The 123,017-nt window shown below is 45.1% G+C and overlaps 8 protein-coding genes and 2 pseudogenes across 13 annotated transcripts in view; 6 read left to right on the top strand and 4 right to left on the bottom strand.

Annotated features, from left to right (window-relative positions):
* Window positions 1–7,365: 7,365 nt before the first annotated feature.
* LOC311344001 lies at window positions 7,366–14,825 on the top strand (annotated as a pseudogene). Its single transcript has 4 exons — window positions 7,366–7,425; window positions 7,679–7,707; window positions 8,302–9,343; window positions 14,732–14,825. The product of its transcript is annotated as an uncharacterized misc_RNA (transcript).
* Window positions 14,826–15,650: 825 nt separating this feature from the next.
* Window positions 15,651–23,687, top strand: LOC311344000 (annotated as a pseudogene). Its single transcript has 4 exons — window positions 15,651–15,880; window positions 15,976–16,113; window positions 22,961–23,253; window positions 23,514–23,687. The product of its transcript is annotated as an uncharacterized misc_RNA (transcript).
* A 17,677-nt stretch (window positions 23,688–41,364) lies between these two features.
* LOC311343089 (SH2 domain-containing protein 3C-like) lies at window positions 41,365–65,393 on the top strand. The gene is made up of 7 exons (XM_084467954.1): window positions 41,365–41,434; window positions 50,958–51,949; window positions 52,072–52,187; window positions 52,836–53,007; window positions 62,797–62,908; window positions 64,005–64,247; window positions 64,975–65,393. Exons 2-7 carry the CDS (start codon window positions 51,047–51,049, stop codon window positions 65,136–65,138), a joined length of 1,710 nt encoding a protein of 569 aa, XP_084324080.1. The 5' UTR covers window positions 41,365–41,434; window positions 50,958–51,046; the 3' UTR covers window positions 65,139–65,393.
* On the bottom strand, window positions 42,872–47,129 carry LOC311343831 (UDP-glucuronosyltransferase 2C1-like). Of its 2 annotated transcripts, XM_084468800.1 has the most exons (3): window positions 46,615–47,115; window positions 45,797–45,832; window positions 42,872–45,691 (listed from the first exon to the last, which is right to left on the bottom strand). In XM_084468800.1, exons 2-3 carry the CDS (start codon window positions 45,803–45,805, stop codon window positions 43,856–43,858), a joined length of 1,845 nt encoding a protein of 614 aa, XP_084324926.1. In that variant the 5' UTR covers window positions 45,806–45,832; window positions 46,615–47,115; the 3' UTR covers window positions 42,872–43,855. The 2 variants fall into 2 exon arrangements, 1 of the variants encoding a protein (XP_084324926.1); XR_014633497.1 differs by lacking the exon at window positions 45,797–45,832 and having other exon boundaries at window positions 45,556–45,691; window positions 46,615–47,129.
* Window positions 65,394–72,873: 7,480 nt separating the features above from the next.
* On the bottom strand, window positions 72,874–83,107 carry mrpl1 (mitochondrial ribosomal protein L1). The gene is made up of 10 exons (XM_084468268.1): window positions 83,092–83,107; window positions 82,553–82,686; window positions 81,538–81,610; window positions 81,012–81,282; window positions 80,466–80,549; window positions 80,307–80,378; window positions 79,945–80,056; window positions 79,167–79,267; window positions 78,406–78,487; window positions 72,874–73,039 (listed from the first exon to the last, which is right to left on the bottom strand). Exons 2-10 carry the CDS (start codon window positions 82,620–82,622, stop codon window positions 72,942–72,944), a joined length of 963 nt encoding a protein of 320 aa, XP_084324394.1. The 5' UTR covers window positions 82,623–82,686; window positions 83,092–83,107; the 3' UTR covers window positions 72,874–72,941.
* Window positions 83,108–83,113: 6 nt separating this feature from the next.
* Window positions 83,114–92,601, top strand: cnot6l (CCR4-NOT transcription complex, subunit 6-like). Of its 3 annotated transcripts, none has more exons than XM_084468265.1 (12): window positions 83,114–83,312; window positions 85,081–85,202; window positions 86,083–86,269; window positions 87,018–87,103; window positions 87,358–87,447; window positions 87,744–87,812; window positions 88,252–88,409; window positions 88,770–88,924; window positions 89,082–89,233; window positions 90,050–90,262; window positions 91,339–91,565; window positions 91,983–92,600. In XM_084468265.1, exons 2-12 carry the CDS (start codon window positions 85,091–85,093, stop codon window positions 92,193–92,195), a joined length of 1,662 nt encoding a protein of 553 aa, XP_084324391.1. In that variant the 5' UTR covers window positions 83,114–83,312; window positions 85,081–85,090; the 3' UTR covers window positions 92,196–92,600. The 3 variants fall into 3 exon arrangements, with proteins under 3 accessions (XP_084324391.1, XP_084324393.1, XP_084324392.1); XM_084468267.1 differs by having other exon boundaries at window positions 91,339–91,579; window positions 91,983–92,117; XM_084468266.1 differs by lacking the exon at window positions 83,114–83,312 and adding an exon at window positions 84,538–84,619 and having other exon boundaries at window positions 91,983–92,601.
* A 162-nt stretch (window positions 92,602–92,763) lies between these two features.
* eeig1a (estrogen-induced osteoclastogenesis regulator 1a) lies at window positions 92,764–111,083 on the bottom strand. Its single transcript, XM_084468679.1, has 12 exons — window positions 110,943–111,083; window positions 110,558–110,831; window positions 105,049–105,169; window positions 103,978–104,007; window positions 102,430–102,546; window positions 102,130–102,176; window positions 101,319–101,452; window positions 100,762–100,866; window positions 99,691–99,880; window positions 97,377–97,498; window positions 96,882–96,951; window positions 92,764–96,695 (listed from the first exon to the last, which is right to left on the bottom strand). Exons 2-12 carry the CDS (start codon window positions 110,698–110,700, stop codon window positions 96,650–96,652), a joined length of 1,125 nt encoding a protein of 374 aa, XP_084324805.1. The 5' UTR covers window positions 110,701–110,831; window positions 110,943–111,083; the 3' UTR covers window positions 92,764–96,649.
* Window positions 111,084–111,177: 94 nt separating this feature from the next.
* LOC311343735 (protein cereblon) lies at window positions 111,178–112,383 on the top strand. Its single transcript, XM_084468681.1, has 2 exons — window positions 111,178–112,158; window positions 112,227–112,383. Exons 1-2 carry the CDS (start codon window positions 111,732–111,734, stop codon window positions 112,376–112,378), a joined length of 579 nt encoding a protein of 192 aa, XP_084324807.1. The 5' UTR covers window positions 111,178–111,731; the 3' UTR covers window positions 112,379–112,383.
* Window positions 112,384–112,433: 50 nt separating this feature from the next.
* seta (SET nuclear proto-oncogene a) lies at window positions 112,434–117,315 on the bottom strand. Its single transcript, XM_084468680.1, has 8 exons — window positions 117,086–117,315; window positions 116,034–116,091; window positions 115,806–115,948; window positions 115,506–115,609; window positions 115,308–115,421; window positions 114,875–115,045; window positions 114,506–114,637; window positions 112,434–113,162 (listed from the first exon to the last, which is right to left on the bottom strand). Exons 1-8 carry the CDS (start codon window positions 117,156–117,158, stop codon window positions 113,139–113,141), a joined length of 819 nt encoding a protein of 272 aa, XP_084324806.1. The 5' UTR covers window positions 117,159–117,315; the 3' UTR covers window positions 112,434–113,138.
* A 3,048-nt stretch (window positions 117,316–120,363) lies between these two features.
* LOC311343731 (serine/threonine-protein kinase N2-like) overlaps window positions 120,364–123,017 on the top strand; it is a gene marked incomplete at both ends in the record, with an annotated part of 9,316 nt that continues 6,662 nt past the window's right edge. Inside the window, 5 exons of the mRNA XM_084468678.1 lie at window positions 120,364–120,487; window positions 120,852–120,976; window positions 121,447–121,618; window positions 121,941–122,024; window positions 122,431–122,540. Of these exons, the coding sequence (XP_084324804.1) occupies window positions 120,364–120,487; window positions 120,852–120,976; window positions 121,447–121,618; window positions 121,941–122,024; window positions 122,431–122,540 (615 nt within the window). The remainder of the gene's footprint in view (window positions 120,488–120,851; window positions 120,977–121,446; window positions 121,619–121,940; window positions 122,025–122,430; window positions 122,541–123,017) is intronic.

Below are 123,017 nucleotides of genomic sequence, written 5' to 3'. Positions count from 1 at the left end.
TTTTTACTGGCGGGAATGGGCTTCCATACTCCTGAGACGGCTGGATTCAGAATTTTTTTTCAACAAGGAACTCTCTGTAGCCAATCAGATGCCTCCCTCGTTTTCAGCCAATCACATGACACCAGAACCGTCACGGAAGCGTCACGGAGCGTAGGCTACTGCAATCCCCGCTGGAAGCGGTCCGCACACGTTACGGCTGCGACGTCACAGGACAGGACAGTGTTTTTCCACCTCGATGATCAACAATTCATCATCCATATTTCAGCTGTTGACTTCTGACTGAACCCCTTAATGACTTTTCGTAATGTTAATGTATCAATCGGCGGGAGGAGTTCCTCCGGGAGTCCGCATACGGCAACAATCCCTTTCTCCTCCTGTCGCTGTTCAGAGTTGAAGCCAAAGTTCCTTTCACCCAATTCCTTCTCCACCATGGGCTAGAAAAAAATGCATTCGTGAATGCATTCGTGAATCCAGCCGTGTCAGGAGAGTCTCAAAAATCCACACATAAATACAGACCAGTTCACACTCAAATGCAAACATGTTCACAAATGAAAAGCGTCTTGTAAATTCAAGTTTAACGGTTTGTATATAAATGTAACAACGTCCAACTGCATTTTTGATGAAAATTGCTAATATGTTTTAAATTAATATATTTATGGATTTATATTAGGCCTACATTTATTTAGAACAAGACATAGGCCTATTTGTGTGTGGATCAGAAATGTGTTTGTGAAATTATTCATAATTTTCTACCATAATATCGGCTCTGTATCTTTTCCCATAGCATACAATAGAGCGTTCACTTGAGCGTTATCTTCTTGGTCGAGCTTTACTGCAATCCGATAACGAGAGAAACGCTGTCTCCAGGCCGGCCATGTATGGAGGTAGATTTGTGTCTTTATTATGCAATCAAACAGAATATGTTTGAGAGCAAAACTTTCCACACAGCAATCAAAAAATAGATTTGAGAGCAAAACTATCGACACTGCAATCAAAAAATGTTTTATTGCAAGTAAAATAAATGTGATTGAAAATGTATTAATGGGAATCCAAAAGTTTTGTCTGCAAATCCAAAAGTTTTGTTTGCGAATCCAAAAGTTTTGTTTGCGAATCCAAAAGTTTTGTTTGCGAATCCAAAAGTTTTGCTTGCGAATCCAAAAGTTTTGCTTGCGAATCCAAAAGATGCCGAAAGATGTAAGACACGTCTCTATTGGCCAATCTCGATCGGAGTGACAGCTTGGCAACATCCACAGTTAGTAACGAGAGAGGGAGTTTTGAAATCCATGATGAGACCGAGCGGGACTCGGGAGTGGAGTTGCCAAGCTGTCACTCCGATCGAGACTGGCCAATAGAGACGTGTCTTACATCTTTCGGCGTAGGTCCCGCCCACGAGATTCAGCTCAATCGCAAGCAAAACTTTTGGATTCGCAAGCAAAACTTTTAGATTCGCAAACAAAACTTTTGGATTCGCAAACAAAACTTTTGGATTTGCAAACAAAACTTTTGGATTCCCATTAATACATTTTTAATCACATTTATTTTACTTACAATAAAACATTTTTTGATTGCAGTGCCGATAGTTTTGCTCTCAAATCTATTTTTTGATTGCAGTGTGGAAAGTTTTGCTCTCAAACCTATTCTGTTTGATTGCATAATAAAGACACAAATCTACCTCCATAGCCATGCCGCGGGCTGAGTGAAGTCAAACGGGTCCGGCGCGTGAAACTTCGCCATTTTGCTGCTCCAAACGTGTTTCTTCTCTCACTCAGCCGAAAGGGCCACTTCTGACACCATGTCATAAATCCTTACTTAGTGGTTATGATTAACTCAGGGACTCGTGCTGTAGAGTTGACTGTTCAATATTTCGGCTCGAATTGCACACTGAGCTCGACATTACTGTGACTTCAACACATAGGTCAATAACCTTTTAACTACACATCCCAGAGGCTGTAGCGCTCTCTAGTGGCTAACATAGAAATAGCCATATCAACTCACATCACACCTATTATCTCTAAAGAATGCAGCACTGGAGGTATTATAACGGGGCACCCCTCCCTGCAGGCTGAAGCTTACCTTACAGCCCCTTGTCTAGGGGGCGGGGGGCCTGTCTGTGCAGAACAGACAGGATAAGTTGGAGAGGTAGGTTTGTTTGTTACTCAAATGTTTTCTACATTTGAGTACTGGCTTCTTGTGGTATTATTATTCTACATTTGAAGACATCAGAAGTCCTACAGATTTAAGGGTGACTGTGGTGAGCAGTGTTGCCACAGTTACCTTAAAAAGTAATCTGATTACTGATTAGGCCTACTCCTTTCCGCTTTTTTTAATTTATTTTTTTAATCTTCAATGTGTATTGGCCAATCAGATTTGTGTTGACGCAATTGCAATTCAGCCTACGCATAGCATGCAGTGCACGCACACTTACAGCCAGACAGAACAACGGCGAACAAGTTCTCTGCAGAATACAGAGCCTTTGTAACTTTTGAATTCTATGAACTCTACGTGGACCGTAACCCGAGTCCTACACGGGTTCGGGTACCCGAATCCGTGCAGGACTCTGGGTTACGGTCCACGTAGGGTTCATAGAATTCTACTGGGTTACAATTTGGATGAAACGGGTGAATAATAATGTGCTAGTCGGTGTACTGTCGGCCACGGGTGCGGGTCGGGTCGGACGCCTGAACAGCGCGGGTCGGTCGCGGGTTTTGCGATTGCGAGCGAGACTTCTCCGGTGCTGGTAATGTTATTCAGGAGCGGAGGAGTCAACTAAAACCGTCCACAGTGGATGATGTGCTTTTTTTGCACAGCAATCAAAAGCACCACGCCAAACACCAGATAGTGTAATTCCATCAAATGTCTAATTTTCATTGGGGTGCGGGTCGGGCGTCGGTGTCAATTTATAGCGGGTCTGTTCGGGTGCGGAATGTAATTCGCGCAACTGTCGGAACACGGGTCGGATGCGGTATTAAGTATTAATACTGTGTTCACCATGTGCACAGAACACCATACGATCTTTGTCCAGCCAGATACTTAAGATGGGTTCTTGATTCATCCCAGGAGAATAACAAATACTATACTAAACACAATAACAACAACAACAACAACAACAACAACCATATACAGCGTCACAAATACCTGCTCTAGATGACTCTCGTCTCTGAGGACGGGAGACCAGTCTGCTGAAGTCCGCGCTGTTCCTCAGCAGAAGAGGGGCGTTAGAAGCGCAGTGAGACTGGCACTTTTACCTCTACTAACCTTAGGCGAAATCCCAGAGGAGAACGCAGGATGATGGGTAATTGACCTGTCGCTAAGCTCCGCCCTTAGAACGCAGATGAGCCAATGACATTCCAGCCGCAACTATAGGCCTACTCGGACATCGACTCCATTGAAAACAACAGGGAGGAGGCATAATATAACAATTTAATGGTGGATTTATGTTGTTTGTGGAAAAAAAAAATAAACCTGGTCAAACGATGTGCTTGGGGAACATGTAACACGGACAGTCTGTATCAGGCCCGGTTCCAGAACAGAATGCCTTGGGGTGCGTCTGAGATTACAGGGGGTGCACCAGTACTATAGTAAACCCAGCTACCCAGCTTCAGTTCAGACTTCGCTTTTTACACAGGCCTTTCTAGCAGTAGATTGACAAGCACTTCTGGGTAGTTCTACTGACATGTTGGGACAAAAACATTTACTGTGCTTAAAAGATGGTATCACATCATGTCTTGTGATGTGGAGGCAGGCCCGGTTCCAGAACAGAATGCCTTGGGGTGCATCTGAGATTATAGGGGGTGCACCAGTACTATAGTAAAACCAGCTACCCAGCTTCAGTTCAGACTTCGCTTTTTACCAGTAGATAGACAAGCACTTCTGGGTAGTTGTACTGACATGTTGGGACAAAAACATTTACTGTGCTTAAAAGATGGTATCACATCATGTCTTGTGATGTGGAGAACATTTCAGCTGCAACGTTAGCTTATTGATATCCAAGCTTTGGATATGAGAATGAATTAATAATGGTTAAATTAAATCAAATTTGAAAAGGCTCAAGAGGTTCACATACTTTCAAGCAGCACTGTAGCCTTGTGAGACCAAATAATTTAACAACATAAACATAAAACATAAAACATGCTCTGTATTTATATAAGTGAACCACTAAATGTCACAAAATAATTTTACATTATCATTCACAAGATAATGCTTGAAATATATCACTTCATGTCTAATACATCTAGATTATATGGAACCTTTTGAATTAAATTACAAAAAAATAGCTTTTCCCTGATATTCTAATATTATGAGATGCACCTTTATGTGAACCACTTAATGTCAATAAGTGCTTATTCTGCTGCCCAAAACTTTTAATGCTGACAGATAAAACCCAATTAGGAATGTTATTTTCACAAAAAGTAATCAGTAATACATAGTGCCTTTCTTAAAGTTCACAAGATTGTAAATAAATACAATCAAAACACAATTGGCAAATATGGGTTCTTATGAACAACACAGTGGCACCGGCAAAGGCTGCGAGTCGGGCAGGATTGAGCTAGCGTTGCTAGTGCTAGTGTTCACAACGGTTATACTGTCTGATGTATTGGATTCTTGGATCCATTGTAAATGCCTAATTGTTGCTGCCGAAGAAGTGGGGCGCAGTTCACGCGCACCTGTAATAATAATAATAACGTTCTTATCGGTTTAGTGAACAAAATAAATGCAGCAAACAACGGTATTTAATGGAACAATTAGTTTTGTGAGCAAGTGTTTTATTTTTTTTATCATATTTATAAAAAAATAATAATAATTCACTCCCTCCTTTTTTCAATTGAGGGTGCAAACAATTTTTTGGGGGGTGCAATGCATGCTTATGCACCCCCGTAGAACCGGGCCTGAGTCCAACTATGATTGGATTATTAAGATGCATGTATACACCTTAGTCGAGCTAAAATCGAATCGAATGGGTTACTCATAGTCGAATTAAGACCCCTAGATAATGCGATTCATAGTCGAGTTAAGCGTGCATGTACGGAGTCGAATTGGATTATGCGTTGAATTGCGTTCTGTGCATGCTCGAGATCTTTTCCCGGGGCCGTGAGCCGGAAGTAGAAGGAGACGATAGTCGTGTTGTTGTTGTCGCCGTTGGAAAACGAGAAACGGCGATTTATTTAAAAAGGTGGCGCAGAAAACGGAGGAAGCCGGTGAATGTAGTTACTCCTATAAGAATTGTGTCCCGGCCGCAGGAGTGCACATGGCATGCATTCATTAAAGGTAACAGCACACAGACACTATGCTTCGATTTCACCCAAGGCTGAATTAAAAGTACATTACGTTTTTCTAAATGTGGGTCATCAACGAGATTGTAAAGTAGTAACTTCGGGCACATCTGTCAAAATAAATGTTTTTTTCCCCCAACGTGTTTACGATCTTTATTCATTCATTGCACCGCAGCGGGGAATGCTGTATACGGACGGGTGGTGGAGGGGCTGCTCCGGCGGGAGAAAGATGTTCTCAGTAGACAGCTGTCAACTCACTTCGGATAGGCGATTTATTTAAAAAGCTGGCGCAGAAGATGGAGGAAGCCGGTGTCGTGCCAATGTTGTTATCCCCTATAAGGAGTGTATCATCATCAACATGCATTCAGTACACACTACGCTTCGATCCCCAAGGCTGAATTAAATGTACATGTTTTTCTAAATGTTTCTCATCAACAAGGTTGTAAAATAACTACACTCTTTATTCATTCATTGCGCCGTGGTCAAACTGATGGAGGTATTCTCTGATATTATGAATCTTACAGACTGCGTCGGGTCCGACTCTCTGGTACTTCCACAACAAGTAAAGACTCCTAGTGGGGTTTATCTCGCCCATGGGGGAAAAAGGAATTGGGGGAAATTAACTTTGGCTTTGACTCTCTGAAGTCCAGATTGAAACGACCTCTCGGTCGTATGCGGACTCCTCCACCGGCAGAGCAGCCGGAGGAGTCCGCATACGACCGAGAGGTTGGAACAATGGAGCGTCGGAGAAATTATATGAACCCGAAGTGAACTGACAGCTGTCTACTGGAAACATCTTTCTCGAATGCCACCTGAGTTTGTTGTTGCTGGTGACATAAAGAGGTCAACCGGTGGCTCTATTACCACTAGTTGAAATGGGCACAGCGCCACCTATCGTACCGGGGCATGACACGCTTCGGCCAATGAATCGATTTACTCACCGCCATGTATACCCGGACAATTGCAGTTGTCCAATTCAGGAGCATAGTCGAACTATGCACTAATATGAATGCTATAAATATTAAAACACTGATTGATTAGGCCTAGGCCGACATATGCTATCAGTCCTAATCCTGAAGGCACCATGCGTACATTTTTTCACTGCATTTTCCTCCCTGAAATAATTCCATATTAGAAAAATAAAAAATGTGTCTTTGTGACAACAATAGCATTTATCTAAATGTGCTGATTTCTGAAACATGCTTTGCGCTGCAAAGAGGGCAGACTTTCTCTGATTCTGCATTAGGTTTCATTGATTGGCGTGCACTCTCTAGTCTAGAATCTTTGGTGTAAACATTGAAAATGTACCGTTCCATTAATTCATTATCATTCAAACGCAGAGACATTGACACAGCTATTGCTGTTGCTGGATCCTGCCCATATTGTTGGGCAGGGGTATGATGGTGCGGGCAATGTAAGCCGGAAAGGCACGCATCGCAGCATAGTTTCCCGAAGCAGCCTACGTGTCTAGACGCGGTCCAATAAATAGTGAACTTCATCACAGCCTCACCGAAGCGCCTACCTGCTGGTCTCAGCATGATTCATGTAGCCTACAGTATGTCTTCTGTCATTGATCAATATGAGGACATTTTAACCACAATGGTTGAATTAAAATCAGAGGGAGACAGCAAGTGCAGCTCGCAAGCGACCTCCCACACGAGCAATGGAATCATTTGATTTTATTATATGCCTTGTGATAGGGTTGCCTTGTGACGTGGTGTTTGATCGGTACATTTCGGCTGCGCATGTATTTTTGGAATTTTATTTCAAATTGCTGCAATAAATTATATTTTTGTTGACTTCTAACATGTCTCTGTCTTTGCTGTTTAAATCTCACAGTAGTCTACGAGTAATATATTGGACATTCAGTGGTATTGGATGTGCTTTAATAAAACATTCAAAACCGCGGAATGTCCAACTGGTGACTCCACTGAGGCTATAGTAACGATGCTCTTAGCGCTCTACGAGTGCCCCTGGAGCCCTCGTTAGCGACGAGGGTTTTCACGACGTTCGTTACGCAACGATGCTTTTGGGAAATGGTGTGAAAACTGTATGATGCTCATACGATGAACTTAACAAACAACTTTGGCTAACGATGCTTTCGGGAAACGGGGCCCTGGACTGCTTTATAGGCTCCCAAGCCAAGCCTGCGCAGGTGCGCATCTCATTGCACAGGATATCTAGATATCCTGTGCAGTCTGTTTCTCCTCCTCTTAAATTGGTGCAAAGGTTGCTGGGGATGGAGTTGCTGAGACTGCAGGGAAGGCAGGGGAATGTTGTTTAAAGGTGTTTGACTCAATTTAACTGAAAACCTTAAAATTAGATTTATTTTTATTTCCTGTCTTATGGGGGGGACTGTTACGGCCACAGGGTTGCCTTTGTGTTTGCTGCTTGTGTATTCTGTGCAGGGAGCTGGTGGGCAGAGCCACACCAATTGGTGAGATGCGGTGCACCTGAGCAGGCTTGGCTTGGGAGCCTATAAAGCAGTCCTGCCCAATTGACTCACTCTCCCTGGCATTCAGATGAACATTTTGTATTTGTTGTGGCACATTTCCTTGATTAAACGTCATGCAGTTACTGATAAATGATGTTTGTCACAAAGGTGAACACTACCAATACCAACCATGACTAATGACTAAGTTGTATTAAATATATTGATGTGCATGTTTTCAAAAACTCATTACCCAACCACCAACCTTATCATACCAACCAACTCATCTCCCTACCAACCACCTCACCACCCTACCAACCAACTCATCACCCTACCAACCAACTCATCACCATACCAACCAACCCTTCATGCAAAATATATTGCATCAGTCACGCAGCTTTACATTACTCAAATAAGTAATGTTGATCTAAACTATTGACCGTTCGTATCGTCTTTAAACATCCAAATGGCCTGCAGTGCTCAAATATTTGCAAACCTTTGTTTTACATATACATAAGAATTTACACAAAATAACTAACTAAATGAAAGCAGGAAGCAAAAAACAAAAGGACTACAAGTCAAGAGGACTCTCTTTAATAGGGACTTTCATGGAGCAGGTGAATCAACAACTGACTTAAGCGCTAAAGTCGTCCGGGGGAGGATCCCAGGGGGGGTAGCCACGATGTGGAATAAAAAATATGTCCAGTTGGTTAATGTTATAAGACTGGGAGTTGACTGGGCTATTGGGATTGAGCTGTGTTGTACTGATAAGAAGATAATCATTTTGAAGCCATATGCATGCATGCAAAAAATGAAGATGAGTACCTCAGTAGATTGGCATTTATCATGTCTTTATTCAGGACAATCCTTCTACCTGCATCTATGTTACTGGTGACATGAATGCTGACGTAACTGATGCCAACTCTTCATTTGGTAAACATTTTGCCCAGTTTTGTTCAGACAGTGGATTGATTTCATCTAGCAAGGTACTATTGCCAAATGATAGTTATACTTATATCAGCGAGGCCTGGCACTCTACTTCCTGGCTAGATCACTGCCTTTGTACAGTGGACGCCCATGACTCCATGGATATTATCAACATTGATTATGATCTGGCTACTACAGACCATATACCCTTTCACATGGTGTTGAACACAGGCAGTTTACCTGTGTTGTTGCCTGTGGATAATAATGGCAATAATGGCATTGATGTAAGGAAAATAAATTGGTCAAAATTGTCTAATAAAGATCTTGATAAATATAACAATCATACTGATACTCTGCTGGGTAATATTAAGGTCCCAAAAGATGCCGTATTGTGTCGGGTTATGAACTGTAAAAATGTACAACATTGTAAGGAATTATGTTCTCTGTATGAAGCTATTGTGGAGTCTCTTGATATTTCGAGCAGGTCTCTATGTAAACATAGGACAAAATTGTGCAATGCTAAGCCAGGTTGGAAGGACCATGTAGAAGAGCTCCATGCAGACACCCGAAATGCTTTTAAAGAATGGGCTGAGTCAGGCAAAAGCAGGCAAGGTCCTTTGTTTGAATATAAGAAATGCACTAATGCTAGATTTAAATATGCACTTCGCTATATCAAAATAAATGAAAACACTATGAGGTCAGATTCACAGGCAAGGTAGTTGCAAAAAAATAATGTTAATGAATTCTGGAAAGAAATAAAAACTATTAATAATTTCTAAAAATCTCATCTAATATAGATGGTGTGAGTGGTCCTGATGAAATTTCACAGTTATGGCGGAAACAATACTATGAGCTGTTAAACTATGTAAAAGGTAATCTGTTTGTAGTGGATAATGTAGAGTTTAATGATGATGTTATTGTCACTTCTGCTGAAGTCCATGAAGCAATATTGAAGTTAAGAGATAACAAGGCATATTAAACTTGCCTGTAAGAAACTGTACCCTCTGGTGGCTTTATGCTTCACAGGTCTTCTTGTTCATGGAGTGTTACTTGATTCTATGCTCTCTGTTGTGCTAGTACCAGTTATTAAAGATAAAGTGGGGAAGCTGAACAGCTCAGATAATTACAGGCCAATAGCTCTAGCCAGTGTCATCATGTCAAAGATGCTGGAGACAGTTCTACTGAGTAGACTTGAGATGTATGTCCTGTCTACTGACCACCAATTTGGTTTTAATAGGCAAAATCCCACAATGTTCATGTGCATGTACAGTAGTATACCATAGAAACAGTAAATACACACCTATAGGTACAGTAGTATACCATAGAAACAGTAAATACACACCTATAGGTACAGTAGTATACCATAGAAACAGTAAATACACCCCTATTGGCAGGGGCGTAGCACCAAATTCTGGGCCCTGTATACAAGGAGTCCTGATGGGACCCCCCCCCCCCAGGCAGCTAGGATGATATAGCCATTTTGTAATGTAGTGACGTCTGCGGATAACTAGCATATGCCATAGGTTATTATTTATCATGTATCCAAATAACTGCTTAGTATTAATTTAATATTAGCTTGCTTCAAATCAGTAGCCTGCTGTTGCAATATTAGCCTACAGTACACTTTACCTTAATAACCAAGGCCTGATCATTTAAAAGTGTAGCCTATTGTCTGCGCTTGCTTTGGGTTGTCTCTGTTCGTTTGAGCAACGATAACGGAGGTAGTTAAGAATGGGGTTTCATCTTGTGTGTTTAAATGTTTGTGCTCACCTTTCTTAGAAAATAAGTTAGTCAGAACCTGACTTCCTCAATTTTGTCTTCTCTCCTGTCTTTATTCACCTTTCTCTTCTGAGAGCCAGAATTCAATTCATTTAACTGTGGCTGTAACATATCGCAGCATCTCCATCCAGATAAAAAAGTCACCCTAAGAAAGGTGCGATTCGCTGTGAAATCAGCTGTGTGGACTGAACCATTTGGCACTTTACTTTTAACAATAACAGACAATTTATTAAACTAATACTCTAAGCTTGCATTTAGATCAATATTCATCATGACATTAAGTTATGTTATTAAACTATTTGAAAAAAAAAAAAACACACACCCCCAGTCTGTCGGCCCTGCCTATAGGTATAGTAGAATACCATAGAAACAGTAAATACACACTGTTACAACCTGGCTCAAGGGTGTGCAACAACAGAGGGAGGCCACGAAAGACTATAAGTAACTGCATGACGTTTAATCAAGGAAACATGAAATGTGCCACAACAAATACAAAATGTACATCTGAACGCCAGGGAGAGTGAGCCAATTGGGCAGGACTGCTTTATAGGCTCCCAAGCCAAGCCTGCTCAGGTGCGCCACATCTCACCAATTGGTGTGGCTCTGCCCACCAGCTCCCTGCACAGAATACACAAGCAGCAAACACAAAGGCAACCCTGTGGCCGTAACACTCCCCCCCATAAGACAGGAAATAAAAAATAAATCCATTTTACGGTTTTCAGTTAAATTGAGTCAAACACCTTTAAACAACATGCCCCCACCTTCCCTGCAGTCTCAGCAACTCCATCCCCAGCAACCTTTGCACCTAGGAGCAATTTAAGAGGAGGAGAAAAAGACTGCACAGGATAGCATAGATGATGTTAGTCACAAAGGTGAACAATACCAAGCGTCCGCAATGACATTGTGATTGCCCTTAACTGATGACCAAGTTGTATTAAATATATTGATGTGCATGTTTTCAAAAACTCATTGCAACCACCAACCTTATCATACCAACCAACTAATTTCCCTACCAACCACCTCACCACCCTACCAACCAACTCATCACCCTACCAACCACCTCACCACCCTACCAACCAACTCATCACCCTACAAACCAACTCATTACCACACCAACCAACCATTCATGCAAAATATATTGCATCAGTCACGCAGCTTTACATTACTCAAATAAGTAATGTTGATCTAAACAGCCTCTGGAATATTGCACAATCTGCAAATAAGAACAAATTGAACTATTGACCTTTCGTATCGTCTTTAAACATCCAAATGGCCTGCAGTGCTCAAATATTTGCAAACCTTATTTTTGCAACAAAAGGACTACAAGTCAAGAGGACTCTCTTTAATAGGGACTTTCATGGAGCAGGTGAATCAACAACTGACTTAAGCGCTAAAGTCGTCCGGGGGAGGATCCCAGGGGGGGTAGCCACGATGTGGAATAAAAAATATGTCCAGTTGGTTAATGTTATAAGACTGGGAGTTGACTGGGCTATTGGGATTGAACTGTGTTGTACTGATAAGAAGATAATCATTTTGAATGTCTATACGCCATATGAGTGCATGCAAAATGATGATGCGTACCTCAGTAGAGTGGCATTTATCATGTCCTTTATTCAAACATTTGGCCCAGTTTTGTTCAGATGGTGGATTGATTTTATCTAGTAAGGTACTATTGCCAAATGATAGTTACTTACTTATATCAGTGAGGCCTGGCACTCTTCTACCTGGCTAGATCACTGCCTTTGTACAGTGGACGCCAGAGATGGAAATTAACTTTTTTGCCCACCAGCCACTCATCTTTTTTACCAGCCACTTTTTATACACTATATTTTTTTGATATATGCATACATTTTGAACAATATAATAGTAACAATAGATAAGAAGTGTTTTTCATACACATCACTTTTTCCATCAGAAGAATCTGAAAGTAGTAGTAGAAGCTGAAATAGTAGAAGAATCTGAAATAGTAGAAGTAGCTGAAATAGTAGTAGTAGCTGAATTAGTAATACTAATAGCTGAAGTAGAAGTAACTGAAGAAGTAGTAATAGCTGAAATAATAGTACTAATAGCTGAAGTAGAAGTAACTGAAGTAGTAGTAGCTGAAGAAGTAGTAATAGCTGAAATAATAGTACTAATAGCTGAAGTAGAAGTAACTGAAGTAATAGTAGCTGAATTTGTATTACTAATAGTATTAGTAATGGTATTCTCTTTAAGAGAATAGCGGAGCCGGTGCGTGATTAAAAGTAGCACAATAGGGCTGGAAAAACAGCCCAATCTGGCAACCATGTCTGAAAGTCCTCAAAAAGTAGCTCAATCTGGCAACACTGCTGAACGTCCTCAAAAAGTAGCCCTATCTGGCAACACAGTCTGAACGTCCTCAAAAGGTAGCCCAATCTGGCAACACTGTCTGATCCTCAAAAAGCAGCCCAATCTGGCAACACTGCTGAACGTCCCCTCGCTCGAGCGTCAACGTGAAGTCAACTGAAAAGGAATCCGTTAAACTGTGAAACTCATAATAATAAATATATAAATATAAATGCTATCGAAATTTCGTTTGGATATTATGGGATATACAAGTCTGTAGATTTGTGACATTTTTTGAACGAAGGTAAACGGTTGAGAATTGATTTAGTTAGGCCTACGATGTGTAACTGTCAGAGATCAACTGAAGAGAACCCGAAACTTAAACTGTGATTCTGAATAAACATAAATGCTATCGAAATTTCGTTTGGATATTATTGATTATACAACAGTTAGTTCCGACCGGTCCCAACCGAGCAATTTGATTGGACAACGAGACATTCCATAGTGCTGATATACAGTATAACAGCACTGGGACTTTTCACAGACATAATCACTCCGCTGTACGGGCGTTCTAATAACCGTTATTAGCTAACGTTACATCAGCTGTTAAATAGCCTGAATGTTTATGTACTGTATATGTGTTGCCTGGCAACAGCCTAGTCTCCCTTCAGTTGCGGAACTATTTTTGTTGGCGGAGCCGAATAAATGATTACTAAACAAACAAATCATAATCTCTTGTTTCTTATTACTGTTAACTAATAAAATGTGCTCGTAGCACTGTTGTATAAAAGCAATATCACACTCGAGGTCGTGCTGTTGTACTGTATATCAGCACGGTGTGATTATCTGCGGCACTCGGCCTGCGGCCTCGTGCCTACGACCGAATCACAGCCGTGCTGATATACAGTACAACAGCACTCCCTCTCGTGTGATATTGCTTAATTATAAAACGGGGGGCCTAAATCAAGCGATCTGATTGGTTCCCAACCGTTGTATATTGAGCGTATACACACAGCTATGACGCCCGTTCAGTTTACAGAGTCCAGTATCACTCCGCGCCTAACTTGAACTGTTGTTTATTTATATATAAAAGCGATAGCATAGTTCACTGAAGCCTAAAAAGCCAATAAAGCAAAGCAGTAAAGCAATAGGCACACGATCGCCGGCAATTTAGCCTTCTAAATTGCTAAATTGCCGGCGAACCAAGCTACCGTCTCTAGCCTTCTCTCTGAAGGACGCTAGTGTGTTGCATAGCAACCGCCGTACACTTTGCCGGCAGCCAGGAGGGACTACTTTTCTGTATTCGTTAAAAAAAAATGCTTTTCCGACTTTCTAGCTTTTTCAAAATTGAGGGTGTCTATGACTTTAATTTCGCCATATTTACGTAACCGTTTTATAAAAGCAATAGATCACTTCAGTCAGTGATATACGGTCATTATACCACAGTGAAGGGGGTCGCCGCCCCTCCGCTGCGCGTCGGGACGGACAACGCCCCTTAACTGTGGTATAATGAGCGTATACCACGGCCTGTCGTGATCTATTGCTTAAATATACAAGTCTGTAGATAGGTGATATTTTCGAATGAAGGTTAACGGTTGAAAAGTGAATGAATTAGTTACGACGTCTTAAACAGTGGACGGTCCGCCGGTTACAATGGGACGAATGGTAGAATATGACGTTTTGAAACTAAAACAGCGATACAGAAAAAAGTATAACAGCGAACATCGAAATTTCGTGAACACGGCTAGATAGATACAAATCTCTAGATTCGTTTAATTGTTTGAACGATGGGAAACTTGGAATTTGAATTAGTTACGACGTAAAGCATTGGAAGAATATATATGAATTATATGTCAATAATTAGCCTTGTGTAGTGACCTACAAGGGGCATTAGAGGGAGACATTCACCCGGTCACCTGCGCCTTTAAGAGAGCGGGCGGGTGGAGGAAGGGGAGGTCCTTAGCCGGCACACCTGGTCCCTGGCTGTATGTGAATTGTTTTCCTCTAATGCCCCTTGTAGGTCACTGACTACACTACACCGTACCAGGCTCCGGCCCCGCCCCGGCCCCGGCTCCGGCTCCGGCCCCGGCGCCCAAGCCGCCCAGGGCCCTTGACCCCCCTCCTGCTAAACGCAGCCGTTTTGGCCGCCTGATACGGCCACCGCCACGTTAATTGTCTGTCACTTGTTTATTGAAGGACTTTTCAGTTATGCACTTTTGGTTATGGTGAATTCTGGGGGGGCCTGTGTAGTGACCTACAAGGGGCATTAGAGGGAGACATTCACCCGGTCACCTGCGCCTTTAAGAGAGCGGGCGGGTGGAGGAAGGGGAGGTCCTTAGCCGGCACACCTGGTCCCTGGCTGTATGTGAATTGTTTTGGAAGTAAACAAACCCAACCTGCCTTCGTCTCCTGTGTCGTTGTTTTCCGCACTTCCACACTAGGATACTATACCGAATGTTGATACCGGCATATTATCTCTATGGTTACCGGTATATTATCCCGGATGTTGACAGTCGCAGTTCAGCAAAAGAGGCGTAGAAGAAGAAGGGGGCCGTATGACGAATGTATTAAATATGCAAATTTGATCGGCCCTGACTGGAAAGTATTACCCGACACAGTGGCGGGTGAAGTGACACAATTCACCCGCAAATGGCGTGTGGCGGGTGTTAATTTCCATCCCTGGTGGACGCCCAGGACTCCATGGATATTATCAACATTGATTATGATCTGGCTACTACAGACCATATACCCTTTCACATGGTGTTGAACACAGGCAGTTTATCTGTGTTGTTGCCTGTGGATAATGGCATTGATGTAAGGAAAATAGATTGGTCAAAATTATTGTATGATTGTTAAATATAACAATCATACTGATGCTCTGCTGGGTAATATTAAGGTCCCAAAAGATTCCTTATTGTGTCGGGATGTGAACTGTAAGAATGTACAACATTGTAAGGAAAGTCTATCTGCACAACTGTAGACCTGGGCCTAAGCTGAGAGCAGTGCTCTTTGAGGGAGTCCTCCTGAAGCCTACTGATGCTGACCAGCATGACAAGGCAAAGAACGAGCTCATTGACTCTCTGTGCCAGTGCATCACTGCTAGATTTAGTGATGTGAACAGTGGTGTCCTGCAGGCTATGCGGCTGGCCAGAAGCAGACATGAGTTTAGGTTAGCAATTTAAATGTAATGGACAAATATTTACGCATTATATGTTTTAAGGCAACTGCTTAACTTTATATTAATGTTTTCCCCTTTGTTCTCAGATTTTGGAGATGGAGAGATAAACAAACTCATCAGTCACTTATGACCTCTTCTGCTGTCTGCTGGAGTGGATGTGAAGTTGATCCCTGATCAATGGACAATTCTCAAGACTGAACTGTACACAGCAGGATTCAGCCAAGGTACTTGGAGAATGATGTTTGAGGAAAAAAATATCATACTGATGTACCTTAACAGTAGCATTTTTAAGCAAGTGCTAGAAAAGCTCTATAGAAATGTCTGATATTGTGAGACATTTTTATTTTATCAGCAATCAGAGTGAACGCCATTTGTTAAAGGCACAATCCAAATATGATGCTATGTTTTAATAAAGTTGCATTTTGTCACCCTCTTAAAGTAATGGCCTAAGTCATATTTTCAAGTTGTTCAGAAAACAGAAAAAAACTCAACCATATATAGAGTATGATATTTATGAATCATTTCAAACAAAAAGGTTATGACAATAGATGACTATTGATATACAAATAATGATGTCAGTCAATTGTGTAACATAAGAGGATAAGATGACTTAGGCCAATTTATGAACATGCCTTTGTGATTTACTCAATTTTGAACCTGACTTGGGCCGAATGAATTCTGGAATAAGTGAGGCAAAACAGTGCATTTCTTTTTTTCCCCCACTACTGTAACAGACCATACCATATACCAAGGGTATATGGTATATGCTAGTGGAGCACACATAGACTCAGGAGACAGAGGGAAAGTTTGGCTGTGAATGGCACTTTAATTCAGTAAAGCAAACTCAAACATCACAACTGTAATAACTCCTCTGTGATAATATGAAATGATTTTTCAACTCTGTGCACAATAAAGCACAACTTAACTAAATAAAATGCTGAGGAGGCAAGTGCATCTCTTCACTTCTCCCTCCAGCTTATCTGAGCTGGGTTTTTATTGTAAAACAATTCATCAAATGAGCCTTTATTCTCAGTTATTTTGACTGATGCCTATTGATGAGGCAAGTTGTCGAAGAAGGGATGACACTCGATCGGCATGACATGTTTCTTGGACTGAAGGTCCTGGACCCTTGATTGGCAGAGCACATGGAAAAACTCTTATCCATGCCATCGGCTCTTTTGGCACCTGTATCCTCTGTGGCAGTGCTTCCCATGCAGTGTTCTCTGAAAAGGATAGCTGGAAATGGACCTTGCTGCTCGCTGCTAAACTGAAGAGCCTGCAAATCATGCACAGTCGGATCTCCAGCTTTCTTGCCTGGTCTGATGCTCAGAATCATTCAGACTCAGGAATTCATCATGCTTGAGCACCATCACATGGTAGGGTGATGGTCCGATTCTTGCAGTCTGGAGTATGATTACATAGTCTCTGTGGGTGAAGATATCCACAACCATTTTGCGTTCAATGGTACTATGCATGCTGTCACACTCCATCTGTGTGTGCCCTGCAACAAGGTACTTCTGTGTTATTAGTACCCTGTGTTTCCTGGCAAGCTCAGAGTATGCATTTGCCACAGTTGCATTTCTGTTCTGATAACCACAGCCATCACTCTATTATCTCCTTGATTTCTGGATGGTCCTTGATCATACCTTCAAAATGGCGATATTGTAAATGTGCGAAAACCTCACTTTTCAGGCCACCCTCTGATTCGTCCCAAGTATAGCAGTAGCCTTCCTTTGATTCCAAGTTGAAGAGGGTAAAGTTATGGATCTGCAGTTTCGTTTTGTAATACATGCTGCTGGCTTGGGTTCTTGGAGACAGCAGCACGGCTTGCAAGTCCATTGTCCAAACAGACTTCTCATTGTTTGCAGAATCCTTGTCGCAGGATTTCTCTTGCCTCGCTTCATCTTTCTTGGCAACATGTGCACCATACTCAACCTTACTGATATTCCCATGCTTGAATGAAACAAACATCACACTGATCTTTTCGCGGGATGAATACGGAATAGTTTTCAAACACATCTGTGAAATGTCATATCCCAACTTCAGCAGTTGCAGCCGCCTGTTCATATTCCCTATATGTAGTTGGGAGATGGTTTTGCCTGGGTGAAGGAACTTCTTGTTTTTGTAGGTTGCTGTGCTTCTGCAGTAGTGTGAATCAACAGTGGGCAGGTCCTTCAACCAGTCCTTAAGGAAATCTGTGACACAAGTTTCCAGCTTTGCATGCTTACCACTCTTAGGTCCGTATTTAGACGGCGGGGCTGCTGCTTGTTCGTCGTGGTCGATGGTGTCTTCGTTCAGCCAGTGTGTAATGGTTCTTTCAGGGACACCAATTGTAGAGCAAAAGAGTGACTTGCACACCTTACAACTGCTTCCATCCTGAAGTTTCAGTTGGTAGGAAAATGATGTACTGCGTTGGGATCCCTCAGCAACTTTCCTTTGCTTTATGTCAACCTTTGTTACCAAAGCGGTGATGTATAACTGACGTTCTTCCCAGGTGTTCATTGACCAAACTTTCTGAAATATCCACTGCCGCTGCTCTTTTGTAATGGATTGGCAGCCTTGAGTTGGGATTCGTTGACAGAACTTCGAGTTACAGGGAGGATCCATAGCCTTTGCACTTCGTTCTTTGCCACCTTTGAGGTTGTATTCCTTTGAGACGTTTCTCCTTGGATTCATTTTGCTTCCATGTTCCTGGACTGAGGCGTTTATTTTGTTTCCTTTGGACAGTATTGTTTAGGCTGTCTTCATTTTCAGGGGCAGAGGACTCATCACAGGATGGTTTATAGTCTGGATCGCCAATATCATCATCAGCAGATGAGTCTTCTTCAAGATGTGGATGTGTCTGCTCGACATCTTCAGCATCATCAATGGGAGTGTTGAAGGTATTGTCTGCTCCATCTGAAAAGTCTTGGCCTGGTGCATTTTCCTCCATCTCAACAACGGTCTCATTTTCATATTCATTGGATGGGGCCTGATCAGTGTCAGATGTTACGCCACGTCCTGCTACACGGTCCAACACCCATATAGTGGCCGCTTGTCGCCACTGGTCCTCATTCTCCCAACACACCTGTCTGCAATCTGCAATCTCCATTCCCTACTTCAGCCGGGGATCTTCAATCAGCCGGCGCCAGTTCGTCGTATACTACTACCAAGTTTGTATCGGTCCTACCAGCATTCTTTGAGATTAGTTCCCCTTGTTCCCCTAGTTTCCCTGTCCTCCTCGTAACCCTTTTCCCTATCCTCTAGTTCTCCTTTCTTCGTTCTGCCCACCTGTTGCCGAACACCTGCCTGCCTGACCACCCGCCTGTCGCCGGACCCTTGCCTGCTTGACCGCCTGCCCGTTACCGGACCCTCGCCTGCCTGACCACCCGCCTGTCGCCGGACCCTTGCCTGCCTGACTGCCTGCCCATTGCCGGACTCTTGCCTGCCTGACCACCCGCCTGTCGCTGGACCCTTGCCTGCCTGACTGCCTGCCCATTAACGAATTCTCGCCTGCCTGACTACCCCTTGGTTCCAATAAATCCCACTTCCTTTCACCCCGTCTCCACCTCCCTGTGTCCAGCGTTTGGGTTCACTCGTCCTGTCCACGTAACAGTACGAACTGGCCAGCATGGACCCAGCTGACACAGAGGCTTTCCGCCGGGTGATCTCTCACCAACAGGCTCAACTGGGTCAACACGACCAGGCTCTGCAGGAGATAACTTCCTCCCTCCGTGAGTTATCCCTTACTATCTCCTCCCAGCCCCCTGTCACCCCGGAACCACCAGCCCCAGTTCCTAGTCATTCGGCATCTCCCCGGGAGCCGTTCATTCCAGCCCCCGAACGCTACGATGGAGACCTGGGATTATGCAGATCGTTCCTACTCCAGTGTTCCCTGGTGTTCGAGCTGCAGCCCCAGACCTACCCCACCAACAAGGCTCGGATCGCTTACCTGATCGGTGCTTTGCGGGGTGAGGCTCTCGCCTGGGCAACGGCGGTTTGGGAGCGCGGTTCCGCAGTCTGTGCCGATTATTCTGCCTTCAACCGAGGAAATGCGGAGGGTTTTCGATCATCCGGTCCGGGGCAGAGAGGCGTCTCAACAGCTTCTACTTCTCCGTCAAGGTTCCCGCAGCGTCGCCTCCTTCGCAGTCGAGTTTCGGACTCTCGCGGTGGAGAGCGGCTGGAACGAGGAGGCTCTGCAGGGGTTTTTCCTGAACGCGCTGGGTGGTGACGTCAAGGACGAGTTGACCTCCCGGGAGGAGTCCTCAGATCTCGAGCACCTGATCGCTCTCGCCATTCGGGTGGACAATCGCTTACGCGAACGCCGCAGGGAGAGGGCTCTACGTTCTCCTTCAACGCCTTCTTCCATGCCGCCTGCAGCACCTCGCCGTCCTCCTTCGGTTTCCTTTCCACCTCGTCACGAGCGGACACTCCCTTCTGAGTCCGAGCCCATGCAGATCGGACGCACGCACCTCTCCTCCGAGGAGAGGGAGCACCAGATTCTCTCCCGAGCCTGCCTCTACTGTGGTCAAACGGGCCATTTCCTGTCTGGATGTCCCTTTCGCCCGGGAAAAGGACAGGCTCGCCAGTAACCCGAGGGATACTGGCGACTCGCTCTCTGGACCCCTCGGTTTCCCGTCCCCTACTGTGTGCCACCCTCTTGTGGCAGGAACAAACTCTTCCGCTTTCCATCCTCCTTGACTCCGGTGCAGACGAGAGTTTTATCGACCGGGAGGTGGTTCACCAGCTGAGGATCGACACCGTTCCCCTGGATTGCCCAATTGAGACCCAGGCACTAGACGGGAGGTCACTCGCTCTGGTGGAGCGTCGAACCGTTCCTGTTAACCTGCTCGTTTCGGGTAATCACCATGAGTCCATTTCACTTCTCGTGATTTCTTCCTCCCTCTCACCGGTCGTTCTAGGCTACCCCTGGCTTAAGTCCCACAATCCTCAGATCGACTGGGTTACCGGACGAGTCATTTCCTGGAGTACACACTGTCTCTCCCACTGTTTGCGCTCTGCCCAGTCTCCTCGGGCGCTGGAGCTCGGTCCCGCTACTGCACCTCCCGACTCTGTCCCGGAGGAGTATCACGACCTCGGAGTGGTTTTTAGTAAATCCCATGCCCTGTCCTTGCCCCCTCATCGCCCTTATGATTGTGCTATTGACCTTCTTCCCGGATCCCCCCTTCCTAGCAGCCGCCTGTTCCCGTCCTGAACGGGAGTCCATGGAGGAATATATCGGAGAGTCCCTCGCCGCCGGAATCATCCGTCCGTCTTCGTCGCCAGTAGGAGCGGGATTCTTCTTTGTTAGTAAGAAGGACCGCTCACTACGTCCCTGTATCGACTACCATGGTCTGAACGGTATCACCGTAAAGAATAAATATCCCTTACCCCTCATCAGTTCTGCCTTCGTTCCCCTCCATGGAGCCGTGGTTTTCTCGAAACTAGATTTGCGCAACGCGTACCATTTGGTCCGCATCCGGGAGGGAGACGAGTGGAAGACCACATTCAACACCCCATTGGGCCACTTCGAGTATTTAGTTATGCCCTTCAGGCTCACCAACGCCCCCGCTGTCTTCTAGTCCCTGGTCAATGACGTTCGACAGGTTCTGCAGCGATTGTTGGAGAACCGACTTTATGTTAAGGCGGAGAAGTGCGAGTTCCACGTCCCGTCCATCTCCTTTCTGGGCTACATCATTAGCCAAGGCCAGATTGAGATGGATCCCTCTAAGCACTCTGCGGTGGCCGAGTGGCCCTCACCCCCAACCCACAAGAGACTGCAACAGTTCCTAGGGTTCGCCAACTTCTATCGTCGATTCATACGAGGCTACAGTCAAGTCGCTGCACCCCTCACGGCCCTGACCTCCACCAAGAGTGCCTTCGTATGGACGCCAGAGGTGGAGACTGCCTTTCTGGGCCTCAAGAAGCGGTTTGTATCCCGCCCATTCTCTTTCAACCTGATCCCTCTCTCCTGTTTGTGGTGAAGGCCGACGCTTCTGACACCGGAGTGGGCGTGGTTCTCTCCCAGCACTCCCCCTCCGACCACAAGCTCCACCCCTGTGCCTTCTTCTCCCGCTGGCTGTCCCCACCGGAGCGAAACTATGACGTCCGCAACCGCAAGCTTTTGGCCATCAAGCTTGCCTTGGAGGAGTGGCGACATTGGCTGGAGGGCGCGGAGCATCCGTTTATTGTTTGGACCGACCACCGCAACCTGGCCTATATCCAGTCAGCTAAGAGACTGAACTCCCGACAGGCCAGGTGGGCCTTATTCTTTGGTTGTTTTAACTTCTCCCTCACCTACCGTCCCAGCTCCCAGAACGTTAAGCCGGATGCTCTGTCCCGCCTGTACTCCCCCGAGGACCCCGGTACAGACCCCAAAACCATCCTGCCACCCACTTGTCTGATCGCCACACTCACCTGGGAGGTTGAGTCCACTATACGCCTTGCGCAGAGGCAGCAGCCAGACCCCAGTACCGGTCCCCCCAACCGCTTGTTCGTTCCGGACGCTGTACGGTCCAGGGTTCTGGTGGTCCACTATGGACGCAGACGTCCATTCCTTTATTGCGGCGTGCGCAACCTGCGCCCGGAATAAGACCTCGACCCGTCCCCGTTCCGGCCTACTACGACCCCTACCCATCCCTAGCCGTCCTTGATCACACATCGCCCTGGACTTCGTCACCAGTCTGCCCACGTCCGAGGGCAACACCACTATTCTCACTGTGATCGACCGTTTTTCTAAGGCTGCGCACTTCATCGCTCTCCCCAAGCTCTCCTCCTCAAGGGAGACCGCAGATCTCTTGGTTCGGCACGTGTTCCACCTGCATGGCATCCCAGCGGACATTGTATCCAACAGAGGGCCCCAGTTCACCTCTCAAGTTTGGCGTGCGTTCTGCGTGGCACTAGGTGCCACACCCAGCCTCTCCTCCGGATTCCACCCCCAGTCCAATGGACAATCTGAGTGGGCCAATCAGGAGATGGAGGCAGCACTCTCGGAACACTCACACACAACTCCCCTGGGTCGAATATGCTCATAACACCCTAGTAAACGAGTAATTGTTTGCATGTGCATAATGCTGTCTGACCCTGCTACAGGAACCTTTGAGAAGACCTGGCCTACTGTGAACAGAATGCTCCGCCATCGGTGTCCTGACATCCTTGATCTCTTTGATGCTCTCATCACCATCCCTGCAACTACAGCTGATTGCGAAAGAGGGTTCAGTGTGATGAATCAGGTAAAGAGTGACTGGCGCTCACGCCTGAAAGGTGAAAGCCTCTCTGACCTCCTGAAAACCCAGTTGTGCTCACCTGATATCAAAGACTTCGATCCAACCAAAGCCATTGACATCTGGCATGCTGACAGTTTGTGCTCATGCAGGCCTGAGTTTGTGCGCAAACATGGAACAAAAGGAACTGAGGATGGCTCAGATTCAGATGAACAAATAAGTTCAGAGTGCTGAAGAAATTTGATGCGGTAGAGCTCTGAAATTATCAGCTCCAACACACTGATTGGAAAGGTTTTTTTGCTGACGCCACCAAGGACTCCCATACCAACATTCATACAGTAGCCAAATCTGTCATGGATTACCTCAACGAGTGTGCAGAAGGAGTGACCACACATAAAACATTGAAATTATTCCCCAACCAGAAACCCTGGATGAACAAAGAAGTTCGCCTTCTCCTCAAGTCCAGGGATGTAGCCTTCAGGTCGGGAGACCAGGAGGCCTACAGCTCTGCCAGATCCAACCTGAGGAAGGGAATATCCAGGGCCAAACACAACTACAAGCAAAGGATTGAAGACCACTTCAATTCCTCCGACTGAGTGTGGGGCAGCCTTAAGTGCATTGTCCAGTTAGGGAACCTGACAAACGGTAACCCACTGTTCTTATGGTTTCCTCAACGATCGTGTGAGGCATTGAAGCAGTTTTTAACGCAGCAGTTATTTCCAGGCATTGTTAAAACAGTACAGAATTGCAACAACCTCCTCTGCTAGCAGCTACCGTGTCAACAATAACGCAAAGCTCAGCTGCACTCGGAGGGGCGTACCTTCCAACATGGAGGGAAGGGGGGGGGCTCTGTGCCGTGACGACAACTCCTCATTCTATATATTAATGCAGCTACTCCATCCAGTGCCCCAGTGGAGAGACTTTTTAGCCTGGGGAAGCTAGTCTTGACTCCACTGAGGAACAGGCTCTCTGACCAGAGGTTTGAGAAGCTTTTGGTTTTAAGATACAACCACTGGTTCAGTGGCAAGAATGGATGGATGGATAAGTAGATAGGTTAGCTTTGATGGATGGAGAGAATGGAATGAAGATTGGATGACTTGGGTGGATGGATGGATTGATTGATGAATGGATAGAAGAGTGAATGAATGCATGGATGGATAGATGAATGAATGAGTGAATATTCATGCTAAAGTTGGATACAGTATGTCTACCTGTTGTCTAAAGTTGTGCTGCATCTTATTAGATTTGCAGTAATACATTTTTTGTACATTGCTTAGAGAGCATCATTTAATTTAGATATACCAGTATTTGTTGCCTGGCTGCGGCCTACTTAGCTGAAATTGTCAATGGCCAGAGAAAGAGATTTCTTTTTGTATTTTTTTTAATTATTCTCAATGTATTACATGTTCATATTTGGATGTTTTTCTATACATTGCACTTTTCAGTAATATTGAAAGCACTTATTGTTACACAGTTGACTGTTCTATTTCTTCGAGGAAGAAATCACTTACATTGCGTAAAACAATACGTACAGTATGTCTACATTTTTTTCCCTAATTTACACTACAAAGAGTAAATATATTTATTATTTATTTTTGGTACATTGCTTTACAAGCAATTTATTTTTGCTTAGTTGTGACCTGTTGAGGTTCAATAAATATCAAGTTCCAAAAGATATATTGTGTAGTCTCACATTCCCACAGCAACGTAAAAATTGTTTAGATTTGTGCACTGTGGATTTCTGTTTGTAATGTATTGAGTATTCATTTCATTATAATACTCAGATTTATCATAAATAATTGAACAACTTTTTTAAGTTCTTTCGAAGAGGGATGGAGATGGGGTCCAAATTATTTGACACATCAGTATTTAAAAATTATTTGAAAGTAACGCAATAGTACTAGTTACTTTCCAAAGAAACTAGTTACTTTTAGAGTTTGTAACTCAGTTACTACTTTAGTCTGGGAGAAGTAACTAGTACTTTAACTAATTACTTTTTTAGAATAACTTGCCCAACACTGCTCTTGACACATTCTTCTGACATATGGTGTAGCAGAGCCATTGTTGTTCAATCCAGATTATTGGAGGCTAAATTAATATGTCATTAGTAATCCCTCTAAAGCGACGATTTGACACCTTCTTGGTCCTTTAAGGTTTTGCCCTTTTTCTACCAACGGCTGCTGTTTTATTCTGTTTTCTACGCTGCGTAGGGGTCTGGGTCCGCCCACAGCCTGGAGGAGGATATCTAGATGGCCTTTTGAAAGAAGCAATCATGCCTGATCCCTGTTGTTTCTGCGTAGATGACGTTTGTGCTATATTTGTAATCACGTCGCCTATAATGTTTTTGGCGGCACTTTTCAAATGAGGCTTGGCAATGCTCACACCCCTTTTAAATAAAGGCACCGCCATCCTGAAGAGGCTGCGGAACATTCCACCGATGCAGCTTGAGGATCACCTTGCCGTATGTAAATGGGATGTTTGTATTCTTGTCAGACTTTAGATCGATTTCAATATCTTCAAGAGGGTCTCGGGATACATGTACGTAGTGCAGCTTGTCAAACATAAGACTGCAGTGGCTCTTGCTTGTGTCGGTTATATTAATACACCTTAACAAGGGTACATAACTGTCTCCTACCCACTGATGGTCAACAATGTCACTATAAATAAACATGTTGTAACAACCCCCATAGATATCGGCTGGGTGGGGAGCATATTTTACCCAACCCTTATCCACGGGACTCGACACGTGACTTTCACCATTCTTGAAACCAAGGATAGTGGCCAGTTTTCCTCTAAAACCAATAATCAAGCTGTCGTCGCCTTCAAGGCTTCAATGCATATACAGTTTTTAATAGTTTCATGGCGGAGACTAATGTTGCCAAGAGAAACACGTTTGGCAATAGTCTCATTGATCTGTTGTACTAACGTTCTGATACTGTTGTAAAAGCCCACAGGTATTAGAAAGGAATTCCTCTGTGCTGTTTTAATATTAACAACGGTTAATGTAGCGTCCAAAACAGGAAAGCTTAGCCAGCTGCACGGGTATTGAGCTTCAATCAGTCCTACTTCATAGGGTTGCTTGGTATGTATAGCTTTTGCTAGTTTAGTTCTAAAATTCCATATCCTATTTTGTAGATAGATCCCTGCAGATGCATTACTCGCCAGAGTCACGTAAACCCCCCAGCAGCCTCCTTCTCCATTGATGACTATGGTTATACTGCATTATATTTCTCTTTGTGCATTGACTATCACCTTTTCAGAAACCCACGAATTGAAAACATCGGGCCACCCCAGCCATTTAACAAATACCATATTCCTAAGCCCCACCTTTTTTCTATCGATAATCTTTTCTATTTTAAATTCTTTGTTTTTAGGCACAATAATTTTTTGTAGCTCTTTCTCATAAAACGTTACTTGCACAGTATCGCCGCTATAGTCTTTTAACTTGTAGAATGGAGGATGCCTTGTATCGCCAACATCATACCTAAACACAATCTTTGTTTCGTGATTTGTTTTGTAGAGGGTATTAAATACTGTTTGCTCATTAACTTTAACCACGCTGACAGGAGTCATTTTTATCGATCTATGGTATGAGTGGTTATAGGCATGGACCAGATCCTGTAATTTATCCACGTTGTGTTTCGAGTTGACAGCCGTTAAATATCTCCACGTTTGTTTTCAGAGTCCTGTTGAAACGTTCAACTATACTGGCGTTTCAACAGGACTATACTAACTACTGGCCTTGATCTCGTTAGATGTAGAGAAATGTTTAATATCATCATAATATCATGCCGCTCTAGCAATCGCTGAAAGGGCTTGTTGTAAAATTATTTCCCAGTGTCAGTCTGCAGTTTCTCTGGGATGCGTCCTTCTTTGAGAACATCTCCAAAAGCTTAACTGACGTTGATAGCACTCTCGGATGGTAATGAGCGAACCCATGCGTATTTTGAAAACACATTGATAACGCAGAAAACGCACACCCTCATTTTCGGGCGAGTACTCTGCCATATCCACTAGATCAGCCTGGAACTGTCTATGTATTCCACAAACAAATACTCTATTTCTACGGAAATGTATAGGTGCCGGAGCATGCAACATTTACGCGTCCGGCTTCAGTAGCCATTTCTTTACATATTTTAAAGGAGGTATCTCCCCATCCCGTAAGACCCTGGTCCAGTGGGGTCGTAATAAGTTTTAGAAAGCAGTCTATCCATATCATCTGACGGTGACAAACTGAATACTGACACACTGAACAGAGTTTACACATTTTATTTAAAACAACCGTCCACTCTCCACCATGTCAAGATACAACTTGCAGACAATCATTGCCTCACCACTACCATCCCTTGAATCACTCTACCATAAACGGTCACTACGCAGAGCCCGCAAGATCATCTCTGATCCCACTCACCCCGCACACTATTCCTTCCAACTACTGCCCTCTGGGAGGCGTTACAGGACAATTGCCACACACACAACCTGCTTCAAAAACAGTTTCATTCCCACTGCAATCAATACCCTGAACTCCAGTCGCTGAGGATTATGCATGGCCCCTTAAGTATTATAAAATGTGTCTGTCTGTATGTATTTATGTTATATGTTTAAATGTAATGTTGGAACCTGTACCAATGAGCTGTACTGTGACCAAATTCCACCAGCCTGGCTGTGTGGTCATTAATAAAATTATTATTTACAAGACACCTTTCGAGCAACCCTACGACACTTATCCTTATTTAACTTTAAGACATCAGATACAAATGCACATATACACATGACATGACTGACAGTAAAACATATACCATCTGAGAAATGGTTAACTAGTTCAGATAACATTAAATCCATAGGCATATCATATGACCAAATCGTTCCAATCCTTATACACACATTTGATATATGTATTATGATTGATAAATGCTTCATTTTCTACCATACTTAACATCAAAACAGCAAGTCTATTTCATACAGACTCGCAATACATATCATACCCAAAATAAATCAGATTACCCATTTTAAAAACTTTTGCACCCTACAATGTAGTAAGACGCCACTCCAATGTACGACGCCACAAACGTGTTGCTTCAATTATCTTACTCTGATATTCAGGAGTGATATACTTTTTGCTTATCTCGTCCAGCTTGTCCATAACATAGGTTTCAGATAGTAAATCACATAGGCCTAGCATAGATTCTGCCACACCACACCGATTTTCGCAGGAGCCAATGATAGACCTGTTGTATTTTTTTTATATAGTTTCTAGAAGAAACTGGAAGGGATGTCTACCCAGCACAATGCATATATCGTCGTAATGGGTTTAGTAATGATGTAGAGACGGTCCGTACAGGCAACTATGGCATCTTTGACTCGGACTACTGTACGCAGATCCCCAGCAGTCTGAACGGATCTTCTGGTCGATGATGGCTGCAACGCAGACACCCGTGGCAGATCTCAGAACACCGAGGGATTTAGAGTTTAAACGGCTATGAGGAGATACAGGCCATCCATCCGCATCCGTAAGCATATTAACCACCAGATTACTGTCACCTTCATATGGTAGAAAGGTTAGATTCAATGTTGCTAAATAGTTGGCATACTCTTGAAGCCACTCGCTATGTTCAGGTTGTACGTCATTTAAATCTCCACTCATTGCGTTGTCGTCATCATATCTGGGGTAATCAGAATACACCTGTTCTGTATAACATAACAAACATACTTTAGACACCACACACACACATGCACACACACACACACCCAGTAATAACTCAAAACACATTTTTCTAAATATTCACCATTCTCTAGTTACTTCAAGTAACTATGCAACGATGCAGCACGCAAGTAACTTACTTGCGTGCTGCATCCTCCCAATCCACCATATCAACATTGATCTGATACACCCTCTTCATCATTATTCGATAAAAATAGCTGTTTATTAACATCCTCAGTATCGTTCAGGCTCCACGTGGTATCTGGGTACCAACCAGTTGGGGTAGTTGGGTACTTCTTGACCACTCAGTCAATCTCCTCAAAAATTGAGCGTATCGTGGACCAATCACACCGCTGGATAAAAAAGACAGTTTCAAACCATTGGCCAGATGCTGCATTATCGTCAAAACGAGGGTGTCGTGCAATAAAAAAAGGGTCACAGGCCCTGAGTAACACCCTTGGTTCAACGCATTGCTTGAAAAAAATTAAATTGTTTGTTTTCTTGGTGGACTCCATGCGGTTTAACGCAGCTCCAAAATCCCCACTCCATTGGGTGACGTAGAGTGTGTAGTTAAGCGCTTTGCACAGTCGCGTATTGCCCGCCCGTACCCAATTTCCCGTACGAGTTCACGCCCACTATCGTGCTGCAAGCATATATAGTTGCGGATCTGAGACACGCCAGTAGGTGCAGTCTTCTCCTGAACAGAGGTCCAGTAGTTATAGATTCTAAAGCCAGTATGATCACCAGACACATACCACCTGTGCTTAGACAACGTTTTTGTAATCAGCCTACTACAAGTAAATTGAATATAACAAAAGCAAGTACATTCCAAAATGTTTTTTATTTTGTGCATAGACAGTGGGACCTTCACGCCATCCAACAATGTCTAACTCAGGGCATACATTCTCACAGAAACTTAGCCAATCATCAGTACGCACACGCACCCCACCATCACAGTCTTTTGCTTTTAATAGGACACATCCACCCCCAAATGAAATTACGTACTCAAAGCCATTCTTTCCTTTATGCCTGAATGACGCTTCGGTACGCTGGTCTTTTTCACCTAAAACAGGCCTCAGTCTTTTGATTGGAGCATTAATCAAAGGCACACTTCCAACACTATAAGCATAGTTAGATTCAGGTGTATGATAGCTAGACATACCCATAGGAGGCTGGTTTTCAATGTCCTCGATATCCATTGATTCTCTGGTTGTGTTGAGAAGTAATGCATAATGCTGGCGACTGCTCCAACCTTTTAACTTATTTTCTAAACACCACTCCCTTTTATGATCACATGACCCATGCTGCAATGACGCGTATGAAACATATACCCCCACATGTTCCCCTCAGATCATCCTGACATCTGCACACAACACCTCCCAATAAACATTATACATAACACTTTGGATTGGCCCCCAGCCTAGACCCACACTCTTGACACATGGGCTTACACTGGTGTCTGGGAACACACTCTACACACATTACAGACGACACACACACTACACACACTACTTCCGCCTCCACCGGTTTTTAACACACACACAAAAGCCTGATTTACTGTCGCGCATGAGAACGTGCGAGCCGCGCATCAGGCAAAATTGCGGTCACGTGACGGTGACGCGTGCCCCGCGCATGGGCTGTCGCACCGCCCTTTTTAAGGCGCGTCTGATGGCTCGGATCTGCACGATTTTTGTCACTTGACGTATGAGCGGACAGACAGACCGGGAAAAACCACAGAGAGCAAGTTTGATTGGACATTGCATTTTCGACATTGTGTTTTTGAACTGTGCGTCTACGTCTATGCACAAAATAAAAACATTTTGCTATGTACTTGCTTTTTTTATATTCAATTTACGTGTAGTAGGCTGATTACAAAAACATTGTCTAAGCACAGGTGGTATGTGTCTGGTGATCATACTGGCTATAGAATCTATAACCACTGGACCTCTGTTCAGGAGAAGACTGCACCTACTGGCGTGTCTCAGATCCGCAACTATATATGCTTGCATATATAGTTTCTCCGACGCTCCATTGTCCATAGTCGAGCTATGGCTTTGTGGCAGCACGAGGTATGGGGGATGCCTTTTTTTTAAGGCAGTATTGGTCATTTTAATTGTTGCCAGACAACGCCACCCTGGGAATTTCACCCAGAGATTTATTTTAAGTGGACTAACCCAAATGAAGGAAAGGCACTGAGGTCCGTTATGCAATGAGGCAGAGACGGTAGTTAGGTCATACAAAAATACTTTTATTTATACAAATTTCTGTTCTTAAAACTACTGTAAAATGACTCACTGCAGGGGAAATAGGGGGAACCAATCAGTGCTGAGACCTACTGTGAAAACCTGCATCCAAAGGAAGGAGGATCCCAGGAACACCACACGTGAAACAAATAAAAATAAACCGAGTGCAAACACAATACAAAGGGGACACCGTGACCAGGACACCAGTCCAACACCGTAGGCTCAGCACCTGAATGGAGGGGGATCGGAGAGCAACCAGTTAGGAAAACATAATGGAAACAAAATAATAATAACTAATAACAAAAGAGAAATCAATTAAATAAACAAAACACAATGAGAAATCAGCAAAACTCTACATAACAAAACACAAATGAGGTGCAACCCATAATAACCCAAAAGTAAACATAAAGCTAACAGGATAATCGTATTTACGGGTTGCAACAAAACCAATTACAAAGTATGGAAGCCCATTCCCGCCAGTAAAAAAAAAGGATGAAAACTCTTCCCTGATAAAAAAAAATCCCCATGGTAAGTCATAATTATGAGATAAAAAGTCAAAATTATGAGATAAAAAGTCGAAATTATGAGATAAAAAGTCATAATAATGAGATAAAAAGTCGAAATTATGAGATAAAATTTCATAATAATGAGATAAAAAGTCAAAATTATGAGATAAAAAGTCATAATAATGAGATAAAAAGTCAAAATTATGAGATAATTAAAACTGCGCTTTTTTAAAACTGCGCGCAGTGATGAACGGGACCTCACGTCGGCTTGCGGCCGCATCACGTGCCGTCGTAACATGTGTGCTGGCAAGATGTGCACATGTTAGGACCACACATGACGCAGCCGCAAGCCGGCACGAGGTCCCGTTCATCACTGCGCGCAGTTTTAAAAAAGCGCAGTTTTAAAAAAAATTTGCGCCGGCTTGCGGCCGCGTCACGTGCCGTCGTAACATGTGTTCTGGCAAGATGTGCACATGTTAGGACCGCACGTGACGCAGCCGCAAGCCGGCACGAGGTCCCGTTCATCAAAAAAATTTCGCAAATTTATGTAATCTGTAGAAGCAGAGGTGCCCTGTGGTGTCCTACTGATTGTTTTGACATTAACATGTAAGACCACATTTAACTGAATTACATGTTCATTAACCCTACATCAATGATCCGATAAATTCCCTAGGAGGAGTTAGTTTAAATACAAGGCGAAAAAGTGAAAAAATTCCATTAAAAGTGGCCAACTTTGACGGCACGCCACGGACACGCCCTTCTACGTACAAGTCACAAATAACACGGCGTTGGTTGAGCACCATTTCATGACTGTACTGACCAATTGTGAAGCAGATCCGATAAATTCCCTAGGAGGAGTTCGTTCAAATACAAGGGGAAAAAAGCGAAAATAAGACCACGGAATTCAAAACGGCCAACTTTGACGGCACGCCACGGCCACGCCCTTCAACGTACAATCACAAATAGCACGATTTTGGTTCAGCACCACTTCATGACTGTACTGACCAATTGTGAAGCAGATTCGATAAATTCCCTAGGAGGAGTTCGTTCAATTACAATGCGAAAAAGTGAAATTCCATTCAAAATGGCCAACTTTGACATCACGCCACGGACACGCCCTTCAACGTACAGTCCCAAATAGCACGATTTTGGTTCAGCACCACTTCATGACTGTACTGACCAAATTTGAAGCAGATCCGATAAATTCCCTAGGAGGAGTTAGTTCAAATACAAGGCGACGGAATTCAAAAATGGCCAACTTTGACGGCATGCCACGGACACGCCCTTCAACGTACAGTCACAAATAGCACGATTTTGGTTTAGCACCACTTCATGACTGTACTGACCAATTTTGAAGCAGATCCAATAAATTCCCTAGGAGGAGTTCATTCAAATACAAGGCAAAAAAGTGAAAAAAATTCAAAATGGCCACCGAGAGTGAAAATGAAAAAATTAAAATTTCCGACTTCCGGTGGGGTTTGGAGCATGGGTCCAAGAGGCTTTTCTGTAGGTCATGGGACCTTATACGTGCCTACCGATTTTCATACATATTGGTGAAACGTGGCGCAGGGGCTGCTTTTTAAAGTTCCTGTAGGGGGCGCTACACACATGAGAAACACGAATTTTGGTATGTGAGCTAGAGGCACCAGTTTACACGTGTCCTGTGAATTTCATATTCATAACTAATACGGTGTCCGCAGAGTGATCGACCCTCCTCTGGCGGCCATGTTGTTTTTTTAAATCGACTTAATTTTTGGTGAGCAGTTAGAACTTTGGTACCTAACGGCCAATGAGTTGGTCCTGCTCAAATCAAACATTGCGTCTATGAACTGTGGCTATTTTAGTAACGGGCCACGCCCACTTCGATGCCACGCCCCATTTGAAAAATTGTTGACTTATTCTTGTTCAGAATTTGATTATGAACAACTTTAGTAGAGAGGTCCAACACCATAGGAGTCCAATTAATGTAGATATGTGCAATTTACTATTTTTGGGGTGAAAAACACACCCCTTTTTGAACTCAATGGCTCATGGGTACTTTGAAATTTATCCTACAGACTAATCCTTATGTCAGATTGAAGATAATGGGCCATAGATGATATGTGCCAAAGGAATTTTGTCAAAGTCGAAAAACCTGGGATCCTTGGGGAATTTACTGTTTTTAACTAAATTCAAAATGGCGGGAAATCTGGCTACCGGAAGTGCTCAGTTAGTATCTGCAAATTTGTTCAGCATGAGGATTTGCATATGTGTGCAAAGTTTCATGAGTTTAGGTCCAACCGGTGACGAGTTATGCTTGTGCAAACGTTGAAATTTTGGCATAGTTGGTATAGCGCCACCTAGGGGCGAATGTGAATTTGAGGGCTAGAATATCAAATTTTACAGCAGTCCCACAAAATGCACCAAAAAAAAATGAGTTTTCGAATATGTGCAGGGGGGGAAAAATGCAGTCGAAGTGGCCTAAAAATAAGAAGAAGAAGAAACACGAGGGTTTCAATAGGGTCCTTGCCAAGTTTGGCTCGGTCCCTAAAAAGTCAAAATTATGAGATAAAGTCATAATAATGAGATAAAAAGTCGAAATTATGAGATAGAAAGTCATAATAATGAGATAAAAAGTCAAAATTATGAGATAGAAAGTGTGCATGCGCTCTAGGTGCGCTGTTTTCAAGGGTCCCTTCATCGTCACCATCATCGCTGGCATCCCCAACCATGCAAAAGACAAGCAACCCTGAATTAAAACTGCGCGCAGTGATGAACGGGACCTCGCGCCGGCTTGCGGCCGCGTCACGTGCCGTCCTAACATGTGTGCTGGCAAGATGTGCACATGTTAGGACCGCACGTGACGCAGCCGCAAGCCGGTAAGAGGTCCCGTTCATCACTGCGCGCAGTTTTAAAAAAAATTTGCGCCGGCTTGCGGCCGCGTCACGTGCCGTCGTAACATGTGTGCTGGCAAGATGTGCACATGTTAGGACCGCACGTGACGCAGCCGCAAGCCGGCACGAGGTCCCGTTCATCACTGTGCGCAGTTTTAAAAAAGCGCAGTTTTAAAAAAAAATCGTGAATTTATGTAATCTGTAGAAGCAGAGGTGCCCTGTGGTGTCCTACTGATTGTTTTGACATTAACATGTAAGACCACATTTAACTGAATTACATGTTCATTAACCCTACATCAATGATCCGATAAATTCCCTAGGAGGAGTTAGTTCAAATACAAGGCGACGGAATTCAAAAATGGCCAACTTTGACGGCACGCCACGGCCACGCCCTTCAACGTACAGTCACAAATAGCCCGGCGTTGGTTCAGCACCATTTTTTGACTGTACTAACCAATTTGGAAGCAGATGCGATAAATTCCCTAGGAGGAGTTTGTTCAAATACAATGCGAAAAAGTGAAATTCCATTCAAAATGGCCAACTTTGACATCACGCCACGGACACGCCCTTCAACGTACAGTCCCAAATAGCACGGCGTTTATTCAGCACCATTTCATGACTGTACTGACCAATTTGGAAGCAGATTCCATAAATTCCCTAGGAGGAGTTAGTTCAAATACAAGGCGAAAAAGTGAAACAATTCCATTGAAAGCGGCCAACTTTGACGGCACGCCACGGACACGCCCTTCAACGTACAATCACAAATAGCACGATTTTGGTTGAGCGCCACTTCAAGACTGTACTGACCAATTTTGAAGCAGATCCGATAAATTCCCTAGGAGGAGTTAGTTCAAATACAAGGCGACGGAATTCAAAAATGGCCAACTTTTGGCGACGGAATTCAAAAATGGCCAACTTTGACGGCACGCCACGGACACGCCCTTCAACGTACAGTCACAAATAGCACGATTTTGGTTTAGCACCACTTCATGACTGTACTGACCAATTTTGAAGCAGATCCGATAAATTCCCTAGGAGGAGTTCATTCAAATACAAGGCAAAAAAGTGAAAAAAAATCAAAATGGCCGCCAAAAGTGAAAATTAGAAATGCAAATAGCCGACTTCCTGTGGGGTTTGGGGCATGGGTCCAAGAGGCTTTTCTGTAGGTATGGGCACATTGTACGTGATTACTGAGTTTCATACATATTGGTGAAACGTGGCGCAGGGGCTGCTTTTTAAAGTTCCTGTAGGGGGTGCTACACACATGAGAAACACGATTTTTGGTATGTGAGCTATCGGCACCAGTCTACACGTGACCTGTGAATTTCATATTCATAACTATTACGGTGTCCGCAGAGTGATCGACCCTCCTCTGGCGGCCATGTTGTTTTTTAAATCGACTTAATTTTAATTGAGCACTTAGAACTTTGGTACTTAACGGCCACTGAGTTGGTCCCGCTCAAATCAAACATTGCGTCTATGAACTGTGGCTATTTTAGTAACAGGCCACGCCCATTTCGAAGCCACGCCCCATTTGAAAAATTGTTGAATTAATCTTGTTCAGAATTTGATTCTGAACAACTTTAGTAGAGAGGTCCAACACCATAGGAGTACAATTAATGTAGATATGTGCAATTTACTATTTTTGGGGTGAAAAACACACTCAATGGCTCATGGGTACTTTGAAATTTATCCTACAGACTAATCCTTATGTCAGATTGAAGATAATGGGCCATAGATGATATGTGCCAAAGGAATTTTGTCAAAGTCGAAAAACCTGGGATCCTTGGGGAATTTACTGTTTTTAACTAAATTCAAAATGGCGGAAAATCTGGCTACCGGAAGTGCTAAGTTAGTATCTGCAAATTTCTTCATTATGAGGATTTGCATATGTGTGCAAAGTTTCATGAGTTTAGGTCCAACCGGTGACGAGTTATGCTTGTGCAAACGTTGAAATTTTGGCATAGTTGGTATAGCGCCACCTAGGGGCGAATGTGAATTTGAGGGCTAGAATATCAAATTTTTCACCAGTCCCACAAAATGTGCCAAATAAAAATGAGTTTTTTGGCATAGTTGGTATAGCGCCACCTAGGGGCGAATGTGAATTTGAGGGCTAGAATATCAAATTTTTCACCAGTCCCACAAAATGTGCCAAATAAAAATGAGTTTTCGAATATGTGCAGGGGGGGAAAAATGCAGTCGAAGTCGACTAAAAATAATAATAAGAAGAAGAAGAATAAACATGAGGGTTTCAATAGGGTCCTTGCCAAGTTTGGCTCGGTCCCTAATAAGGTAAGAATTACAGCTATGGTTACTTTTGTTAAAGTCTTTCAATAAGTACACCGTTACAACTAAACATATTAGATCTCTGTTCCTGTAGCTTTGAAAATGTAGGCCAGCTATTTATTTAGTAGGCTACGTTCACACCAATATTGAAAACAGTGTCAGTACAGGTCTGCATGCATCTGGTTATACTACTCCGTAATGTGCTGTAGACACAGAGCCCTCTCCGTCGACGTTGGAGACCCTCTCCGTAGCTCTACGTGCAAATCCAATATTTTTTGACTATCCGTCGAGGCAACGGAGACGGACGGAGACGGCAAGGGCTGTGATTGGTCCTCTAACAAAATCATTTCCGGAATCACTTTTCCCGGTTTGACTTGCACCTTATTTACTTTGTACATTGTTTACTTTGCACATTAAGGACTAATAAAACACCAAATAATATTTGACAATATTAAGTTATAACTTCGACTTTTTATCTCATTATTATGACTTTTTATCTCATAATTTAGACTTTTTATCTCATTATTATGACTTTTTATCTCATAATTATATGAGGTTAGGGCAAGGGCGTCATCAGCTTTTTGAGAGTGGGGGGGACATATTTTCATGGGGGGTCTGGCGGTCCTCCCCCAGAAAAAAATTTTTTTAAGAAGTAGATGCAATTTCCCGCATTCTGGTGCATTTTACCATGTTTTTAGATTTTAAATGATCTCCCTCTTTCATTGATTTTCCTTGGAGCTGGCATGGTCTGCAATTACTGACTACTATTATGTTATATATATATATATATATATATATATATATAATTTTATTATTATTATTATTATTATTATATATATATATTAACAGCCATTGAAAACGTTTACATGTCTTCATGATATATAGGCTAGGTTTTTTATACAACAAAGTAGGCTGTTCGGCACGAATATTTGATCTTTGTGACTTTGAATATTGCTAATGCCAGAGAATGTCTCATAAGAGTGCTAACATTCTTATCAGAAAAGCTGGCTGTGTTTGGCCATGGAAGAACGCGATTTAGCTGTTTGGCCACGCAATGGAAAACTTGGGCAACTTTACTTTACTTTACTTTCCTCTTCTTCGAAGTCCTTATGTCCATCTCGTGTCGCTGTCGTTGATCCGACTCTCAACTACAGCTTGCTTCGGTCGGCTTCGGTGCGTGTTTTGAATGTGTGCGTGATGCTGCATTGTGTGTTAAAAAAACAGAAAAACGCGGAGTGGATTTCTATTTATATGGGTATTCCCCCTACTGATAAAGTGGAACGGATTTGATTGTGAAGCGATGGAAAGAACGCTGGACTAGTAGACCAGTCATGCACTAATATCTTTGATGGCAAATGTGGGGGGGTCGAAATGACTTTTTTTCAAGGGTGGGGGGGACGTGTCCCCCCCCAATTATATTATGGTGACGCCCATGGGTTAGGGTTAGGGTTAGGGTTGGGGATTTTATTTTTTATCAAGGAAGGGTTAACCCTTTTTTTTTTACTGGCGGGAATGGGCTTCCATAACAAAGAGATTGCCACAAAGGAACAAATCAAAACTGTCCTCTCACACGCGCCCACACACACACACACTTTAAGATGTAGCTGCACCAACTGTAAAAGAGACAGCGACGGCAACCGGCACAAACTATCGCTAGCCGAATGAACGGGCAAAGCGATCAGAGTCCGAGTCGGCCTTGGCAAGGCGGTGAGAACGCAGAAGCAAAGCAGCAGTGTTTTTATGGGTGGATTAGCCGACACTGCTACTGTCGGTCACCCAGTCAGGCAGTCCCGGCCAACATGGCGTGGAGCAGGGAGCGCGACGCTATACGAGAGCGACCAGCAGTTAACAGTGAGCGGCATAGGCTACGTAGCGATGAGCAGCGCGCAGCCAGCAGCAACACCCAAGCGAGCCTTTACAAAACAATAACTAAAATTAGCACTGGATGGGCAACATACGAGAGAGATGCAGCCGTGACCGGCAGCTCACTTGCCACCGCACGGAAGCGGAAATGGACGCACAGGAGCAACGTGACCCAGCCTCCAGCAAGCAAGAGGCCGACAGGTGCTCTACGCCCGCCTTTATGTGATAGTCTCCCACCGTGATTGGCTGGGACTGCAGCACAGCTGACAGTCACCATGACAACAAACTACATGTTGCCACAGCTTTAATCGAATTAAGCTGTGCATGTAAACGTACTGAGTGATCAATAAGATATTACAGATGATCAATAAAATCTAGAAATATGACAGATGATCAATCAAATGTCAGAGGTGATCAATGAAATATTACAGTTGATTGACAGTTGAAGGTGATCAACAAACCCACCCAGCATCATGTTCTCAGAGGAGAGCTTCTTGCTCTTCTCCTGGTGCTCCTGTTGGAGCTGACTGAGTCGGAGTTCCAGGGAGCGGTTTCTCTCCTCCCAGGTGTGTTGTTCAGACTCCCACCGCACCGCACCTCACGCCAGCATCTCCAGCTGGGCCACGGAGTGCTTCACGTACTGGACCACGTCCTGACGTCCTTCATCTCCTGCTCCAGCTGGGAGTAGGAGCGAGGAGGAGTCCGCCTTCTGCACCCCCGCTTCATCGCACTTCCGTTGATACCTGAAGGACGACAGCATTATGAATCTATGATATGAATGTTAATGTAAAAACATGAGTAGACCTACATTTCTAGCACTGTGTCGCCATGTGGGACCAGGCCATGGAAAGGAAATGTGTGCCTTGTAAAATATTTGTTTAGAAGTCTAAAGAAGTAAAGTAAAATCAGTAACTCTTTCCTACCTCTCCACCTGGCCCTCTAGACTCTAGACTCTAGAGCACTAAGGTTATTACCTCTCCACCTGGCCCTCTAGACTCTAGAGCACTAAGGTTATTACCTCTCCACCTGGCCCTCTAGACTCTAGAGCACTAAGGTTCCTACCTCTCCACCTGGCACACCAGAGCTCGGACCTGCAGCCGGTAGAAGCCGTCGTCCCGTTCAGACCTCTCCGTCGGGGCCGCGCTGACGTTACTTTTCTTTTGTGGCTTTTCTCCGTCTTTTCCATCATTATTTTTCGACATGTTTAGCGTTTTCAGCGTGCGTGTCTGGGTGAGTGAACGTTTAGTGAGATTAGTTACCGAGTAACCAAAACACACGCGTTAAGAGATGACGCTCCACACTGGAACAGCAGAACCAGATGTAGTATAAAACCAGTTTGTATAAAAATAGGCTACTTGATCATGATAATAACAATAGTAATGCAACAAATTATTATTATATTGTTAATGAATGTTATCATTCATAAACATGGTAAAAGAGAAGGCAGAACACGGCTCCATTCAGAGTGTTGAGTGGTGTCCAAGCATGCGCAGTAGGTCCCTCCGGTGTCGGCTGAGACGCGCGGAGCGGAGAGCATAGTGAAGCCAGGACGCCGACACTGCGATGAAGAGGTAGGAACACCGTTGTCTTGGTTCAAAATAAACCAGTATTAATAGTAGTTTTCGGATCAATGTGAACGACGATCAAGATGAAAAAAGTTGATAACGTTGATCACTTAACGCCCATTAATAGATATGGACTTCGGTGAACATAAATAGCCTTCTATTGGTTGTAATGGTTCACCAAATAAATACGATTACGTTTGTTTAAACGGATCGTTTTTTAAATATATTATCTTGTTAGTGATTGTATTACAGCATTTTATCATATGTATATTGGGCACTAGTGTGTGTGTGTGTGTGTGTGTGTGTGTGTGTGTGTGTGTGTGTGTGTGTGTGTGTGTGTGTGTGTGTGTGTGTGTGTGTGTGTGTGTGTGTGTGTGTGTGTGTGTGTGTGTGCGCGCGCGCGAGGGTGCATGTGTGCGTTTATGTGTGTGTTCTGTAGCCGTACCGCAAGAGAGGAGAATTGAACAGAGGGTGGGCTCTCTCTCTGTCTCTCCTCTCTCTCACACACACACACACACACACACATTTTCTCTGTCTGTCTCTCTTTTCATTCATGATGTAATCTTTGTTTGTTTGTTCCATTGACAGCGGACACTGGGTCTGTCTGTGTGATCAATGTTTGCACACACAAGGGTCCAAACATTTAATTTCTATGTGTCTGTGTATTTGTTTGTTTTTGTACGGTACAAATACAACTACTGTCTACTATTATTGCTACGCTTGGCTGTGAATGAATCTCACAGTCACTCACCCTCTCACTCCCTCTCACTCCATCTGTCCACTGTTGATGACAACCCTATTTTCTCTTTCCCCCCCCCCCCCTCTCTAGTTACATTTATTCCCTAAAGGGGATACATGTTAGTATCTATTTTCTCTATAACTTTCCTTCCCTCTCTCCCCCTCCCATCTCTCCCTTTCCTCTCTATCGTTTTTCCTCTCTCTCCTCGCAATTCTCTTCCTATTGCCCCCTTGTTCCCGCTGTCCCCTCAATTCATCTCCTCTCCCTCTTTGTCCTTTCTCTCCCTCCCCTCTTTCTTCCTCACTCTCTGTCTCCTCTCTCCTTTCTTTTTTTCTCTCCTCCCTCTTTCTCCCTCCTCATTATACCTCCCATCTCCCTCTTTCTCTCTCTCTATTTCTATATTACTCTCTCTGTGTCTCTGTCTCCCCTCACACCATTGTCCCATTGTCCTTCCCTCTATTTCACCCCCACATTTCACTCTCTCTTTCTTCAGTCCGTCTAATCTTCCGACACACAGGAGGTCAGAGGTCACCCAGGCCAGGTTGGAGGGTGAAGGAGGGTCTCCGGGTGAGGATTATAACCACTTCCTTATTCTTCCACTCCTCTCATTCACTACGACTCAATCAACAATCAAAGTTTCCTTGTGAAACCAGAAACAACAAACAACAAAAGATACTGTGGCAGCTGTCAATATGAACAGATTTATTTAGCTAAGTCACACAGGTAAGTTAAATGACGATTTCCCCGAAGACTGCAAGGGAAGCTTGGCTTCCCCTAAAATTTAAAAAATTTAATGGTCAAATATATACTGTTGTGTTCACATTTCATTGACTAATAATGCGTTAGAACACGTCCATCTTGAAGACGAGTTCATTGAGAATCAGCTGCTTATCGCAGGTCGACTGACTGGATTTCTTTCTCATACATTCCCATAGCGTCACAGTGCATTTGCCTGTTGAAGCTCAGCATCCATCGATTTCAATGGGGCTGCATAGAACAGCTTCTTTTAGTGATCAAAAGTCAACGGCCATTGGATAATGCTGTGATTATGTCCCTCCCACAGACACTCAGCATCTCTGGAGGTGAATAGACCTCTGAAGAATAAGTCCTGCCTCCGAGACTCTGGTTCCCTCGGTCAAATGTCTATGGGAAATAACATGCGTTTTTTTAATGATCGTACATAACAAACTCTGTAGGTGGCGAAGAAGTAAAAGCTGCGTCACGTTTTGAACTACACACATTTTCCATCTAATTTCGACTGGCTTTTTGGATTGTCGGTGCCATTAAAGTAGTAAACGATTATAAATGCTATTTTAACGGCACCGACAATGGCGGGACTTATTCTTCAGAGGTCTATTGAGGAGTGGGCTGGCCTGGACGCTGGGCTTCTGCGTGATGATTGGAGGGTCTGCGAAAGACTGAGTTGCCGTTTGATTGACAGCGACAGTGAGGTCTGAACTTCAAGTCCTGTTTTCAGATCAGGACTTGACGGTTGAAAGCTGTGTAATTTCTTGGTGTTCCTTAAAGACATGGATTTGGACAGTGCAATGCCTCAGCTTTACAAACTGTTTTCATTAGTGGCAACAATTGGAGCTACATCTGCAGGTGTAGAAAGGAGCTTCTCCTGTTTAAAGCGGCTCAAGTCCTACACCCGTAACACAATGGGCCAAGGCCGTTTAAGCAGCCTAGCTCTGCTGGCCATTGAGAGGACACTGGTCAAGTCACTGGAAAAGACAACTAGTTGGTATGACAGGGTCACAGAGCATTTCCTTGAAAAGGAACAGAGAGGAGAATTGACATATAAATAAATTGACAATTTATATGATGTAGGCCGATAATGAGCTTCCCCTCTTTGAAAGACCAGCAGCCGCCACTGGTTAAATTCTATTTTTGTTAATTTTTTTGTTTTTGTTGTTACATGATTTAATTTAGAATCCCATATATTAACAATCCCTTTGAAGGAACGCCTGTTAGCAGGGATGGACTGGGACAAAAATTTGGCCCGGGACTTTGGGATGGAGAGGCCTTTTATGAGACCGCGGGAATAGCGCACGTAGAATTTTGCCACTGTGTAAAATAATAAAAAGTAGTCCTTATCCGTGGATATGTGCATTGCAACTACATGTAAATGTTGGGATGTGCATGTGTTTAGAATTTTGTGAAGATCACTGGGAAATATTTTATAAGCAATCTTGTCCATGTACAAAATATTAGAAATTGTATGTGCCTAGAAAGGTAAATCAAGGCTGAAAATGATCTAAATAGTGCAAGATTTTAGTGGAATAAAAAAAAGTGGGAAAGAATTGTCATATCTAACAACATACAAAGATGTCACATTGTCTGCCCCTCACTGCTGGTTACTGCTTCACATAAATCACAAATCAAGCTTTTTTTAACCAATGTTTGCAATGACAATATAGAAAAATGGCTCTGTCAGTCTCTGGCCAGGTATATATTGAGGGGCTATGTGACATTTCAGAGTGATAGGTTAAGCCGTTTAGGAGAAAAATGAGGACACACACAGACAGACAGACTTTCCTTGATTGATATAGTTGGATTTATATAGTTAGAGAAAACAAACAGCTTGTCATCAAAATAATCTGGATGTAGACAGACCGCGGAGCAGTCCAAGTTTGGAGGGGCCGTTCAGCCGCTCGCTTTGGCCGCTCGCTTTGGCCCCATACACTGTGGGGGTGATCCCCCCTCTAAATTGACAGTAATACATTTTACCGTCAGGCCAGAGCTCCGTTTCGCGTTGTAAGCAAATATCCAGCAGGCCAGCCCAAATCACGGCTTACTTACTTACTACTTGTTCTCTTTTTTTACATCTTCAATTGAAAAAAATATAATAATATAATATAATATAATATAAAATTAAAAAATTAAAAAATTACGGCCAGTTGGCTCGGCCTGAAATCGTCCAGCCGTTCGGGAAATCTCCCGAACCTCCCGATGGCCAGTCCGCCCCTGCCTGTTAGAATGAACACATTATTCCTGCTTGCCTTTACTCCTGCGCACCATCCAGCGCAATAAGAACCTGAGTGTAGCGCCGGAGATGAGCAGGAACAGCAGCAGAACCGACAGGAGGAACAGGGCCACGTCCACGCAGTAGTACTGAACTGTTGACATCTTGTAGGAGTCCGTTCTGAGGTGTGGCACCCCCTTGTGTCTCATCACAAACTCTATCCAGAACATGGCTCTCTCCAGGGGCTTGGTGGGCTGGTCTCTGTGCAGTGCCGACAGGCGCTGCATCTTGTCCCGGTAGGACGGCTGGTAGAGCACCTCCTTCAGGGCCGACAGGAAGCTGTCTCTGTTCACCGTGCTGAGTTCCAGCACCTTGGCCACGCCTCTGGCTCTCACCCTGGAGAAGTTGTCCAGCTGGTCGAACATTAGCGGCAGGCCCACCAGAGGCACCCCGTGGTAGATGGCCTCCTGGATGCCATTGGTCCCTCCGTGTGCCACAAAAAGTCTGGTGCTTGGGTGGCCGAGGAGGTCGTTCTGGGGCAGCCAGTCCAGCAGCAGGGTGTTGTTACCCACGGTGGATGGCCTCTTGCCGGTGTGCCGCCACACCACCTTCTGGGGAAGCTCAGCGAATGCTGCGGCGATGTCCTCCGTCAGTTCCTCAGGCAGCCCTCCCACCAGCGTCCCCAGGGTCATGATGATGACGCCGTGCTCCCCCGCACTCTGGACGAATGCCTCCAGGTCTGGGGAGAGGGGCTTGGAGGGCTTGCACTGGAAGCCGGCCATGTAGACGATGTTGGGCATGGTGGGCCGAGGGAACTCAAAGGTAAAGTCAGTCCTCATCAGCCAGATGTCTGCGGCCTGGAGCAGCTCCATGTAGTGCACGCCGAAGTAGCGCTGCACCAGGGGCCCATAGTTTGGTTCAATGATGAAGGCGATCTGTAGCCGGGTGAATAGATAGAAGAGGGTGTTTCTGATTCGCTGGGTGAAGCTCATCACGTCCGTCAGCTCTGCCCCTGGGGTGGGAACATAGGAGAGGGGGCTGGGGGCTATTGCTCCATGGCCCTCCCCCTGGATGGTCCACCTGACATTGAGGACCAGAGGGAGACCCAGACGTCGGGCCAGCAGCACGCCGGTCCCCATGGCCGGGTCTGTCAGAACAAGGTCATACCCTGCCTCTTGGAAGCTCTGCATCAGCTCCCCGTCTTCAAAGATTAGCTCAATCATGTTGATGGTTGCCAAGTGAAACTGGCGGAACATGAGTAACATCTCCACCTCCACGGACATGCGGTGCCACACGGATCCCCCAGCACGCCGCAGGGTGATGATGCGGGCCGCCATTGAACCAAAGTCTTCCTCGTTGAAGCCACCAGAGAAGTCGACTGTGACAGTGCGGTAGTGAGGAGAGTCCGCCTTGATGTACCAGGCGTCTTTGGGCCGCAGCACTGTGATTTCATGACCTCTGGAGTGCAGCTCCTCCACCAGCACCTTCATGTTGATCCAGTGGCTCCCATCGACTGGGACGACTAGGACCTTTCCGCCGTTGACAGGGCCCACGTAACAGAGCAACACGGCCAGTAGCACCCCAGGGAGCATGGTGGAGGTGGTGGAAGAAGAGGTGGTTTTTCCGAGCTGGGTGGTGGTTAAGGTGGTGATGGAGCTAAATGATTGGGTTGGTGGTGGTAGAGGACGAGGTGGTGGTGGATGGTGGGTGTCGATGGAAGTGGTGGTACTGGGAGCTCGTGGAAGGGGTGGTGATGGTGTTAGATGTGGTGGTGATGGTGGCTGGTGGGTGTGGATCGAGGTGGTGGTACTGGGATTGAGGGGGTTGGTGGTGGTTGAGGGGGTAGCGATGGTGGAGGTCTGCGGGGGCAGAAACCATGAAACATCAATACTGACAGCACTACCACAGGCATGTTAATACTTTAACTGGAATATATATTAATACGAAGGTCATGTACGGCCTACTGTAATCATTCTGTGGATGGTAGTTTGGCCCTCTGCCTGCAGAATGCAAATGTTGACACAGGGACAGTAGATTAGGCTTTTACGTAAGTTCTGAGCTGTGTGACTGCTCTCAAACAATGCAGACTCCTACCAAACCTATTCTCTCTGAAGAATGCAGAACTGGAGGTATTATAACGGGGCACCCCTTCCTGCAGGCTGAAGCTTACCTTACAGCCCCTTGTCCAGGGGGCGGGGGGGCCCTGTCTGTGCAGAACAGAGAGCCCTGCCTCCTACCCCCCCCTTCACATGAGGGCTCTCTAGTCTTTACTTCTCTCACTCTCTCTCTCTCTGAAGATTAAAAGAACTTACATATCACTACACGTCCACAAAAAATAACTTCTGCAGATGTATCTTCTAGATCAGAAACGTTAAATTAATATTCATAATGTTTTGTTAGATATTTTTGCTAATTTGCGGTGAGGAGGAGAACCTTACTGTTTGTTGCACCATATGACTGGGAGGCTAAGTTGGAGAGGTAGGATAACTGTTTGTACTGGCTTCTTGCTGTTTTCTACATTTGAGTACTGACTTCTTGTGGTATTCTACATTTGAGTACTGGCTTCCTGTTATTATAATTCTAGATTTGAAGACATCAGAAGTCCTACAGGTTTAAGAGTGACTGGTGAGTTCACTGTGTTCACCATGGGCACAGAACACCATACGATCTTTGTCCAGCCAGAGACTTAAGATGGGTTCTTGATTCATCCCAGGAGAATAACAAATACTATACTAAACACAATAACAACAACAACAACAACCATATACAGCGTCACAAATACCTGCTCTAGATGACTCGTCTCTGAGGACGGGAGACCAGTCTGCTGAAGTCCGCACTGCTCCTCAGCAGAAGAGGGGCGTTAGAAGCGAAGTGAGGCTGGCACTTTTACCTCTACTAACCTTAGGTGAAATCCGTGAGGAGAACGCAGGATGTTGGGTAATTGGATCAAAGGTCTTTCTGGTTACACAAGAAACTACACACGGGTTTCCTCCCAATAGGGGCCGCCCACCTTCACACCAAATGTGGTCTTCTCTTTCTGATTCAGAAGGGTAGACACTGTTGATACACACCTAGGATAACAGAGTAGAATACTATAGAAACAGTAGATATACAACAATATGTACAGTAGGATACCATAGAAACAGTAAATACACACCTATAGGTACAGTCAAATATCATAGAAATAGTAAATACATACCTATAGGTATAGTAGAACATCATAGAATATCATAGAACTGGGGAGAAGTTGCAGGGAGGGCCACGCCTCCCCCCGATTAGGGCCTTCATGGATGACATGACAACCATGACGTCAACCGCTCCATGCACCAGCAGGTTGCTGGATAAGTTAAATAGCAATCTGCAATGGGCTAGAATGAACGGGTAGCCAAGTAAGTCTAGGAGTCTCTCAATTGCTAAAGGGGAGGTAGTAGATAAGAAGTTTGCTATAAATGAAGAGGTGATGCCCACAGTTCTGGAGAAGCCAGTGAAGAGTCTGGGAAGGTGGTATGATGCAAGCCTCAGTGATGAGTCACAGGTTGAAGACTTGAGACAGGAAACTAGACGAGTTCTTGCAAAAATAGACAAGTCAGGGCTGCCAGGTAAGCTTAAGTTGTGGTGTCTGCAGTTTGGTTTATTGCCTCGGCTAATGTGGCCATTGACAGTTTATGAAGTTCCTCTGTCAAAGGTAGCAAGGATGGAAAAAATGATCAACTCTTTTGTCAGAAAATGGGAGAGTCCCACGCTGCCTAAGCAGCGTAGCCTTGTATGGGAAGGGCATTGTAGAGTTGCCAATATCTAGTCTGACAGAAGAATTTAAGTGTGCTAAGGTTAGACTGGAAATTACTCTTACTCAGTCCAAGGACCCAGTGGTGAGGAGGGTTGCACCTACAGTTAACGCAGGGAGGAAATGGAAACCAAAACAAGTGGTTCAGCAAGCTCAATCAGAGCTTAGGCATAGGGATATCATGGGCCATGTTCAGCATGGGCGGGGGGGCTTAGGGTGGGACGCAGGAAAACCCTTGTGGGGTAAGGCTTCTGCAGGAGAAAAGAGGAAAATGGTAGTAGAATAAATACATGACAGGAGGAGACTGTAAAATGTACTAAGGCAAGACAAGGGCAGTGGGTGAACTGGGAGGGAGTGTAGAAGAAGAAGATAAAATGGAGAGTCTATCTATGGAGCATGGAGGCTAGCAGGATCAGATTTATGATAGGTGCAATGTATGATGTGCTCCCATCTCCCCAGAACTCAAATCAATGGTTTGGTGAGGATGAGACATGCACACTATGTTCTTGTGTGTGCAGCCTCCGCCATATCCTATCAGGATGCAAGATCAGTCTCTCCCAGGGACGGTATACATGGCGTCACAACCAGATATTGAAATGTTTGGCAGCAGCTGTTTATGATAAAGTTAATTCATCAGCCTCTAGTAAAGAGGGTAGGAAAATTAACTTTGTACGTCAGGGGGAAAAGGCTAGACCACTTAGAGGCAGGCACAGAGCCGGGCAGCTAAGCAGTGGAGGAGCCTGGGAAATGAAGGCGGATCTTAATCAGCAGATGGCTATACCTCCACATATTGTAAGCACTAGACTAAGACCAGATATGCGATTGTGGTCGGACTTGGAGAAGATTGTTTATTTCATTGAACTTACAGTTTCTTGGGAAGACAGAGTTGAATAAGCCAATGAGCTTAAGAAAGTGAAATATGCTGAAATGGCTGGAGAAGCAGCACATTGAGGCTGGAGTACGCGACTAAGGCCTATTGAAATCGGTGCATGGGGGTTCGTGGCTAGATCTACTACTAAGCTTGCTGTTTGAACTGGGCATTTGTGGACGAAGTCTGAGGCAGGCAGTTAGTAACATGTCCTTGGCAGCAAAACGAGCAAGTGAATGGCTGTGGGTAAGGAGAAAACATACTTCCTGGGGTGCAAGCTAAGGTAAGCCAGTTGACTAATGTGCTAACGTGTTTGTTTGGTCAGGGTTAGGTGTAGGGCTAGGGGTACAATGCAGTAAAGAGAGTATTTGGATGCATTAAATGTGGCAATGTGGTGGCAGCATAGAGGGGAGTGACTCCAGGACACTGGTTTCATTGTTAAGCCCTCGGGAGGTGTCGTGGGCCTAACTTAAAGGTCCCATGGCATGCTATTTTATGGATGCTTTAATATAGGTGTTAGTGGGCCCCTAATACAGTACTTGAAGACGTTCAAGAAATTCAGCCTTGGTGCAGAGTTACAGCCACCACGAGCCAGTCCCACAACGAGCTCTCCACAAACGTGCTGTTTTTAGAGGAGGGTCAAGGTGGAGGGTGACGGTGTGGCCCTGAGCAGCTTGTGGCCACGGTACCATGCGCTAGTGTTTACAGTGGAACACTGAACACTCCGGGTGCTCCGGCAGGAGTCCTGGAGCTCTATATCTAAATAATATCATTATATTTAGATATCTATATAATATAATATATATTATCATGGTCAAAAGCTGTTTGCGCCTCCGGATGATATTATGAATCTCAAACAACTGCGTCGGGTTCTCAGACGCTCTGGTTCTTCCACTTCCACGTCAATATTAAGTACAGACTGAACCGCGAAATGGAGGAGAAGTGGATTGTTGTCTGCGTTGGGTTGGTTGAGAAGGAATTGGGAACCACGACATGGAGGAGAAAAGGATTGTTGCCCAGGATTGTCCGTCAGAGCCCCGCTGCCCGCTGAACGCTGGCCCGCTGAACCCCTGGGGCTGCCTGCCCAGCCCCGCTGCCACGGCAGCGGTCCGTCGGAGCCCCGCTGGCCGCCCCCGGGGCTGCCCGCTGCCCACTCAACACTGGCCTCCCCCGGGGCTGCCCGCCCAGCCCCACTGCCCACTACAGCGGGGCTCCGACGGACAATCCTGGGCAACAATCCTTTTCTCCTCGCGGTTCCCAATTCCTTCTCAACCAACCCGACGCAGTCTAGTCTTTTCACCAAATGGGAGCTTTATGCAAGCTTGCGTTATTGTGTTGCGTGTTATGCGCCATAACACCAACAGCAGAACGGTTATCCAAATAACAAAGAACACTTGCGTGACAGTGTGTGTGAAGGGAAGGTAACCTTTTCAGCAATCCTTTTTTCAAAGACGGAGTAAGATAGCTACTTCTCGGTTCATACCTAATGCAATTTTTAGCTACTGGGGGACCAGGGAGACTAGGGGAACTCAACTTAATGTTAGAAAACCTCATAAAGTGAAATTGTCATGCCATGGGACCTTTAACAAAACATCGGTGAAAGAAGGTGCCAACTTGATAACCCCAATGACATGCTGCATACTGCTGTTAGATGGGCCATTTGTCTTGTGTATTTCACCATTGGTTGGTAGCTTAGTGGCCAGCGTGCTTGTAAGGTTAGTTTGGGCAGGGGCTTCTGAATATGTGTTTTTCTTGGATTTTGGCACAAGGGATTATAACATCTGATCCTGTGTATTAATGAAATACTGTAGAATACCATATAAACAGTAGATATACACTTAGGTACAGTAGAATACCATATAAACAGTAAATACACACCTATAGGTAGAGTAGAATATCATAGAAACAGTAAATACACACCTATAGGTAGATTAGAATACCATAGAAACAGTATATACTGTATACAACTTTATGTAGAGTAAAATATCATAGAAACAGTAGATATACACCAACAGGTAGATTAGAATACCATAGAAAGAGTACCTTAAAAATGTAGAGATAGCATATCTTTTGCTAATGTTTAGCCAATAGATAACGGCGACTTGCTGCAATGGCCTACTTGCTATAGATGAAAATCTGACCCACCTCTTCTATTAATACACAATGCAACTGATTCTAATTCCAAGGCAATCTATAATAAATAATATTTGACTTGAGAACGTTTGCAACAAGTTACAGTAATAACATTCTCCTGTCTTTTATAACATGTTTTGTAGGGATTAGCCACTGAGATGATCACATCTTCTTTATCCACAAGATTACTTAGTTTTTTCAGTCATCTTCCTGCAAAACTGCATAACAAATGTTGATGATATTACAATTATTATGATCAAGGATGTCGATAAGGCCTTCCCAGGGACACTGTCAGCAGGCCCCATCTGAAGGTTTTCATTGTACTGTCAATCATCTGCAGACCCTGACCCTTGGACATCCAGTGGCAGTCAAGGTCCCTTTCCGGTCTGGTCGGCCCCTGGCCCCTCCCCATTGATCACTAGCCTCCAGATGAACTGGGACCACAGGACCGCAAGACCACGAGACCCCCTAAACCACAGCATAATACACCAGGATGCTATAAACCCAAACCTCATACACCAGTATGCTATACACAATGACAACCCCAACACCTTATACCAGGACCCTGTAAGCCACAACATGGTATACCAGGACCCTATAAACCACAACACTGTATACCAGGACCCTGTAAGCCACAACACCGTACACCAGGACCCTTTAAACCCCAACACAGTATACCAGGACCCTGTAAACCATAACACTGTATACCAGGACCCTATAAGCCCCAACACCGTTTACCAGGACCCTATAGGCCCCAACGCTGTTTACCAGGACCCTATAAACCACAACATGGTATACCAGGACCCTATAAACCACAACACAGTTTACCAGGACCCTATAAACCACAGCACCGTTTACCAGGACCCTATAAACTACAAAGCTGTTTACCAGGACCCTATCAACCACAACACCGTTTACCAGGACCCTATTAACCACAACAGTGTATACCAGGACCCTTCAAACCCCAACACCATATACCAGGACCCTATAAACCACAACACCATTTACCAGGAGCCCATTAACCAGGACCCTATTAACCATAACATATATCAGGAACCTATAAACAATGAGAACCTCAACCCAATATACCACAACCCGATTGGCCAGGAACAAGTAAGCCAGGACTCAGTTGCCTTCCTCTATCAGGACTTATCAGGAAACAGCTACGCGGCGGTCTGCAGGTCAGCGCTCTGGCCCAGTAGGTACCGGTCCAGGCTGATGCCTGGGGAGAACCAGCCCCTGGATGTGGGGCTCCTGCGCAGAGTGAAGGAGGTGCTGGTGGGCGTGGAGCCCAGGACCGCTGCTCAACACATCACCAGGGCCGACTGCATGGTACTGTTCTCCTTATCGGTGTGAATAGCATTGTATTATCGACCAAAGCACAGACCTGTCTGGTTTGTGAAGTAGACAGGTGTGTGTGGTTTGGACTGATGGGTGTTTGTGTGGTGGTGTAGGTGGCGGGCATCGTGGAGGTGAGGGTGGAGGACCAGAGGAGGATGGGTGTAGCATCGGGGGTGGAGCTGCTGACCCTAGCCCACGGACACCAGCTCCGCCTGGACCTTCTGGAGAGGTAGGCACACTCTTTAGGCTAGTTTCATGGTTTGTCATTCATTCTACTATAGTGTTATAAAATCATCATAATATTACTATATAATCTACTTTGATATAATTTATTATCTCAACAAAAGTTTCAGTATTCCGACAAATCTTTTTTCAATGTACATATTTTTCCTGAACTTTGCTCAAAAGGCATATCAAAGGGTGGAGGAAGCTTTATTAAGGTGTGGAGGACAGTCTATAATGGGGGGGTCCTAGGGTTTTCTCCCCGAGAATTGTTTACACAATGTTTTCAGTTTCCTACAGTTTTTTTCGACTGAGGAGCTTAAAGCTTAGCGCTTAGAGCTTAGAGCTTAAAACGCAACACAAATTGAAATTTTTACAGTTCAAGGCTTGTCTAGTTAATGACCAGAAATGTGCTTTATGAACAATGTCAAATAAAAAAGAAGCACTATCAACTTCCATTGAAAATATACTTCTTATAGCCCAGTAGGACATATGAATTAAGAAGAGTTAAACACTGCTCACTTGGATTGCTGCCCAGTTTGAATCGATGGATGACCAATATTCTGATCAAATGTTATGTAATAGAATCTAAATGAATGTGATCTGATCTGAGCTAAAATAAACTGATCTAATGTTCATGTCTTTGGGAGCTCAGGTACCAGACCATGTCTGTGGTGCTGGCGGTGTTAATTCTGGGATGTACAGGGAGCCCAGAGAAGAGGGCGGCTCTGCTGCACAAAGCCATCCAGATCGCTGCCCAGCTGAAGAGCAGCATGGGGAACATGTTCGGGTTCTCTGCTGTCATGAGGGCCCTGGAGCTGCCCCAGGTAACCACGGAGACCGCAGGCAGTGTTGTGCAAGTTCCCACTTCACATGAACTAGTTCAAAGTTCAGTTCATACAAAATAAATTAATAAATTCACGTTCATAGTTCACCAATTCAGTTTTTAACTAGTTCATGTTCAGGGCCCAGTTTCCCGATAACATCCACTCTTAGCGCGCTACGAAGTCTCCTACGTTTAGACTTATAAGTTGTTTACCTCTAAAGGCGTGGTTCCGGAACGGTCTCTTAGGAGTCTCCTTAGGAAACACTCCTTACGTCATTCGTAAACAGCGCTGTCCAGAGAGAACATGCTGAAATCGAGATTGCTCAGAGATCGATTTTCCATTTCATGTGCACTAGCATGACAGCGTTCTAAAAAATATTGCAGTCTTTGCGAATAAAACATTGCTCGAAACCATGGGCGAACATAGCATAGCCTACCCTGATTAAAAAAATATATATGAATGACGTAGCGTTAAGAAGGCTTTAAGAATGTTTTGGGAAACCGGGCCCAGTTCATTAACAGTTTATTTAGAAACTGAAGAAAAACTGTGGGAGTGAGTATTCTGTGCTTATCTTTTAAAATGAATCCTCTACCTTACCAGCTGCCCATCACTACAATCTCAGATTGTTGTGGATATTATTTGTACACCTGTTTCATTCATCACAACTAAGGCAGTAACTCTATTCAATAAACATGTCATCTGGACCTAAGCATCAATTCAGAATGTCACAAAATCTGAACTAGTTAGGGACCGAGCCAAACTTGGCAAGGACCCTATTGAAATCCTCATGTTTATTAGGGACCGAGCCAAACATGGCAAGGACCCTATTGAAACCCTCGTGATTATTCTTCTTCTTCTTATTTTCCCTCATCTTCGACTGCATTTTTCCCCCCCTGCACATGTTCGAAAACTCATTTTTATTTGGCACATTTTGCGGGACTGGTGAAAAATTTGATATTCTAGCCCTCAAATTCACATTCGCCCCTAGGTGGCGCTATACCAACTATGCCAAAATTTCAACGTTTGCACAAGCATAACTCGTCACCGGTTGGACCTAAACTCATGAAACTTTGCACACATATGCAAATCCTCATAATGAAGAAATTTGCAGATACTAACTTAGCACTTCCGGTAGCCAGATTTCCCGCCATTTTGAATTTAGTTAAAAACAGTAAATTCCCCAAGGATCCCAGGTTTTTGGACTTTGACAAAAATCCTTTGGCAGATTTCATCTATGGCCCATTATCTTCAATCTGACATAAGGATTAGTTTGTAGGATAAATTTCAAAGTACCCATGAGCCATTGAGTTCAAAAAGGGGTGTGTTTTTCACCCCAAAAATAGTAAATTGCACATATCTACATTAATTGGACTCCTATGGTGTTGGACCTCTCTACTAAAGTTGTTCATAATCAAATTCTGAACAAGAATAAGTCAACAATTTTTCAAATGGGGCGTGGCATCGAAGTGGGCGTGGCCCGTTACTAAAATAGCCACAGTTCATAGACGCAATGTTTGATTTGAGCGGGACCAACTCAATGGCCGTTAGGTACCAAAGTTCTAACTGCTCAATTAAAATTAAGTCGATTTAAAAAACAACATGGCCGCCAGAGGAGGGTAAATCACTCAGCGGAGACCGTAATAGTTATGAATATGAAATTCACTGGACACGTGTAGACTGCTGCCTGTAACTCACATACCAAAATTCGTGTTTCTATTTTTTGTAGCGCCCCCTACAGGAACTTTAAAATGCAGCCCCTACGTCACATTTCACCAATATGTATGAAACTCAGTATTCACGTACAATGTGCCCATACCTACAGAAAAGCCTCTTGGACCCATGCCCCAAACTCCACAGGAAGTCGGCTATTTGCATTTCTAATTTTCACTTTTGGCGGCCATTTTGAATTTTTTTCACTTTTTTGCCTTGTATTTGAATGAACTCCTCCTAGGGAATTTATCGGATTTGCTTCAAAATTGGTCAGTACAGTCATGAAGTGGTGCTAAACCAAAATCGTGCTATTTGTGACTGTACGTTGAAGGGCGTGTCCGTGGCATGCCGTCAAAGTTGGCCATTTTTGAATTCCGTCGCGTTGTATTTGAACTAACTCCTCCTAGGGAATTTATCGGATCTGCTTCAAATTTGGTCAGTACAGTCATGAAGTGGTGCTGAACCAAAATCGTGCTATTTGGGACTGTACGTTGAAGGGCGTGTCCGTGGCGTGATGTCAAATTTGGCCATTTTGAATGGAATTTCACTTTTTCGCATTGTATTTGAACGAACTCCTCCTAGGGAATTTATCGCATCTGCTTCACAATTGGTCAGTACAGTCATGAAGTGGTGCTGAACCAAAATCGTGCTATTTGTGACTGTACGTTGAAGGGCGTGTCCGTGGCGTGCCGTCAAAGTTGGCCATTTTTGAAATCCGTCGCCTTGTATTAAACTTACTCTTCCTAGGGAATTTGTATTTGAACTAACTCCTCCTAGGGAATTTATCGGATCTGCTTCAAAATTGGTCAGTACAGTCATGAAGTGGTGCTGAAACAAAATCGTGCTATTTGTGACTGTACATTGAAGGGCATGGCCGTGGCGTGCTGTCAAAGTTGGCCATTTTGAATGGAATACTTTCACTTTTTCGCCTTGTATTTCAACTAACTCCTCCTAGGGAATTTATCGGATCATTGATGTAGGGTTAATAATGTTAGTTAAAGTTGTTACAACATGTAATTCAGTTAAATGTGGTCTTACATGTTAATGTCAAAACAATCAGTAGGACACCACAGGGCACCTCTGCTTCTACAGATTACATAAATTTGAGAGCGCAGTTTTTTTAAAACTGCGCTTTTTTAAAACTGCGCGCAGTGATGAACGGGACCTCGTGCCGGCTTGCGGCTGCGTCACGTGCGGTCCTAACATGTGCACATCTTGCCAGCACACATGTTACGACGGCACGTGACGCGGCCGCAAGCCGGCGCGATTTTTTTTTAAAACTGCGCGCAGTGATGAACGGGACCTCGTAGTGGCGGCTGCAAGCCGGCGCGAGGTCCCGTTCATCACTGCGCGCAGTTTTAATTCTTCTTCTTATTATTTTACCTCATCTTCGACTGCATTTTTCCCCCCCTGCACATATTCGAAAACTCATTTTTATTTGGCACATTTTGTGGGACTGGTGAAAAATTTGATATTCTAGCCCTCAAATTCACATTCGCCCCTAGGTGGCGCTATACCAACTATGCCAAAATTTCAACGTTTGCACAAGCATAACTCGTCACCGGTTGGACCTAAACTCATGAAACTTTGCACACATATGCAAATCCTCATAATGAACAAATTTGCAGATACTAACTTAGCACTTCCGGTAGCCAGATTTCCCGCCATTTTGAATTTAGTTAAAAACAGTAAATTCCCCAAGGATCCCAGGTTTTTCGACTTTAACAAAAATCCTTTGGCACATATCATCTATGGCCCATTATCTTCAATCTGACATAAGGATTAGTCTGTAGGATAAATTTCAAAGTACCCATGAGCCATTGAGTTCAAAAAGGGGTGTGTTTTTCACCCCAAAAATAGTAAATTGCACATATCTACATGAATTGTACTCCTATGGTGTTGGACCTCTCTACTAAAGTTGTTCAGAATCAAATTCTGAACAAGAAAAAGTCAACATTTTTTCAAATGGGGCGTGGCTTCCAAATGGGCGTGGCCTGTTACTAAAATAGCCACAGTTCATAGACGCAATGTTTGATTTGAGCGCGACCAACTCAATGGCCGTTAGGTACCAAAGTTCTAACTGCTCACCAAAAATTAAGTCGATTTAAAAAACAACATGGCCGCCAGAGGCTCAAAATCACTCTGCGGACACCGTAATAGTTATGAATATGAAATTCACAGGACACGTGTAAACTGGTGCCTGTAGCTCACATACCAAAATTCGTGTTTATATTTTTTGTAGCGCCCCCTACAGGAACTTTAAAAAGCAGCCCCTGCGCCACGTTTCACCAATATGTATGAAACTCAGTATTCACGTACAATGTGCCCATACCTACAGAAAAGCCTCTTGGACCCATGCCCCAAACCCCACAGGAAGTCGGCTATTTGCATTTCTAATTTTCACTTTTGGCGGCCATTTTGAAATTTTTTCACTTTTTTGCCTTGTATTTGAACTAACTCCTCCTAGGGAATTTATCGGATCTGCTTCAAAATTGGTCAGTAGAGTCATGAAGTGGTGCTGAACCAAATTCGTGCTATTTGTGACTGTACGTTGAAGGGCGTGTCCGTGGCGTGCCGTCAAAGTTGGCCATTTTTGAATTCCGTCGCCTTGTATTTGAACTAACTCCTCCTAGGGAATTTATCGGATCTGCTTCAAAATTGGTCAGTACAGTCATGAAGTGGTGCTGAACCAAAATCGTGCTATTTGTGACTGTACGTTGAAGGGCGTGTCCGTGGCATGCCGTCAAAGTTTGCCATTTTTGAATTCCGTCGCCTTGTATTTGAACTAACTCCTCCTAGGGAATTTATCGGATATGCTTCAAAATTGGTCAGTAGAGTCATGAAGTGGTGCTGAACCAAATTCGTGCTATTTGTGACTGTACGTTGAAGGGCGTGTCCGTGGCGTGCCGTCAAAGTTGGCCATTTTTGAATTCCGTCGCCTTGTATTTGAACTAACTCCTCCCAGGGAATTTATCGGATCTGCTTCCAAATTGGTCAGTACAGTCATGAAGTGGTGCTGAAACAAAATCGTGCTATTTGTGACTGTACGTTGAAGGGCGTGTCCGTGGCGTACCGCCAAAGTTGTCCATTTTGAATGGAATTTTTGCACTTTTTCGCCTTGTATTTGAACGAACTCCTCCTAGGGCACCTCTGCTTCTACAGATTACATGAATTCGCGAATTTTTTTTAAAACTGCGCTTTTTTAAAACTGCGCGCAGTGACGAACGGGACCTCGTGCCGGCTTGCAACTGCGTCACGTGCGGTCCTAACATGTGCACATCTTGCCAGCACACATGTTCCGACGGCACGTGACGCGGCCGCAAGCCGGCGCGATTTTTTTTTAAAACTGCGCTTTTTTAAAACTGCGCGCAGTGATGAACGGGACCTCGTGCCGGCTTGCAACTGCGTCACGTGCGGTCCTAACATGTGCACATCTTGCCAGCACACATGTTAGGACGGCACGTGACGGCCGCAAGCCGGCGCGAGGTCCCGTTCATCACTGCGCGCAGTTTTAAAAAAGCGCAGTTTTAATTCAAGTTCAAGTTCTTAAGTTAAACATTTGTTAAGTTCAGTTCAAAGTCCATAGAAAAATGAACTTGTTCAATGAACTAGTTCTTTTGAACTAGTTCATGCACAACACTGACCGCAGGACCCTCCACTACTGTGTCCACCTTGATGCACAGCAACACAAAGGCAACACTATCTGAGAGAGAGAGAGCGAGAGAGATAGAGAGATTTAACCCTTTGTATGGTGACAATTTCCCATCGCTCACTGTGACCCTTGGGTTAGATAACTGGACTTCATCCAGCTGATAAGGTGTTACGTTATCACGATACTGTGTGTTAACTAAAAGAAGACACAGAGAGTGGGGTCACAACATGTTTACTCTTGAAACAAGGAATAACTTGTCCCATCCAAATGGAGTAGTGGAGCAGTGTAACAACATCAACATAGCTCAACTATATTCTTTACAGAACATAAGAGAACACGTTAATAAACATATGTTATACATACACACCAGTGGCAATTTCTCTAAGACTGCAAGGGAAGCTCAGCTTCCCCTAAAATTTAAAAAATGAAATGGTCAAATATACACTGTTGTGTTAACATTTCATTGACTAAAAATGCGTTAGAACACATCTCGAAGAACTCGTCTTCATCTCGAAGACGAGTTCGTTCAGAATCAGCTCCTTATCGCAGGTCGACTGACTCGATTTCCTTCTCATACATTCCCGTAGCGTCACAGTGCGTTTGCCTGTTGAAGCTCAGCGTCCATCCACTTCAATGGGGCTGCATAGAACAGCTTTTTTTTTTGTCATTGGATAATGCTGCGATTCTGTCCCTCCCACGGACGCTCAGCGTCTCTGGGGGTGAATGGAGGAGTGGGCTGGCCTGGACGCTGGGCTTCTGCGTGATGATTGGAGGGTTTGCGAAAGACTGAGTTGCCATTTGATTGACAGCGATTTTGAACTATAAAAAGTCGCCGGAGTCATTCCTCAGTCCCATTGCGGATTTTGCAAGCGAGTCGAAAGACGAACTGCAACCTATTTCTTGATATTTGCTTGGCGAAATTGCTAGACAATTTTCATCGTACATTTCATACACTTATTCACACAATCTTTTGCTTCAGTTTAGCATAATTCCCACATTTCCTTGTTCAAGTTTAATATTGTTTTGATAGTTGGCCATCACTTTGATTCAGGGAGCCTGAGGTCTGAACTGAAAAGTCCTGTATTCAGGTCAGGACTTTTGCTGTGTGATTTCTTGGTGTTCCTTAAAGACATGGAATTCGACAGTGCAATGCCTCAGCTTTACAAACTGTTTTCATTAGTGGCAACAATTAGAGCTACATCTGCAGGTATAGAAAGGAGCTTCTCCTGTTTAAAGCGGCTCAAGTCCTACACCCGTAACACAATGGGCCAAGGCCGTTTAAGCAGCCTAGCTCTGCTGGCCATTGAGAGGACACTGGTCAAGTCAGTGGAAAAGACAGCTAGTTGGTATGACAGAGCATTTCCTTGAAAAGGAACAGAGAGGAGAATTTACATATATATATACATAAATTGCCAATTTATGATGTAGGCCGAAAATGAGCTTCTCCTCTTTGAAAGACCAGCAGCAACCACTGATACACACACACTAAACACCAGTGTTTAGAATAACGCAGTTTAAAAGGCGTTAGGTAACACCGTTATTTTTTCAGTAACGGGGTAATCTAACTAATTACTGTTTCCGTTGTTACAACGCCGTTATCGTTACTGAACGTTAAATGTGGTGCGTTACTATGAATTGATTGAATAAACTGCGTAATCCGAACACACCCCTGGGTTAACAATGAGATAAGCGATTATGATTGGTTAAGGCAGTCATGTTTCATGGTAGCCAATCGGAGCCAGTGTTTTTACACACAAGCCAGGCCACGCGCACCACACACACACACACACACACACACACACACACACACACACCAAACAGATTTGAAGAAGCAGCAGAGATGGCGAGTCCGGAGCAATCCGATGAAAAATTGGCATTTTGAAGGTGGAGATATAAGCACTACTTTAAATTCATTGACATATAGCAACTTTTTTTTTTTTTTTTTACAGTAACGCAAATAGCTTTCCCTGGTAACAAGTTACTTTTATTATAAAGTAATTCAGTTACTAACTCAGTTATTGGAACTTTTTGTAACAAGTAGTGAGTAACTATAACTAATTACTTTTTTAAAGTAACGTTCCCAACACTGCTAAACACATACTCACAGATTCTTTACATTGACCAATTTGGGGAAATAATTTGACATTACAGGGCTATTGAACATATATTTATATTTAGGGGATTTAGCAGAGGCTTTTGTCCAAAGCAACTTACAACCATTCATTCACACATTCACACACCAATGGCAGTGTCAACCACGCAAGGCAACAGCCAGCTCATCGGGAGCAGTTAGGATTAGGTGTCTTGCTCAAGGACCCCTTGATACTCAGCTAGGAGGAGCTTGGGATCAAACTAGCCACCTTCGGGTTACAAGTCAACCAGGTCTACCTCCTGAGCTACTGCAATCTAAAAACTTGAATGTACATTTTGTACGATTATTAGTCTAAAACCTTCAAGAGTGACCTACAATAATCAACGGAATGTGAAGAAATATCAGTTTTGACAATATGCCAAAGACTTCTAATGTCAATAAGACATTGCAGAGGTATTTACTTATAGGCGGAGATTACGCTGGGGACGAGTACCCACCAGTTTTCGTCAAGATTCATTTTGTGCCCACCACTTCAAAAGACAAAAAACTTTAGTTGAATTATTATGGATTATTACACGGCTCTTCTCAATGCTGTGGAATGCGCTGTTCACTTGCATGGTCCTTCCCGACTTCCAGCGGTGAATTATTTTTCGATAATTGACCGTTGCATATAATGACCGCTGTCAAGGAAAGTGGCTCTGATTCACGTCTCTCGTATCACTCCGCAAGTAGTCCGGTAACTTATCAACCCCAGCGTATTTGGTTGCTAAGCAACGTCAACGTCTTTGGCGGACTATTTCTCTGCTGATCAACACTACGAATGCTGGTAACAAATGAATTGTAAAAAGACACACCGTGTGAAGTTATTTTTTCGTTTTAGCGAGTAGCCGTGTAATAAGCGGGATAATGTATAGAACGAAGCCGGTCACTATCTAGAACAAGCCCCTTCAGGGCGAAGCAAGACACCTTTGCTTCGAGCGGTGTCCGGTTCGCCCTGTCGGGGCTTATTTTCCCGATAATGACTGGCGTTCTATACATTATCCCTTACTTATTTTTGTATGAGCTGCCAGCCTGGCTTGGACAATGAATGAGGTATTAATACCAATACTCTTTGGCGGGGATGCAATGATGAGGCATCAGACCAGTCATTTTAGCCTGAATACATAGGTAAAACGCACCAGAGCAGGTTGCTAGTACCATGGACAGTATCAGAGCAATAACCTGTTGAACTAAATGGATGTGGTAGGCTACACCACGGGATGCATCTGCAGACCACTGCCACATAAATAAAGGTAAGACGCAATATTTATTGCTTAAGATTTGCTGGTGCTGTGGTGAGGTGTTTTGTGTTTTTTTGCACTCAAGTGGTCGGCTGTTTCAACTCTTGCAATTGATGTTAGCCATAGCCACCAAGTAGCCTAACTTATCCACGGTTTGCGTTTGTACAGTGTTGGGTATAGTGGAGATGACAATAGTGGAGTAATTAGTGGAACAATTGTGGTGGGGAGTGCATGAGTTTTGGTCAGAATGCCTGATGTAGATTGGATGGAGGCATGTTGTGAATTGAGAACAGCCAGCTCATAATGTGCAACAAATATTTTTTGCTTTTTCAATCTTCGACGACATTTGTAGTGCTGTGTGTAGCCACACGTTTGCCCCTTCACAACTTAAACACGTAGTTAATTTCCTTTCCTAGCTCCTCTTTGTTTGTGTTGGTAGCTTAGTCATGTCACCTTGTCAACATTGGGTACATGGAGCACAACATAGTGGGTCATAGCCTATGTCCAATGCTTTTTGGAAACGCTTTCTTCATAAAACGTCCGTTTTTTGTATAGATTTTATTCATTAGTAATCTACATGGGTATGCCGTCTTTCAGAACCTTTCATTACCTGCACTAAAGAGAAAAAAGAGTGCATCCTCATTGTACCCAGTACTTCTGAAAATGCACTTTCGAACGTGTCTCTGTCCCCAGCACATTTCAAACCAAACTGACGCCCATGTATTTACTTAATTTAGCAGCTTATCCAGCTAGCACCGGTCTGTAGGGTCTCGTAATACCACTTTCTACCACAAGAGGCCACTGCCGTAACTGCAGCGTCCAGCATACCCCCGGTCCAACATGAGAGGATGGAGAAGTAGTCCAGAGGGCCCACCTTCTGTCAATTATGTGAAGAGTACACTGCAACACAGTCTGTTGTTCAGAAATAACCGACATCTGAATGCCGTGATTATCAGAAAATAGTAACCATCATAGCCGTGTAATTAATGTAATCGACAGAAAATATAAATCCACTGCTATATGCACAGAGTAATAGTGTGCATGTGTGTCTTCAGGTTGCTAGGTTGAAGCAGACATGGACGGTGCTACGCCAGCGGTACACAGAGGGCTCTGTTCTCTACCAACACAACCTCAGACCCTTCCTAAAGGCCCTGGATCAAGGGAAAGGTAGCCTTCAGTCTCCTGGGCACTCCTTCACACTCCTCCTCTTCCTTCTCCTCCCCCCTGATGCCTCCCCGTGGCTCTCCCCCTCTTCCTCTCGTTAGGGGGTTTAGTATGAATCCCACAGAAAACATCTGTAGATGTTTTAACTAATACTAGTTATATTGTTTTGCTGGTTTGCATGTTGTGCTTTGTGTCGTAACTTCATGTACTGCTGCCCTTCTTGGCCAGGTCTCTCTGGATGAAGAGGTTTTAATCCAAAGGGACTAACCTGGTAGAATAAAGGTTCAATAAAAAAAATTCCAAGTGAGCCAGTGTGTTATTTATCATTGGAGACCGTTTTCAACACTTTTCATTCAGTCCTTCTAGTTGCAGAAATCGCTGGTGCTATGCTAGCGCAAGTCGAGGGGAACTGCAAGCTTGCCAATAAAAACTGTTTTACCCACTCCCGAGGCAAACCAATTATAATGCCCGACTATCGATGTAAATGTCTGTGTTGATAGAATAGTGTTAGAAATAAACTTACCCTTGCATCGCATTGCATTTAGTTTATAATCCCTGTAGTTGGAAGCAAGCTACGGAAGCGGCGGACTGATATTACCTGGAGTGCGCTTCTCTGTTTACCTTCTGCTGTAGTGAATTGGTTGCTACACCGGAGCAAAGTGAAATTCCGCCGCTGCTGAGAAATTAGTCCCCCAAAGTGTAATGTGGTCATTGCAATATAAGGATAGTTTTATTTCTAATATTATTCTATCAACACAGACATTTACGGTAGTCAGGCATTATAATTGGTTTGCATCGGGTGTACTTTGGAGTGGGTAAAACTGTTTTTATTGGCAGGCAAGCAGTTCCCCTCGACTTGCGCTAGCCTAGCACCAGTGATTTCTGCAACTAGGACTAAATAAAAAGTGTTGAAAACGGTCTCCAATAATAAATAACACACTGGCTCACTTGGAAATGAGACCCGATGTCCAAAATCTTGAACTATCCCTTTAAGATGCTGTTGGTGATGAACAAGACCATCCTTTTCAACTCTCTCCTTCTCTCTTTCTCCATCTCCCTCCCTCTCACTCCCTCTCTCCCCCCCCCTCTTACTCTCCAGAGATCACCCAGCTGACAGGGACCTCCTTTCCCCACATCATACCCCTGCTGCTCCTCCTTGAGAGGAGAACAGCCTTGGGGGAGGGGGCGTGGCAGGTCGATGGGAGGGAGTCCTGGGAGGGGGAGGAGTCCTGGGAGGGGGAGGGATCGGGTGTGGATGCGGTCATGAGTCACCTGGCGGCAGCTCGTAACCTAGCACAGCTGGGCGGGATCTACTGCGCTAATGCTGACATTAAGCTTATGGGTAAGGACACCAAGTTCAATGGTAACCAACCAATATAACCAGGGTTACCAGCAGCGTACCCTGGTTACCAACAGTGTAGTGACCAGCAGTGTAAGTTGTAGCATAGTTCTGGGGAGAAGTGATATATAGCTTGGGCCATAAACCTATATGTAAAATGGGATGGAGTTTAGACCTGTATATTAATATTAATAATTAATTAATATTAATATAAATATATTCAATCTGCAATGTGTTGATTTTAAGCTTTTACAGGCATTTCTATAGCAACGTCGGTGACAGAATGTTTTAGTCTTCCTACCGGGAAACGTTGACTGCCTTCTGAGTTTTTTAGCCAATCACGTGCTTACAGATCCCCGCCTCCAGAACATGATCGAGCAACGATCGAACAACAAATATGAAGCAAAGAAAATGAAACCCTGTTCACCCAGATCTGTCTACTATCATATAATCAGCAGCATAACTGTGGCCGTGTTACCATGGTGACCAGCAGCACAACTGTGGAAGCGTTACCATGGTGACCAGCAGCATAACTGTGGCCATGTTGCCATGGTGACCAGCAGCACAACTGTGGCGGCGTGACCATGGTGACCAGCAGCATAACTGTGGCACTGTTACCATGGTGACCGGCAGTGTAACCATGGTGACCGGCTGTGTAACCGTGGTGACCGACTGTGTAACCATGGTGACCGGCTGTCTGACCCCGGTGACCGGCGGTGTCTCTCCCCAGGTCTGCGGGAGCAGGCGGAGGTGTCGGAAGTCTTCCAGACGGACTTTCAGACACGGCTGCTGTGGGGCAGCGATGGGGCAGGCCAGGACCCGGCCCAGCGGTACGCCAAGTACCATTCTGTCCTGACCACTCTGTCCCACCACCTGGAGCCCCCCAGACACTGACCCCTGGAGCCCCCCAGACACTGACCCCCTGGACACTGACCCACTGGAGCCCCCCAGACACTGACCCCTGGAGCCCCCCAGACACTGACCCCCTGGAGCCCCCCAGACACTGACCCCCTGGAGCCCCCCAGACACTGATCCCCTGGACACTGACCCCCAGAGCCCCCCAGACACTGACCCCTGGAGCTCCCCAGACACTGACCCCCAGAGCCCCCCAGACACTGACCCCCTGGACACTGACCCCTGGAGCCCCCCAGACACTGACACCCAGAGCCCCCCAGACACTGACCCCCTGGAGCCCCCCAGACACTGACCCCCTGGAAACTGACCCCTGGAGCCCCCCAGACATTGACCCCTGGAGCCCCCCAGACACTGACCCCCTGGAGCCCCCCAGACACTGACCCCCTGGAGCCCCCCAGACACTGACCCCCTGGAGCCCCCCAGACACTGACCCCCGGACCCCTGGGGGTACTGTATGTTATTCGGTGGCCTGATCAAATCACCTCACAGGTGTAAGCCAATGTTCTTAATAGTGATTTTCTCCCTCTGCGAAGTGTCGGCCAAGTTTGAAGAACAGTGTGTGTGTGTTTGTTAATTCATGGTGTGTTCAGTGTAGGCCTACAGGGTAACTCTTTGCTGTGGCTCTTGTGCATAGCATCTCCTGCATGCCTTTATGAATGCTAGGTTTCCCAGCTTGGCTATTAATTATGTCCTAATTATCCAATGCAGCATTACATGTTTAAATTAAGTACATGCCTATATTTTTTTCTCCTGTCATTGTGGTGTGTTTTGTTGTTCTCAAATGACAGACAAGAATGGACTGGTCCAGCTCACAAAATTGAACGTTTACTACAATATGATGTAATTCAGCTGGTTAACTGAATTAAAAATGTCTTTCAATTCAGTAAAACCTTTTTTAACTAACTCTTCCAGCATAAAATACCTTACACCTTTAAATTCCTTCAGAGGCTCGCGATGCAATCCTGAGTCTGAATTAATATTTCAATTGCCAACAAACAAAACAAAAGAATACATCTTAGACCAACAAGTAGTATATAATAGGATGAGAGACACTGTGTATGTCAAAACACAGTTGGGAATGATGTTGGGACACCAATGTTTGAATGATGAAAGAAGTTTTCTGTGTTTAAAATCTCATCACATAAAGTAATATAGTGGCTAAGAAGATGGAGGAAGCCGGTGTCGTGCCAATGTAATTACCTCCTATAAGAAGTGTATCCCAAGCCGCGGGAGCGCGCATGCATTCAGTGCCGGTTGAAGTACACACTACTCTTCGATTTCACCCAAGGTATGTAAAGTAGTAACTTCAGGCACATCTGTCAAAATAAATGTGTTTTTCTTCCGACGTGTTTACGATCTTACGATATTATGAATCTTAAAGACTGTGTCGGGTTCTCAGACTCTCTGGTACCTTCCACAACAAGTAAAGACTCATAGTGGGGGTTATCTCGGCCATGGTTGAGAAGGAATTGGGGGAAAGGAACTTTGGCTTTGACTCTCTGAAGTCCAGATTGAACCGAGACATGGAGGAGCAAGAGATTGTTGCTGTATGCGGACTCCGCCGAAGGAGGAGTCCGCATATGACCGAGAGGTCGGAACAATGGAGCGTCTGAGAAATTACATGGACCCGAACTGACAGCTGTCTACGGAAAACATCTTTCTTAAATACCGCCCGAGTTTGTTGTTGCTGGTGACGTAAAGAGGTCAGCCAGTGGCTCTATTACCACTAGAATACTCGGACAATTGCAGTTGTCCAATTGAGGAGCATAGTCAAACTATGGCTTTAATCGGATTACGCTCTGCATGTAAAGGTACTGACTGATCAGACAGCGGCGAGAACAACAAGGCTGTGAACATTGAGAGCATACAATCAAAATTAGGTATGATTATGTATTAAATGTATAAAATCCTCTGTATTGCTCTCTGATCACTTCTTCCTCATTCACCGCATCTAACCACTAGCCAGATACACAAGGCCCTGCTGGGCCTCCTCATACCCTCACAGTGCATGGCCAGTGTCTTCCTCCTGGACATGGTATGAATCCTCCTCTTCCTCCTCCTGTACCTTGCTACAGGTTTTAAAGGTTGTGTGTATACAAACAGACCTAATGCCTAATGACTCGTAGCCACACACAAACTATGTAGCGTGTTGCTTAAAAAGCATATGTTAGCTGGGAAGTTGACTGGAATTGGAATTGACTCAATTAAAACATTGATAGGAAGTAAATGTGGAAAAATGGTAGAACTTGAGGTACAAAGATTTTCAGATTTATTTTCTTTGAAGGAGAATCTGAAGTAAGCGGTGCCTTACAATTCAGTCATTGCATGATGGAAGAGCACAGTGGACGCTGGTCAGTGATAATACTGAGTGTCTTGAGCTTCGGAAATCAAAGCATTATTTATTTTTGGCCTTGTTATCACCTTAAGGTAGGTACCAATAGCACTGACTACACCTGATTCACGACATTTAACACTGAATACATGGCATGGCATGGAATACATTTTCAGTTTGCTAACGGAACTGTTCATGTTCAGTATAGTTTCGTGCTGCAGCATTCTGGATATGCTGCAATTGTTTGATACATACATACAGTACCGCCACATGGGCTGTGCGTAGTGTGCGACCGCACAGGGCCTTGCGCCGCGCCACCAGGTTGCCAGATTGGATTGACAATTTCCAGCCTAATCGCAGTCTAAAACACGTCCAATCCAACAAAAACCAGCCCAAAATGTATTGACAGAAAAGCCAGACTACTGTTGCCTCAGGGCTCCCAGACTCTCGCCACACTGATAGACTCCAGATGTGAACATTATTGACAACGATCTAGCTCGAGCTGGGGGTCGATCGAGTTCTTCTGCCCTGTCCGGTTCCCGTCAAGGCTTTGGACGGCTGCCTTGAAGACAGTCACCCACCAGACGGTGCCTATCCGCATGCTCCTTTCTGGTAACCACCGTGAGACGGTACAGTTCCACATCCTGCAGTCTCCTCGCCATCCGCTCCTCCTGAGGTTCCCCTGGCTCTGTCGTCATAACCCCCACCTCAACTGGACCACTGGGGCTATTCTAGGTTGGAACTCATCCTGTCATCAGGTCTGCCTGAAGCAAGCCGCTGCTCCCAAGCGGACTACCTGATGTTGGGGGTCCCCGCGGAATACCTTGACTTCAGGGAGGTGATCAGCAAGGCCAGGGCTACCTCTCTTCCACCGCATAGACCTTATGACTGCGGTGTCGACCTCCAACCCGGCTCCGTTCTGCCTAGGGGCCGCCTGTACTCCTGGCCACCCCTCAGAGAGAAGCAATGGACACGTACATTAATAATTCTCTGGTGGCGCGCATCATCTGCCCTTCCTCATCCCCGGCAGGAGATGAGGTCTTTGTTGCAAAGAAGGATAAGAAGCTTTGTCCTCGCATTGACTACCGAGGGTTGAACAACATTACGATAACGAATCGTTACCCTCTCATCGCATCCGTCTTCAAGCTCCTAGAAGGCGCCACCATCTTCACCAAGCTCAACCTACACGACGCCTATCATCTGGTTCGGATCCGCGAGGGGGACGAATGGAAGACTGCTTTCAACACCCCCTCTGGCCACTACGAGTACCTGGTGATGCCCTTCGACCTCACCAATGCCCAGGCTATCTGGGCATTGATCCAAGCCCTGGGCAATGATGTGCTGCGAGATATGCTGAACAAGTTTGTGTTCGTCTACCTCGACGACATCCTGACAACCAACACAAGTCCACGCTCAAGGCCCCTGTCTCCTGCATTCACTAGCTGCTCCCAAGCTCCCATCGGCCAAGGAGACTGCCCAGCTGCTGCTGACCTACGTCGTCCGGCTCCACGGCATCCCGGTTGATGTGATCTCTGACCGGGGCCCCCAGTTCGCCTCGGTCTTCTGGAGGGAGTTCTGCTCGCTCTTAGGGGCCACCATCAGCCTGTCCTCGGGATACCATCCCCAGTCCAACGGCCAAACAGAGCGGAAGAATCAGGAGATGGAGACGTCCCTTCGTTATGTGACGTCTCAGCACCTGTCGTCCTGGTCTGAGCCGCTCTTGTGGGTAGAATACGCCCACAACACACTGACCAGTTCCGTCACGGGCCTCTCCCCCTTCCAGTGTGCCTACGGCTTCCAGCCGCCTCTGTTCCCGGCTCTGGAAAGGAAGGCTTCCTGCCCATCAGTCCAGGCCTTCATTCGCCAGTGTCGCCGGACCTGGGTCCAGGCCCGGGCCGCCCTCCTCCGAGCCGCTGGCCACTACGCCTCCACCGCCAACCGTCGCCACTCCCAGGCTCCGGAATAACAGCCGGGTCAAAAGGTCTGGCTCTCCAGCCGGGACCTCCCCCTGAAGGTGGCTCCATGGTTCCAGGGGCCAGCCGTTTGAAGTGGAGAGAACCGGCGGCGGTGCGGCTCAAGCTCCCCCGGTCCTTGCGTGTTTATCACACCTTCCACGTGTCCAAGGTCAAGCCAGTTCGGGAGAGTGCCTTGGTCCCCGTGACGCCTCCTCCTCCTCCTTCTCTCATCGACGGGGGTCCTGCCTACACGTTCCGCCGCCTCCTACAGTCCCGTCGGAGTGGTAGAGGGCTACAATACCCGGTGGACTGGAAGGGCTACGGCCCCGAGGAGAGGTCCTGGGTCTCAGCAAGAAACATACTGGACCATGCCCTTGCCCCAAGGTTCCACCAGGAGCATCCAGACCAACCTGCCAAGACCGGCCGTATTCCCCAGCCTCGGGGTCGGCCTCTTCGACCACCTCCTCTGCTCGACCCGTCTGATGTCGAGTCCGATGCCGACAATGTCAGCTCCAGGGACCCCCCCTCTGATGAGGGTGATACTCTTCCGGGAGCCGAGGAGGAGAGGATGTATGTCTGACGAATATTAGCCCTCCTCCGGACCCCCTCCTCCCACCCGACTCGGCATGGGGTGGTTTATATTTTGTTAATTTTTCAACCCAGAATACGGTCAGATATCCCACCGTTAGATCACAGTAATTAACACATAGCCTAACCACAGCCCGGGCTGCCTCCCGCCCTGTCCTGTCCTAAATAACTCTGCATGTGCAATAAAGTAGACCCCAAAGAACGTGTTATGCCAATATACTGTGGAAATGTTGCCCCCTTGACCTAGGGGTAGCCAAGAGGGTATGTTGGCACAAATCCTGTGGTCTATTCTTTGACAAACAGAGACACGAAACAAAGCTTTGGATTAGTCTTGTTCAGAATTTATTCTGCACCAGGACATTTATTCAAATCCTGACTTTATGCTTAGAACTTGAAATGACACATGACAACTGATATACTTTTGACTTCAGAGATATGTAACTCCATGGTATAACATGAAATGAAACAATCCAACAATCAATCTTTGTCTATTTCCAAATGTATATAACAATTAGTAGAAACATATCAAAAATGAGTAAATGCCTATAGCTACTTATGAGTATTTCCGCTTTATATCAAATAATATTTAAGGTAGGAACTCAGACTTCCGCTTATGGCAGCCACGTAGGAAGACGTGTTTCACAGTGCTCTGCTTTTGCTACTATAATTTCTACTGAAAACTCTCATTTGCAACAAAATTTTATCGAACGGTGTTGGAGTGTATGCCGCGATGCCGAGGGGTGGCAAAAACAAGGGCCAAGCATCTCCTACACAGCCAAAGTTAACGGACTACCGTGTTCGTAGCGAAGCAAAGCAAGCTAGCGAAGACAACATGGTGGTGGTGGCAGCGGAGGAGGCCAGCGGAGAAGGTGAACTTGTGGGAGAAAATGAAGGCGCAGTACTGACTGCTTTAAGCTCTATGAAAAAGGAGTTTTCGTCAAGATTTGATGCAGTTTTGAAGGCGATAGAAAATATGAGGAAGGAGATGAGTGACTGTACCGAATGGGTGTCGCAGGCTGAGCTGCGTATATCAAGTGCTGAGGATGACGTTGTTGACTTGCAAGCTAAAGTGCACATGCTGGAGTCTCAAAATAAAACACTGGAGGACAAGCTCTTGGATTTGGCCAGGTCTCGACTAAATAACCTGCGACTAGTTAACCTAGCCGGAGGGGGCCGAAGGATGGGATGCATGCCCCATTTTGGAAAAATGGATACCGGAGGTGCTGGGTGATGCGGCTCTACAATCATCAGTGGTCATTGAGAGGGCGCACCGAATCGGACCAGCAAGGGACGCCAAGATGCCGCTGAGAACTCTGATCGTGAAGTTCCTCAGCTACAAGGGCAAACAGGCAGTTGCTGCTGCTGCACGGGCTAAAAAAGACATTCGGTACAAGGACCAGCAAATACGGTTTTACCCGGACTTGGCTACGGGAATACACCAACTGAGGAAAAAATTTGACCTGGTCCGACAGGAGCTGCGCAATCTAGGGATCCGACATAGAGTGATTCATCCTGCGAAGATGCTGGTCACACATAAAGAACAAACCTACACTTTCAACTGGGTCCTTGGACTGAGTAAGAGTCATTTCCAGTCTAACCTTAGCACATTTAAATTCTTCTGTCAGATTAGATATTGGCAACTCTACAATGCCCTTCCCATACAAGGCTACGCTGCTTAGGCAGCGTGGGACTCCAGGCCACTTTCTGACAAAAGAGTTGATCATTTTTTCCATCCTTTCTACCTTTGACAGAAGAACTTCATACACTGTCAATGGCCACATTAGCCGAGGCAATAAACCAAACTGTAGACCACAACTTAAGCTTACCTGGCAGCCCTGACTTGTCTATTTTTGCAATAACTTTTGCAATAACATGACGATGACGAGGAAGAACAAAGGTTTCAGGACAACCTCCCTCAAAACTACGTGGCTGGTTTTGAGATACTAGAAGAGTGATTTTGCCTACTTTCTTTTGTTTTTTTTACGTTATTTTAGGCTATAGGATTTGTTTTATGAGTAGCCTATGTCACAGTCTGCACAAATCCCCACACTCTCTCACACACATTTTGAGTGCCCTGGCTGCTCAAATATTTTATGGACTTCCTCGCTTTATTTTGCCCTCATCAACAATTGTTTCTAAGAATAGGCCGATTTTAACATTCTTTTTTAACAGTCTTTATCAATCACCAAACGAAGAACCTAAAGGAACACAATAGGCCCAGATGTGACATGTGACATTATGATTACAGTACCAATAATAGACTAGGCTATATAGCCAGCGGGTCACCAGCTGGACATTCAGTGTGTCCAGCTGGTGACTCCACTGAGGCTAAGTAACGATGCTCTTAGCACCCCTGGAGCCCTTGTTAGCTACGAGTGTTTTCACAACGTTCGTTACGCAACGATGCTTTCGGAACACGGTGTGAAAACTGTCTGAAGCTCGTACGACAAACTTCACAAACCACTTTGGCTAACAATGCTTTCGGGAAACTGGGCGCAGAAGATGTGAATGGTTTCAGCTACCCTGGTGTGGGGAGCTCGTTCCACCATTGTGGAGCAGGACACTAATCAATCCTCATTTGTTTATTAAATGATCAACAAGTCAATAAAAAAAGTCCACACTTCCACATGTGGGATGTACAGGACAAAATATACAGCACTTTGCTCTAAATTACCAATTTATTTAAGTTACAGTGACAAAGTGGCATATATTATAAAAAAATGATTGCTATGTTTTGAAATCAATCACGACATTTGACGACCCCTGTTTAAACAAACACTATTTTATGTTCACTGCCCGTTTAAGAGCAGCTCTTGAAAATAACCACTGAACAAAAATGTTTAGAACAAGTCTTTAATGGGCAAAGTAATCAACATTATTTACACATGAACCAAGCGACGGGGGGTCTCAGCTGTAGTCTGCTGGAGGTGTGAGGACGTCCTGGCTACTGAAGCGCAGAGCTTCACTGGTATGACTCGCTAGGATAGACCTCTCAATGAACGGACCTAGAGGAGAACACGGAGAGTGAGGACAAGAGAGGAGAGTGAGGACGAGAGAGGGAGAGAACAGAGACAGGAGGAGAAAGGGGGGAGGGGTAGAGACAGGAAGAGAGGGAGAGAACAGAGACAGGAGGAGAAAGGGGGAAGGGGTAGAGACAGAGGAAGAGAGGGAGAGAGCAGAGACAGGATGAGAAAGGGGGAAGGGGTAGAGACAGAGGAAAAGGGAGAGAACAGAGACAGGAGGTGGGGTGGTGGATAGGAGAGAGGAGCGGAGTGGAGAGCAAGAAAACGACATTATTCGATGAATGATTATGGTTATATTTCCATCCCACTGTGCAGCTGGATCTGTCTGATCTAAAGAAGACATTTTTTGCGCTTGTCTGCACACCAGAAGCATTTTAAACCCAAGTGGACTAATCACCTCCAATGGTCATCAACCTTTTTAAGCCCAATATCCCTGACTTCAGCTTTGGTGAAAGGCAAGATCTACCTATTGAAGCGTTGAGAGAAAAAACACAGCCCTTTTATTTGGCTAATTCTATTTGAATTACATTGGCTTTGGTCCAACTTTCAAATTGATGAAGCCAAGAAAACACTGTAACAAGCATATCAAATCTAGTTCTTCAATTTTACAATGTATTCCAAGTTTCATTATATAATTTCATTCCAACACAAAAAAATAAAGGCATGTGCCAAAATCCTGGACTATCCCTTTAACTTTACCATGGGTTTTTGCAAGTTATATTTGGGTTCTAGGGAAATTGTAAGACATATTTCTTATATAAAAAGTCAATTGTTAGGCCTTTCTCTGACATAAAGGAAATTACAAAATTAAGCCAACGCCAATTATTCTATGACTTACTCTGGACACGAACTTGAGTCGCACGTATCACAGGGCAAGTGCTAGAACATTCACCCAACTGCTGGTTCCCGAATTCGGAAGAATATAATATTTTTTTATATTTATATGTTATCAATGATAACAATAGATAGCAATTCATTTAATTATTTTATTTGCGTCATTTAATCTTAGACCCTTAGAGAAAATCTACACTGTTTGTACTTCATATATGTACATTTATGACAAAATCGTAGGCTTGGCAGAACCTTCTGATGGTACACTTGTTGCCGACAGATGGACTCTGAAACACAGCTGAAGTTTGCACAGTTTGACAGTTAGCCTGCTACCGACCAGGTTAGTTTGGTAGGATAAGTTGCCATGGTTACTTAGCGGAGGATCCCTTAAAGGTCCCTTGGCATGAAAATTTCACTTTATGAGGTTTTCTAACATTAAATTGAGTTCCCCTAGCCTCCCTATGGTCCCCCAGTAGCTAAAAATTGCATTAGGTGTAAACCGAGAAGTAGCTATCTTACTCCGTCTTTGAAAAAAGGGTCGCTGAAACGCTTTGATTTGGCTTCCGGTCCCGTATGACGTCATATGGGGCCATGTTACCTCCCCTTTCTCTGCTTGGCCCGCCCAGAGAATTTGGCCCACCAATGAGATAATGAGCTAGGACAGTGCGAGTGCCACATGTGTGTGTGTGAATACACACACTGTAATGCAAGTGTTCTTTGTTATTTGGATAACCGTTCTGCTGTTGGTGTTATGGCGCATAACACGCAACACAATAACGCAAGCTTGCATAAAGCTCCCATTTGGTGAAAAGACTAGACTGTGTCGGGTTGGTTGAGAAGGAATTGGGAACCGCGACAAGGAGGAGAAAAGGAGTGTTGCCCAGGATTGTCCGTCGGAGCCCGGCTGTAGCGGGCAGCGGGGCTGGGCGGGCAGCCCCGGGGGGCGGCCAGCGTTCAGCGGGCAGCGGGGCTCCGACGGACAATCCTGGGCAACAATCCTTTTCTTCTCCATGTCGCAGTTCCCAATTCCTTCTCAACCAACCCGACGCAGACAACCCCGGGCAACAATCCCTTTCTCCTCCATTTCGCGGTTCAGTCTGTACTTAATATTGACGTGGAAGTGGAAGAACCAGAGGCGTCTGAGATTCATAATATCATCCGGAGACGCAAACAGCTTTTGACCATGATAATATATATTATATTATATAGATATCTAAATATAATATGATATTATTCCAATATAGAGCTCCAGGACTCCCGCCGGAGCACCCGGAGTGTTCAGTGTTCCACTGTAAACACTAGCGCATGGTACCGTGGCTCCGCCTCTCTCCTCCTCAATAGAATTTAAAGCGACAGACACAGAAACGGTGCGTTTGTGGAGAGCTCATTGTGGGACTGGCTCGTAGTGGCTGTAACTCTGCACTAAGGCTGAATTTCTTGAATGTCTTCAAGTACTGTATTAGGGGCCTATAACCTAACCCTAACCCTAACCTTTAAGTTACGTAAATGGAACGCAACTCTAGCTGAAAGAAGCAAGGCTAAGCGAAATAAGCCCGGCTTTGCACTTAGCTTGGTTGATGGAATACCCCTCTGGACCAATGTTTTTCAACCTGTGGTACATGTTCCCCTGCTGGTAAACGAGGGTACCGCAGTTGGTACGTGGGATTATACTCTTGAATTAGTCAAATTTACAATAATAATAAAAATTAAAACTGCGCGCAGTGATGAACGGGACCTCGCGCCGGCTTGCAGCCGCCACTACGAGGTCCCGTTCATCACTGCGCGCAGTTTTAAAAAAAAATCGCGCCGGCTTGCGGCCGCGTCACGTGCCGTCGTAACATGTGTGCTGGCAAGATGTGCACATGTTAGGACCGCACGTGACGCAGCCGCAAGCCGGCACGAGGTCCCGTTCATCACTGCGCGCAGTTTTAAAAAAGCGCAGTTTTAAAAAAAATTCGCAAATTTATGTAATCTGTAGAAGCAGAGGTGCCCTGTGGTGTCCTACTGATTGTTTTGACATTAACATGTAAGACCACATTTAACTGAATTACATGTTGTAACAACTTTAACTAACATTATTAACCCTACATCAATGATCCGATAAATTCCCTAGGAGGAGTTAGTTGAAATACAAGGCGAAAAAGTGAAAGTATTCCATTCAAAATGGCCAACTTTGACAGCACGCCACGGCCATGCCCTTCAATGTACAGTCACAAATAATTGTTTCAGCACCACTTCATGACTGTACTGACCAATTTTGAAGCAGATCCGATAAATTCCCTAGGAGGAGTTAGTTCAAATACAAATTCCCTAGGAGGAGTAAGTTTAATACAAGGCGACGGATTTCAAAAATGGCCAACTTTGACGGCACGCCACGGACACGCCCTTCAACGTACAGTCACAAATAGCACGATTTTGGTTCAGCACCACTTCATGACTGTACTGACCAATTGTGAAGCAGATGCGATAAATTCCCTAGGAGGAGTTCGTTCAAATACAATGCGAAAAAGTGAAATTCCATTCAAAATGGCCAACTTTGACATCACGCCACGGACACGCCCTTCAACGTACAGTCCCAAATAGCACGATTTTGGTTCAGCACCACTTCATGACTGTACTGACCAAATTTGAAGCAGATCCGATAAATTCCCTAGGAGGAGTTAGTTCAAATACAAGGCGACGGAATTCAAAAATGGCCAACTTTGACGGCATGCCACGGACACGCCCTTCAACGTACAATCACAAATAGCACGATTTTGGTTCAGCCCCACTTCATGACTGTACTGACCAATTTTGAAGCAGATCCGATAAATTCCCTAGGAGGAGTTCATTCAAATACAAGGCAAAAAAGTGAAAAAAATTCAAAATGGCCGCCAAAAGTGAAAATGAAAAAATTAAAATTTCCGACTTCCGGTGGGGTTTGGGGCATGGGTCCAAGAGGCTTTTCTGTAGGTCATGGGACCTTATACGTGCCTACCGATTTTCATACATATTGGTGAAACGTGGCGCAGGGGCTGCTTTTTAAAGTTCCTGTAGGGGGCGCTACACACATGTGAAACACGAATTTTGGTATGTGAGCTAGAGGCACCAGTTTACACGTGTCCTGTGAATTTCATATTCATAACTATTACGGTGTCCGCAGAGTGATCGACCCTCCTCTGGCGGCCATGTTGTTTTTTAAATCGACTTAAATTTTGGTGAGCAGTTAGAACTTTGGTACCTAACGGCCATTGAGTTGGTCCCGCTCAAATCAAACATTGCGTCTATTAACTGTGGCTATTTTAGTAACGGGCCACGCCCACTTCGATGCCACGCCCCATTTGAAAAATTGTTGACTTATTCTTGTTCAGAATTTGATTATGAACAACTTTAGTAGAGAGGTCCAACACCATAGGAGTCCAATTAATGTAGATATGTGCAATTTACTATTTTTGGGGTGAAAAACACACCCCTTTTTGAACTCAATGGCTCATGGGTACTTTGACATTTATCCTACAGACTAATCCTTATGTCAGATTGAAGATAATGGGCCATAGATGATATGTGCCAAAGGAATTTTGTCAAAGTCGAAAAACCTGGGATCCTTGGGGAATTTACTGTTTTTAACTAAATTCAAAATGGCGGGAAATCTGGCTACCGGAAGTGCTAAGTTAGTATCTGCAAATTTCTTCATTATGAGGATTTGCATATGTGTGCAAAGTTTCATGAGTTTAGGTCCAACCGGTGACGAGTTATGCTTGTGCAAACGTTGAAATTTTGGCATAGTTGGTATAGCGCCACCTAGGGGCGAATGTGAATTTGAGGGCTAGAATATCAAATTTTTCACCAGTCCCACAAAATGTGCCAAATAAAAATGAGTTTTCGAATATGTGCAGGGGGGGAAAAATGCAGTCGAAGATGAGGGAAAATAATAAGAAGAAGAAGAATAAACATGAGGGTTTCAATAGGGACCTTGCCATGTTTGGCTCGGTCCCTAAATATATTGATCATTTAAAATAAATATATTCTAAATATTGTTCAGTAAACATAGTATTATGGCTTAGTTATAATTTAAACAATAGGGTTGCTTTGTGCATTCCACCATGTTTTCCATTGTGATGATCTTCATTGATATTTTTGTTGGTTTGTATTTGCGAAATAAACACACTGGGACCATAACAGCATTGCTGACTTATCTCCTCACTGTTTCACGCTAGCCATGGCCTGCCTGCAGTAATAATTGTGTATAGAGGGTGCGCTGGCACTCTTTTCTCAGCCACTGCATGTGTATTGATTACATATGAGGTTGTCCGTGACAGATCTTGATAACAATTCTGTGGTACACCTTAAGTAAAAGCTTGGGAACCTTTTTGTCGAGACTACTAGACAAACAATAGGCTGAGGAAGAATAAATAGACCCCAGGCCGAAGAACACATGGCTGAGCTCTGGTGGATTAACATAGGAGCGGATTGAAGGTGGATGTCATTTACACAAAACAAGCTCTAGTGCATATTAGGAGAAAGTTCCTCAAGCTTACCGTATTCTGCAGGGCGGTGGGAACACACGTCTGTTAGGATGGACTTCAAGTTGGCCAGGATGTGTTCTGTAGGCATGTCCAGCTATATAAACACACACACACACACACACAAATAACAAAATCATAGCTGATATTAATCAGTTTCATTTTCACCTATTCCCAATTACATGTAAACGTGTGCAGGAGGAGGAGCTCCTGCCTATTGGTTGGTCTGAGAACAACAGGAAGCTTCCTGTTGTTTCATCGGTCAGACCATTCAATGTGTGTGGAGCAACGTTTGCAACGTTATGACATGGAGCAATCAGGTCCACAAATCTGTCACATGGACAAACTTCCAGGGTGGAGAATACACCTGACAGCAACAAGTAGATTTTTTTCAGCAGGCTGTGACTGAAGAAGTCCTTTGCAGACAAACAGGTTTTATACTCAACAGGGCTTTGGTTTGGTCGCTGAATGTTTATTAGTTAATATTTAATACCTGTAAGGTCTCCATGGAAATGGGAAATCTGATCAAACTAATGACGAATGCCCTGCTCTTGTGACTGATCACACAAAATGTCAAAATTTCCGTCAGCTGCAGAGATGTTAGCAAGTTTTACATTACAAAACTTTTGTAACTTGCGAGAAGGAGGTGACTAGTCAATTTGACGAGTCGATGTAAGCATGTTGTTCTTAGAACCTCGCAGAACTTTAATTCCATGTTAAGTATGTTGACTTAAGGTGGTGGACGATAGACCCTATTAGGAGGGATGCATGGTTACCGTGGCAATCTGTGTCCTGACGTAGCAGTCCTTCTCCACCTGGTACTCGAAGCCCGTCATGAACATGGCCATCATCTTGGGAATGTTCACACCCACAGACCCTGCGCACGCGCACACACACACACACACACACACACACACACACACACACACACGTTATCATCCTAACTGAACCTTCCCGCACTAGGCTATTCGTGGTATCAGTACAGGTGGCACGTAGCTCAGGATAATTCTATTCTAAAAGGTAGAGCGGGTTGGCTGGTAACTGGAAGGTTCCTAGTTCGATCCCGGCTCCAAGTGGCAAGGCACCTCACCCTGACTGCCCCCGACGAGCTGGCTGTTGCCTTGCATGGTTGACAACGCTGTTGCTGTGTGAATGTGTGTGTGAGCTTTGAGTGGCCACTGGTTAGAGAAGCGCTGTAGAAATGCAGTCCATTTACCATCAGGTATCACCGGTAGGATACAGTGCACTAGCCCACGCTGGTGTTCTGATCTGTCCTCCATACCAATGTTTCAGAATAATAAAAAAAAAATAAGGTTGATTTGCAGAACTTCAGCGCTTACATTATTAATCCCTGAAAACATAACTTATGTTTGAGTCGGGATTGAGGAAGGTATGAGAAAACAACTCAACAGCATAAACTGCACAGCAGACAATGATTGGTGCTTTGCTATTTTAGGTGAAGGAGCAGAAGCCACAGCCGACCAAATATACACATATTATCACACAAATACACACATTACCACAAACACATAATCTCTCATAACGAGGAGTCACCTCTCTTGCTCTTGGGGAACTTCTTGCGCAGTTTGTTCTTCAGCGGGACGATCTTAGGAAGCATCTCAGGGACCGAGATGTAGAAGTCAGCCGACACCTCGTCCTCCAGGATCTGGACATCAACCCAATCAGTACATTACACACACACACACTCACACATACTACACACACACACTTTAGTCTAACAAACTCATACCACACACACTCCAGTCTAACATACTCATACTACACACTCACTCGAGTCTAACACACACACACACACACACACACACACACACACACACACACACACACACACACACACACACACACACACACACACACACACACACACACACACACACACACACACACACACACACCTGCTCCACCAGTTCAGGTCCTCCAACGAACCGGGCTCCTTGTTCCCGGGCGACCTGAGCCTGCTCCGGGTTCTAAAGGACAAACAGGCCACACAATGTTTTACAGCACATGCCACGTTTACACATAATGTCTACAATACGGGAAACCTTTGAGCTTACCTCCGTGAAGACAGCCACCGTGTTCAGTCCTGTGTTGAAGGAGTGCGGCAGCTGGACCGTACTCACAAAGGCATCGACCGTTTTCTGCAAGAGAACAAATCAATAAATCCAAACGCCACTGGGATTTCTAGAAGACTAAAGATGGCTAACGACTGCTCGGAGCAAACACAGGAATCTAGTCACCGCATTTTAGGGACTTCGGGACTAGATTATGGCACTTAATGTACGCACCTACTGTATGTCGTAAGTCCGGGCACTCCAACAAAAAATAAAAAAATACTTAGTTGTGTAGCATCTTATCCTAGCAATCTTTGTTGTATATACGGGGAATGGGTTAACCTAGCGATTGTAAGCGCTTGGCACTTGGTTCTATGAACATCCTTACTGTACCAACAGCAATAAATTGTTTCTCCTTCTTCTGAAAAATGTACTTATTGTAAGTCACTTTGGATAAAAGCGTCTGCTAAATGCCCTCAATGTAAAATGTTAATTATTATTCTAGGATCCTAGTGTGTGGTCCTGGAGGGAGCAGACCCATTGTGTCACCTTCTTCTCCAGCTTCATGTCCAGCTTGAGGTCTACGTAGACGGGCTGGTCCGGGGCCGTGGCGTCCAGCTCCTGGTACCGCTTGAGCCTGAGGAGCGCGGCGGCCGGGGCGAGCACCGGCCGGGGGTAGAAGCGTGCCACGTAGACGTCGTCCACGGGCGCCCACGCCGTCAGACCATACGGCTTGTGCCGCCCACTGTCGTCGATGACCCGCTTCTCCTTCTTCACCTCCTTCTCCACCTCCTTCTTCACCTCCTTCTTCTTCTGGGCTCTGGAACACCGCAGAGGTTTCAATCAGGCTGACGACACAACTCAGTTATGCCATTGACCATAACTAACTGCTATTCAAACCATCTGCTTTTACTATTTAATATCCATTATGTCTATCATTACCATTTACTATTCAGTTGATGTTTACTTTGTTTAGTAGAGAATATAGAAGTCAGATCGTTAAATGGATAGTTTTGCTTTGAAACCAACTTAACCAACAGGGATTTAATGGTTAAGTTGTGAGTTTGAAACCCACCTGGCCGGGGCGGCATAGGACCGGGCAGGGAGGTGACAGACCCTCTGGGTCCTGGAGGTCAAAAGGTGACCTCCTGACAAGACAGAAAACAGAATCACACAAGTCACATGTGTCACCCTGGGGAAGAAGCAAATAACATCTAATCTATTCTCGCAGATTTTAGAGAATACTTTGTATACAGACCCCTATACATGAAATGGCTATTGGTTTAGACTTATGATTTGCTGCTCAAGAGTTGTATTAAATGTATTAAATGTATTAATTGTATTTTGACCATGGCTGGGCAAATTGACCAAAAAAAGTTTGTTTACAATTGTACTAATTAACTGCCTGTTTATAATTCCCAAATCTGTGGTGTTTCGTAAGTTTCATATTCAACCCACACTGAGTGAGTCAATAAAACTCCCTCAAGATCACTTGGTCTAGTTGTTGCTTATTAAGTACATTTGGTATGAATGGTAATGTATCATTCCATAATAATGATAATCTCATTTAACATCAATTGGAGTAGATTTAATATAGAATTTTAAAAGTATTTTAAAAGATTAAAATAATAATAATCGTTGCCCAGCCCTCATTTTGACTAATCGTTAATGTTTATAATGCATTGCTGATATGTTATAATAATGCCGTTTTTTAAAACCTTTTATATTATTGGTATTATTACCATTAGCCTCGAATAATAATCGAGAGAGGGATGTCATTTATTGACATGAACTAAAAACAATGTACAGTCCTGGTTGCAAAGCGGTTATAGCTGAGCACAGATAGTATTAAATAAGAAAGTATATAAACTAGAAGCTATATAAACTAATAAGGAAGCAACATATACAGTTCTAATGAATAAGCCGAATACTATCCTAGCCAGCCTGAGCTGTGTTTCACTGTATGCAGCGGATATACATGTAACATGTAATTATTATTAATAACATTATTGCATTAACACCTTCAATTTCATAATCTCGAGAAGATTTTATCCCAGTAATTTAAAATAACGTAAAATACTTCCACTGACCTTTTAATAAAGTCCTCATGCAGGATGCCATGTTTGAAGAACAGCTGGTCCGGGTGGAAACAGAGATCATACCAACAGTTCCGCCACCAGCCTGGAATAACTATAGACTACTATAGTCTATGTTTATAACCAAACTATTGCTAAAAATAAAAATATATAATAAAACAGACAAAGGATTGTATCATAAAGAGAAACACTGACAAAGGCAAAGGCACGGTTCAATATCATCAATCACTTGAACATAAAAAGGGCATGGTTCAGTTTTTAAAAAGCCACCTGAGACGACTAGACCGACCATAAATAGTGTATAAAAGTTACTTTTACTAGAACTTTGCCTTGAAAACTCTCCCTTTAATAATAATAATAATAATAATAATAATAATAATAATAAGCCGTGCTTGATTATAAAACAATAAAGGTGGATAGGGTCGCTTCAGTAGAAATTAAAAATAATAAATAATAATTGGACAATATTGCTTTAGAGTGCTAAACTTGACGTTATTCAAACTGTAGGTAGACGCGTGCACGGGGAGACTGACGCGAGCGGAAGCCGCGTTTGTTGTTCTTCCTTCAGATCCGCAGGTCCTTTTGGAGGTCTAGTCGGGACCAGGTCAGGAGGTCTAGTCGGGACCAGGTCAGGACGGTCCACCTCGCCGTCTGGAGGTCTAGTCGGGACCAGGTCTAGTCGGGACCAGGTCAGGACGGGTCCACCTCCTTACCGACCATATCTCTGAACTGTCTTCTCTGCCCCCGAATGCAGGTGAGCGGTACCGGAGCTCCGGTCCTACTGTCAGGCTTGTCTCGGTGACATTAGACCTCTCTCCGATACGGAGACTAAATTAAGTCAATGCTGAATAACCAACGTTAACCATCCCATACTGTATGACTCATTAACCCATGCTGTAGGACTCAACTAGACCCATGGTGTAGATCTAGCTTACCCATACTTACACTGTAAGACCTACTAGCAGAGGCCCATATTGTAGGACTATCTAACCCAGGCTGTAGAACTGACTAACCCAGACCTATGTTGTAGGTCTTACTAATCGAGGCAACTAACCTATACTGTCACACTAACTAACCCAGATCCCTGCTGTTTGGCTGTCTAACCCATGCTGTAGCACTGACTAGCCCATACTCAGCTGTAGAACTAAACCAGACCTATCCAGGCATGTCCAGACCACAGTGTTATTTAATATCCATGTAGCGACATAACCACTGCAGCATAGCAGTCCATGGAGCATTTATGAGGCAAAACAGGTGGCAGCTTACCCAACTCCTCTAACAGGCCACAATCTCACTATTCACTGCATGGGTGCCCAGTGACCAGGTGTGTTGTGTCTAGTGATGTGTTGTGTAGTGTAGTCTGTTGTGCCTAGTGGTGTCTGGTGTAGTGTTGTCTTGTGTCTACTGTAGTGTTGTGTGAAGTGTTGTGTCTAGTGATGTGTTGTGTTGTGTCTAGTGTAGTGTGTGTCTCGAGCAGTGTGCTGTCCCAAATGGTGTCTGGTGTAGTGTTGTCTAGTGTGTTGTCTAGTGTAGTGTGCTGTCTATTGTAGTGTTCTGTCTAGGGTTATGAAGTGTTATTGTTGGTATTGTACTGTACTGTGTAGCCAAGCTCATTTATATAAAAAAAAACCACTCATTGTTACACTTCTGTAATGTGAATAATGTGATATAAAGTAACAAATGTAGTGTAAAGTAAGTACAGTGATTATGTAAAATAACTAATGTAGTCTAAAGTAGATAATTAATGTGAAATAACTAACGGATAGTATAGTAAGTTATGAAAAGTAACTAATGGAGTGTTTACCAGAGCCTAGCTGTTATCTGACCCCATAGTGTAAACAGGTTATGTAACTCTCCCAGCAGTCTATTGCAACAGTTTTAATGTGGTGCTATGTAAGGAATTCAGAATGCTCTCAATGCTGGAGTATAAATACATTTCTATATATAATTATATTTGACTTTACTTGGTACCCAGCGGTAGACTAGACCTGGAATAATAACTCCTATCTCACCAGGCTTGTTTTGAACTCTGTTAAGAAGAATTCCCTGCAAAGGTTTTTGGTAATGACTGATTCAATTCACTGAAGATCAACATATGTGATGATGATGGTGGTTTGTTGACTACTATAAGGACAAGTAATCATGCAATAATAAGGGTATGTTGTGGGACGTACGGTTGTCTGTGTGGTTCCCGACCAGACTGCACACACTGGTGTTCCTTGAGGCAAGACTAGGTGTGCCGTTTCATTTTGTAGGATTTAACTCTTAATCCTAAAGTAGGTTACTATTTTAATAATGATTACTGTTTTTGTTTATTAAATGTTCCACATAAATGCAAGTCCTTGCTCCATTCAAATACATTTTTGACAAATAATGTGGATTTCTATTTCCTATTTCTATCCTTTTTTGTATGCTGTGTGAGAGATCTTGCAGACACTGCTATGACCTAGTATGTATAATAATATCCTGGTAATAAATGGGTGTGTCACAACTTTGAGTTGAATTCTGGTTGTGGTCCTCAGACCTCCAGGGATGCCCAAGGACAAGTATGAACCCCCCGACCCTCGCCGCTGTTACTCCATCATGTCTGCTGAGGACGCCTCCAGCGGGAAGAGGAGCTACTGGGCCGAGCTTGAGATATCAGGTCAGTAGCTCTTAACGGGGACCCAAAATCGTCTATGTGTTGTTTTAAACATGTTAATATGTCTTATATGATTGTGAACATAGTAATGTATCATCATTTCATCATTTTATCACTTTTACTGAAATAAGTCAAATCCTATGTATACTCCGGCAAACGTGTTCGTACTCTTATCCAAACAGTGGTGGCGTTGTTTTTGTGACTTCAAAAATGCATTTTACTATACTCTTTGTCATCACAACCAAAAGACACTGGTGTGTGTTGTGTTGAGCTCTGTCTGCGCAGAGGATGATAATGATGTGTTGAGCTCTGTCTGGGCAGAGGTTGATAATGATGTGTTGAGCTCTGTCTGGGCAGAGGTTGATAATGATGTGTGGAGCTCTGTCTAGGCAGAGGATGATAATGATATGCGGAGCTCTGTCTGGGCAGAGGTGGATGTTGATATGACACCTTTAGTATAACTAACGATGTGCGGCATATTTCATGTACAACATCGCTCATTATAATGCTCACAACAACGCAAAGCTCATAACCATGGAGATAAAACTATTTTATTTTTAGCTTTGAGCTGAAATTGAGTTCCAACTTTAAAATATATCCATTATGTAGCCAATATACTCTTTATCTACTTCAAATAAACCCTTAATCTATTACAGTCAACTATCTATAACCAATAAACACATGCTTCTTATGTACCCCTGATTTATTACTCACAACTCGAAATCCCTGGTCTGCGAGCTGGTACAACTCTTGAGTCCTGTTCAGTATATAGAGATCCGCAGCAGATTAATGATGATGAAACACTATGGGGATATGCTCCTCTTGGTGGTCGATTACTTCAGCCTGCTACATGGGAGGTCTGGGTGTGTTTTCGCCGCTGCAGGGCATGTGCGGAGTCTGAGCAGTTCTCTGTGGTCGCTGACCCACCTGACGGCGCTGCACATCAACGACAACAACTTGAGCCGCCTCCCGCCGGAGATCTCTAATCTTCCCCACCTCGCCTACCTCAACCTCTCCTCCAACAAGCTGCGCAGCCTCCCTGCGGAGCTCGGAAACATGGTCTCTCTCAGGTGGACCAGAGTGCTTTCTTATGAGATAGAGCTCTGTAATAGAGATAGAGCTCTGAACTAGAGATAGAGCTCTGTACTAGAGAAGAGCTCTGTAATAGAGATATAGCTCTGTAGTAGACATAGAGCTCTGTACTAGAGATAGAGCTATGTACTAGACACAGAGCTCTGTACTAGAGATAGAGCTATGTACTAGACTCAGAGCTCTGTAATAGAGATAGAGCTCTGTACTAGACTCAGAGCTCTGTAATAGAGATAAAGCTCTATACTAGAGAAGAGCTCTGTACTAGACACAGAGCTCTGTCCTAGAGATAGAGCTCTGTACTAGAGCTCTAGTACAGAGATAAAGTGCTGTACTAGAGATAGAGCTCTGTACTAGACTCAGAGCTCTGTAATAGAGATAGAGCTCTGTAATAGAGATAGAGCTCTGTACTAGAGATAGAGCTCTGTACTAAAGATAAAGCTCTATACTAGAGAAGAGCTCTGTACTAGACACAGCTCTGTCCTAGAGATAGAGCTCTAGTAGAGAGATAAAGCTCTGTACTAGACTCAGAGCTCTGTACTAGACTCAGAGCTCTGTAATAGAGATAGAGCTCTGTAATAGAGATAGAGCTATGTACTAGAGATAGAGCTATGTACTAGAGCTCTGTACTGGAGATTGAGCTCTGTAATAAGAGAGCGCTGTACTAGGAGAGATAAAATAAGAGATATGGTTTTGTACTTTTACAATGTGGTTGTCTTTCTGTTTCAGGGAGTTGTTGCTCAACAACAACCTGTTACGGGTTCTGCCTTATGAACTGGGACGACTCTTCCAGCTCCAGACTCTGGGACTAAAGGGTGAGGCATTACTTAACACCTGTAGAATGTGTGTATTTTTATATACACTTCCTATGTTATGCTGAATATATGGAAGTTAGATTTCTGCTATCAGTATGCTTTTAGAGAGCAGATCGACCCCAGAACGACAGGACTAGACAGCGGGTTTCAGAATGGAATTGCAACATGAGCAGCGGAGGGACGCCTTAGGTCACAGAATACTGCACTACCGAACGTGTTCAGGGTTGAATTACTCTACTGAATGTGTTGTCTAGGTAATCCGTTGTCCCAGGATATCCTCAACTTGTACCAGGAACCCGACGGCACCAGGAAGCTCCTCAACTACATGCTGGATAATCTAGCAGGTAACCCTTCTAGACGCTCCCAGAGTCATAGACCACGCCCACATGACCAACGACCACACCCCCAGTACCTCCCCTTGTACATGGAAATAAAGGTAGTGCAAGGTAGTTGTTTCACATTTTGAACATCTGAATGAGATGTAGATGTATATAGATTTACCTGTCAGTAGTTTCATTATTATATTATTTCATTATAACCCTAGTTCATATCCCTAATCCTTCCATGATCCATCCTGAAGGAGCTAGGAGGGGGATGGACGGACTGATGAAGGTTTAACTCACTGTCTGTTTGGTTTCAGTGCATCCTGAACAGCTTCCCCAAAGGCCTTGGATCACCTTGAAGGAGAGGGACCAGAGCGTTCCTACAGGTAGCTCCACACCCTATATAACGTCAGGATTATATAAGGTTATGTATAACATCCAACGTTAAAATTGCTGCTGGTACAGCCACTATGAAAGTCAAGATGAATAATTATTAGATTTTCACTAAAATGGCAACAAACATGCTCATACGCCTTAAGGTGCACTGTATGTTGTGGGCAACCTTCATGGCACCGAACAAGCCCATGAGTGAGGCTGGATTAAAGACTGTTATCTTTGGAAGGGGGGTATTAGTAGTAAATGTGTTGTTACCTGTGCAGGCTTCCCCCAGACAGGTAGAGAGGTAAATAAGTAGACCAATTGGTGGTAAATAGTTGTTACCTGTGCAGGTATCGCTCTCCACCCGAGAGGCACTCACTATGTCTTTTAAATGTATTCCTCTCCTTCACTCTTGTTCTCCCTGCTCCCTGCCTCCCCCCTCTTCAGCGGTGTTCACGGTCATGTGCTACAACGTGCTGTGTGAGAAGTACGCCACGCGGCAGCTGTACGGCTACTGTCCCTCCTGGGCTCTGAGCTGGAGCTACCGCAGGAAGGGCATCATGGAGGAGATCACCAGCTGCCACGCAGACATCATCAGCTTGCAGGTGGGCCTTCACCCTCACCTCAACCAGCACTCACCCTCACCTCAACCAGCACTCACCCTCACCTCAACCAGCACTCACCCTAAACCACCTTTCATCCTTACCGTAACCAGCATGAACCCTTACCTTAACCAGCACTCACCCTAAACCACCTGTTGTAGAAGCTTCTCCACCTGAACTGTTCTAGAAGCTACTCCACCTGAACTGTTCTAGAAGCTACTCCACCTGAACTGTTCTAGAAGCTACTCCACCTGAACTGTTCTAGAAGCTACTCCACCTGAACTGTTCTAGAAGCTATTCCACCTGAGCTGTTCCAGAAGCCTCTCCACCTGAGCTGTTCTTGAAGCTCCTGTGTGTGTGCAGGAGGTGGAGACGGAGCAGTACTACACCCTGTTCCTGGACACGCTGAAGGAGCAGGGTTATGACGGATACTTCTGCCCAAAGTCTCGTGCCAAGCTGGTGTCCGAACCCGAGCGCAAGCACGTCGACGGTTGCGCCGTCTTTTTCAAGACACAGAAGTAAGTAGACTACTGCTTATCAGCATGCTACTAGATAGCATGCTGCGCGTGAGCATACTGCTCGTTGGGGTTCTAGCATAGCTACTAGAACACAATTATTACTCCAAATCCTAATAATAAGAATGAATCACACTATTCTGTGTTTTTGTGTGTGTAGGTTCACTCTGGTGCAGAAACACACTGTAGAGTTCAACCAGGTAGCCATGGCTAACTCGGAGGGGTCAGAGGTCATGCTCAACAGGGTGATGACCAAAGACAATATCGGGGTCGCCGTGCTCCTGGAGGTCAACAAGGACATGTTCTCAGGCGGTGAGCAACATGTTTAATCATACATGTTATTGTTGTGTTATTAAGCAACAGTCTCATACAGTTATAATAATGACACTATGGCCACACACATGCTCATATGCCTTAAAGGTCCCATGGCGTGAAAAAGTCACTTTATGAGGTTTTCTAACAATAAGAGTTCCCCTAGCCTGCCTATGGTCCCCCAGTAGCTAGAAATGGCATTCGGTGTAAAACAAGCACTAGGTATCCTGCTCTGCCTTTGAAAAAACAAGGCTCATATGCGCTGATTTGGAATTTTTGATGACACCACTGCCGGGCAGTGCCGAGGCACCACCGGTATTATATAGATATGATATAGATATATAATATGATGTTATTTAGATATAGAGCTCCAGGACTCTCGCCGGAGCACCCGAGTGTTCTAGAATATTTACAGAACACGGCCAAAAGCTGTGTGCGCCTCGTCATTGCGATACAGCCACTGTAAACACGAGCGCATGGTACCGTGGCTGCAAGCTACTCAGGGCCACATCCCCACCCTCCACCTTGACCCGCCTCTAAAAACGGCACGTTTGTGGAGAGCTCATTGTGGGACTGGTTCGTAGTGGCTGTAATTCTGCACCAATGCTGAATTTCTTAAACGTCTTCAAGTACTGTATTAGGATTCATAAAGTAGCATGCCATGGGATATTTAAGGTGCACTGTATGTTGTGGGCGACATTCATGCGCTCCGAACAGACCCATAAAGTAGTGAGGTTGGATTATAGACTAACCTTGGGATGGTGGACAGGTAGTATTAGTAGTACATGTGTTGTTACCTGGTTGTTTTCTGTGCAGGGATGAAGGCTCCACCCGAGAGGCAGATGATCCTGGTCGCCAACGCCCACATGCACTGGGACCCGGAGTTCTCTGACGTCAAGCTCATCCAGACCATGATGTTCCTCTCTGAGCTCAAGAGCATCGCCGAGAGAGCTGCCACTGCCCTGACTGCCGACCCCGCAACCATCCCCGTTGTCTTGTGTGCTGACCTCAACTCCCTGCCTGACTCTGGTAGGAGGAGCGCCCCTTCAGGACAGAGCTGGAACCACCGCACCATGTATCACTTAAATGGGTTCTATGTTTTTCAGTTTTTTCCTTCTCCTATTGTTCTTTCCATATGTTTTTGGGTATATAAATGGTTGGCAAAGTTACAATACCACAAAGTTGCCACAAGGGGGAGTAAATGACAAATCACAGTTACTGAGCTGCCTAGAAACTGCTCGTGGGTATTTCATCCGCAGGGAGTCAATGGGAGAGCGTCATCAGATGATTCACAATCAGTCAGAAGAGTTTGATTTTGCTACTCTCATCAAGTAAAGTTTTCGTTAACAATGGATAATAATAATAATAATAATAATAATAATAATAATAATAATGCATTTTATTTATAACACACTTTACATCAAACAAATGATCTCAAAGTGCTAACAAATGATCTCAAAGTTAGAAGGTGTTTTCTTCGTTGTGAATGTATGCTTTTCCAAAGGCAGAGCCTTCACGTAGCCATCTAACTGCCTCAAAATTCTCAGCAACTGGGTGTTTTACATAGGGGATGTAAAAAGTAGGAGAAAAAATAATGTGCTCGACAACCCTTTATTGTTGTAAATCAATTCTATGAGATCAAACAAATTAAATAATAAACTGTAAAAAAGGCCATAATAGGACCCCTTTAAAAACACACAGAGAGCACAAAACACGGATTCAAAGTATTGAAAGACACTATAGACGGATAGATCCTAATGGATGCATGCGTTGTGCAGGAGGTAGAGCAGGTTGGCTGGTAACCGGAAGGTTGCTAGTTTGATCCCCGGCTCCTCCTAGCTGAGGGTCGAGGTGTCCCTGAGCAAGACGCCTCACCCTGACTGCTCCTGGCGAGCTGGCTGTCGCCTTGAGGGGCTGAGACCGCTGTTGGTGTGTGAATGTATGAATGAATGGGTGAATGTTATGCAATATTGTAAAGCGCTTTGAGTGGCCACTGGTTAGAAAAGCGCTGTATAAATGCAGTCCATTTGTACAGTCTGTTAATGAGTCATCGGGAGAGTCGTGTGAGTGGTGTCTAAGGGGCGGTGGCTTTGTGTTGTTTGCAGGTGTGGTGGAATACCTGAGTAGTGGGGGTGTGGCCGAGAACCACAAGGACTTCAAGGAGCTCCGCTACACCGACTGTCTCACCAACTTCAGCTGCAACGCCAAGAGCACTCCCAACGGGAAGAGGAGCCCCGCGGACCACCACCGGAGCATCACCCACAGCTTCCAGCTGAAGAGCGCCTACGACTGCAGCGCCATGCCCTTCACCAACTACACCTACGACTTCAAGGTTAGGGTTAGAAGGTGTGTTGGGGTCAGAAGGTTAGGGTGAGAAGTAAAGAAGGTTGGATGTTAGGGTTAGAAGGTGTGTCCGGGTCAAAGGTTTAGGGTTAGGGAAGGTGTGTTGGTTAGGTTCAGAAGGTAAGCAGGTTGGAAGTAGAAAGTTAGCTGGGTGGTGTTGGAAAGTTAAGCTTAGAAGTTGTGTTAGGGTTAGAAGTTTGGGGTTTGGGATGTCAGTTTCGGTTCATTTAGCTTTCGATAGCTCGACACCCATTAACTGGTAACTAACCGGTGGATAAATGTAAAAAAATTAAAAATATCAACATATTTGTCACAGAGCTAAGGCGGTCGGGGTGATCTGGTTGGAGTTAAAAGTGAGACAGTGTTAAAGTGAAACGGTACTGAGCAGTTCTCCTGGTCTCCACAGGGGGTGATCGACTACATCTTTTCGTCCAGGACCCACCTCAGCACACTGGGTGTGCTGGGCCCGCTGGACCCCCAGTGGCTCCAGGACAACAGCATCCTGGGCTGCCCCCACCCCCACATCCCCTCAGACCATTTCTCCCTGCTGGCCCAGCTGGAGCTGGCCCCGCCCCTCACACACCCCCTCAACGGCCTGCACATGCCTGTGCACAGGTAGTGAATCTAGACCCCGCCTCCTTCTCCTGATGTCACCTCACCACCACCCTGCTGCTACAGGACGCTGTCAGCCAATCACTACTCTCCAACCGGACCCCCCCTCCACACACATATACACACAAATAAACACACCCTCACACACACACCACAGGAGTTGAGTATGGGCCTGTTTTGCACATTGACAGATTGTTTTTGTATCTGATTGGACAATCATCATCCCGTTGTCATGACACTGGATGTTCATGTGGGATTCTGTTGCCTTGGTAACCAGCATCACCTCGCAGTGCATCCCCCTGCGTCCTAGGAGCCCGAGTTCATGGGGTCACCACCAGTAGATGCAGCTGTTGTTGGGGGTACCGGGTGGGGTTAGGGGGTGGATTAGGTTCATGGGGTCACCACCAGTAGATGCAGCTGTTGTTGGGGGTACCGGGTGGGGTTAGGGGGTGGATTAGGTTCATGGGGTCACCACCAGTAGATGCAGCTGTTGTTGGGGGTACCGGGTGGGGTGAGGGGGTGGATTAGGTTCATGGGGTCACCACCAGTAGATGCAGCTGTTGTTGGGGGTAACGGGTGGGGTTAGGGGGTGGATTAGGTTCATGGGGTCACCACCAGTAGATGCAGCTGTTCCTGTGCATCCTGGCGTGGGGTAACGGGTGGGATTAGGGGGTGGATAAGGTTCCTGATTCCTAGACGTCTCTTAAGGTCCCTAACCCGTATCTTTTATCTACCATGGCAAGCACTTCCTTCATTTTGCTTCAATTAAAAAGAGATGTAATTTAAAGATGTGTGTGTATATATAGATGTATAGATATACCTATATAGATATACCGATATTGATACAGATGTATATCTCAGAGAGATAGCTGGATGGATAGAATTATTTATATATATATATATATATATATATATATATATATAAAATATGCAGTGCTGCTATGGCAATCACTATTAGCTTTAAAATGAGCTTCCTGGCAGCTCATTGGCCAAAGAGTCTTCTCACCAGGAGGTTAAGAGTTTAAACCAGGAAATGAAGACTGAGTCTTGTAACAGGCGGTTAAGAGTCTAAACCAGGAGGTTAAGTGACTCCTAACCAGGAGGTAGAGAGTCTTCTAAAGATAATTTATTGAATTGAGAAACAGAAGAGAAGGCTGTTCCCTCCTGATTTATGAATGTATGCAGGTTGGTGGATGTTGGCGGTAACTGTAGAATAACCTAAGAATACCTGCGTGTGCCCAACCTTGACCTGTTCCCACAGTAGCTCAGGGCCCAGCGGTGTCTTCAACCAACCATGACCGTATAAGGATCTCCACTAGTACATTGAACCCAACACCTGGTCTCAAACCAGATCTAGACCAACACTTGGTCTCAAACCAGATCTAGACTCACACCAGATCTAGACTCAGACCTGGTTTCCTGTTCTCAAAACCAGAGCTAGACTCCAGATTTACTCTGATTCCAGTTTTCCAAATGTACACAGACACCGGGTCTCCAAAACTGATTATCGCTTCCACCAGATTAGCCAAAAGATGTACACCGAAAACAGATCTCCACCTCACATTTACACTGACTCCAGCTCTCCAAACCTAACAAACCTAAACCTAACATCAGATCTCAAAACCAGATTCACACTAAGACCAAATCTCCAAACCAGATTTACATTGACACCAGATCTACGAACCAGATTTACACTGACCCCTGATATCCATGAAAAGGTGCAATATGTCCTGCATTTGATCTGAATCTAGCCATAATGCTGTCTCCCCACCTGACCTTCAAATGTGAACTTTGTTTAAAACTCTAATCCAGGGGCCGGAGGCTTCATGCTCTGCTTTAATTGCACACTGATTGTTTTTGTTAGCATTGTTAGCAGGTGGTTCATAATGATTCAGCTGCTAAATGTAGCTTGTGTTTCATGTTAGCATAGAGCTTGCGTTTCATGTTAGCACAGTAAGCGTGTGGCTATGGCTAATGTTTCATCTGCTGCCAGGTTAGCCCTTGAGGCCAGCCCTCCAGGCCTATACTCTACTCCCAAAGCCGCTGGAGTCATGTAAAGTGAAGCGTGTTTCACCTGTACCCTCCACCTGCCAGGGAACAGACTGACAGCCACTGTTTTTATCTCCTTGATGATCTCAATATCCACTAGAGGCTGAGTTCATATCCAGACCAAATGGTCAGAAATCCAACTTCAGCTGATACTTTGTACAATTCAATACCACTTTTGAAAAACATCAGTACAAAAGATAAACAGAGAATTGTTGTAGATTGCAAAGTAAACGTTGTCTGGTGTCATTTCTGATTTCTGGTCATCGGATACTCTTGTTTTCTCACACCAGCCACATCTGGCATCACTTCGGGTTTGTTCATTAGACCAGTGTTAGGCCTTTGTATGTAGCAGGCCAATATGAAATATATATAAAAGAATATATTTAATAAAATATGTAGAAATAGTATGTAATATGTAAATAGTATACAATAGGCATACATAGGTATCAAATACTAGTATAAAATGTGTATAATGTGTTGGACTTGCGAGGAGACGTATCCAACGAAATTGGGGGTTTTCATGTGATTTAGGTTGTCTTTATTTCTACATTTATTCAAGGATTCGGTAAGGTCGTTCTTGAGATGAGTAGCACAACTCTTCCAGCTGAGGACTAGACACAAAGCTGACCACCAGACATCACTCACCGGCAGGCTCTAAAGTGTCCGTTTCCTTCTTTATACAGGTAGCCATCAATCATGTTTAGTGTTTGGAGAGAATATCCACGGTGTAATATAACAAACTATTATACACAAAAAAACACTTTACTTGGAATAATATACATTTAATAATGCCCTATTGCTTAGGCCGTGGTTCCACACTTCACCACTAGAGGCCACTGAACCCCAGTTGATCGGGATCCACAACAAAGACGAGACACAATCAACACTGACGCATGTAAGATAGGCTCTTTAATATTTAGAATATATTTGTGGAAACAAACAAACACGTTTTAATGAGTGGTCTTTCATAACGGTACAAATCTTTTAGAAACACTGGTTCCAACAGTTGTGCAAGCTTATGAATAAAACCATTTGTTAGAGCTTTTAGAAACTAGTTGATATCTGTGCAAGGTGTGTGCATCGCTTAGACTTCTTCAGACAAGAGCAATAAAACCGAAACATTTTTAAAACGTTATCAAGGGCTGATATCAAACAATGTTATTAGTGGTTTCTCCCCAATGTGAATATAACAAACCTATCGACCCTGTGATAAATAAAAACGTGAATAAGGTTGACATAAAGTAGTGAATTGAATTGAAGAGATGTCTGATTTCAGAAGTCATCAATAAACAACATTATTCACACTAAACCAACAGAGTTTCAGATTGGTTACAGTTTGGATGTCGGAACTGACCAAACAATTGAAAACATTGTCTCTTTGTAGCAAACTATAGTTTCAAAATAAAAGGATGTTTCTTACATCAAGTGACCGTAAGGTCATTTTCATTGGAAACATTTCTCCCCCTGACAAAAAATGTGAAATTAAATATAATGCTGCCTAAAAAACAGAACTAGTTTAGTTAAAATGTCTGGCCTTCCAGCAGGTGGACCGGTATCTACTGGGTTTACCTTGAAGCAAGGTCGCAAACTCTCAGTGGGGCTTGTTTCTGGGGACAGCTTCTGCAGAAGAAGGTTCACCGCTCCACCAGGGGGCGACAGCAGCCATGATAGGGCTCCTCCTTCAAGACCCAACACTACAGCAACAGACCACTCAGACCAAGCACCCGGGCCGAGGTCAGCCCACACAGGCCCTCCTACCAGCTGTACCCAGTAGCCATCACAAGGGCCTAGGGCTAGACATGCTCAGTTAGAGACTCGTAACTGAACACCACTAGCCTGACTAACTTAGCCCAACGGCATCTTCTCTCTTCTCCATCACAAGCACGTCTTCACGCCACCTTAAAACCTGCTTCCGGATCATTCAAGAGAAACGTCCCGCGGGGTTAGAGCCTTCTACCCCTCTCCACGCACCTCCCTGATCAACAGGGAGTGTCTTATGAACACATTGTGTGATCCCATAGATGAGGAGCAGACTAATAAACAACACACTCTTAACAAACACACAAACACTCCTACGTCCCCTCAGCGAAGCACAACCACGGTCCGTGCAAACATTTGGTCCTGTCGGATCTATTCATCCTGGAATCCAAGATCTAAAGTTTGTGTTAAAATTCGCTAGTGGCCTCCTAATAAAACACTTTTTGGTTGAAACGTCAACATTTCAACCGATTAAAGCTGGAAAATACGTGATGTACGTGATGACTGCGGATGGGGGGGGGGACATCAGACATCGACACATCTGGGCAAGATAAAGTGCAAACTGGAACACCTCGGAACAGATAGCGAGACCAGGGGGAGATGGATGGGGCCACGTTCTCCTGGTCAGTATGGAGTGGTTGGATGTCTGGTGGTCTAGTGGCTCTCAATCACCACCGGCTCGAAACCTCCAGCTGAGACCCTGAGGGAGGAGAGGATCTATTCATGTTGAACAGAACTAAGAAGGGAGGAGAGGCAGGAGGATGTGGAGAAGAGCAGAGGCTGAGGAAGAGAGGAAGGAGGAGAAGGTGGAAGAAGAGGTGGAGCAAGAGAGAGTGGAGGAGGTGGAGCAAGAGAGGGAGGAGGAGAAACAAGAGGTGGTCCCAACCTGTTTCCGAGGTGTACGCCACTGAGTGCTGTGGTTCCGTCTTTGTTGACAAACAGACGCAAATTGCTGTCTGTAAAGGAAACGGGGGTTTAATGGTTACCTTACCTATCCTTTCATATAACATATAACACATCATAACCCAACCCTAACATCTATCTAAGCTATCACAACTGACTCCGTGCATGTCAGTCTTGGGTGCATCACATCATGGTAAATGGACTGCAACGCTTTCCTAACCAGCGGCCACTCAAAGCGCTTTACAATATTGCCTAACCCCCATTCACGCACACATTCCCACACCGATGGCGGTGACAGACACGCAGGGCGACAGCCAGCTCATCAGGAGCAGTCAGGGTGAGGGCGTCTTGCTCAGGTACACCTCGACACTCAGCTAGGAGGAGCCAGGGATCGAACTAGCAACCTTCCATTTACCAGCCAAAAAAAAAACAATGTTGTGAAGAGACGTGATGCTACCACTTCAACAGGTCTGCTCACCCTCTGTGTTGTTGACGTCCTCGAAGTTGTGGCTCTGGACGATTTTGTCCACGATGTCGTCAGCGTCCATACGGGTGTCGTTGACCCAAGACAGGTGACTCTCAACAGAGTCCTGCTTTCTCCTGGAGGACAAGAAACACCAGCACTTGGTTACAGTCTGCTGGAGGAGAGGAGACACAACACTGTTACAGTCTGCTGGAGGAGACACAGCACTCTGTTACAGTCTGCTGGAGGAGACACAGCACTCTGTTACAGTCTGCTGGAGGAGACACAGCACTCTGTTACAGTCTGCTGGAGGAGAGGACACACAGCACTGTTACAGTCTGCTGGAGGACACACAGCACTCTGTTACAGTCTGCTGGAGGAGACACAGCACTCTGTTACAGTCTGCTGGAGGAGACACAGCAGCACTCTATTGTCTTCTGGAGGACAGGACTGGGAATGACTAGGTAAGGTAAAGTTAACTAGGAGATGACTAGGTAAGGTAAAGTTAACTAGGATATGTCTATGTAAGGTAAAGTTAACTAGGAGATGTCTATGTAAGTTAAAGTTAACTAGGAGATGACTCGGTAAGATAAAGTTGACTAGGTACATAGAGATAATGAGGTAGGGTGAAGTTAACTAGGTATGGTGAGGTTAACTAGGTATGGCGAGGTTAACTAGGTATGGTGAAGTAACTAGGTATGGTGAGGTTAACTAGGTATGGTGAGGCTAACTAGGTATGGTGAGGTTAACTAGGTGAGGTTAACTAGGTATGGTGAGGCGAACTAGGTATGGTGAGGTTAACTAGGTGAGGTGAGGTTAACTAGGTATGGTGAGGTTAACTAGGTATAGTGAAGTAACTAGGTATGGTGAGGTTAACTAGGTATGGTGAGGTTAACTAGGTATGGTGAGGTTAATTAGGTACAGTGAAGTAACTAGGTATGGTGAGGTTAACTAGGTATGGTGAGGCTAATTAGGTGAGGTGAGGTTAACTAGGCGAAGTGAAGTTAACTAGGTGAGGTTAAGTTAACTAGGTATGGTGAGGTTAACTAGGTGAGGTGAGGTTAACTAGGCGAAGTGAAGTTAACTAGGTGAGGTTAAGTTAACTAGGTATGATGAGGTTAACTAGGTATGGTGAGGTTAACTAGGTGAGGTGAGGTTAACTAGGTGAGGTGAAGTTAACTAGGTATGGTGAGGTTAACTAGGTGAGGTGAAGTTAACTAGGTGAGGTTAACTAGGTGAGGTGAGGTTAACTAGGTATGGTGAGGTTAACTAGATGAGGTGAAGTTAACTAGGTATGGTGAGGATAGCTAGGTATGGTGAGGTTAACTAGGTGAGGTGAAGTTAACTAGGTATGGTGAGGTTAACTAGGTGAGGTGAAGTTAACTAGGTATGGTGAGGTTAACTAGGTGAGGTGAAGTTAACTAGGTATGGTGAGGTTAACTAGGTGAGGTGAGGTTAACTAAATGAGGTGAGGTTAACTAGGTATGGTGAGGTTAACTAGGTGAGGTGAGGTTAACTAGGTATGGTGAGGTTAACTAGGTGAGGTTAAGTTAACTAGGTATGGTGAGGTTAACTAGGTGAGGTGAAGTTAACTAGGTATGGTGAGGTTAACTAGGTGAAGTTAACTAGGTATGGTGAGGTTAACTAGGTGAGGTGAGGTTAACTAGGTATGGTGACGTTAACTAGATGAGGTGAAGTTAACTAGGTATGGTGAGGATAACTAGGTATGGTGAGGTTAACTAGGTGAGGTGAAGTTAACTAGTTATGGTGAGGTTAACTAGGTGAGGTGAGGTTAACTAGATGAGGTGAAGTTAACTAGGTATGGTGAGGTTAACTAGGTATGGTGAGGTAAAGTTAACTAGGAGATAACCAGAGATGAGTATGGTGAGGTTAACTAGGTATGGTGAGGCTAACTAGGTGAGGTGAGGTTAACTAGGCGAAGTGAAGTTAACTAGGTGAGGTTAAGTTAACTAGGTATGGTGAGGTTAACTTGGTGAGGTGAGGTTAACTAGGTGAAGTGAAGTTAACTAGGTATGGTGAGGTTAACTAGGTATGGTGAGGTTAACTAGGTATGGTGAGGTTAACTAGATGAGGTGAAGGTAACTAGGTATGGTGAGGTTAACTAGGTATGGTGAGGTTAACTAGATGAGGTGAAGTTAACTAGGTATGGTGAGGTTAACTAGGTGAGGTGAGGTTAACTAGGTATGGTGAGGTTAACTAGGTATGGTGAGGTTAACTAGGTATGGTGAGGTTAACTAGGTATGGTGAGGTAAAGTTAACTAGGAGATAACCAGAGATGAGTTGGCGAGGTGAAGTCAACTAGGGTTACCTGGAGAGTCTGCTTGGGGGCAGACAGGGCCTGGGGGGTCTGGGGGGCCGGTCTCCCTCAGCAGGAGGGGGGTCACTGGTCCCCAGGGGCCCGCCCAGGGTCCCCCCTGAGGTGCTGCTCCCAGTGGACAGGTTCCTGCGGTGGGTCAGGTCAGACACACTGGAGGAGCACGAGTGTTCAGTACTGTAGCCTGCCACACACACACACACACACACACACACACACACACACACACACACACACACACACACACACACACACACACACACACACACACACACACACACACACAGTTTAGTCATAACTTAAACAAAGAACCAGTTATGGTAGAATTGAGATCATATCAGCAGAGATAAGACACGTTTCTACACGCTACCAGCCTCTTCACACACTGCTAGGAGGAGAGAGGACAGACTGGGTCATACTACTAGTAGGGCGGGGAGGGAGGAGGAGGAGATGGTGTGGAGGAGGTAGAGGAGATGGAGGAGGTGATGGAGGAGGGCCCGTGAAGAGGAGATGATGGAAGAGGTGGTGTGAGGAGGAGACGGAGGAGGAGATGGAGGAGGGGGTGTGAGGAGGAGATGGAGGAGGAGATGGAGGAGGTGATGGAGGAGGGGGTGTGAGGAGGAGATGGAGGAGGTGATGGAGGAGATGGAGGAGGTGATGGAGGAGGGGGTGTGAGGAGGTGATGGTGAGGAGGAGGTGATGGTGAGGAGGAGGTGATGGAGGAGGAGACGGAGGAGGTGATGGAGGAGGGGGTGTGAGGAGGAGATGGAGGAGGTGATGGAGGAGGGGGAGTGAGGAGGAGGTGATGGAGGTGATGGTGAGGAGGAGGTGATGGAGGAGGTGATGGAGGAGGGGGTGTGAGGAGGAGATGGAGGAGGTGACAGAGGAGGTGATGGAGGGGGTGATGGAGGAGGAGATGGAGGAGGTGATGGAGGAGGTGATGGAGGAGTGAGGAGGAGGTGATGGAGGTGATGGTGAGGAGGAGGTGATGGTGAGGAGGAGGTGATGGAGGAGGGGGTGTGAGGAGGTGATGGTGAGAAGGAGGTGCCTGTGGCGGAGCAGCACCTGAGATGCGGCTCTGTTGGCTGGCGTAGCTGGAGTTGCGGGAGTGACCCGACTGGAAGACCTCGGCCAGGGGAGAGAGGGGCAGCTCAGACTCCTCCATGAGGCCTGGAGTCAACACCACACACACACACACACCTCAAGATCAACACCTTAATGATATTAACTGAACTAGAACACGACAAACAATGTTGTAGTGAGACCAAACATCTACAATCATAGCCAGTGACCGGCTAATCAACAATTATTCACCGAAGGCCAAGTGAACGGAGCCTGAGGTGAATAATTGTTTTAGTATATACTACACGTGAACACTCCAAAAATAAACAAGATAACACTTTTTGCCAAGATTTATTTGTTTTTATTAGCGTGACGAGATGACCGTCACGCGCTCTCCACAATATCCCGAGTTTAAGATCTCAATCTCGGGATATTGCCCAATATCCCAAGATAGCGAACCAATCAAATTGCGCCATCTTAGGAGGTTCACGTGTAGCATATAGTAACAGACCCTGTTCACTGAGCTGTCATCATAACACTAACTGGTCCTCTGGACCTACCCGAGCTGATGGGGGCTCTGGGCTTGGAGCCCCGGGCCAGGGGCCCCGTGGTGCCCGTGCCGCCCCCCTTACAGTCCAGCTGCAGGGTGGGCTCGCGGCCCGGGACCGAGATAGACTTGGCCGTGCTGGGAGGCCTAGCAGGAGAAAACACAAGCAGTCACTTCAGGGAACCTTAAGTTACAAACCTTTAATACAACCTTGGCTAACTCAATGCTTTAACCTTGGCAACTAATGCTTTAATGATCTAGTTTACATTCATAAGTCATCATCAGCATATTTATTTTTATTAAAAGGTAACATGACATGCCAGCAGGTGTGGTGTGATTAGCCGACACGCCCACAGAAAGTGGGCGTGTCCACCTAGATGTGTGTTGGATAGATCAGTCTATCAGCCTACCCAGTGGACTGTAGCAAACGTTGCTCATCTATCCATCACACATCTAGGTGGACACGCACACCTGTGCGTGTCCCAAAGGCTTGTAACGGCTAATCACACCACACCTGGTGGTGTGTCATGGCACCTTTAATAATCTCTGAACTCTCTATGTCTATTTAAGCAGATTAGTTTAGCATTGCCCTGCACTTCGCTATTCCCATGCCAGTCAACAGTTTTGGCTAGAGTTGGCTAGAGAATAGATGCTGACAGGTGAAGTTACTCAGTCACTATCTGCAGTTTCCAGACAAGTCAAATAAGGAACTAGCTCTTTGTTACACTTGTTATTCTCAGGGACAGGAGTTGAGGTCATAAAAGACCAGCAGAACCAACATAGGGGTACAAAAGGAGAAATGTGAAAACCATGAGCAGACTCACGTTTTAAAACACGGATCTCCAGACAGCAGTGTCATTCCGATGATCACCTGACAAACACACACACACTTTAGACTTATATGTATGTAGGACCTTTAGATTATATTGTAGACATACATAATGTTATGTGACATACTGTATAACTCTTTTAAAATCTTTACATCCTAACGTTATATTAGACGTATAGGTTATGTTAGGTATGTATGTTATACTTATGAACTTGTCCTTAAAAGGGGCTTGTGGGTAATGAAGTACCTTAGCACCTGTATGGAGGTGCCCAGGGGCTTGTGGGTAATGAAGTACCTTCAGTATAGAGTTGTCCTGGCGGGTGTTCTTGGTATCGTAGCCCTCCAGGAGACAGCAGCGCACTGCAGAGCCTGAGCCCGCAAACTCGGCCATGTTGAGGTCTGTGAAGCCCAGCTGTGGTGGGGAGAGAGGAGTGGGCTTGGGAGCTCACTTGGAGGCGTCAAGGTGAAACCATATACTAGCTAGGTTGGGAATTGTGTTCTCGAGCATGGTACTTTTAAAGTACACATAAAACCACCCACAGCTTAGAACATTGACTTTACTGCAAATCTGCAAATCTATGGGTTGGCGCATTACGTCATGTGAGGAGCACAGTCAAGGTTTAAATCGTTTCAGCTTCAGAGCCAGAGCGTGTTGTTTCCCTGCTCTGCCCTATCGTACTGTCCTTAACCCACCAGGGTATGTTGTGGGCTTACATTGTTGTGATGGGGTGTTTAGTGGGAGCTTTCGCCCAAGGTCAGATTATATTTCCCTACTCTGTACTTTCTGCTTCACACAGAGCATATTCCTGAGGAATGAGGAGTCTGAGAAACCTAGTCATCCACTCGTTCTCTTCCTCCTGGTCTCCCTCTCCTCCTCCTGGTCTCTCCCTCTCCTCCTCCTGGTCTCCCCCTCTCCTCCTCCTCCTGGTCTTTCCCTCTCCTCCTGGTCTCTCCCTCTCCTCCTCCTCCTGGTCTCTCCCTCTCCTCCTCCTCCTGGTCTCTCCCTCTCCTCCTCCTGGTCTCTCCCTCTCCTCCTCCTGGTTTCTTCCTCTCCTCCTCCTCCTCCTGGTCTCTCTTTCTCCTCCTGGTCTCCCCCTCTCCTCCTCCTGGTCTCCCTCTCCTCCTCCTCCTGGTCTCCCTCTCCTCCTCCTCCTGGTCTCCCTCTCCTCTCCCTCTCCTCCTGGTCTCTCCCTCTCCTCCTTCTGGCCTCTCCCTCTCCTTCTGGCCTCTCCCTCTCCTCCTGGTCTCTCCCTCTCCTCCTTCTGGCCTCTCCCTCTCCTCCTGGTCTCTCCCTCTCCTCCTTCTGGCTTCTCCCTCTCCTTCTGGCCTCTCCCTCTCCTCCTGGTCTCTCTCTCCTCCTCCTGGTCTCTCTCTCTCCTCCTCCTGGCCTCTCCTTCTCTACCTCCTGCTCCACCTCCTCCTCCTGCTCTCTGTTTAAACACAGGAGAGCTCATCCTCTTCCCAGAAGGAAGACGGAGGCTGTGTTTATATTTAGCTGAAGGAAGTGTAGAAGCAGAGAGCAGGAAGGAGGAAGTGGTTCCTTTCCATCGCCGACCTGAAGTGATCAACAACCCTCCCGGCCTCAGTACCTAGCTCCCTCCCCCCCACATGGCACCGAGGAGGCCGCTACGAGCTACGAGATGTTTAGCCCATCCCTCAGTGTTGACAGAACGAGTGTTCAGGAGTAGATGTTTGTCCAGAAGTTCACGGAGACGTGCTAATATTTGGATGCTAGTGTTTGTTAGCGTTTAAAAGGTATTTGCGTGAGGCATGCGTTGCCGAGTGATCCACTATGTTTGGAGAGCAGTGAGCTAATGTGTCCGTCAGAGACAAACAATCTCACCTTCGTATACGCCTTCCCTCCCTTGAGTTCCTGCAGAGGGAAAAACACAGAAAAAAAACCCTGAGTTACAGCAATTACAGCTCTAGTTACTGAGCTCTAGTTACTGAGCTCTGGTTCAAGAGATCTACTAACAGCGCTCTAGAGCTCTAGTTACTGAGCTCTAGTTGAAGAGATCTACTAACAGAGCTCTAGAGCAAGAGATCTTGTTAGAGTTAAGAGCTCTAGGTACAGAGCTCAGTTGACAGCTCTAGTTAAACACCTCTTGTTACACAGCCCACTGTCACTGGCACTCTAGCTGCACAGCTCTAGTTATGGTTGTAGGTTTAATTCCCTAAAGAGCCCTGACATCATATTTGCAGCTCAACCCATAGCAGACCTCCTTTTCTGTTGACATTTGCACTCTTAAATCCACTCTTACTCCCTCCTTAACCAACAGACCACCTAGGCTCCCTCCTTAACCAACAGACCACCTAGGTTCCATAACCAACAGACCACCTAGGTTCCATAATCAACAGACCACTAGGTTCCATAACCAACAGACCCCCTAGGTTCCCTGTGTTAACTCTGTGCTGGTAGAGCCTTTGTGTCCAGGGTTATGTAACAAACATGATGTATTCTCCAGCTAAAGATTATTCCTCAAAAGCGCCCACAGGCTATCAGGCCGCTGCAGCGCTCCTGATTAGGTGAATTCCATGCGTTGCTGAGGAACAGGCCTCAGTGTGCAGGCATGTGGAGGCGCCGGGGTGAGGACAGCGCTGGGCTCTCAGAGACAAGCCGACACACGCAGCAAGGCCACAGCCAGCCCTCTGAACACACACACCACCTATACACCCATAGGCCTACATGGGATGTTCATGGACGCGTGTGGGTGTGTGTGCGTGCGTGCATGTATTTATGTGTGAGTGAGTGAGTGAGTGAGTGAGTAAGTGTTGATATGTGTGAGTGAGTGAGTGAGTGAGTGAGTATGTGTGTTGATATGTGAGTGAGTGAGTGAGTGTGTGTGTTGATATGTGAGTGAGTGAGTGAGTGTGTGTGTTGATATGTGAGTGAGTGAGTGAGTGAGTGTCCTACCTTCCTAACAGACACTCTGCAGACGGAGGGGTCCAGAACGCCGGTGTGGGGGTTGGCGTTCATCTTACACACGAAGGAGAACCTCTTCCTCCATCGAACACAGTTCTCCTGCACCTCCACTCTGGAACCAGAGACACACACGTTTGGTCTTGTTCCCCCTCTAACACACAACTTTAAAACACACAACTAGAGGTTCCTTGGTCTTTGAGGTTCCCCTCTATAAACATGAGAGTGAAGAGAGGCAGAAAAGTGGGAGAAGAGCATGAACAGCACCAAGCAAAGGATCCCAGCTGGGAATCAAACTTGTGGTCAATACAAGGAAAGTTGTCTCAGCTTGACCTCTAGCTTGCTTGCTAACAAGAGCTGGGTATTGTTTTACCCAGCTCTTGTTAGCAAGCAAGCTAGTTCATGAGTTATAGTGGGAATACAGCAGTTCATAAGTCATAGTGGGAATACAGCAGTTCATAAGTTAAAGTGGGAATACAGCAGTTCATGAGTTATATATATATAGTAATACAGCAGTCTGATAGGCCTCTCACACATGCACCACAAACCAAATCAGACGTGTTCACACCTATCTGAGATACTCTGTATACTTTAGGCGAGGGGTAGTGCCTGGGTCGAGTGTGTAGGAGGCAGGACGTAACGCATAAAGTATGTGTGTATCGATGTTTTTACAACACATCGAAGGTCGCAGCTTAGGCTTCCAACTCTGCACTCCGGACTCTTTTTGCGGGATATCAATACCACAGCCCGACCGATATATCAGTTGGCAGATTTTATCGGCCAATATTGCCCAGTCACAAATATTGTAGAGATTGTATTTGCGTATATATGTTTACTATATGCGTCGATATGAAAACTTTAGGAACGGATCTTTAGTGGTGAGGGAAAAAAATTGATTCTGTTCAGTATCGCGATATTTTGCATGCACAATTATACAGGAGCACAAAGTATTGCAATATTAAAAAAATTCAATATAAATATCCAATCTTCCCAAATTAATTGAACATTTGGTTGATGACCACATTTGTTTATTTTTCTTAATTTGATCGAATCTCTTACTCTTAATTATATGATTATTCTCAGGTTTATGCTACTTTATTATGTCTGCTTTATGTTACTCTATTGTATTTAATTAATTTTAAGTTATGTGCTAGGAGCTCAGCATGTGAGAGGTGTTTTCCACGTCACCTTACAGCTTAGGCAGCTGCCTAGGCAACATACGCCTGCCGCCTTAACTACCACGTCAATTCATTTTTTTAAATTGTGAATATTATACAAAATTATAAAAGATTCTAAACTTCGTTCACGCTCTGTGTATAGATCAGGCTGCAGGGAGTCTTGTGCGTTTGGGCCAAAAACACACTTTTCTGAAACCACCTCCGAGGGTGGATTCAGATAAAAACAGACTATGTGGTTTTGCGTTAGGATTCATGTGGATGCCTGAAACACAAACGATGACGTCATCGTTTGTCCCACCAGCTAGGGACGTAAGAGTTTTTTTTTTTTTTTTTTTTTTTTGTATTATTTTGTAGCTTTAAATACAGCCCCTTGGTAAATTTAATTACTAACTGTACATTAAAAAGTATTTCTGCTCAGTCTAAAAGGTTTAACAACTGCTTTCTCCTCCTCGACTGTATGTTTATATACAGCGCGCATGGGCTTGATGCGAGCAGGTTTGATGCCCTCCACTTTTTTTGTGGAAAACCATCGCCACACAGTCGCCTTGAATATTACTACAGCGTTTCTACAGCTCGATGCATTTTTGAAACGTGTCCGTCTTTACAGAGATATTCCTGAAACGCATCAAAAGAAAACGTGGACGGGGCCTAAGATGTCAGCGAGACACCCACTCGCACGTTGTGAATTCTCCAGCTTCCAATTCTCCGGACTCTACACTAGTGGCCTGTGACCCGGACGAACCCCGGAGGGGCTGGTTCTGACACTTGGTTCACACATACAGCCGGGTATAATCCGGAGAACGTCCGGCATACAGTGCATATGTGTAAGGGTTCACCTGAGAGTATAATAGGCTTTAGTCACTTAATTGTCAATCAGACATTGAATAAGATTCAATGTCATCTTTGTGGTGCATTGTACAAATTAATAACATAACATATTATATTATTAGCGATATGTATTAATACCAATAGGTCTTCTAGGTCCGTATTCAACTGGACCAACGTGGACAAGTTCCACAGTAAACAGACTGGACATGGCTAAACTGTGGGGTGCAGCAGACCGGAGTGCTGCCTCCACTGGAATGGAGCGTGTGGCTGTGGGAGTTAAACTGTTGACGTCTCCCTGTAAACCCAGAGACGGATAACAACAAGCCTGTTGCATAAGACCCCTCAGGCTACTGTACCAGAAACACATGATGGAGGTTACTCAACGACCACCTGGTAACAGCCAGGACAGGCCCGGTAACCGGCCGTCTGAAACACAGAACAACTTTCCTACAAGTCTGTGTACAGGTACCTGTCATGTACAAAACCTGCTGCAGAGCCGCACACACACACACACACACACACACACACACACACACACACACACACACACACACACACACACACACACACACACACACACACACACACACACACACACACACACACACACACACACACTCCTCACATTCCTCTGTCCAGATGGCTTTATTCAGATGCCATGGCAACAGAGCACGCCTCGTAGCTCCGGCGAGCTTCTGCCAAGAACGCGCACAGGGTGGGAGGGGGGAGAAGAGCGTATGAACAGCACTGATCTCTCGGACATTGTTGCTATTGTTTTCCTCTGTTTGGATCCCCCGGCCTGTTGCCACGACACACAGCTTGGTGGATGTAGAGGGGCATGGTTTGGAGTCCAAGAACAGTCATAAAGACTCACTTGGTAAAAAGCATTTGTCATCGCAAGGAAACGAGCCCAACACCAGCCCAACCTGAAGGCATTCAGGAGTCTGATTGGCAGAGAGTTGCTGGAAGCAGGAAGTTGGTTTTAACAGGCTGGACAAACAGCAGAGGAGCAGCTACATGATCCTCCCTCCCATGTCTCCCACCTCCTCCCGGGTCTCCCACCTCCTCCCGGGTCTCCCACCTCCTCCCGGGTCTCCCACCGCCTCCCACGTCTCCCACCTCCTCCCATGTCTCCCACCTCCTCCCACATCTCCCACCTCCTCCCGGGTCTCCCACCTCCTCCTGGATCTTTCTCGTCCTCTCCACGTGTATCTCCCACCAGGGGGAGGAGGTGGGAGAGTGAAAACAGGAAACAGCTGGTGAACAGCCCTGTCACCCTTAACTTTCCTCACTGGAATCTCTCCTCTTTTCCCTCATTACACACGCCTCCTCTCCCACCACTCCTACTCCTTCCCCCGCTCCCCCTTCTGAACCAACCCAACCTCTCACAGTGACCACCAGCCAAATGCTATCGTCACATGTTGTCCACCCCAACACCTCAACCTGCTTAATCACTCGGCTTTACCACTGCCAGCCCCATAGACCTAAAGAGGGATACTTACTGTACTATAACTTATAAAGATACTACTTATCTACCATACCAGAGGCTTTTATCAGAGCCATATTCAACCAACTCATTGCAGATATCCAAGGTTACACATGGTAACCTTGGACGAGTCCAGAGCTGCAGTTCCACGTTGCACAGTGATGTCTGCTGGCGTTTCAAGTGACACATCACTGTTCTCGCGACACTGTTCTAGAAACACACCAGGGTCACCATAACATGGGTCTAGATCTCTTCCGATGACCAGATCACTAGCAACACACCAGGCGACCACCAACAAAGTCATGTTTCAATCATGTTTTCTAGAATAGACCACTTCTTTCTGGAGTGGGAAGCGTCGGAAACATATCTTACAATAGCATCTATTGAAGTGCTCACTTGGACTCATGTCACTTGTTACTTCTGGGACTTTCTCTCCCGTCCTGTCATTTTTGTTTTTTTACTCTTAACTGGGATTTGGAAAATCCGGCCGAAATTTGAGGTCAGCAGTTTTCCAAACGATCATCAGATCAACCTCTTCCTGTCAGGGCTGTTTAGAATGGCTTTAACCCAGAGCTAGTCAACATAGATCTAGTTTACCTAGATACATAAGGTACCATGGGATCCAACCCACGTAGATCTGGGTAATGCTGTCAGATACTTAGCGGAATCTCCTATCAGTGTCTTCAAAATGCTGTGTACTGATAAGCCAGAACACTGGCTCTGTGCTGCTGTATGACTGAAGAGAGGCAGAGCCAGTGGCGCCTCCATGTTGAGCTCTGGATTCTAGACAAAGGGGAGGACTGTGATGACGGCCTGGTCATCTCCCCTCACACCTCCCCCTCTGAGACAGGCCTTGTTACACACACACACACACACACACACACACACACACACACACTTACATAATGTTCAGAGAGAATCTCTCACATCCAGACCAGAGAGCGTTATTATGATATAATTTAATTTGAGTCCAGAGAGCCAAGTGGGGTTAGACCAAGTGGTTCCCCAGACACAACCATCCATGGAATTATTATTTCAAATGTCATGCACACTTATAACCACGATATGCCTGAAAGGTATCACTAGAGTACAATCACCAGTGAGTTTAGTTTAGTTTTTTTGTGTCACATTTGTTTACATTTTTAGAAACAAGACATTTTTAAGATAGAGACAAATACAGAGAGATGGTGAACATTTGTTGAATGTTGAATTTGTATAATATAAACAAATACACACAATAAAAGCCTTGTTTATGGGAGGTCAACATAGACAAATGAGAATTCCTTTCACTGTTTTTCACTCACTGCCTGACTTCAATAGTAAATCGTAATTGTCTGTCTCTTTCTACCAGTCTGTCGTTTCTCAACCTGTCTGTGTCTCTTCGCTCTCCATCTGTCTGTTCCTCTTCTCTCTAATTGCCTGCCTCTCTCTACCTTTATGTCTGTTTTTCAACCCTTATCTTTGTCTCTATGGTACCGGAAGACTCATCCAAAACTCTTGGTTTGGAGGGGGTCACTTCAGTCCTGTGTGTGATGGTATGTCTGTCTGTGTCCCTAGCGTCTCCAGGTGACCTCTGACCCCCATCTCAATAACAATAACACCACTTGCCTTACATCACATACTGGATCCGACAGCCTGGGATTTGGATAAGGAATTTATAGGGTGAGGTTAAGGCTCTTTAGTTTGGGTGAACCTTCATTTCAGTTAGGATGGAACCGTTAAGGGTTTTCTAGAGGAAAACATATACACGTCCAGATTCAACCTCAATCAAATTACCAAAATAAAGAAAACTGAGTGCTATAAAGACAGGCCTATACTTTAGACACCGGCGACGCCCCCGCCAGTAAACACCTTAAATAAACTATATTTCATCATCTAAAATTACATCACAGTCAAACGACAAGAGGGTAATCTCAGTCATGCAGCATATAAAGGAACAATTAAATTACCTTCTACTGTCGTATGAGATGAAATGCGGTGTGAAGGATAGCCTAGTTAAAATCATGTTTACCTCGAAGAAGTTGCCACAAAGTCCCCCTCCAGCAGCCGCAGTTTGCAGAACAGAACCCCATTCACGAAGGGCACCGCCGTCAGCTCCTCCAGGGTGAGCTGCGTCTGGAACTTGAATTTCTTCTTCTTGACGAAAAAAGCCATCACCGCCCTGTATTATTAAAGATGGGAGGCTAGGACTACGAAAACTACGGAGAAAAAGTGGAAACGGAACGTCGCGGCTGTCACTTCATGTCTTCATCCGAACAGTTCACGGATGATTCAGCGGGGAGGTTCTGCACACGGAGTACAAAGTAGAGGAGTTACAAAGTGAGACTGGGTACAAGGAAGCATTGTTTTAAAGAGCTACAGGAGAAAGGCTTAGTGGATTCATGTTACAGTCGTACCTGTAGACGCGGATCGTGGAGGATTGAGGGGGGGAACCATGGCAGACGGAGGCGAGACTGTCTTTTCAGTGCTGACGGGAACTTGGGACTCGGTCAGGGACTCCCCCGGCGAGAGGAGGACACGACGCCCCCTGGTGGCCGAGAGCAGGACACGACGCTCCCTGGTGGCCAAGAGGAGGACACGACGCCCCCTAGTGGCCGAGAGCAGGACACGACGCCCCCTGGTGGCCGAGAGGAGGACACGACGCAGTGGCCGCAGCCACTCGGGATATCTTGCTACATTTATTGATACATATTTGTAGGAACATAACCTGCTTAAAGTCGAAAATATTTGACTTAAGGTTATTTGTTACAAGCATGCAAAATCTGAACATGTAACATACGGCCAGCATTTGATGATAAAAGTCAACATTTGATTAACACCAATTATAATTTACATTTATCCAGGATGAGAGAGCGTTAAGAGAGTATGGCCATGCGTTATACAAAGGAAAAAAAAGTAATTTATATATTATTCGGTCCTACTGGCAAATCATGTTTTCAACCAAAAAAGTAAGGTTTCCGGGTCCCTTCGTCAGATAATTCATTTAATCATTTTTTGTACCAAAAAAACCTAGCTAATATAGACCACACATTTGATAAATGATTTGACATATTGAAATCTTCGCCTTAATGAATCATTAAAAAAAAAAAAAGCCGGATCCTCGTTGCAGCATCGGATTATCGAGCGCATTGATACCATATACGTTTCCGGTCGTGCATGCGAGGTGTATCTCTTTAAACACAGCAATGGTGTCCATCTGTCCATCGAGTATGAGGCGCCCGTTATGGCCCATGTACCTAGTCACCCCGAAACACACCGTAAAGTGGTTGGCCGTTCTATTGTTGTGGTGCACTCAGACATGTAGCGACGCATGTGCGGTGGAAGCGAACGGAACAATGCTGTTGTGTCGGTACTGTGGACACGAGGTCACCACCGCGGAGGCCATGAACTCGGTCCCTAGTCCGGTTGCGCTCTCTCACCGCAACGACTCGCTGCTCGGAGACAAACAGCTTCACATTCAACTTCTACAAAACCCTCACGGACATCAATTCGAGGTCATTACATTTAGAACAGCAGATGTAGCAAAGCGGTGGCCGGCAGACAGGGGCTTCTCCTGGTTCCCCGGGTTCACCTGGACCGTTGCCTTCTGCCCGCGGTGTGGAGCCCATCTGGGTAAGTCAGAGCCACACACAGTGATCCGGACCCGGATAACTCTTTAACGACCCTGCTGTTCTCTGCAGGATGGGGCTTCCAGCCCAGCGAGTGGCCCCTGACCGTCCCGGACAGCAGGTTTGACCACTCGGAGCGGACATTTGTAGCTCTGATCACCGATAGCCTTTTGGAGGAAGACTTTGCTCCGAGTCTCCTGATCCCAAAGTCCTTCTCCAGCTGACAGCAACGCGGGCACTACGGTTCTTAACCCGTTCAACTAGAGGCCCACACATGTATACACATTAAGTTTTATTGTAACAAAGCAAGTTGTACAACTCAAATTTAAAACAGTTTTTCCCCCCAGCGGAAAAGAAAACGTGATTTTAATGCGGATGAGTCGGTGGTCATTTCTTAAGCAGCGGGGGCCACAATTTACAAGCTTGTTTTTTTCTCTTTTTGTTCTCTTTATTAAAAATGTCATTTCAAATCTTATGGATATCTGTAAAACAATACAATGAAAAAAAAAATCCCATAGAAATGGTGTCAAAACATCCACCTTCCCTGATAAGCCCATCACATCCCACCCCCCTCCCCCAACCCAAAAACATTACAAGCAGGAATGAGCAGGATCTCACAAGGGACAACAGGTCATACAGAAATAATAGGGAACTAAGGAGTTGAGGAGTTCTTCTAGTGCTAGGTAACTACACCAGGTGGTCAGCCTCCAAGTCATTTATCTCTTTCCACTCACGGTGGCACCCTAAAGATATTTTTTGTACATTTTATTATTTTGAGATGATATTTATTTTTTTAAGGGATGGTTTTCACAATTCAGGGCAAAGTGCCATTGGCCTGGGAGTTAAAGAACGTAACATGGCACCAAACAGGTGGTTGCTTCAGAATGGACAGAAGCACATGGAAATCAGAAAAAACTAAATACTTTGCTCCCGATCATGGTGGATAAAGCCAACGAGGAAGAGAAGGTTGAGGGTCTGGTAGCTTTAGTCGTCCTCTCCATCGTCGTCCTGTAACCAAGCGTTCAGATTTCAGAATAACACAAAAGACAGCCTGGTAGAACAACATCTGCAACACTATGCCACAATGCTTTTTCACCATAGGGACCTCACCAAAAAAAGACAGCTCTATAACCTTAAGAAACTGCCCACTTCTCAAGTTGACATTTAATTATTCAACCCACCCAAAGCCTTATTTGTAAATATAACTTCAGATTCTGCCCAAGATCACTTAGCATGTTGGTTGTTTTGTCCACAATCTCGATAATTATAGGACATGATTGATCCCAAAAGATGAAATTACTTCATTCCAAGTTTCGGCTATTGGGAGTAGAAGGTAGCAATACTACTGTATAATATACATGTATAATAGACTGGTCTCATTTATTTAATACAATAAGGGGTATTGATCAATTCTGAAACACATTACAGAATAGATTCAACTACTACCTATCCCGACAAACACGACTGGCGAAAAACACAAGGTTAAAATTGTTTTGCAGCCATTTTTTACACTTCACCCAGTTGTCATTAAACATCCATGTGAGCGGCCATTAAGGGGTGGGTCGAAAAGAGAAAATATTACAATATTTTCCCCATTATTATTATTATTATCATCATCTATTCACACCACATGTTGCATTGTTTTTAATAGTTTACACATGGTTTGTGGCAGTATAACATGTCTGGCTTGTTTGACAGAACTTGGTTGTGATGACGCAATTCTACATCCCCCAGTCAGTCAACAGAAGAAGACACTGCAGATGTTAGTTATTAGCATTTCATTATTATGGCTGAACTGGAGATGAATGGCCCCGCAGCATTTAAATCAGGTGGCCAGATTTTGGCTTTGTAAGTGAAATGCACCATGCTCCTTGGGTTGAGACCACAAGTCATCAGATTTTGGTTCCAATAATAGATTAACTCAATGAAAAGTTATAAGACCAGACATTATCCACGGTAAGACCTTTCCACTTTCAGGCAAAAACCGGCCTTGTTCAAATAGAACATAAAATCAGCCCACAGGCTGTTGTACTGAATGGAGTGAGGAAAGACTTGTTTAAATACAACCCTTTATATTGGCAGTTGAAGGCAATTTGTGCACGTAAAAATCATAACCATAGTCCCTTTCAAGCCATTTGCCAGTCATTTATAAAAAGCACTGAATTCTTTATGGTTCAAAGACTGATAATGTTACCGTTTTAAGTTGTACAAACAACTGCTAGATGAGTTTTTACAATACCCTTTTGCAAAATAATTTTTACCAAAAGAAAATTGCAAAAAAGAAATAATGACATTGAATCGTGACCCATATGTCGCATCACCAGATTGCCAATAGCCTTGAGCGGTCGTACCTCTCCGTCTTCACCATCATCTTCCTCATCCTCCTCTCCATCTTCGTCTCCTTCTTCATCAATGTCTTCCAGCCCCTCTTCATCCTCATCATCGTCTTCTCCTTCACCCTCCTCGTCATCCATGTCTGGGACCTGCAGATAAGAACAACATTCACATCCACTGTCAGGCCTCGTCACTCACTCATTCTCCCAGAGCCAGGTGTAGTATTGGGCTAGGTAGTACTGCATGGGGTTGGGCCAGATACGTGTAGTTTACTAGGCGTGTGTGTAGGAACCAGGTGAGACCCATTACCAGGTTGTACTGCAGGGGGTTGGTCCAGATATGTGTAGTTTACTAGGCATGTATAGGAACCAGGTGAGACCCATTACCAGGTAGTACTGCAGGGGATTGGGCCAGATGTCATCCTTGATGACCTCTCCCAGCTCATCGGCCCCAGCGTCAGCATGGTCGGTGAACCAGGTGAAGAAACTTTCTGGCTCCTCGTGTTGTCGCTTCCTTCCGGCCTTGTTCTGAGTCTGGCTGGAGCGCTTGGTCAGGTCCTGGACACACAGACAAACTCAAATACACAACACACAACTACTACAACACGCTCAAATACACATTGTCTGGAAGGAGTGGTTGGTCGGGTCCTCGACAAACATTCTGATACGTAACACAAAGACATATTGAAACAAAGCCCATCAACGACTTACGACAAGATTGAGAGTTGGAAGCCAGAGAGTAAGGATCTACGGATGCTTATTTTAGCATATCTCCATGTCCCCATGACTAAAATTTGGTTGGATATAAAATCTCACACACCTTTCCTGATTTCCATTTGATCTCAGTCGACTTTGAAGAGGGGTCTCCACTCTCATTGAGGTGGAACTCTTTGGAAAGAACTTTGTTTTCGAAGTACGGGTTTTCATCAAAATACTGCAACACAGAGACGTGGTCTTAGGTTAGTTAGGGAAGCAGGTAGCGGGTATGAGGAATAGCGAGACGGATGACTGAACTTACAAAATCTATTCTGTAGCCCGACTTGATGTCTTCGAACTCTGTCACCTCCACCCGGCTCAGGTAGTGAAGCGCCTCTTCATCTTCCTCCCCGAGTAGAGCAGAGACTGGAGACACAAACAGTCACGAACATCTATTCAGCCTGCATTACTCCTCCACCCAGCCATTAGTAGAGTAGAAATTGAAGAATCATTATTGTACAACGACAGTCACATCGGTAGTCCTATTCCCACCAAGCATAACTTCTCCACCCTCAGACCCAGCATTGGCGTGGATAAGAAGCAAACACAGAACCCCTCTCACCTTGCGGATGGTTGACGAACGTGGTGACCCAGAAGTTGGGGATTTTGGCGATCAGTTCTGACCTCTTCTGGAAGAAGGGCTGGCGAAGTTTATTGTATTTCTGTTCTACTTTGAGGATCTCCTCACTTGCCTGCTCATTCAACCTGATGGAAGCATGGAAAAGCATGTTGTTATGAATCGGGTCGTGTTTCGTAGTCCAGTTAAAAACACATTGACACAATGCCTTACCTGTCAATTTCGTTTTGAACTTCGTCGATGTGTTCAATAGCTTCCTGTTGCTCTTTTTCTGTGAAAAAGAAAATATATTTGGAAAAACATTAGTCATCTCACAATAGTCCTGGACATTAAATAGTTAGACGCAGTCCAAGCCAGCTAATGAAGGTCTGCATCACTATCGAGTAGTTTCAAATTCAGGGGCTTACATGTTAGCTCCTGAACTTAAGTAATAGACCTCGTAACCAACACTCCATATACCCACCTCTACCCAACAGTCATAGCGATGATAAATTGTAAAGTATAGCCGAACATGGTGATAAGTATAGAAAAGTTAAATAACAGAAGCTGACTGAAAGGTAAATAGGCTTTTGTTTATTGACGGCAGGCATGAACAAGAAGAAAAGCAGTTCGATTAATATAGATTAGTTTCAATAACACGGACATGATTGTTCATAGTCTAAGGAGTTGTACGTATATTAAATAGTATATCATAATTGACTTCGGTTTACTGGTGGCGGGATGAGCAACATGAATCAGCTAGCGTTAGACAACGCCACAACACTGCTAATGGTAATTTAACAAATAACACAACAAACTTTAGTCCTTTACAGCGTGTGTTGGTGTGTGTGGACACAGATCATTGAAGAACACAGGACCTGGTATCTATCTCAAATCCTCTGACGTCCAGTAAGCATCTTAAAGCATCCTAGACAAGACATTGGGCTGCTCGAACTGGCCATGCTGTTGATGCTACAACAGCTAGCGCCCATGCTAACCCTCTTCCATGTTAAACAGCCACCATGCTATCATGCTACCTAGCTACACCGTGGCCTCGCAGACACCGGTGTGGACGAAGCAGCATGCTAACGGCTAGGAGATAAACACCTATAATCTTCTCCCCAACTACTGCGTCCCAGAGCCGTGCAGAGAGACACGTTGACCTACTCCACCCTAACACACATTTATAACCAAGTATAGGCTTTTGTGTTGAAGCTATCCGTGCTAACGACGCTATGCCTGCTAACGAAGAGTGAAAATGGCGGTGAACGGGAGGCCTTGCTTACCGGAGGTTTCGTCCGCTCCGTCGTGGTTTGAATTCAGCTCCTTTTTACTCACTTTGGCCGCCGAAGCAGACATGGTTTCGCGAGCTGAGAGTAACCGGCGCCTGAAGGGAATATGCGGTGAGGAGCGAAGGCTGGTTCTCCTGCAGCAGGAGAGGTTTGGGTCAGTGGAGGAGTCTGAACAACGTGCTGCTGCTGTCCACACAATGTAGCCGCGGAGCTGCACGGAAGTCAAGGCGCGTCTCAGTACGACGCGCCTCGGCGAGGGGGCAGGGGGCTCCGCCTCTCAAAATAGGTCTCCTTCTCCGCTCCAAACTGGACGAGTAGCACACGACTCCCCGCCCAAAATGAAATTAGGCATGGAATAAAACACCATGGATATTATGGATATCCAAGAATAAAAATATATATTTGTTTGGAGTCACACATTGAATGCATTTAGTGCAGGCCGGCGGGCCGTGAGCGGCGCGGAGCCGCACTTGCGCACTTAGAAAAGATGCTGAATGTCAGTCCGTCCAAATGAGCACAAAGACTAATGACGAGATGTGTCTATTTAATTATGGTATTCGTTATTTGTAAAGACCGCCGATAACGGAATATGTTTTTTAAAGAATTGTATTAAGCCATTTTATACACACAATAAACCGTTCCCTCCAAAAAAAAAACCCTTGAGACAATGTGGTTTCCCCTTCCGACAATTTCCAAGGTTAGGCAGCTAATCAAGGAAAGTGTGTGGATGGAAGTGTTCCTGGACCTCTGGACTGGAGGAATGGCCTCAAGGTGTCCTACACATGACAATCCATCATTTATAACGGTTTCCACCCGTGCCCCTCACCTCCACCCCCGGCCCCCCGAGTTATGGGACAAACCGCTGCTGTCCAATAATGGGCCAATTGGGCAACCCCGTGTTGGATAACAAACTGGGGGTTGGGGGCTGTGTTGTAGGTCAATCATTATCATCATCATCATCATCGTCGTCGTCGATAGTAAAGGTGTTTACATTATACCCCTCCCCCCCCACCCCCCGAAACATGTGGTTCCGCTCAGGCCAATACCGAGCCAAGAGAAGAGCTGCCCGGGGAGACTGAGCAGGTCCCGTATCCAAGAGCACCTCTACCGTCCCGCGGAGGAGGAGGAGGAGGAGGATGGAGAGGGGTGGGAGGAGGAGGAGGATGAAGGTGGGTTGGGGGGGGTATTCTGTTACAGAGGAGAGAGGAGGATGCGGAGCGGGCTGCAGTATATGACACACAAACAAACCAGGCAACACATCACTGATCCCGTGCCCAAGATGTAGAGAGCACTCCGCTTGCGCGTGTTCCACAACATCCCGGGACCGCATCCACATAACGGGACAGCAGACCATAGCGGGACAGCAGACCGCGGGAAAGCAGACCATAGCGGGACAGCTAGCGGGACAGCAGACCGTAGCGGGACAGCAGACCGCGGGACAGCAGACCCGGACTTGTGCGGTTTCTAAGCGGGTGAAGACGGCTCCTTCCGGGCAGCATGACGAGTTAGTTGTCCTTCAGTCAGAGCCGCAGGTTGGTCAACACTATTCCAATTTATTACAACAATATTATATTATATATTATACGTTATATGTTTACACTAACATTATATGATATAATATATGAATACAAACATATCAATACATATGATAGATATATGTGTCATAGATATGCAGGCCTATATATCTATCACATCCGTCTTGTCTTCTTCAGAACTCATGTTGTGTGGGGTTGAGGTGGTGAGGGTGTAACATCAGTCAGTGGTATTTGTACAGTATAGATACCAAATATATACAACTTGATAATAATACAGAATTAGATACACAGATAATGGATTCAGAGTTACATATATATGTATATATATATATATATTCAGTTATATCAGCATGCATTCAGAGTTGTATCAGTAGCCTAAAGTACATTCAGACCTCTATTCATTCGGAGATGTGTCCGTATTAGAATACATTCAGTACCCTCACACAGCTATATGTGCTATAAGCGAATATAGTATCCCACTAGCGGCTGTGTGTTGGCTCTCCTGTTAACCCCTCTGGTGCAGGGAGCCAGAGGGCGGGGCTGAGAGGTAGCTCCTGTGGTTCACCTGTGAGGGAGTGGCTTTGGTTTGCTGCCCTATAGTGGGGTTTCCTTTGGTCTGCTTCTCCATGGTTTGGGTCCTTTCCATTCAATTCAATTAAGTTGTATTTGTATAGCCCTTAATCACAGGTACAGACTCAAAGGACTTAACAGGCCATCTATGTATGACACCCCCCTGACCCTAGCCCCTCAGAGGGCAAGAAAAAACTCCCTTAACTAGCAAGGAAGACATCTTGAGAAGGAACGCAGAGTGGAAGATCCCTCCCTCCAGGGATGATCAGGAGTGCACAATTGACATACAAACATACATATATACAGGCAAAACATTTTAAATTAGTGATGGGGTTCTGGCCGGTTGACCATAAGGAGAGTCCAGGCATCCAGTCGCAGTCACCACAACACGCTAGAACAGACATAATTGTTTTGACTCAGTCCTGTTTGTCTTTGTTGTGAATTCTCTTACACCATCCCCACAGCACCAATTCCACTCATTAATGAGGTCTTTGTGGTGATCACTGAGCCAGGTCCCTCTGGTCCTGATTCCTCCAGGGACTAGTGGACTAGTGGACTAGTCCTGGATCTAGTGGACTAGTCCCGGCCCCGGATCTAGTGGACTAGTCCTGGATCTAGTGGACTAGTCCTGGCCCAGGATCTAGTAGACTAGTCCTGGATCTAGCTGACTTGTGGTTGTAGCTGACTGGTCCTGTTCTAACCCACTGGACCTGTTCTAACCCACTGGTTCTGTTCTAACCCACTGGTCCTGTTCTAACCCACTGGTCCTGTTATAACCCACTGGTCTAATCCACTGGTCCTGTTATAATCCACTGGACCTGTTCTAACCCACTGGTCTAACCCACTGGTCCTGTTCTAACCCACTGGTCTAACCCACTGGTCCTGTTATATCCCACTGGTCCTGTTCTAACCCACTGGTCTAATCCACTGGTCCTGTTATAATCCACTGGTCCTGTTTTAACCCACTGGTCCCGGATCTAGCGGACTTGTGGTTCTAGCTAAGTGCTCTTGGTTCTAGCTGACTAGTGTTGGTTCTCTCTAGAGTCTGACTGACTAGTGTTGGTTCTCTCTAGGGTCTGACTGACTAGTCAGGGTTCTCTCTAGGGTATAACTGACTAGTGTTGGTTCTCTCCTGGTTGGTGGACTAGTGGTGGTTCCCTGGTCGAGATGTTGTCCAGCGCTCAGCAGATGCTGCAGGAGAGCCGGTCCAAGATGGAGGCACTCCGGCTCCAGATCCTCAAAGCGGCCCAGAGCGGAGAGACGGAAGAGGAGAACCTCTCCCCTCAGACAGGTGGGAAGACCAGCCTCATAACTTCTAACCCCAGCTCATTATGGTCCTCAGAGTAACTCCTAACCCCAGCTCATTATGGTCCTCAGAGTAACTCCTAACCCCAGCTCATTATGGTCCTCAGAGTAACTCCTAACCCCAGCTCATTATGGTCCTCAGAGTAACTCCTAACCCCAGCTCATTATGGTCCTCAGAGTAACTCCTAACCCCAGCTCATTATGGTCCTCTTAACTCCTAACCCCAGCTCATTATGGTCCTCTTAACTCCTAACCCCAGCTCATTATGGTCCTCTCTCTCCAGAGTATACAGTACTCTCTGACAGTATATACAGTACCTAAATGTATGTTGCGGATGTGTATGTGCGCAGATGTTTCCCGGCGGACAGAGCTCCAGCATTACATCCAGAGAGAGAGCGACGCCCTGGCCCTGGCCACCGACATCGCCTCTAGTCTGCAGGACCTCAAGAACATGGAGCCCTCAGCCTCTACTGAGGTACGCTCTCAGCCTCTACTGAGGTACGCTCTCAGCCTCTACTGAGGTACGCTCTCAGTGTGGGTGGCATGTGGCTCAGGAGGTAGAGCGGGTGAGCTGGTAACCGGAAGGTTGCTGGTTCGATCCCCGTCTCCTGCTAGCGTGTTGAGGTGTCCCTGAGCACACACTCAGGGACATTCACACACGACTCCTCCGTCGGTGTGTGAATGTGTGCATGAATGGGTGCATGAATGGGTGAATGTTAGGCAGTATCATAAAGCCATTTGAGTGGCCACTGGTTAGAAAAACGCGGTATAAAGTCCATTAACATTTACTGAGGATGGCCTCCAGCATCTACTGAAGAAGGCCTGGTGGGGTGTGAGTGTTGTTGGCATTGACCTGATGATGTCCTCAAGTCTCTGGTACATCAGAGTATCATCATGATGAGGTTGTCATGGCAACAGTGAGTCTAGTATCATCCTGTCTGCCAGGCGCTGGTGAGGGTCTGTGACGCCACCCGTCGGCTGGAGCTCCTGAAGACATCGCTGGACCGGTGCCAGGAGGAGCCCAGAGACCAGGCCCCCTCACCGCCTCCTTCTACAGAGCACGCCTCCCTCAGCTCCTCGCCCACTACGCTCCTCACAAAACCAGCCTGCTTAACTGGTAACCCACCCAGAACACAACCCACTCTCCCAGAACACAACCCACCCAGAACATAACCCACTCTCCCAGAACACAACCCACCCAGAACATAACCCACTCTCCCAGAACACAACCCACCCAGAACATAACCCACTCTCCCAGAACACAACCCACCCAGAACATAACCCGACCCACCCAGAGTTGGGTTCACCAATCACACAACCAACCTGCACAACAGCACAATTTGATGCATCTTTTGTTTCAAATATTAGATCAATCATATAAATATAGTACCTATTGTGGATGTATTTTATTAATTTAAGATTATTGTGTATCTTTTCAGGCAAACTTGAAGTACAGCTTCTCGGCTGTGAAGATCTGCTGGAGTCTCTGACAGGAACGGGATTGCCCCTGACTTCCTGTAAAGGTCCGTCCCTCAGTGGCCAAACTAGCCTCATGAGACCCTCCTGATCTCGCAAGTTCACATTTCAGTTACTCACTGAAGATCAGCCTAGCCTCACTTGAAACCAACTTTCAAACCCAAAGAGTGGACAGACCAATCAGCTAGGGAAAGGGAGTTTCAGTTACCACTAACCCTAAGGTAGGGAGGGAGGAGTCTAGGAGGGAGGGGATTTTTTAAGATTGTATTTGCTCTCTTCTGCTCTCTCTCTATACCACTCTAGAATTTGGCAATGTTGCTGTAGGCAAGATTATTAATGTTATACATATTATACACAAACAGAATGGCTGAATAAGGAATAATGAGGTACTTACAAGACTAAATGCAGGTGTTGGTGTTGACCTCTAGTTGACCGTTGGTTGTATGACCCTAGTGGAGGTTAGTGCTGAGCTGAAGCTGGATGGGAGGCTGGTGGGTCGCAGCCGCTGGGGCCCCCCAGGGAGACGGACCTGGGACCAGACCTTCTGCTGTCACCTGGACCGGGTTAGACCTGTCGCTTTTCTCTCTCTCTCTCTCTCTCTCTCTCTCTCTCTCCCCCTCCCTCTCTGTCTCTGTCTATGTCTCTCTGTCTCTGTCTCTCTCTATCTCTCTCCCTCTCCCTCTCAATCTCTTACTGTTTCTCTATATGTCTCTCTCTCTCTGTCTCTTTCTCGCTCTCTCTTTCTGTCCATTTATCTCTCTCTCTCAATATATATATATATATATATATATATATTTCTCTCTCTCCCTCTCAATCTCTTTCTGTCTCTCTGACTCCCTCTCAATCTCTTACTCTATCTCTCTATGTCTCTCTCAGCGAGAGTCTGTCTCTTTCTCCCTGCCTGTCTGTCTGTCACTATGCATGTCTGCCTGCCTGTATATCTGGTTACCTGCGTGGCTGTCAGAAATCCTGGGATCAGGAATCCTGCTTACTACTTTGTTGTTGAAGTTCTGGTCGTGACCAGCAGGGGTCTCCCCCTG

Source organism: Micromesistius poutassou, assembly GCF_964030765.1.
Source record: "Micromesistius poutassou genome assembly, chromosome: 5".
Classification (NCBI taxonomy): Eukaryota; Metazoa; Chordata; class Actinopteri; order Gadiformes; family Gadidae; genus Micromesistius; species Micromesistius poutassou.
The sequence above is the reverse complement of the archived record's forward strand: the minus strand, read 5'-3'. Positions and strand labels throughout refer to the sequence as shown.

Bases quoted from the DNA above. Each gene is read 5' to 3' on its own strand.
- LOC311343089 (XM_084467954.1), top strand. From the start codon at position 51,047: ATGAACTGGGACCACAGGACCGCAAGACCACGAGACCCCCTAAACCAC. The intron at 51,950-52,071 runs GTACTGTTCTCC...GTGGTGGTGTAG, and splicing joins TCACCAGGGCCGACTGCATG to GTGGCGGGCATCGTGGAGGT. The intron at 53,008-62,796 runs GTAACCACGGAG...GTGTGTCTTCAG, and splicing joins GGGCCCTGGAGCTGCCCCAG to GTTGCTAGGTTGAAGCAGAC.
- cnot6l (XM_084468266.1), top strand. From the start codon at position 85,091: ATGCCCAAGGACAAGTATGAACCCCCCGACCCTCGCCGCTGTTACTCC. The intron at 87,448-87,743 runs GTAACCCTTCTA...GTTTGGTTTCAG, and splicing joins CATGCTGGATAATCTAGCAG to TGCATCCTGAACAGCTTCCC. The intron at 89,234-90,049 runs GTGAGCAACATG...TTTTCTGTGCAG, and splicing joins CAAGGACATGTTCTCAGGCG to GGATGAAGGCTCCACCCGAG.
- mrpl1 (XM_084468268.1), bottom strand. From the start codon at position 82,622: ATGATCTCTGTTTCCACCCGGACCAGCTGTTCTTCAAACATGGCATCC. The intron at 80,550-81,011 runs GTGACACAATGG...GTTCTCTTGCAG, and splicing joins ACATGAAGCTGGAGAAGAAG to AAAACGGTCGATGCCTTTGT. The intron at 79,268-79,944 runs GTGACTCCTCGT...GCGCGTGCGCAG, and splicing joins GTTCCCCAAGAGCAAGAGAG to GGTCTGTGGGTGTGAACATT.
- seta (XM_084468680.1), bottom strand. From the start codon at position 117,158: ATGTCTGCTTCGGCGGCCAAAGTGAGTAAAAAGGAGCTGAATTCAAAC. The intron at 115,046-115,307 runs GTGTGTGAGATT...CTGTGTGTCCAG, and splicing joins TCAAATGGAAATCAGGAAAG to GACCTGACCAAGCGCTCCAG. The intron at 113,163-114,505 runs GTACGACCGCTC...GCTTGGTTACAG, and splicing joins ATGATGGTGAAGACGGAGAG to GACGACGATGGAGAGGACGA.
- LOC311343735 (XM_084468681.1), top strand. From the start codon at position 111,732: ATGGTGTCCATCTGTCCATCGAGTATGAGGCGCCCGTTATGGCCCATG. The intron at 112,159-112,226 runs GTAAGTCAGAGC...TGTTCTCTGCAG, and splicing joins GCGGTGTGGAGCCCATCTGG to GATGGGGCTTCCAGCCCAGC.
- eeig1a (XM_084468679.1), bottom strand. From the start codon at position 110,700: ATGGCTTTTTTCGTCAAGAAGAAGAAATTCAAGTTCCAGACGCAGCTC. The intron at 102,547-103,977 runs GTGAGATTGTTT...TCCCCACCACAG, and splicing joins GAGGGAAGGCGTATACGAAG to CTGGGCTTCACAGACCTCAA. The intron at 99,881-100,761 runs GTGCTGCTCCGC...TGTGTGTGGCAG, and splicing joins CCAACAGAGCCGCATCTCAG to GCTACAGTACTGAACACTCG.